Source organism: Alosa alosa, chromosome 15 (genome assembly GCF_017589495.1).
Source record: "Alosa alosa isolate M-15738 ecotype Scorff River chromosome 15, AALO_Geno_1.1, whole genome shotgun sequence".
Classification (NCBI taxonomy): domain Eukaryota; kingdom Metazoa; phylum Chordata; class Actinopteri; order Clupeiformes; family Clupeidae; genus Alosa; species Alosa alosa.
Genome location: NC_063203.1, coordinates 2,637,411 through 2,780,211, shown reverse-complemented (window position 1 = coordinate 2,780,211; position 142,801 = coordinate 2,637,411). Strand labels below are relative to the sequence as shown.

The window sequence follows — 142,801 nt, the reverse complement described above, 5'->3', positions numbered from 1 at the left end:
ACAACACTGAATGGATGAAAACACAACACACGTGAATTTCTAGATGAAGAGTGAATAAATGCACTTGCTTAACTGATAACAAGTTGTCAATGGTTATTTATGCAAGCTTGTGTAGCCCAAACCAGACATACCTAGGCCTAGCCAAATTTATCCTGGCTGTAGATAAAGCAGCACATGAATTTCCCAATATTTTGCCAGATTAGGCTAATAGTGGTTTACTGAGGTTTAATATCAATTCTCTCTGAAAGATTAAGTGATTCAATGTTTTTTTTTTCCAGGAATCTCCCCACCAACATTAAGCCAGCAGCTTTCCATCCACTATTGTAATTCCTCTGGCATTACATTTCTAATTGTTATGTAGCATGCTGTTAGTTTATATTACCATTGTAAACATTATCTAAGAAGATTAAAAATCAGTTTACAGTAAAGCTATTTATTGGCTACATTTTGGTGCCCCCTCTGTCCCTTGGTGCCCTACGCACAGTGCGTGATGCGCGTGGTGGTAGCGGCGGCACTGCCAACAGAGAGTGATTGGGAGAGGAGTTACATGTGTCGTCTTTGGCTTATTGCAGACCAGGCGTGCTGCAGAATTCTGAATCAGTTGTGACGATCTTACTACACAAGCAGGCATGCCAGCTAACAGTGAATTACGATAGTCTAGTTTGGAGATAACCATTGCCTGTACGAGAAGTTGTGTGGAATCTTGTGTCAGATAAGGTCTGATCTTCCTAATGTTGTAAAGGACAAATATAAGCGACATGATTTTGCAATTGAGACTACATGCTCAGAAAAGTTAAGTCGGTCGTCAATTATGACGCCTAAGTTACGTGCTGATCTAGTTGGGGTCAGTGAAGATGACAGCCTAGAAATCTAGACGCACCCTAGCGGCAGACAGGGCTAGTCTAGCAACTCTCCATTGGCTTGTGAGCTGGAAAAATTAAACTTCTATCAGGCCAATCAAATTATGTATAGAGACGTTAGGCGGGCTTAACATAATGATTGATGGCAGAGTTGCAAACGGTTTGGCTTGAATTCCCTGCTACTTGAAAACAAAGAAGATGGATGTTGCTGTTGGCGAACAGCGTGACATGAATTAAGCTTTTTTTAAGTTGGCAAAAGTTTGAACTAGCCAACTAGCTCCGCTGGTGGGAAAACGCATGGGTCTCATAGCGCTGTCCTATTGTGTGCAGAGGGAATTTGAAAGACAACCAATTATCCCGCCCCTCGGACTGAGCACTGCCACTGCTCGTCAGGCTATGAAAATGAGTCAAGGTGGATGTTAATCTGTTGGGGAATAGCTGTGGAAACACCAAAAGCTCTGTTTTTGAGAGATTAAGCTGAAGGTGCTGCTGATCCATCCAGACTGAAGTCCTCAGGTGGGAAAGATGGGTAAAGTTGCGTACCGTCTGCATAGCAGTGATAGTCAAATCCATGACACTACTAGGAAGTGGTGTAAATAGAGAAAAGCAGGGGCCCTAATACTGATCCCTGAGGCACACCTGTGGTGAGTTCATGAGACTTTGATACCTGTCCCTGCCAAGACACACTGAAAGAATGTCCTTTAAGATGCAAACCAGTCAAGAGCTTTCCCAGAAATTCCCAGTAGTGTAGAAAGGAGAATGTCATGTATCAAAGAGTGCAGATTAGTCTAGTAGAATTAATACTGATGACTGAGCAGAGGACAGATAGAAGAGCAGTTTCAGTAGAATCCAGAGACCACTTTCTCCAAAATCTTAGGCAAAAAAGGAAGAAGTGAGACAGGTCTGTAGTTCTTCACATCAGTTGGATTAAGTGTACTCTTCTTTAGCAAAGGCATAACCAGGGTCGGTGGAAGGCATGGGCGCCAAACTACCAGGGGCGGCAGAGCTTGGCGAGCTATAGGCTACAACATTGAAAACACATTGATTGTCAAATAATGACATAGACGGTTTAAATGCGGGAGCAGTAAGTAATTCATTTTCAGTGATATCGTTAAATAACAGTCATGAATGAGACGTTCAAAGCATAGTGCTGCAGTATACAGAAAAGTGCACAGGTTGAAAAACTTTTCTCCCGCGAATGGGTGCTGATCTTCAGCCTGAATCGTCAGGTTGCTAGCGGTGGAACGTAGCAGAGGGATGACAATGTAAAATCTGAATCTCACCATGTAATGTCACCGAATCAGGGGAGCAATGAGCTTGTTTCCACGCAATAAGATGGTCCTATCGCGGGGTGATATGAGAAAGCGACACTCGAAGTGCATTCCTAATGTCACGTTATAATAGCCTGTAATAACTAGATGTACCGCAGAACGGTACAAAATATGACCGCCGCCCAGTCCAGCACATTTCTTCCACAAAAAATATATCACGCTGAAAGGCCTATATGATTCTAACTGTCTCACTAAATTGCATTATCCACACTCAATTCTCACTGGTATCTGCTAGACAACAAGTACCAAAACATGATTAGTTCATAGATTTCACATGTAAAATTAATTTTATACAACCCCACCCCCATCTTGCCTGTTCATAATTCTGAGAAATTCTTGAATTGTGTGCGTGTACATGTTTATGTTTATGTACATGTTTATGTTTATGTGTGTGTGTGTACGTGCTTGTGTGTTTGTGCATGTGCATGCATGCGTACATATGTCTACTGTGTGAGTATGTGTCATACGTTTGATAACTGTGAATGTATGTGTGTGCGTGTGTATCTGTTTATGCACATGTGTGCACATGGAATGGGTTAACATGACCCCTGGAGGCAAACATAATGGAAAAAAATTGGTCATCCTAGGCCCTACGGTTCTCAAGATATTCACAGAAAACTGTGTCTGCCCTACCCTCCTTTCGGTGGGTCCAGTACAGCGGGGGGGCTACAGATCAAAACAAAAAAGGTTGGTTTCAATGTCCATCCATGTGGGGTTACATGCCCACCAAGTTTCGTGTACCCCGGTCTTTCAGTGTCCCGGGAATCCTTGTTGGTGTACGGTCACTAAATGTACACATAAATTATTTTATTGTAAGGCCCCCCATGAACGAAAGTTCACAAAACTTGGCATGCATTCGGAGGGTGTCATAATGATCCTACACTTTCAATTTCGTGCAGTTTTGACCATGTCAGCCAGAGATATTGTGATGAAAACACCTAATTTTTTGCTTTTTAATTTTAGGTGGCGCTATACATGAAATAAGTGGTAATGGGATGGGTTGACATGCCCCCTTAAGACCAACATACAAAAAAAAGGTGGACCTCCTAGGCCCTACGGTTCTCGAGATATTCACAGAAAACTGTCTCCGGCCACCTACAGGCCAGTTGGTGTATAGTCACATAAATTCATTTATTGTGTGGCCCTCCATTAACGGAATTCCACGAAACTTGGCGTGCATTCAGAGGGTGTCATAATGATCCTACACTTCCAATTTCGTGCAGTTTTGACTATGTTCGGGTCACAGATACCTGCGATTACAACACCTCATTTTTACTTTTTGTGTTTAACTAGGTGGCGCTTATACATGAAATGAGTGGTTATGGAATGGGTTGACATGACCCCTTGAGATCAACATACAAAAAAAATGGTCATCCTAGGCCCCACGGTTCTCAAGATATTCACAGAAAACTGTGTCTGCCCTACCCTCCTTTCGGTGGGTCCAGTCCAGCGGGGGGCTACAGATCAAAACAAAAAGGTTGGTTTCAATGTCCATCCATATGGGGTTACATGCCCACCAAGTTTCGTGTACCCGGTCTTTCAGTGTCGGGGAATCCTTGTTGGTGTAACGGTCACTAAATGTACACATAAATTATTTTATTGTAAGGCCCCCATGAACGAAAGTTCACAAAACTTGGCATGCATTCGGAGGGTGTCATAATGATCCTACACTTTCAATTTCATTGTGCAGTTTTGACCATGTCAGCCAGAGATATTGTGATGAAAAAACACCTAATTTTTGCTTTTTAATTTTTAGGTGGCGCTATACATGAAATAAGTGGTAATGGGATGGGTTGACATGCCCCTTAAGACCAACATACAAAAAGGTGGACCTCCTAGGCCCTACGGTTCTCGAGATATTCACAGAAAACTGTCTCCGGCCACCTACAGGCCAGTTGGTGTATAGTCACATAAATTCATTTATTGTGTGGCCCTCCATTAACGGAATTCCACGAAACTTGGCGTGCATTCAGAGGGTGTCATAATGATCCTACACTTCCAATTTCGTGCAGTTTTGACTATGTTCGGTCACAGATACCTGCGATTACAACACCTCATTTTTACTTTTTTGTGTTTAACTAGGTGGCGCTATACATGAAATGAGTGGTTATGGAATGGGTTGACATGGCCCCTTGAGATCAACATACAAAAAAAAAATGGTCCTCCTAAACCTTACGGTTCTCGAGATATTCACAGAAAACTGTGTCTGCCCTACCCTCCTTTCGGGGGGTGCAGTCCAGCGGGGGGGCTACAGATCAAAAACGAAAAACGATGGTTCCATGCTATCCATATGGGGTTACATGCCCACCAAGTTTCGTCTACCCCGGTCTTTCAGTGTCCCGGGAATCCTTGACGGAAATTTGGACATGCGAAAAAGAAAAAAAAATCTGACTAAACCTCGCTGCGCGGCGGTCATAATAATATGTTTATGTTACGTGAAAAGCCTATTTGCAATCGCAATTGTACGGAGTAGTACGGAGCCCCTAAGGGGACATGAGCAAAAAAAAATCTAAAGTTTAGTTTCATGTGCTCATGCGAAACTTTCATGTGCTCACGTGAAACTTTCATGTGCGCACACGAAAGTTTTACGTGAGCACATGAAAGTTTCACATGAGCACATGAAACTAAACTTTAGATTTTATTTTGCTCCCCTTAGGGGCTCCGTACAATTGTCCCGCAACATTTTTTTTTTTTTTTCCCTTGCTATCCAGTAGCACTGGAAAGTATCAACGTTGAAACCAGCCCTGATCTGCACGCTGCAGCCAGGGGCTTCTGCGAAGGTAGCACACAGTCGAAAGTGGCACACAGTCTATGAATATGGGGGGCAACATATTCCTATTTCGCCCAGGGCGCAGGATCCGCAGGATTGCCTTCCGCCGGCCCTGGGTGTAACCCTTGCCTGTTTGAAAGAAGAAGGAACTATTCCAGAACCGAGTGAAGTATTACACACATGCGTGACTGCCGGTATAAGAGCAGGTGCGATAGACTGCAGATGTTTACCATTGTGCTGCTTCACCTCTTCATTTAATAACATTCTATAAATGTTTAGGAATTGAGGTTGAGGAACGAACCAGTTGGTAAAGTTTTGAGAAAGACATGTTGACCCATTCTTGCCCAATATAGGATTTCATCTGTTCAACAGTCTGGGGTCTTCATAATCATGGATTGCAGACAGGCCATTTCAGTACCTGGACTCTTCTTCTAGAGCCATACTGTTTAATTATGTGCAGAATTATTTTTTTTTCCATTGTTTTCCTGAAATATTCAATGTATTCCCTGAAAGAACATATAGTCTGGATGGCAGTATATGTTGCTCAATACAGTACATCATTCAGAATTGATTGTGCCTTGCCAGATGTGCAGTATGCCCATGCCATTGGCTTTAGCACTAATCATAGATGCTAGTTTTCAAACTGAGCACTTTAACAAGTTGGGTACATTTGATAATTGGATTGTCCCTTTCCTCTTTAGCCCAGAGGAGTCCATGATTTCCAAAAGAATTACAAATTTTGATTGGTCTAACCACAGGACTTTACCTCATTCCATCTTAAATGAGGTCAGGCCCACATAAGACCTGGCATTTCTGTACCTCCACATCTTTATTTTTATTATTTTAATACCCAATCATGGTGCATTGTCCTTCTTAGTTGCAAAATATTCCTCATTTTGTTCCGTCTTTATAATTACACAAATTTCCAGCATTTTGTTGTCCCCGGCCCAACTTTTTTTGAAATGTGTAGTATATATTTTCCATAAAAATAGCCAAATTAGTCATTTTCAACATTTAACATGTATCTATGTCCTTTTTGCAGCTAAATATGGATTTACAACATATGCAAATGATCACATTCTGTTCTTTTTTCATTTTACACAATGTCCCGACTTTTTCTGATTTGGTGTTGTAGTTTGAAAAAGAGAAAAAACTGTTTGCTTTGCATTGCATTAGCCTTGTCATCAAAAATGAACTTTTCTACCTATCTATCCTCCTGCCTGGGGCTCCTCTTGTCAGTTCTGTTGGCTGCAGTGTCCTTGATTGTCAGTCATCCACTATTTCTTTCTCTACCGTGTGTAACAATGTTGTCTTTGACTTTGGCCATCCATGCTTTTGATGTCCTTCACTCATTCTGTTTCTGGTTTCTTTTTACAGTGATGACTCATGGGCCCAATGCCAAGCCTCCTCTCTAGAGGACTGGTTTTCTCTGATTATTTTCCCTAAGACGACTGCAATCCCTGTGAGTGAGCTTCGCCTGATATATTGGTGTTTGCCCCACACGCAACCCCCAACATTGAAGGGCAGGTGTTGCTTTTCATCTGGCCTCTATACTCTGAAACCTGCCCATCTTGGTTGGACGTATTGTGGGTATAAACCCCACTGGTATAGCCCTCAGAGTCCTGGAGGCATGCAAACCTCCCCATGACAACTAGATAACAACACAAGAGGAACACAACATGTTAAAGCATGTCTTATTGACTTTAAAAGCCTTCCTATGTGATGTAATCGGGACATGGACTAAATGGTGTGGGAATACACCCACTCTTATTGGCTGGAGGCAGTGCTCGAAGTGGGCCGATACTCACCAGTACACACTACCACCACTTCTACATTTTACTCTTAAGTGTTCGTTCCTGCGCTTTTTCTTGCGTACTGGCAGTTCTCCTAAGTAGCCGGTACTCTTTTCTGTCATTTCCAAATCAGGCTCCGCGTGCCCTCTGGGGCTAATTAAGTAAACTGCATTTCCCAGGAGTGTGGCGCTATGTGACACTCACCTATTACCCCAAACTGTACTCTACTTGTGCAGCTTTCTATCGTCACGAGGTAACAGAATCATCACTGCACGTTATCCTTAATTGAGCTGCTCTGACTGGAGGTAATGCTCTTATGTGCATCTTAAAATGTCTACCAGCCTAGAACTTTTAATCAAAACACTTCAACACCAGCATAAGTAACATGTTTAAAAACTATTGCTTGTTAAGGGGGAACACATTTAATGAAGCATTTGGGAACACACCGGATAAACTTGAAAGCAGAGGAATGTTTGATTGCTGTTGCTCCATGACCTGGCAATGTGTGCATCCATGACAAGCCGTTTTAATGTTTAATGGCTAAACATCAGATATGGCAAGCCATTTGCATTTAGAATTATGCCTAGAAGCAATGAAACTACAGATATTGATAATACAGTGAAATATAGTTTAATTTCACATACAAAATTGTCTTATGAATTGAAAATAGCAATTTAATGTTTTCAACCACTGGTTTGGGCATTTTGTTCCCTTTATTTTCTTCTTGGAGTACACCAGAATGCTTTATTTACACGTTAAAATCCCACATTTTTCTTCTGGGGAATGCTCCCAGATCCCCCTACAGGGGTTTACTTTGCAAATATTTAACCTTTTTCAGCCCTTCTCAGTTTGCAGGTCTTTAAATAGGCCTCAGCAGTAAGCACACTGTGATTCATCACCAACATCTCTTAGTATCTTTTATTCACTGTACAATTAAGAATATAATTGCCTATTTAATGTCTCAATAAAAAATACACCCTAAAAAATACACCGTGCTATACATGGGAATGATGAGTACCAGCACCTTTTTTTCTCCACTTTCACTTTTCAAGCACTGTCTGGAGGGACATCTAGAATGCAGTCATGAACAAACTTTCTTCTCTCTTAAACATATCTGAATTGCTTCTTTAGAAGAGTAGCCTATGCATCTGCTGACAATGACAAAAAATTTGACTCGGTTAATTACACTTAAAGAGGATAAAAGGACAAATCTTTGTCACACCCTGAATGTTTTTAAAGGTCAGCTTCCCCCATCAGGTCAGGGCCTGTTTCAACAGTGAGAGGAATGTACAATCTCTCGTCATCTTTGTTTTCTTGTTCTTTTCCATATGCACCCCAGGCCATGTGCTCTGCTCTATATAAGGATGAGATGGACATTGAGGATGCAGTGTGCAAGCATGGAGGTGTGTGTGACTACTCTACTGCTGCTGGTGTGTGCAGCCTGGAGTGAGGCTGCCCCTGTTTCCATCTCCATGGGAGACACAGCTGCATCTGAAGATGATCAAACTTTGGCTGAGGTGAAACAAGCATTCATGATACTGTTTGGGCAACATGTGTCCAGATTCATTAATCAATTATGCATGCAGATATAGGTCAGGGACTAACATAGCTTATTCTGTTAATGAATGCTTTCCACTTGCCTTTTCTGCCTTAGACTTTTTTGCACATTTCAGGTCCTCTGCTGTAGTTGGTTATGACATACTGTAGCACATGAATGTATACCTTTTTTGTTCACATACATTCACACAGACATTGCTCTCACTTGTTCTCTACTCGCCAGGACTATCTGGAGCGCTTCTTCTCAGATGTCGGGACTTCAAATGGAACTATCATGAGGAGTGTGACAGAAAATACTTCTTTCAAAGACAACCTGGAGGCGATGCAGTCTTTCTTTGGCCTGGAAGTGACAGGCACACTGGATAAGAACACCATTGAGGTGATGAAGGCGCCCAGATGTGGTGTCTCTGATATCAGCAGATACGGGCACTTTGCTGGACGCCCAAAGTGGGAGAAGAAACGAATTACCTACAGGTAAACAGAAGTTGATCACAAACATTATGGTACAGTTGTGGTAGTTGTGTGTGCACCAGTATTCACACTGCACATTTTTCTTTATGCTATCGTAAGGTCTGAAAGTGGTAAGAAAAATACACTCGTTGGTTTTGTGTACGTAAGCTCACAGGACACCCATGCCATTTAATACAATAGAACTGTGACAGCTAGCATTTCACATACATCCAGCCGTGTGCATGTACATGCCTGTTGATAAGAAGTGAGCTGGGGTCTCAAAGCAATGCATGTGGCTGCATTACAGGATAACTATTTACACCCGTGATCTGAGTCAGAGAGAGGTGGACTACACCATTGGCCAGGCCTTCAAACTGTACAGTGATATCATTCCTCTGGACTTCAAACAGATCACCAGTGGCACTGCTGACATCATGATCCTCTTTAAAGGCGGATGTGAGTACTTAAAATAAGGGCATCACGCTGGAGCTCAACAATGTGCTTAGTGAAATACTACAGGATCTTTATCATTTCTCCAACTGTATACCAGTACAATTAAGATGGTCTGGGGTCAAAATTGTGTATTTCCTAACTCTGTATTGTGGCTGTGACAGTACCTGCCATGTTGACTGTCCTCCATATGCCCTCCACTGCATTGTAGATCATGGGGACTTTTGGCCTTTTGATGGTAGTGGAGGTGTCCTGGCTCACGCCAGCTCTCCTGGTCAGGGTGAAGGTGGTGACACCCATTTTGATGATGATGAGAACTGGACCCTGACGTCTCGAGGTGACTACCTCTGTCCCACTGTTTTACCTGCCCTTCACTCTTACAGGAAATGGCTTCCCTACAAAAGAGTTCTTTATCCTCTGCCTCTCATTATAACAAGTTATTGTTATATTGCTTATTCTATTATTGTTGTTATTATTGTTATTATAAGTTATTGTTTTATCCTCATCTTCTTTGGCTATGGTTGTTTAGCAATGGCAAATGAAGAATAACTGGAAATCCTTGAAAGGTCCACAGCTCCCTGGGATTGACTGTTTTCTGTGCTCCCCTCTACCCCTGCCCTCTCAGGAGTGAACCTGCTTTTGGTGGCAGCTCATGAGTTTGGTCATGCACTGGGACTGGACCACTCCAGGGACAGAAGTGCCCTCATGTACCCCACCTACCAATATGTCAACACTAATGGATACAAGCTGCCTGACGATGACCGGCTAGGAGTTCAGAATTTGTATGGTACTGACATATTTAATCATATCATATCACATCATTAAATCATATTTAATAAATCATATTGCATTACTTGAGCCTCATCTTTTGTCAAAACTTCTAGGTACTCGGAAAGGTACCGCTCCAGACCCTACACCCCCTCCTCCTAAACCAAAGCCAAGGCCAAGACCAGGCCCAAGACCAGGCCCAAGGCCAGACCCAGCTCCAGCTCCTGGGCCCAACCCCAAAGATGAACAGTGCAGCCGCAGTCTAGTGTTTGATGCTGCCACCTCCATCAATGGCGATCTCTATTTTTTCAAGAATGGGTGAGAGACAAGAAATGGTTACATTGGTTAAATTAGTCTGTGTGTGTGTGTGTGTGTGTGTGTGTGTGTGTGTGTGTGTGTGTGTGTGTGTGTGTGTGTGTGTACTAAATGTATACAGTTGAATATTTCTTCAGATATTATTGGAGAAGAAGTAGAATGATCAGAGGAATTCCTTTAATCAAAGTGCAAACAACATGGCCACAGATCACTTATGTGGATGCAGCTTGTGAAATTCCTTCGAAGGCAGTATACCTCTTCCAAGGTGGGAATCCAGGCTCCACATACACTGATAAATCAGGAATAATTGTTGATTAAAAGTCTAATGTTTGTTGACACGGCATCTTCACAGGCAACAAATTCTGGAAAATAAACCCGCGAGACAAAACCATTTTGCCAGGTTATCCAAAAACATTAAGCAGCTTGGGCTTCGCCTCAAGTGTGGACAAGATAGATGCTGCACTGTACGAGCCCCTCACAAAGACCATTTTCTTTTATAAAGGAGCACAGTATTGGAGGTATGTGACATATGTTATTCCCAAATAAAAAGTATCTCTATTTACAGAACAAATCATAACACCACTAACTGTCCTACATGATTGCAGCTATAATCCCAGAAGAGAACAAATGTACAAAGGATACCCAAGGGCTTTATCTGTTGGCTTCCCTGGAATTGGTAACAAAGTGGACGCAGCTTTTGAGAATTACGGTAAGGAATATTTCAAATACGCCATTGAAACAATGAGACGCATTACATCTAACGCATAACGTAAACGCATTCCATCTCTCTCTTCCAGGTTACCTTTACTTCTCCAACGGCGCGAGGCAAGTGGAGTACAACTACCGCTACTTGAGAGTGCAGCGCACCCTCCTCAACTATGGGTGGCTCAACTGCTACTAGTAGTAGACCCCACCACATGACAAAACATCACTTAATACATCCAGCAGCTTGTAAATTTGAATTGAATTGAATTGAACCGTTCAATGCTTCACTTAAGGGTAGAGGAGAGATAGACTTCTCTGCATAGCCTGTCTGCCTCTCCACCTTCTCCATGTTTTTGTACGGACTGTCCACTAGCCTACTGTTTTACTGCTACACTGTTTACATGCTATATTAGCACACATGCACACTCCCTCCCACTGCCTGCATTGTGGCCGTACATAATACCTAATACTTTATACTTAATACTTGACCAATGGCTGTAACCCTATTACTTCAACCTATTCTTGCACTGATATAGTTTTTATATAGTTTTGATATTACTTTGTCTACATTATTCTCTTATATGTCCATATTTATTTTATGCTATTTTATGCAACTGTTGCACTGTTGAACCTATTTGCACCATCACCATGACACTCACTCTCATAGAGCACCTTACCATGCATACAGAATTACAGGCTCAGTCCCTGCCCTGTCACTGCAAGTGCCTGATGCTTGATCATCCTTATACTATGTGGATATTTCGTATTTAAGTATTTTTTATCTTCTACTGCCTCTATTGTGCAGTGGAGTAGGAGAAAAAAGAATTCTGGAGATTTCCTAGCCTGACATTGTCATACTCAATTCTAGTCAGAACTGCTCCATTGGGACGTGATTATGGGGTGTGTTTCAACCAATAGTGGGAAAATGCCTAACCAATCAGAGCAATGAAATAGCTTAATAGCTGTATAAGTATAAGTATATATACTCTTTTGAGACCGTAAGGGAAATTTGGTCTCTGCATATATCCCAATCCGTGAATTAGTGAAACACACTCAGCACACAGTGAGGTGAAGCACACACTAATCCCGGCGTAGTGAGTTGCCTGCAACAACAGCGGCGCTCGGGGAGCAGTGAGGGGTTAGGTGCCTTGCTCAAGGGCACTTCAGCCGTGCCTACTGGTCGGGGTTCGAACCGGCAACCCTCCAGTTACATGTCCGAAGCGCTAACCAGTAGGCCACGGCTGCCATATCTATAGGAAGACACCCGAACCATCTCTGCCGAGCACATGAGGAATTGTGCCAGTAGCATCACCGATTCGAATCCGGCTTGATGCCGTGGCTGCCATTGTCACGCGGTCTCCCGTTATATTACGCTACGCTGTCCGGTGGTCAGCGCATTCCCGAGTGCAGGCGGGCACGCAAACTCTTATGAAGTCAAGTGTGTGAACTGTTTGTAACTGTTTGCTTTCTGTTTGGTGTGCTGTTTCCTGAGGCCATTCATCTTAATCATTGATATCAATTGCAACAGACAGATTGGTACTCGCCGCCGTCTCCCTTTATCACGCAGCGCGCATTCCCGATTGCAGGAGCGAGTCACATGATCAGCGAACTCTAACTGCCTGCCGCGTGTGTTTGCGATTCTTTGTAACTGTTTGTTTTCTGTTTTTTGTGCTTTTTACTGACATCATTCATATTAAAGGAACCATATGTAAGATTGGGTAACACTCCATAATAAATAGCAAACTAGTAATTACTTAACCCTTTGTTAATGATTGTTATAATAGTTATAATTTTTTCATCATTAATTAAATATTAGTTGTTTGCATAAAATCTGTATGTTAATGTTTTAACAAATCTATTAACTAATATTGTAAACTAAATGTCTTTTGGCACTAATTAACAGTTATTTCTTACATCATTTAAATGTTAAATGTTTATTTACAAACTATATGCTAATATAAAAGTTAATGACATTTTATTATTTATCTAGCTTTTCTGATTAGCTTTGTGGAGAATTTATGGAATTCATGGTTTATGGCTTTATGGTCTTGTGGGGTGTATAAGGCACCCTACTGCCAGTGGTTGGTTGTGTGAGAGTTTGTGCACCTCTTCCACTTTGTGGTTGGCTGTCCTGTAATTGGTGACCCTCTGGCTAGTGTTTGAAAGTAGTGTACTCTTTGCCTTTGGAAGTACTATTTGGTTGCTGCTTGGTGAATTTGCTTGGTGAATTGGGTGAAATTCAGGAGAGGGGTGTAACAGAGTTAGAAATGTAGTTTAGTGTTTGTATGTGATTTTCGCCGTAATTAAGCAGCCTTATTGAGATTGTATTGTTGCCATAGACCTCTCCAGAATAAGTCGGTGCCGTTTAAGTAGTATACTATAGACTATACTACTTAAATGGCACCGAAAATCAAAAAATCCAGTGGAAACTAGATGGCGTGTGTAGTGTGTGTAGGCCAATCTGCCCAGCAGCTTTTTCTACTTTGTCACCTACAGAGTTTGACAGGTACGATCTTTCAAAACGCCATGTTATTTCCCATAGACAATCGACGCCAGGAAGTTGGATGGATACGGAAGTTAGGAGGCGGGACTTATTCTGGAGAGGTCTATAGCCGATCAGAAGCGGTATGCTTTGCATAGAGTGTCCCAGTGACTTCCGTTTTACTTCCGCTACAAGGGACCTATCTTTCAAAAAAATATTAACTGGAGTTAATGGAGAGATAACAATTATTTTTTGGTCCAGTTTGAATTGTGCCACGAATTTCACATATGATGTGTGTGAATTTAAAAGATAATTTTTCACGTCAAGAAAGTACTGTTGTTCGATAGACTTCAAAAGTTATGTTGGTTTTGTGCGAATCCGCTCAGTGGACTACATCTCTCGTCTCGAACGATGTAGGCTACGTCACCAATGTAATGAAAAGATAAGATTAGCTGTTATGCTAGTTAACGGTTACATCTTGCTGCCTGCTATGTCACTTAACAGTATCTAATGTACAGTCTATGGACGAATACAACTTACCTGATGTGTTTAATCCTCTGGCTCATGGTATTTTCATCGGCAAGGAAAGCCCAATTAAGACCTGTTGCTGGTATGCTTGTACAATCTGTGAATGTGAATGAGCTAACGTCACTAGCGCGACTGATGGGTTGGAATTACGATCTTTCACAATGTTGTAATTCAATAGTTATGAAACAAACTGCAAATGTCTTTACATGAAAAATTGTCTTTAAAATTGACAAACATCATATGGGTAATTCAAGGCACAAGTCAACCGGGACCAGAAAATCATTTTTTTTTCGCCATAGACTGGCGTTCAAATTATTTTGAAAGATAGGTCCCATGGAGGCAAATGGAAGTGGCGTCACTGGGACACTCTATTGGGTAGGTTGACTGTATGAAGCACTCCCCACTTTGTTTTCATTTTGTAACTGTAAAATGTTGTTTAAGTTGAAAACTTCGATATACCACCTATATTATATTACTTTCCATGTATTGTTAGGATTTGGGTGCAATTCTAGCAACTTAGAGAACGTTTATTAATGTTTTCATTATGACCACGAGTAGAGTTCATACACACTGAGTCTAACGTGACTAGCTGTAAACTCCGCTAGCAACTTTTCATGCACTCAGTGTAGTTAGTGTGCATGGAAAGTGCAATTCAGTCTAGCAGGAAATTAATGTACATTTAGCTTAGCATTATGTTTATGCATTACCTCTATATGGTCTATGTCTCAGTGTTTAGTGAGTCTCAGAATATTAATAAACTGTCGTTCTGTGCACCTGAACATTCCATGTTGCATTTCTCGCTTGCTAGTAGGGCTAGCAATGATGCATGTAATATAGCCCATTCAACTACTTCTTTTTATTTTGCTTGTGCAGATGCTGTTTTATGTATGCCAGTGCCTGAAGACATGTTTGTTTTAACTTTTCTTAAAGTAATAAATGTGATAAGCCAGTTCTGGTCTCATTCCCTTCACCGTCTGACTAATAGTTATATATTACTAATATAATAATAAAGCTTAACCAACTTTATTATAAGGGTCCCCCATACTGATAGTTATATATTACTAATATATTAATTAAGCTTAACCAACTTTATTATAAGGGGCCCCACGCTTATAGCTATATACTACTAATATATTAATTAAGCTTAACCAACTTTATTGCAAGTGCTTCCGGTGCCGACAAGAGTGGCAGCATGTCAAGGTAGCTCTTTTCTTGAATTTCCCCTTGGGGATCAATAAAGTATCTATCTATCTATCTATCTATGGTAAGGGTCCTATGGGGAGTGGTTCATATTGGGATAGGCAGAAGCACAGTTTACTAACAATCAGTTAAATAATAATAAGTCATTACCTTTTCTATTAACATATAGTTTGTAAATAAACATTTAACATTTAAATTATGTAAGAACTAACTGTTAATTAGTGCCAAAAAGACATTTAGTTAACTATTAACACATATTAATACAATATTAGTTAATAGATTTGCTAAAACATTAACATACAGATTTTATGCAAACAACTAATATTTAATTAATGATGAAAAAACGATTAACTTGTGCCAAATAGATATGTTAGTAACAATTAACAAATATTAACAAAGGGTTAGGTAATTACTAGTTTGCTATTTATTATGGCACCTTATTATGGAGTGTTACCTAAGATTGTGGCCAAAACTGGTACTGCAATCACTTTCAAATTACTAGAGTGGTGTATCCCCTCCCCCTCCCCTCTGACTCGAGGTTGCCAACCCGGATGCCGAAACACTACTGACTTTGTGATTAGTAGATAGGTACGCGCATCAGGCCAAAACACAACATCAACATCAGTTGAGGGCTGCAACTTCACTTTTTAAATGACAATATCCTGGCCAGCCTACTGTTGTCAGTGATACTGTATAAGTATTTGAAATGAACATGATTTCTTAATGACTAGTGACATATCAGGGCCATTTTATGATTAATTGAAATACATTTCTTACATACGGTTCCTTTAAATCTATTCCACTCACGTTATCAGGAGAATACCGTAGCATAAAGTTTTATTTTGAACACTTCGGGTCTCACTCATTGGATCCAAATAACAGAAATAACAAACTCCATGTCATGGAGTCATGGTAGGGTAAGTTAGGCTATAAGCACATAGCCAATTAAACATGACCAGGGAAAAATGGAACGGAATGATATGGTAACGTTATGCTATGAATTAATGCTCAGCTCAGCCAGGTTCGTTTGTGCAGTCAGCGTATGAATGTGAACGAAAATATGCCCTTCTCCAGTAGCAATATGCCACCTAAAAATGCACCAGAATAATAGAATCACATCTACTCAGTAGTACCCCCTCTATGAGCACCCCCAGGTGAAAAAACTCTCGGTTCGCGAACATTCTAATCACATATTTGTGACCGTAATACTGCACTCTAAAAATTGCTGGGTTATTTTCTCAACCCAAACGCTGAGTTGAAACTGTTGGGCCATTTACTCATGTTGGGTAATTTTCTGTAACCCAGCTTGTTGGGTTGATAGTTTAGGACAGCACCCCTCCTCTCCCCCACCTGACGTGAGCACACTACCCAGCACCAGGGTAACTTTAACACAGTTGCATAGTTATTTGAGAGTTCGGGGGAAATCGTTATTCTTTCAACCGTCCATGCAGTCCAGCAGCTGTCAACATGCAGTGGAAATCAGCCGATTTTGGAAGGTATGTATCTGCTTTTAACTTTTTTATTATTATTATTCAGACGGATTTTACAAGTCCACCCAGATACCCTTCGTGATATGAATGGATATTCTGCCTGCCAATTTCGTTCAGCCTAGCAGAACAGGTTAAGAATTGTGTCATTCAAGCCAGCTAACGATAGCTAACATTAACTTACAATTACTGCTCATGTTAATGTTAAATCTACACAAAGACAGACTCTAAAAAAACATAGTTCTGTGTTCACTGGGTATGAACTGCTGAACAGAAACAAAACAAACTTTTACAACGAACTAAAGTTAGCATACCAACAGCTGGCTAGGTTAACGTTAGCAGACGGTTGGTATGCTAACGTTAATTAAATGCTTCGTGGTAGTGCTGCATACATACAGTCAGAGACGGTTGATAAAGCGAGACGATTCACAGAAGGGTTCTTCCTGTTCCCCTATGACGTATGGTTCACTAGCGCCACGCCTTTTTAGGAGACTAGCGAGAGATTCTTTACACTGTGGCCCTATGGAAGAAATCATTTTTTTCTCGGATTATGCCCCAGCCCTTAATTATACAGCTCGAGATTGGACATTTTAATGCATTTTCTGTAATTCACATGTGTTCCTTACATTCTGACACCGACATGGCGTTTTTTTTTCAGATGAACAGTTAAGGAGAAAACGACTTTGTTTGCCACTTGTCTGTCTGTTTCTGTAACCCACTGGCACGCCGATCTACTAAGTAGCCGAAGGTTCTCTGGAATAAGTTACCGTTGCTTACCACTTCGATGTTGATCACTCAATCGCGAAAATGCCTAAACTTTGGGTGCATAAACAGACACCTTTCTGTCTTCTCTTTCCCTAAAGACGTAGACATGTACATAACGTCATATTGACTGATCAGCATCGTTTATGATGTCTGGATTGCGTTCAAATAGGCTGTATAGCAGACGGCCATACACATAAACTAGGGCAGTGGTTTCTCAACCTTTTTCAGTGATGAACCCCTGTGAAATATTTTTTTCAGCCAAGTAGCCTTCCCCTAACCAGCATAAAGCATTTTTAGTTGAGAAAAAAGGATTTAAAACAGAGCACTGTGCCATCAGTGTCTAATTTATTAAACTTTGGAACTAATAAACACATACAAAATTCAAACATTTGGAACATTTTAAATTGTAATAATCCATGACTACATTTATTGCTAATTATTTGTATATTTTAAAATCTCACGTACCCCCATTTGAGAACCACTGTACTATAGTATTGCATATTATTGTTTAACAAGTAGGTCATATCACATAATAATCTGGACAGTTAGGGGTGCGTTCCCAAAACCATAGTTTGCATTGCAACCAACAAAGTAGCTAACTTAGTTAGCAACTATGGTTATGGGAAACGTGCCCCTGGTTAACAAGTTGCTAACTAGCACACCTAACCAGACGTTTGCTTTCTCAATTAGCCTTACCTCTGATGTTTGATAAAGTAGCGCCAATCGATGTATCCCACAGCGCCGCCACACGGCCATATCTTTAGGCCTACTACCCATTAAATTACAATGGAAATACAATAGGCCTACACCACTTATTTTTTCATTGACATAAGGCTAAAAATATGATGAACACTGGCATTTCTCTTTTCAGATACCATATTATTGAACTAGTAGAAGAAAGAGGTAGCTTGTTAATATAAGGAGTGCCGACTTGTCCATCCGATCCAAACAAGTAAACCTGAGGAAAGGAGGGTATAAAGTGTGTGAGGCTAACTTTGAATGGTAGGGTTTTATTTGAAATTCACATTTTCAACAAATCCCACAATTTAACACCTGCATACATAGCCACATTCTGCAGTCTACCCACAAGGAAAAGAATAGCACAACTGCCTAAACCCTCCATCAACTGCCAGTAGATGTGTCCTGCATTGAGTGGTAGTTAAGCATTTACAAAACGAAATACTGTTATTGTCTTTGAATTAACTAACATCCTGAATGGAGTGTAGGAAAGCAGGATCTCTTCGTTTGGTTGGATGAAGGTTGAAGTCATATGGCCAGCATTTACAGCACCTAAAACAGAGACAACACCACACAAAGTAAAATAAAAAAACATCATGAATTACAATTATGTTCTTATGTTCTTGAAATTAAGTTACTACACCTGCACATTGCTTTGCTTAATATGATCCTTCCTACTATAAATGCTGTGATAACACAATAGGACTGAAGACTATGATACAGCTGGAGAGGCTGCCAAGTTAGGCAAATACTACGACTGACTTCTTTGAGGCCATGAACAGGCTTTTTGATGTCTTAAATTCACGGTATAAATGTCCATTCAAATACCCTACTCCAGTTTTAGCATCAGTCAAATTGTGATTACAGCACTTGATTACAAACACAAACACTTACTTCTCAGGGCATCTCTGACCCCAATCCATGGCGCCGTCCCTATAGGACCACAAAGCAGACATCAGATCCACCATCTTACGGAGAGCCTTCAGTGGATTGAGTCTTGGACCTTCAGGTTGCTAGAGAACAATACATATAGTGCAGCAATCATTCTCAGTGTGTTAACTAATGTTGAATAATAGATCTTTTTTTCCATACAGAGGGAAGTTTAAATCTAGTTACAGAGTTTCATAGTGACAGGCTGTTGGTCGAAACATGTTGGCCAATGCAGCCAAAAAGGCTTTTCCTTGGAGTGCCTTTTGTAGAATTAGTTTCAACTTTATTTTGGTAGTGTTTCATGAAGTCTTCAGGTCTGATTGTTAGTAGCCTATATGAAATTATATTTGATATGTTTAACTTTGAAAGTTCTGTAACTTGTATAGGGCAATTCAATTCCATAAAACTGTCACATCCATAATGCCAACTAAATACCATGGCATTGTGTTGGTGTTGTGGATGTTACAGTTTTGCGTGGAATTGCCCTATACATTTGAATGGCCACAAGAGCGGACAGTTACAGAACACAGTCTATGTACATAGCATTGACTTATCCTCTGAATAACACAGGTTCAAGTTCATTCCTCCCTGTCATCGCGGGTTCATCCTCACCATCCATAGCGTCCTTCTGCTCGTCCAACAACTGGGGAGAGAATTAGCAAACATGACGTTCATTTTAGTGCTGCTTGATAAGGGTCTGTGCAAGACCATCCGAGAAAAACTACTCAGAACTGATGTAACGTTATTCAACACAATCGTTGAGCGCCACCCTGACTACACATTTGCCATCAGAGACAAACTTAATACAAAAATATGTAATGTGCAGGATCGGGCAGAGATCAGTAGAGAAAATCGTCGCGTCATCGAGGACAGACAGAGAATATGGCGTAAAACTAAATGTTTCACTACGCTAAGATGATAATAAAATTCAGTGCACCAACAACTGTGTACATCCGGTACTCATTTTTTACTAGCAGCTAAACACATTTCAAAACTGCTAAATCAGTGTCGCTTGCAGTAGATCTGATCCACAAGCTATAGTGATGCCGATTTAGGTAGAGCAAATATCAGGTTCGTAAATTATCTTTGTAGCCTAACTACCAAATTAATCTGGTAGCTAGTGCCTCAGCTAGCTCTGCTATAGGTATCAGATGGTTAGCTAACGTCAACTAACGTTACTCCTCAATGAGCTAACATTCATGCTTAATAACGAGATAATAATAATGTTATTACCTAAACTACGCAGACATTTTACTACATAGATAACTCGTTACACAGACACAGACTAATCACAAATACCTTGCCACATTTCAAACTGCCACTTACCTGGAAATCAGACCACATCTTGCCACGACGATGTACCAAATTCAGTCACCCAGGCCAGCTCCAGTTGGTCACAGCAAGAGAGAGGCGCGAAAATGAAAAATCTTTGACGTTTTCATCAACGAGGTAGCGTCAGCGCATTCTGACCACGCCTTTTTAGGAGGCAGGAACTGTGTACAATTCCATTCCATTGTAGAAGCCTGTGCTGCTTTATCTTTGTATATTAAGGATCTTTGATACAGTCGAAGTAGTCTCTTCACACGTACGGTAATCATCATGCCAAACAACATATTAATTCATTCAGGGTAGCTTCATATTATAGCCATGTAACTTACTGGGTGGTTTTTGGTGGTAACATTAATGTTACAGACAACTTAAATTTAACTAACTGAATGTGTTAACATAAGCTAGCTAACGGTAGAACTATCACTGCCACTAACGTTATTACTGAACGTATGTTTTGTCAGTCTGCTGTTAAACAACTCCACGAGGTGGTCATGGTTTCAGAGTGTGTTGCGCTAATATTTTGTCTCCAGATTTTTAATGTTTGTCAACATCATTCACTGATAATGGTTCGTGAAAGTCTTTGTAAAGTTCGGTCAATAGCAGTGATTAATTCACACTTTTTTCTTTCTTTGATTGACAGGGCTGACCCCCAAATGGACCGTAGAATCTAGCTGTCTTCATGAAGTAACTTATCACATGCTGATGCTGCTTTTAGAGTAGGCTATCCATTCAAAAATAAAGTAAACTCTCAAATAAATAATTATGTCGAACTGTTTTATTTCATTGCATGGCTATTTGTTGCCCATTTTATCTCAATGCAACCCAAATACTGGGTTTAGAAAACCCGACAACTGGTAATTTTAACTAGCAGTTCTGTTGATATAACCCAGTGGTTTGGGTTGAATCTATACCCAATATACTGTGTGAATTTTACTCAACATTTATATAGTTATAACCCAGCATATTGGTTACCTTTACCCAGTCTATTGTGTCAATTTAACTAACGTTGTGTTGATATAACCCAGCGTTTTGGGTTAGAATCATACCCAATCTGCTGGGTTTAATAATGTACCCAGACCATTGGGTTAGGATAACTCAATGTGGTGTTGGTCCAATAGTTAACCAGCGGCTGGGTTATATTTGGGTTATTTTTAACCCAACATTTTTTAGAGTGTGCGATAATACCGAAAACCATGATCATTTAGGTCACTATAACGGTGAGGTTAATTTTCATACCGTTACATCCCTAATCCACAGGGAGTGCTTTGCAGGGATCGTGCAGGAGTGTACTGCGCTGGAAGGAGTCAAGCAGGATCCATGTGACACCCCAAAGAATACAACCAAATTGAAGAGACCCTGGCTAGGACCATGTTTTTTTTATTTATTTAAAAGGGACAGTGTACATTAATGAACATAAGACATGTAAATACACCAGATTTAACTATTCAAGCTAATTTTCGTTTTTAGTCCCTGGCAGGTTGATGTTAAGAGTGAACTGGGACATATAAGAGGGATACCAGAGTATAAAAGTATACACACAAACACATAAAGTTAACAGACAATTAACACTACTACGAATATGTGCAGGATGAAGACAGACAGAATATGATACAAGACACAGATTAAAATAACAGATGTAACGCCATGCTAGACAAAGAAAGGGAAAAAGTAAAACAAAACATTTAGTAGCTTCACATAAAAACAAAAGTAAAGCAATACCACACTCCAGATAAAAGCATTACATATGATTACATGTTTGTGTGTCTAGCCATTGTTTTATGGATTTAGTTAAATTGCTTAAGTTTGTGTTATTCCTTATTTCTATTGAGTTCCAGATGTGTGCTGCAGCTGCTTGATAGGAGAAGGCTGACTACAAAGGATGATTTTCTGAATGGAATCATGAATTCATGAAGTGTTAGACTGGTGATAAGCATTTTTTATCCAATGTTTTCAAAGCCTGCTTATAAAGTCTTTCCACTGATTGCAGTGTAGTTCTTGATGTCTGTGTCCAGTTGGTGAGGCAGTAGTTTATGTGTGAACGAATCATGGCATGCATCAGATGTTTCAGTTGGTACATTTTGTGAACACAATCAAATTCAATTTAGCTCATTTCAATTATATGGAATACCCGATTGATGCAAAGTGCGTCAAAAAACACACCCTTTCTTCTCTGTTACATTGCTCCGGAACTGTTCATCCCAGCGAGATGAAACCTTTATTGCGTGACAGAGCAGAAGTGGGGCTTTCCAACGAGACTACACACTTGTCTCAGGGGCGGATTATGAACTTTCGGGCCCCTGGGCCAAGATGTATTAAGGGCCCCCTACTTATTATTGTCGTATATGTGGTGGGGTGTTGGGGTCCTCCACCAGAAAATGTTTAATTTGTTTGATGTGATTTCCTGTATTCTGGTGCATTTTGGGGATGGCCAATACTAAAATCAGATTCATAGCCTACATCCTGATTTGTTGATATTGAGGCAATGATTCCATGCAAAGGCTTAGGCTTCAGGGCCCCCTGACCCCTTGGGCCCCTGGGCCTGGGCCCGGTAGGCCCGTGCAGTAATCCATCCCTGACTTGTCTCAACGATCAAGTATGAAAATTAAAAAAAATCATGAAATTAAATCAAATTGCATCATATTTACAGTCTATACTTCTCTCATGCTCACCTGCGCTACAAGCACCCATTACTCTCGTTTGAATTACTCATGAACCCGTGATCGCATCGATATGGCAAGCATATCAGATGAAAGAGGGGACACAGGGCTATCCATTGGCACCATGTTTATCGATCTTTCTGGCTTATAAAACAGACTAAGTGACTGCAAAACTAGATGTACCGCAGAGCGGTACAAAATATGACCGCAGCCCAGTCCAGCACATTTTTTCCACAAAAATAAATCACGCTGAAAGGCCTATATGATTCTAACTGTCTCACTAAATTGCATTATCCACACTCAATTCTCACTGGTATCTGCTAGACAACAAGTACCAAAACATGATTAGTTCATAGATTTCACATGTAAAATTCATTTTATACAACCCCACCTCCATCTTGCCTGTTCATAATTCTGAGAAATTCTTGAATTGTGTGCATGTACATGTTTATCCCTTTGCAGACTGTGCCGAACATTCCATTTTTTCATACTCGATGGCCTTATGGCACAAAAAGGCTTATTGTATGATTATGCTACATGACAGAGATACAATATACACACCACTGTAATCAGGAGAAATAGCCCTTTCAAATGGTATAAAATATAATTAATAAGTTTGAGGAGAACATACATAATTATTAAAAAATATCTTTAAAATTCAACCCCAAAAAACACGAAAATATCAGTTTGTCAAGATTAATCTCATTTTTCTCCCAATTTCTATTGTAGATAGAGAAAAACATAGAGTGTATGGGAGATTCACAATTTTGTCCTCTACTCAGTGATACAAACAGAATCAATGTGTCACCTTTTGTTCAAAAGTTATGATAAATTTATTAGACCTTTGTAGGCGGCCACTAAACATTCCGCTTTTTTTCATACTTGATGCCCTTGTGAGACAAAAAGGCTTATTGTGTGGCCATGCTACACATGACAGAGATAAGATATACCCACCATTGTAATCAGGAGAACTAGCCCTTTAAAATGGTACATATATATCATAGGTACACATCATAGTTAATACATTTGAGTGTACCACACATTGTTTTTAAACAAAACCTTCAAAATTCAACATCAAAAAAAATTGAAAATATCAATTTGTCAAGATGAATCTTTCTTTTCACCTAATGTCTGTTGTAGATATAGTGTGCAAAGGATAGCCAGTGTTGTGTTCTCCTCAGTGAAAAAAAACATAATCAATTTATCACCTTTGGTTCAGAAGTTATGATTAATTTACTCATAACACTAACAAGTAGAATTTTTAAAGAGTAGAATGTTTTCATTTCCCGGTTTGGCATCTGACCTAAAAATACAGATATAATGGTCATGTAACAAAAATAAGATGTTTTACCATCAAAACAAGCTCAATATGGGATGTCTTACTGTACTCTGAAGAGGCTAAATCAATTGTGGGGAGGACAGATAAAGGCTGAAAGACAGACTAGCTGATTGTAACTGCTTTTCCGTGTGCTTCATTCTACTATGAAAACAAGAATATAGAGACACTGGCACATGTGTTAGGTTTTCTGAAAGGGGAAATAAATCATTTTATTTAGAAAAAGTCTTAAACAATGTGATTAAATAACCAGGAACAACAACTTCAGGTAAATAACATAAACATATGTTTACAAACATGCAGTAACTATTAGAACTACAAGAATGACAAGACAACAGTATAACAAAGATCAACAAATCTTACATGGTGAACAAAACATCAATTCATACGAACATTCACACATACATATATATATAAACAATTAAAACGTTAGAAGAAATTCAATACATTTAACAACCATACAGCATATAATTCGATACAATATATAATTATCGATATCATTTGCCCTACACATAAGGTGATCGACTAACGCCACATTCACACCAGATCCGTGGTGTGTGCATTGTGACAGCTGTGGCATGGTTGTGTGGTTGTGTGTGTGTGTGTGTGTGTGTGTGTGTGTGTGTGTGTGTGTGTGTGTGTGTGTGTGTGTGTGTGTGTGCGTGCGTGTGTCCATCTAAGCCTAGCAGACGATGGGGTGTAAATGCTATTGGAGTTGGTGTCTCTGTCTGTGTTGGAAGGATAGGCAAAGTGTATGCTTTCTACCTGACATGGGACTTGACCAAACTCAAAATAAAGAAATTGTCAGATAAGAAATATAGAAATTGAATTACAAATCTAACCAAACTATTATCACTATAATCCCTCTCATTATTGTTATAAGCAACACTCTTATCACAACCAGAAATGTGCTTGCGCCCAGATGGACGCACACACACACACAAACATGCTTACCCAGCTGGGGATGATGGGAGATTATCTCCTCCTGTAGCACATCATTGTCTTCTTCTTCATCCAGAAGCTACCCATCCATGTCCCATGTCCATGCCATCGTGGTCCTTGGGGTCATATTTGCCATCAGCAGTCGGCTGCTTTCACCCCAGTTGCACGTACTTCTCTCCCTCCATCTAAAATAACAAAAAAAAAATGACAGGTCTGATAGTGAATAGGTTGTTTAGTTTTATTTTACATTACTTCCACATAATCCTAATCACCACCAACCATGACTCTTTTCACTAAAAGTATTATTGTCACTGGAGGACTCCAATATTGCTTGGAGAGGTAGCATTAGTCTCAGAGCTCACTACAGTAAGTGTTATTGCCTTGGCTAAACCATACATAGCATACCAGCTTACAAGCAAAAATTGATTCATTAACATGAGTCAGGAGATATGACAGAAAACATCTAAAGAGCGTATGCATACACATACACACCGTGCATAGGCTACTGCAGTTGCGTAAAGAAAACACCCCCTTAGAAAATAATGTGGCTTGGGTGTATGAGCTCCCATCATAGTTAGCCACCCAAAAACCTCATCGTAGCAGCCAACCTTACAGCCTAAAAGCTAAACAATACTAAGACACATTTATAACAAATCTTCAGTCATGTATTCATGAAAACAGCAGTCAATGAATAAAATCCTTACGTTACACCATCGGTGATCAACACAGTCTTCACGTCGGTAACGTAACATTAACGTTGTCATTCATGTCAGATGTTTCTATCTAAGTAAGCTAAGCAACTTGGCTACAAACAACTGTAAATTGTGCTATACAAATTACGAAGGAATAAAAGGTTTATTTGACAATAAAATACCGATTAGGTGTACTTGACAGTCATTGGCAGTCATGAAGCACGGGAGTGAACTTTATCGCGACTACGCGTCAAGGACATGTTGCAGCCTCTCCTGATGCTAACGTTACCTAACTTAGCTAGTTTTCTATCAGATGACAAGCAAGCAACATCGTTCAAAATAGAACAAATCGTTAAAGTGTCAGTCTTAGTAGGTCTGTAATCTTGGTTGACATATAGTAACCCCCCAAAAATGACTGAAAATGATGAGTTTACTAAAGATTACGGTGTGCTAAAATACCAGCTGTCATCAGCTGAAGTGAACACACACACACATTATGTTACTGACCATGCATACAAGGTGTAATTACCAGCAAAAAATAACTTTTAAAAACGATTTTGAAGTAATAACATGGATAACAAGTAATAATAACATAAAAAGACTTGTTTTACCTCAGATGATCCAGTAGTTTCTCCTTTAGACGGCGTCAAGATCAATGATGCATAGTGCTTCCTGCTGTTTTTCCTCTAGTGGAGGGAGGCGTCAACTCTTGATTTTTCCTTCACGTAGTAAAAAGAAATTCAGCGCCACAAATCCCTTTAACCAATCATATCGCCAGAAAGCCTATGATGTGACGTTTTTTGAGGAAGTTTTCATTGATAAAATTGGTTGGGGTATGGCGGAGTTATTAGACTGAACGTCATCGGTACTGGGGTACCGAAATTAGAATGGGCCGTCTGCAAAGGGTTATGTTATGTGTGTGTGTGTGTGCCTGTGCATGCATGCGTACATATGTCTACTGTGTGAGTATGTGTCATACGTATGATTACTGTGAATGCATGTGTGTGTGTGTGTGTGTGTATCTGTTTGTGCACATGTGTGCACATGAAATGGGTTAACATGACCCCTGGAGGCAAAACACGGAAAAAAAAAGTCATCCTAGGCCCTACAGTTCTCAAGATATTCACAGAGAACTGTGTCTGCCCTCCCTCCTTTCGGGGTCCAGTCCAGGGGGGGCTACAGATCAAAACGAAAAATGACGGTTCCATGCTATCCATGTGGGGTTACATGCCCACCAAGTTTTGTGTACCCGGTCTTTCAGTGTCGGGAATCCTTGTTGGTGTCGTCACTAAATGTACACATAAATTATTTTATTGTAAGGCCCCCCATGAACGAAAGTACACAAAACTTGGCATGCATTCGGAGGGTGTCATAATGATCTTACACTTTTAATTTCGTGCAGTTTTGACCTTGTCAGCCATTGATATTGTGATGAAAACACCTAATTTTTTGCTTTTTAATTTTTAACTATGTGGCGCTATACATGAAATAAGTGGTAATGGGATGGGTTGACATGCCCCCTTAAGACCAATATACATAAAAAAGGTGGACCTCCTAGGCCCTACGGTTCTCGAGATATTCACAGAAAACTGTCTCCGGCCACATACAGGCCAGTTGGTGTATAGTAACATAAATTCATTTATTGTGTGGCCCCCCATGAACGGAATTCCACAAAACTTGGCGTGCATTCAGTGGGTGTCATAATGATCCTACACTTCCAATTTCGTGCAGTTTTGACTATGTTAGGTCACAGATACCTGCGATTACAACACCTCATTTTTACTTTTTTGTGTTTAACTAGGTGGCGCTATACATGAAATGAGTGGTTATGGAATGGGTTGACATGGCCCCTTGAGATCAACATAAAAAAAAAAATGGTCCTCCTAAACCCTACGGTTCTCGAGATATTCACAGAAAACTGTGTCTGCCCTACCCTCCTTTCGGGGGGTCCAGTCCAGCGGGGGGGGCTACAGATCAAAACGAAAAACGATGGTTCCATGCTATCCATGTGGGGTTATATGCCCACCAAGTTTCGTGTACCCCGGTCTTTCAGTGTCCCGGGAATCCTTGACGGAAATTTGGACATGCGAAAAAAAAAAAAACAAATCTGACTAAACCTATATGACCGCCGCTAACTTCATATAGCTGGACTTACCCCACGTTTTTGTCTGTTCTTGTGGCAAAGCATGTTTATAATCCAACGCTATCGTGTGTTTCTCTATGGCAAAGCATGTTCATAATCCGGTTTTGAGATCCTAACAAATTCCTGCATGGCATCCAATTCAAGGCTCACAATTTGTTCAACAAAGAAACACCTTTTTTGCCTACTTTCTTCATGGCAATCCAGTAAAAAGTTGAGAATCATTATGAGTGCATACACCAGGCAAGCAGGCTAACACGCAACCTCGGGTCAAGTCAGGTCAGATCAGTTCGTGTCACAGATATGGAGCGCAGAAAGGTCATTTTTCATCACTAAATAAAAAAATGGCATTTATTTCCGTAAATCACACACCACATATTTCTGTAAATTGCTCAGCCCCAGAGTATCCCTCCAACATGGCAACTATATTGCCCGATTCAGGACAGTCTGCCCTACACACACATGAAATGCATGTAGAGCTATGAGCTTGCTGTGGTGAGATACATGTCGAAATATAAGAATTTTTATAATACGCTTTTTAGATTTTAATTCTTTAAAAATCAAAATAAAATCAATGCTAGTACTAATACATGAAATGGCAGATCTGGATAGCCTAGACTCTGCTGAAAAAAACAATATATAATATGTGTGTGTGGCACTTACAATAACCAGAATAAATCCTTATGAATAAAGGTAGTGAACATGCCCTAAAAACAGCTTAGGGTTCTAAGGGTTAACAACTGAAGCATCTAAATTGTACATGCATGCCATGATTCTTTCACACATAACCTTGTATGTAGCAATAGATAAGGTGATATGAAAGGTATCTGTGGACCCTAGCAGAGTATTTGAGCAAGTGCTCTGGTAGAAGTTATTTGCTGCAATAAAACCTAAAATGAGTAACGGTCTGTGTCAATTCCAATATGCATTGGTAGATATTTGAGTTGCACTTGAGACCAATGAGAGTTAGAGAATGTGCATTTTGCAGATAAGAATAACAAATAATGCTATGAGGGAAAACTTTGTCATTACTTAGCATGTACATGTACACATGATATGAATATAAAGTTATTGAAAAGTTATAAATGGGTGTTACAGGTTTCTTTGCAGCATACGTTTCTAGAAAACACTGAACTACCTAGGCGATATAGCTGATCTGGAGAATAAATATGAACCTGCAGCAAACACTTTGGTACAATTAGCAGTGTATGCTATTCGTACCCTGGTGCAATTAGAAGTGAATTCTATTCGTACCCCGGTGCACACAGCAATGTGTCCTATTAGTACCCCGTCTGGTACAAATATCAGTGTATGCTATTTGCACCCCTGTGCATTTATTCTGGCATATTGATCACACAATGTAATAATAATTTAAAAAAAACAAGCAACATGGTTTTTTGTTGTTACGTAACAGGGTGTGAATAGCTCAGCTGTGTAATAGACACTCTGAATAAGGTATGCTGTTTGCATCAATGTATAGTTAGAAGTGGATGCTATTCATACCCTGGTGTATATAGTACTGTATGCTATTTACACCCTGGTGCATGAACTAGCTAATTGTTGCAATCAAAACTTCCGTTTGAGAACCGATTTCTTGTTCAAATTGCGCGCCTTCTCTCCAGAGACGTTGATACACATGCACACTCACTCTGCAAAAATGCATCACACAGGAATCAAACTATCTATCTGCTTCCACAAATAGTGTTTGCAGGTAAACTTATAGTTTATAGGCCTGAACATCATATTCACGAAATTTCTGTTAACTAACAAACTGACGGTTGTATGTGTTCACTGAACCAAGATTATGAAAATAAAACACAACTTTTCAATCTAAAGCTTTATCTGAACAGATATAGTGCCGAAACCTTTCAGAATTCTTCACTTTCTGCTGACAAAAAAACGAATGTCCGCCATGTTTTTTGTGCACGTGAGCAACGTCTTTTTGTTGTTATGTCACAGGGTGTGAATAGCTCAGCTGTGTGGCCAAGGCCAGGCGTGTAAATATAGGGGGTGTAAATAGACACTTCGAACACTTTAATAGTGGCAGTTCTGCATTCAAGAGCATTAGAAGACCTGAATGATTAGAGCCAAATTTAGAGAATGACAGCAAGTGTCTAGGCTGGAATAGGTTGAGCATTGGCATGAAGATCAATACAAGTGAAGAGCATGAAGAGCCATCTCGAAGCTGAAACTGATTAATGGATGTTAAGAGTGACCATGCTTGGTGTCTATGGCTCAGTCAAATGTTCTGCTGTGCAGGAGGAGGTAGGAGTCGAGCAGGATGCAGGAGCAGGATGTGGCAACTACAGTAAGGCACCTTAAAGAGAAAGAGAAACTGAAGATTCAATAATGTCCATGATGGATTGACCTGGACGTGATCTGGAAAAAACAGAATGATGCGGTGACCCCATGAGCGGTGGCACGACTCAGGAAAGAGGGGAAGGGGGAACCAAGGACACAGACCTTGGGGGGAAAGGGGCGCGAACATGGTTCAGGTTGTCGGGAGATGATTGAGATTGAGTAAACCAGGGGTAGCAATATACACCAATTTAGCAATGCGAAGTGCAATGGAGAACGCCAGGAAGCAATTAAAATACTGTAGCCAACCGCAGTAGCTAACGGCAAGAGAAGGGGTTAGCAGTACAAATGAGAGGATTCCAAGGAACGGAGCAGAACAAGGCTACACGCTGGAGTGCTTCCATGGTCAGGAGAGTAATGGAGCAATTCTACATGCTGGTGTAGGTGCTCCCTTGGTCAGCAAGGAGAGTGACGAAGCAGAGCTATATGCTGGTGTAGGTGCTCCCCACGCGTTTCGCAATTGCGTAACTGACCATTCACAAGTCCCACATCTCTTAGTTATTGTTACTTCATCTCTCAAACATTGCAGAATCTTCATGTTTGCCATTGGGAATAACGTTCAGGGCACAACAAACTTAACTGAGTGCCATAGACATAGTCAAACAAGCAGACATCCCATGTGCCTCAGCGATCAGTATTTGGGCCCCTGCTTTTCTGTATTTACACCACTTCCTTGGGCAAGATCATTTGCGCCAATACAGTTCGCCATCATTGCACGGACGATAGGCTACTGAACTTTACCCGTCTTTCATCGGATGTCTGCATGCTTAAGGATATTTCAGTTTAATCTCTCCACAACTAAGCTTTTGATGTTTCCAGCTAAAACTGTCAGGGTGGTCAGAGGAATCAAACGCAGATTACGGAATATCTTGCAGTCTTGGTTTATTGGAGTGAAAAATATCCAAAACTCCACAAACTTGATAATCAGCAAAAAACAGGCTCTTGATAACAAAAAGACCTCTCAGGCGGTAACAGGTAGTCTAGGCAGGTCTCACAAACACAGAAACGACAATCAGACAAAGAACAATTCTTCTTCTTCTCCTTCTTCTTGTGGGGTTTATTGGCAGTTGGCATACACACGGTTGCATTTACCGCCACCAACTGGACATTTATATAACTACAGGTATGGAGTTTCAACGGAGGAGCGACAAAGAAAAATAAATAAATAAATAAATAGATAAATAAATAATAATAATAATTGAGGAAAATAAAGGAAAAAGAAAAAATAAATAATACTCTAAGTGAGTAGCATTAACTAAATCCTAACAAAAAGTCCTGTGTTCTTGAGAAATTTAAATACAGATCTCCAGGCAGACGGCACAGAGAAGGAGAGTAAACCCTCAAGAGAGAGCCTGGCCTGCCCCAGTTCTCTAACCTCTTCCAGTAACATACCTCTTTCTATGCTGTACGCTGGGCAAACTAATAAAACATGTTGAACTGTCTCCATTTCCCTGCAGTTATCACAATGGCCCGTGGCATGTTTGCCAATAACATGAAGATGATGGTTCAGCCTAGTGTGGCCTATCCTAAGCCTCGTTATTATTTACTCTTCTTTTCGGCTCCAGCTGCACTGTCTTCTGGTGGGCACCTGTTTTTGTATAGTGCGAAGGAAGCTACCCTTACTCTCCCTGTCCCACTGCCCCTGCCATTCGCTTATCATTTTAGTTACTATGATATGCTTAACTTCTGCTTTACTGAGTGGAATGTTAATCTGAATCTCAGAATTTAAAGCACCTTTAGCAAGCTGGTCTACAACCTCATTCCCTTCAATACCTGAATGAGATGGAACCCATACAAAAATAACTAAAATATCTTGCTGATGCAGTCTAAAAAGACTTTGAAGAACATCATACAGTAGGTCAGGTCTGCACACTGACTTGCCGCGGCAGAATACTAGTCAATGCTGACAATGAATCAGAGCAAATAACATTACACCGGGTCTTAATCTCTTCAATCCATTCTAGTGCAAGGCAGATTGCAAATAGCTCTACTGAATAAACTGCAAGGTGGTCAGAGAGTCTCTTTTGAATTCCTTTCTTATACTTTGGGATAAACACTGCAGCTGCAGTCTTCCCTGTAGCAGGGTCTTTAGAAACATCTGTATAAATTTGAACCCAGTCAGGATATTCGGTGCGTATATGCACATCAGTGAGATGTCTCACATCCCTTTCCTCCTCAACCTCATCACGCATTTTGACTAAAACGATATCCACTGTGGGCATGACAAAGAACAATGAACAACACAGGGTTTAAATACTCAACAAACGAACTGAGATACAATGCAGGTGGGAAGGTAATTGGGAGATAATAGACAAGAAAGGAAACAGACCAAATAAGGACAAGGGTGTGGCAACAGGAAAAAACTGAAATGCGAAACAAAAAAACACAGAGCAACACCAGAGGGAGCCAAAAACAACCAGTCCTATAGGCTCCCTGACAAAAACAGCTAATCCCAACAGATTAACATCCATTTTGACTCCTCTTCACTGACCCCAACTAGATCAGCATGCAATTTATACCTCCCCACAACAACAAGATAACGCAATAGGAGGAACAGAGCATGTTAAAGTATTGACTTAATCCTGCCTATGTGATGTAATCGAGAAATGGAGTATGTAGTGTGGGGATACATCCACTCTTATTGGCTGTCTAGAATACAGTCATGAATAAACTCTTAAATATCTTAAACCTATCTCAATTTACTTCTTTCCTTAAAAGTCTTTTCCCTAAAAACCTTGTACAATGATAGCAATAACTTAATGTAACAATTCTGATAACACCCCCCACAGTGCATGCCAGACACAACATTCCATGTCCTGCAGCTACTGGCAGAGAGACAGGGAATAGGCAAATACAAAAAACACACAATGCACACATCAATACACAATGCACACATCAATAACATACAGATTACAATGCCCTTGCATGTGCTGACAAAAATGACACTAAAAGAGGATAAAAAGACAAATCTTGGTCACACCCTATTTTTAAAGGTCAGCTTCCCCCATCAGCTCAGGGCCTGTTTCAACAGTGAGAGGAATGTACAATCTCTCTTGGCACTTGACACTTTGTTTTCTTGTTCTTTTCCATATGCACCCCAGGCCATGTGCTCTGCACTATAAAAGGATGAGATGGACATTGAGGATGCAGTGTGCAAGCATGGAGGTGTGTGTGACTACTCTACTGCTGCTGGTGTGTGTAGCCTGGAGTGAGGCTGCCCCTGTTTCCATCTCCATGGGAGACACAGCTGCATCTGAAGATGATCAAACTTTGGCTGAGGTGAAACAAGCATTCATGATACTGTATGGGCAACATGTGTGCAGATATAGGTCAGGGACTAACATAGCTTATTCTGTTAATGAATGCTTTCCACTTGCCTTTTCTGTCTTAGACTTTTTTGCACATTTCAGGTCCTCTGCTGTAGTTGGTTATGACATACTGTAGCACATGAATGTATACCTTTTTTGTTCACATACATTCACACAGACATTGCTCTCACTTGTTCTCTACTCGCCAGGACTATCTGGAGCGCTTCTTCTCAGATGTCGGGACTTCAAATGGAACTATCATGAGGAGTGTGACAGAAAATGCTTCTTTCAAAGACAACCTGGAGGCGATGCAGTCTTTCTTTGGCCTGGAAGTGACAGGCACACTGGATAAGAACACCATTGAGGTGATGAAGGCGCCCAGATGTGGTGTCTCTGATATCAGCAGATACGGGCACTTTGCTGGACGCCCAAAGTGGGAGAAGAAACGAATTACCTACAGGTAAACAGAAGTTGATCACAAACATTATGGTACAGTTGTGGTAGTTGTGTGTGCACCAGTATTCACACTGCACATTTTTCTTTATGCTATCGTAAGGTCTGAAAGTGGTAAGAAAAATACACTCGTTGGTTTTGTGTACGTAAGCTCACAGGACACCCATGCCATATAATACAATAGAACTGTGACAGCTAGCATTTCACATACATCCAGCCGTGTGCATGTACATGCCTGTTGATAAGAAGTGAGCTGGGGTCTCAAAGCAATGCATGTGGCTGCATTACAGGATAACTATTTACACCCGTGATCTGAGTCAGAGAGAGGTGGACTACACCATTGGCCAGGCCTTCAAACTGTACAGTGATATCATTCCTCTGGACTTCAAACAGATCACCAGTGGCACTGCTGACATCATGATCCTCTTTAAAGGCGGATGTGAGTACTTAAAATAAGGGCATCACGCTGGAGCTCAACAATGTGCTTAGTGAAATACTACAGGGTCTTTATCATTTCTCCAACTGTATACCAGTACAATTAAGATGGTCTGGGGTCAAAATTGTATTTCCTAACTCTGTATTGTGGCTGTGACAGTACCTGCCATGTTGACTGTCCTCCATATGCCCTCCACTGCATTGTAGATCATGGGGACTTTTGGCCTTTTGATGGTAGTGGAGGTGTCCTGGCTCACGCCAGCTCTCCTGGTCAGGGTGAAGGTGGCGACACCCATTTTGATGATGATGAGACCTGGACCCTGACATCTCAAGGTGACTACCTCTGTCCCACTGTTTTACCTGCCCTTCACTCTTACAGGAAAAAAGAGTTCTTTATCCTCTTCCTCTCATTATAACAAGTTATTGTTGCTTATTCTATTATTGTTGTTATTATTGTTATTATAAGTTATTGTTTTATCCTCATCTTCTTTGGCTATGGTTGTTTAGCAATGGCAAATGAAGAATAACTGGAAATCCTTGAAAGGTCCACAGCTCCCTGGGATTGACTGTTTTCTGTGCTCCCCTCTACCCCTGCCCTCTCAGGAGTGAACCTGCTTTTGGTGGCAGCTCATGAGTTTGGTCATGCACTGGGACTGGACCACTCCAGGGACAGAAGTGCCCTCATGTACCCCACCTACCAATATGTCAACACTAATGGATACAAGCTGCCTGACGATGACCGGCTAGGAGTTCAGAATTTGTATGGTACTGACATATTTAATCATATCATATCATATCATATCACATCATTTCATATCATATTAAATCATATTTTATTAAATCATATTGCATTACGTGAGCCTCACCTTTTATAAAAAATTCTAGGTGTACGGAAAGGTACCGCTCCAGACCCTACACCCCCTCCTCCTAAACCAAAGCCAGAGCCTGAGCCTGAGCCTGAGCCAGAGCCTGAGCCTGGGCCCAACCCCAAAGATGAACAGTGCAGCCGCAGTCTAGTGTTTGATGCTGCCACCTCCATCTTTGGCGATCTCTATTTTTTCAAGAATGGGTGAGAGACAAGAAATTATTGCATTAGTTAAACTAGAATCGCAATTCCCAAGGAATTACTAGTGCATGAAAATGCAAACGTTGTGATGTAAAATATCATGAATAGTTAAAATAGATAATACAGAGCTGGTTACTGCGGTGATCCTAGAACAGACATGGTGGTTGCATAGCTTAATAAATGTTGATAGTTTAAAAGTAGACTGTTTAATTAGCTGAATGTAGATAGTTTAAAAGTTGTTGATAGACTGGAAGTTTAATAAATGTTGATATTCAAATAGTTTAATAGCTGTGTATAGGTAGATATTTGACGATAACTGAAAGTTGGAATGGCTCTAATGTTTGCTAGCAGTTATGCTAACATTTTTAACTATGCTAACCATGCTACTTAGCTAATGTTTTCTAGCAGTTTTGCTAAACATGCTAACTATGTTAGCAATGCTAACTATGCTAACCATGCTACTTAGCTAACTTAACTAACGTTTTCTAGCAGTTTTGCTAAATATGCTAATATGCTAACTAAGTTAACCATGTGACTTAGCTAACCTAGCTTATCATTTTTAGTAGTTATGCTAACTATGCTAACTAGCATGCTAACAATGCTGACATGCTAACTATGCTAATCATTTTTAGCAGTTTTGCTAAAATGTTAACAATGTTAGCAATGCTAACTATGCTAACCATGCTAACTAGCTACAGTGGGTAGGAGTCATAGTTGATGACAAGTAACAGTTACAATGGCTGAACAGTTAAAAAGTTCAGTAGTTTAAAGGGTTAAATTGTTTAATAGTGAAATATTGTAGTGAGGACTTTTATTTTGAAACAGTTTTTGGCAGAAGAAGCAGTTGAACAGGATGTGTAGTCTTAATAGGGCCAGTTTGTATGCTTAAAGCCTGAGACTGGCAGTTGATCCAGGTGGCCTGGACACCTGCCATTCACCCCTTGCAAGTGTTTTGTTCGTGCCACAGCAAAATAGCCTAGTGGACGGCAAGAACACGAATCAAATCAATGGGTTGTAATGGGACATATCGCACAGCTAGGAGATTATAGTGAGATTTAACCATAGTAATGCCCTTCCACAACTGTTGGCTTATTGTTTGGAATACAACAACATCCCATGTTCTTGCATAGATATATTTTGGTTTGTTTTCTTTGTGTTGCTATAGCAACCATAGACTCTGAACAGGATGGCAGATAGCACTTAGGCAAAGTCTTTGGCAAGATCTGAATGTAAACAGATAATACCGTTCAAGTTTTTCTTTCAATTCTTTAACTTAAGACATGTAAGAAGTAAGTTTATTCGCTGGGCAACGTACAAACTGACGAGTTACATTAGCCCTAGCACTATGAGCTACGATAAACGTTAGCTAGAATAGCTAGCTTCTAAGTGTGGCAGCTAGTTATTATTTCATGTTCTGATATGACATTCTTAACGTTTTGATTATGTTACAACCAGACTTGGAATTTCACCATTCTGGGGGCAAGGCCACTTGGCCTTCAGTTGGGCATATTTGGTGGGGGGCACAAAGGCCACATGTCAGGGCACCAAGGCCAAAGTTAACTATACAGTAGTAGGCTATAAAAATGATCAAAGTTGTATTTAGCCTATTCACTGCAGTAGACCTGCATGCATCACTGTATGAAACATTACAAAAACATGAAACATGACATATTACATATAACTGTAAATCATCTGATCATCTAATAAAAACAGATATCTAGGCTATATATAAAATTTATTTTATATTTGGCCTGCTATGAAATCATGTATTGAACAATTTAAATTTAAGCACAGCTCAGCTTTAAGAAACTCAAATAGCCAAGATGCATGCTTAGCATTTTGTGATCATTAAGGCTACTTTCACAAACACTTAGTCAGCTGTCCTCTGATTTACCAATATCTAGGCGATATTTGTAACATTTATTTTGTATTTGGCCCGTTATGAAATCATGTGGAACAATTTAAACACATTGTACAACTTAAAGCCCAAATTTGGAGACATCCATGCATGTTGAAATTTACTGCAAATTCAAAACTGGATTACTCTGGAACGGCTAACTATACAGGGGACTGCTTTACACCTTTGTGTTCAGTAAGGTCTGCTGTTTATTCTGATATGTGGTTTGTCATGTGTTAAAAGAAGGGTTCGTGAAGTGAGCACCGAGATGAATGGGTAGGGAGATCATGGACGCAAAACCTTCAGTAGAATGTATGATTAAATTGAATTATATTATTTATTTTTCTCGCGAACCGTTCAACACAGCAATTATCGGCTAACATCGTTTAAAAGCTGAGAAAAAGCTCTTTCATGTGATACTTGTGATGTCTGTGTGATGAATAGGCTACTTCGCAAATAGTAGTTCAACTGAGAAGAATGGGTGAATTTAGACGCACTTTCTTTCTTGCACTGTCACTTTCTCCACTGCGTAAAAGACTACATTAATTTGCGCTGTGAATGCTAAGATTATGTTGACAGGCCACAGGCTAAATACAAATTATATAGCTATTAGTAGGACACAAAGCAGAATATTGAAAGAAGGGGGCACCAAGGCCACCGTGGCCTGTAAACCTATGATTTTCAAAGGGGCTTCACGGCCAACGCAAGGGGCTACGGCCGTCGTGGCCGCCGTGAAATTCCTACCCTGGTTACAACTGATAAAAGCAAGACAAATAAAGTAACCAAATCGCTTTGCAATATTTTAGTCCAGAAATACTTATGGGTGTTCATTTACCATAATGTTAATTACAGTAGCCTAACGTAATGTTATCTCCCCTTGCTGTTACCACCAGTTTTAATAATTTTACATTTGCGATCATGACCCATTTCATCTAACAACACCACTGGCATCTTCTTTGACTATCAGACCCCAAACAGCAATACATTGAACTACAAAGATGTTATAGTAATGGTGTTCAGTTCATCATAATCTTTATGACATAATGTAATTTGCCGTCCGTCTCCCATCTTTTTGCCGTCCAGCATGGAGCCGTCACGTGACTTAAGTCACGTGTCTGCAAGGGGTGAATAGGATTCTAATTGCTTAACGGCCGTATTATGATGTCATAATCGGCAATGTTAAGTCTATGGGGATTTTTAAAAACTTTTTCTTTAATAGTTTAAAAAGTATAAAAGTTTCAACGTTGAAAAGACATACCATACCATACCATACCATACCTGATATGTTTGAAGACCTACGTTACAAAGTTTGAATGAAGTTTCTAAGTTAAACTGTTCAAGAGAAATTGCGTACGGAAAAAGTGGTAAGCGGAATAAAAATAATAATAAGAAGAAGAAGAAGAAGAAGAAGAAGAAGTTGCCTAGGAAGAACAGTACAGTGCATTTTCATGCACTGTAATAAAAAGAAGTTACCTAGGAAGAACAGTACAGTGCATTTTCATGCACTGTTATTAGTTGTGTGTGTGCAGGGCCGCGTTTGTGCATTGGGCAAAGGGGCTGCTGCGCGGGACATTTAAAAAAGAAAACATATGTCTTATCGTCACCTGTCTTTCCCCTTATCAATGCATGCTATCGCAGACAACAATGACTTCGCATGAGACAATTAGGAAATATGAAAGTGGAGCGAGCTCGAAAAAAGAGAGCGACAGCCAGACGTTCTCAGTAAGGCGGGCCAAAACCACGGCCGTACCCAAGTAGACGCACTGTGCGTATCATCAGGCTACTCGAGAGAGAATTCCCCTTGTGTGTGTGTGTTCACACCAATAGGCCTAGGCTACCATAACTTCCCAACTCTGCACAGTATTCCATTAACTGCATGACAGTAGGCTATTTACAATTTTCTGTAAAGTAAGTTTGTAAACACGTTATCAAAATCAACTTAATGCAGAACTATTGCATTGTTTGAGCAGGAGAGCCTACATACGCATGCTACAGAAGTTGTCGGCTAGCTTGTTGTTTTCTATTAGCAAGCCGCAAGCACAAGGTAGGCAAGATTATTGTGCTTGTCAAAATGGCTAGCATTACCGCGGTTTAAAGCCATGTGAACGTAGCCTTTGCTAGAACAAAACTAAAGGTAACTTTCGCCTTTATAGGGCTATACAAAGTTGTCCAAATAAATAGGTCGTTGTTAGGCGTTGTTGTTGTAAAGATATTGCATGTGGATGTTATTAGCCTACTAGACTACTTTTTAACTGACCAATGCAGAAACCTAACCGGGACAAATATTATTATTATAAGCGTTGAAAGTTAGGTGGGTGTGTGCATACCATCGCATTCATTCCTGCAGGCGCCTTGTCCACTTTTTTTCAAAACGAGGATCAAAATAGTGATAAGTACACGTCCACCCTGTCCCTGACAACGTTACCGTTATCGGCTCCAACACCCCCCTTGTTTGTATTTGATGTGGCTGGGCTGTGTGTGTGCGCTAGACTGCGTGTTTCAATGTATTTGACGTCGTGGCTGGCTAGAGCTGTGTGTTAAATGTATCATGATGTGGCTGTGTGCGTGCGCGCCAAACTCTAGGCTACAATGAGTTCAGAGTTCGGGAATTGCACATTTTAGGCTGACCTGGGTACCACTGGCAGTTTTTTTCAAGCCTTAGTTTAAGTAATTTATTGATGGTAATAATATAATATTTCATGTTTGATTTTTTTTGTGTGCATTGCCCCATGTTTGTAGGCTACTTGTTTTTTGTATGTTGGTTAACAGTTCCACAATATAAATGCAAATTTAATTTTTTCGTAATTTAATTGCCTCTCTCTCTCTCTCTTATGTATATTGATAATAATAATAATAGTAATATATATTGGAAAAAAAAAAATGGGGGGGGGGGGGGGCCTCGGAGGCCTTTGCCCCGGGCCGCAGATGACCTTAACCTGGCCCTGTGTGTGACTGTGTGTACTAAATGTATAACTTTGAATATTTCATCAGATATTATTGGAGGAAAAGTACAATGTTTAGAGGAATTCCTTTAATCAAAGTGCAAACAACATGGCCACAGATCACTTATGTGGATGCAGCTTGTGAAGTTCCTTTCAAGGCAGTATACCTCTTCCAAGGTGGGTATCCAGGCTCCACATACACTGATAAATCAGGAATTATTGTCCATTAAAACCACATACAGTAGTGTTCTGTGGTCCCGCCGGCAGGACGGTTACCCCCCTCCCCCACCTCACCCCAACATTCTAAATCAATTGTATGCACCATATTGCTATGTAGCATAGTAATGTTATACACCATTTGAAAGCATTTGACTCTTGGGAATCCAAAAATGGGAGTTGGGAATCCAACTTTTTCATGTACAATCTGTATAGTGCTTTACATTCTCAGATTAATCTTATTATGTCTCAATTAAATTTGATCCAAAATGCCCCCCTCCCCCTCCTCCGCTTTTGGTGCTACCCTGACCTCTGGCTGCAGTGTAGCTGCAGCACAATAAGTAGATGCAATTGGGTACTGAAATATTCACAAGAATCCATATAAATTGAATCTTCATGTTGTATTATCCAATATTAGTTGTACAGATGTATAGTCTATCTTATACACACTCATTGAACCAACAAAGTAAATGCAAAAATAGAGACTTTTTTGTAATTATTCCATATTTTGTGTAGTCAGTCTATATCAGAACACCTGACATACAATCTAAATAATCCACAAAACCTCAAAGTGTTACCTTTCATTTGAGACCAGGATTATGCTTCTACACAAAGGGGTTCATGTGCAGTAAGCACTTGATTGTCAGTATGCATTTTGGATAACCAAAAGTCCTATGGGGAGTTTCCATAGGCATTTTACAAATGCATGAGCATACCTTGGCAAATAATGGTCTATATTTCCATTATATATTGATCTACTATATCTACTATCTATTGATGGTATAGGGCCCAAAAGAGATAGGAATAATGCCCTTGTAAATAGGCATAGTGCAATTTCAGGCAAAAACTTGAGATTTGTATTGAGATCCATGTGGTTAAGTCTAATGTTTGTTCACACGGCATCTTTACAGGCAACAAATTCTGGAAAATAAACCCGCAAGACAAAACCATTTTGCCAGGTTATCCAAAAACATTAAGCAGCTTGGGCTTCGCCTCAAGTGTGGACAAGATAGATGCTGCACTGTACGAGCCCCTCACAAAGACCATTTTCTTTTATAAAGGAGCACAGTATTGGAGGTATGTGACATATTATTTCCAAATAAAAATATCTCTATTTACAGAACAAATCATAACACCACTAACTGTCTTACATGATTGCAGCTATAATCCCAGTATAGAACAAATGTACAAAGGATACCCAAGGGCTTTATCTGTGGGCTTCCCTGGAATTGGTAACAAAGTGGACGCAGCATTTGAAAATTACGGTAAGGAATATTTCAAATACGCCATTGAAACAATGAGACGCATTACATCTAACGCATAACGTAAACGCATTCCATCTCTCTCTTCCAGGTTACCTTTACTTCTCCAACGGCGCGAGGCAAGTGGAGTACAACTACCGCTACTTGACAGTGCAGCGCACCCTTCTCAACTATGGGTGGCTCAACTGCTACTAGTAGTAGACCCCACCACATGACAAAACATCACATAATACATCCAGCAGCTTGTAAATACCTTTGCACTTACTGATACATAATGTACTTTTTTGTTACATAACCAGTTAGCTCTACAAACATGATTGTGTGGTTTCTGTGAAGCAATCAGGAGGAGATGCAGATCCGTCCTGTCCAAGAGAAAAAGTCAAAATGTTTGAAAACACTGGACAAGATGCAACCAGAATTCTGGAGATTTCTCCAATTCCCTTCAATTCTGTAGTAATACCAGCGATCCTTGATTACTAACCCCTCTGGTAGTACCATGTTGCAGTTATAACTTTGATCTCCAAAAAGCTCATGTACAGGGAAAATAAATATTTGTCTTGTCTATGCTATAAGATCATGTCTGCCAAATAAACAGTACAGCCTTTCCAGCTACTAGGGGTGTGACTTTCGAAACCGACGTCTCGAATCAGTGTCGAGGCTTCGAAGCACAAGTGTTTCGAAACACTGCTTCGAAACGTGGTTCAAAACAGCCATGTCATGTGACCACTGCTTCGAAACATTGTTCAAAATCCCCATGTCATGTGACCAAAGTTAAGTGAACCTTCGGTGCATTTTACCGGTGTCAGCAGGCGTGCCCGCGCGTTCAATTGACAGTGTAGCTTTCTCTTAAGCAATAACCATGATGGTGTAGAGGTTAGTAAGGGTGTTTTTTTGCACGGTAGCCCAGGCTGCTAAAATGTGGTTCGATCTTCGTTTGACTTGTAAGGTATTGTTTCAGATCGTATCTGTTTGTTTTCTTACTTCACCATTAACCACACAGTTTCAACTAAACTCTCAGAATGGTCAAAAATCGAGAGTTTTTATAAGAAGAAAGTGATTTAGAGAACACATAGTGGCAGCAATAAGATTCTCTTTACTGTGACTTCATGTGGGCTCCCATCCAGTAATTGACCTAGGGCACGCTGCTTAGCTTTTGACAAAGACTGAACACATGTAACACAGCGAGCCACGAACTTTAAAGACTACGTCTCCAATACGAAGCATTTGACAGATTTGTTTCACCCTAAACAGCTCTTAGGTGTCGGAATTGTTTCAAAGCTTCGGAACAATTCGGCACAATTGCTTCGAACGTTTCAGTGTTTCATAAAGCCTCTCTTTGCCCATCCCTACCAGCTACTAGCCTATACTTGATATGCTCGACCTGTATGGGCATTGCCCTTAGGTTTGAGACCTGTGTGAGCATTGCCCTTATATGGTTTGAGAGTTGCTGTAGAAATGGTTTGCCCTCCAGAGACTGACTAACATCCAAGACATTAATTCAGTCAACGGTCAGCAGGTTGTGATGTGACTGCAGTCACAACAGAAGTAAAGGAAGGGGTGACTGTTGATGATACTGCTGTCTAATTTAGACTACTGCGCTGTGTACGCCCAGCTTGCTTCTCTTCCTTTACTTGGTTTACAACATCTAGCCTTATCCTAACAATTCAGCAAAATGTCATTGATATTAAAGCATATTTTATTTATACTTATGCTGGCCATGTGACAGAACTGACTGCTAAATATAAAATTACAAAACTACAAAAATGTCACCATGTTTAGTGAACCATGAGACAAAAGCTGTTTTTTATTTGTAAATATATTGCTTCAAGGATAATTTTTAAAATTATATAATGTGTTTAGACGATTCAGGTAGTCACTATTGCAGCTTTTGCATACATACACCTTTAAAAAATTAACCTTCAGAAAAGGGTTTCACAGAATGACAGTAACAACAATTTCAAAATTGGGACATTTAATAAAAGTTAACTGAATGTGTATTTACAACTGTACTTAAATATGATCTACCATGTTGCAACCAGAAAAACAGAGCAACTTTTTTATATATATACAGCATTGTGATTCACACTCCTTAACCATTTCTGCAGTTAATGGTGGCATCCACCAGGCTCAAAGTACATCCATGGTTTACAGTCCCCACAAACAGCATTCCACTGCTTCACTTAGTGCAGTCCTCATTCATCATAATGCAGGGATGACAGGAACTTGTCAACGTCCAAGTCATCAGGGAAAGAATCCAACAGCTTCTTCTGTTTCTGTGAGCAATATGAAATTTGATGTTAAAACAGACATATTTGCAGGACGTACATCAAAGCCCCTCATCACACAACATCATCATTCAACCCGGCCAGGGTTACTCCTGTGCTGAGGAAAGTATCACTAGTCATTCTTGATTGGCTTCCTGTAGCTGGCAGACTACATTCAAATCCCTCAATCTGTTCTATAGGGCAGCCACTGGATCAGCCCCATCCCACCACCATCTCAATTAGGGATGTAACGGTATGAAAATGTAACCTCACGGTTATAGTGCTGGAGCTAAAAGTGGTATCGTCAGACTCAAGAGAACGGCTGGATGAACTGGAGAATGGTAAAAAATCAATTGTTTGACTCAAGGGGAGGTGGAAAATGAGTGTAATTCCCCAAATGGTGGAATATCCCTTTAAATCCATCAATTAGACAACAGAATTAGTGGGGTACCTGTTTTGTTTCATTGTAGGCTACCAGGCCTATGTCAAAAGTAGGCTCGGATGAAGCTGGGAAGGATTAACCACACGGTTCCCACATCGTGCTAATCAACCGTGATAATTATGATATTTGAAATGAAAACGGTAATTGTTATAGTCAACATATTTGAAATAAAAACGGTAATTGTTATCGTCAAAATTTGTATGGCGGTTTACCATTATACCAGTAATCATTACATCCCTAATCTCAATACTATGATTCAGGTCCTCTCAACCACATTGCTCCTATGATGGGTCAGTCCTCTCGGCCGTCCCTCAGCACCAAGAGTTCACAGTGAAATCCCTTTGTGTTCACATTTCCTAGGTGATAGAATGATCCAACAAGTGCTGTGCCTTCTAGCGACAGCCCTGGTACATTCAAGAAGCATTTAAAAACTCACCTTAACCATCATCAACCATAATCAGTTCATTTAATTGAGTCATACTTTGTACAAAATATACAACTCTAATGACACTTTTGTTGCCATCATGTTAACTAATGTTGTAATGTAACTATAATGTTGTCACTTTGGATAAAAGCGTACGCTAACTAAAATATAAAAACACATGGGCACTAGACAGTACACTGATGAAAAGGATGAATGGTAGTGTTTGCAGATGCAGGTTGGTGAAACTCACTTTCGCTTTCTTCTTGCTGCTGGAGTGCTCCTTCTGGTCAGCAGGGCTGGACTCGCCGGGCTTGCGCTTCTTGCTTTTGGCTGCAACCGTGGGGGCGGCTGCCTCCTCCTGCCGTAAGCTGTCCTTGAGGGGACCCCCGGTGCGCGCCGCGCGGGACAGGATCATGAGCGTGTGGGCGGCCATGTTGATGCTGTTCTCGCTGCCCGTCTCGCTGGCCGGGCTGCAGGAGGGCAGCTCGGGCGTGGCCGGAGGCAGCAGGTGGCGTGGCGTGCCCTCTCCCTCGCGCCCCTGCCGCTGCCTGCCCGGCGTGCGGAGCCCGTCCAGCGAGTCCTCCTGCAGACGGCCCAGGCCGGGGGTTCTGGGCAGCGGTAGGTCCAGGCAGCCCAGCCCTTGCTTCCTGGGTGGGGTGGCTGCAGGGTGGAGGCCCTGGATGTCCTGGAGCATCTCGGCAGCTTGTTTGGTCAGCGGGCTGGTCTTGCTCAGGGCCTTGCTGGCTGCTGCGGAGGGAGCGGAGGCAGGGTCCAGCGGGGCTGGGGATGCTGGCTGGCCCCTCTCCTTCCCCCGGTGGGCCTCCAGCTCGTTCTCCTTGTTGGCAGTGACAGGAGAGGCCCCCTGCGGGGCCGCTGTCCTCTCTTCTGTCACCGCACGGCCATCTTGGGCCTTAACCATTTCCTGTTTGCCAGACTCTTTTCCGTCCCTCTTGGCTCCTGTGGACTTTGCGCTCTGCAGATGCAATCGCTCTGACGGCTTAGTGTTCTGGGCCACATTGCTAGAAGTGTGTCCTGCGTCGGGCTTCTCCGTCATGTGGGGTTTCCTCCTGGACTCGAACCGTGTGCTGGGCCCCTGCTGGACTGCTGCTGCTGCTGCTTTGGGAGCGTCGGAGCTCTTGTCCTTCCCTGCTGATGCAGCCGGGATCTTAACCGATGTGTCCCTGTTCTGTGGCGCTGTAAAAGCAGAGGGCTGCGGAGTTTGGTCCTCCACCCGAACCGTCTCCACCCTCCTCTTGGACCTGCTCCCTCCGAGGATGATGGGTTTAGGGGTCTCGGCACGCCCGCCCTCCCTGCTTGTCTGTTTCTCAGTGGGGGGCGAGCCGGTGGGGGCCGGACTCCTAGTCTGTGTGGCAGGGCTCCCACTGCCCACGGGCGCTGGAGCTGGAGCTGCTGGCGGGGTTGGTGTGTTTGAGGAGGGAGCGTCGAAGCAGAGCATCCTCACATGGCCCGGAGCACCTCCAGCCTTCCCTGGCTCTGTGCTCTGACATTGCAAAGGAACAGCTGCTTTCGGTACAGGAGCAGCCATCTTCTGTGTTGGAGCAGTTACCTTCTGTGGTGGAGCAGTTACCTTCTCTGGTGGAGCAGCAATCGACTTGACCGTTTTACCTGAAACATCAACAAATGCTTCTGTTGTTCTTTATGGGATCAATATTTTTCATGTCTTACCTCCAAGTTTTTTTGAGTAAAAAGAGTCAATTTAAACTAAAACATTAATTCAATAAAGCCTCAACAATCAGAAAGAATATAACTAATTGCAGTATGCATTATGGCATTTAGTACTAGCATACCGTTAGCAGTAATTGCATTTGTGTACATGTTAACAGTGTTGTAGAAGCTATGTGGAGCATGACTACTTTAAAACTTCCTTCAATAGCAGAGGAAAAAAGAAAGGCTCACCAAGGTTGCTGGCATCTTGTTGAGGGGCCATATTGGGTTTTGCTACTAGGGTTGCTGGCTGGGTCACAGATGTTGTGCAGGGCAAAGTTAGTACCTTCAAAAAGATTAGACGTGTGTGACTTGACTTCATTGCCAAAAACCATTTGAAGACGCATCTGTTTAAAACTCATGTCTCTCGCTCAGTATATCTTTTCAACGCAACAGAACAAAATAGAAACGGTAAAAGATCAACTCAAAATGCTGCGGTGCACACCACTGTGTCATGTCACTTCCTCTAGCACATTCTAATTGAAAACAAAGTAATCAAACTGATATTGTCTGATACAGTCACAGTGACTCTCATTGCATTCAGTTAGGACACTGTTAAAAAAAACTGATACACACAAATGTAAACAGAACAAGAAGAGTCACAAAATACCACGTTCATGCTTCAGAAAGACATGCCATTGAAGGGCAAGTTTGTGGCACATAGTATGGCACAACAAAAAGGCGCTCTAAGCGATGCTGGGTAACATCACTCTGTTGACGTTCAAACAAAACAGAAAGCTAGCTCGCTACTTGCTCCCCCTCCCTCCCGTGCAATTGAAACCCTCCTAAACGCGCATTTTGTCTGTGATATGCCAGAACAGTTTGTTATGTTTTTATAGGCAAGGTTTGCCCAAGTTGTTTTGTGGCTGTTTTTGGAGCCTGGGTTGTCCACAGAGATTGCATTTTTTACAGTGTATTCAGGACACAGGCAGCTAGCGGATGGTGAGGTGATGTTTGCTGTAAGTGACACAAAATGTTTTACCCTAATAAACGTATAACATCGCTTAGAGTACCTTTAAAAATAGTATGATAAAATTATCTAATTTTTAATGATTAGGGGTGTTACAATTTCAGTTTGAAGTCGATTGAAGTCAATCTTGAACTTCGAAATCAAAGGCAGTCAATGTAGCAACACTCCCAATGTCACATCCAGCATGCATGCATCTGATTATAACATTAAACAAAATCAGATTTGCCAGGACTTAGCTTTTAGTTCTAAATGAATCACTCGGCAGATGAAAATAATAAAGATAAATAAATGAGTAATGTCTAGTGTTAATTTCGTCAGACGAGACGAGAGGAAATATGTTCGTCAACGACCTTTTTTTTCATGACTAAGACGAGACGATACGGCAGTAATGTCCTGAATCACTGACTAAGACTATCTTAAGATGCATTATTGTTGACCTAAAAAAGATGAGAGACTAAAATGTTTTGCATGAAATAAAAACTAAGATAAAATCTCTTCATTTTCGTCTACAAAATGAGAAGACAGAATATCTAGCTGTAATGTTTTCAAAATATTCTGAATGAGTTCATACGCAACAGCTTTCCTGTAGGCTAGTCTACGTGCTGTTGCTGCAACCCTGTGGCTGCAACACGAAACTACATGGAACAAGAACACTGGAGATTTCTGCCAAAGTTAGCAAGCTAACTACCTAAGCTTTATGCCACAATGCTACATACCCAGAAGTTGAAGCTTCTCTTATACAAATTAACATCCCCCAGAATGTCCATACGAAAATGTTCATCATGTAATGTCAACTATTTAACTAGTTAGACTGATGATGCAGAGTTTGCTAGCAAGTAAGCTAATATGGAATGTTCGCTAGCAAGTTAGCGATGGCTAAGATGGAGAGTCTGTTTGGGGAATGTGTTGTGTTTGGGCGCATATCGCCATCTAGCGAAGGAACATTAATACTTTGGCCTATGACAGTGTTTCTCAAACTTTTTCAGTTTCAGGACCACTTAACTAACCCTAGCTAAAAAAAAAAAAAAAAAGATTAGACCTACTTCAACAGTAGCCAATAATTAGTCTACACAATAGGCCTACTCACTGAACCACTTTGCTTATTGTGTGGATTCATACTGTATGATTTAAACTGGCATATCTTACATAGACAGTGTTGCAGAACTGTTTTTACATACAAGTTGGTTCAATATTGCAAACAACTCATCTATATTATATTTTACCACGTCTTCTCACGGACTACTTGGGATAGCTTGCGGACCACCAGTGATCCCCGACCCCACACTTTGAGAAACAGTGGTCTACGAATATGACAGTGGTCCAGTCAAATCTTTTACTGTCTACAGTCAAATCCCAGCCGAGCTATAACTGTAGCTCGACTTACCTGTGCATGTAAACATACTGACTGACAAAAAATCAGAATGAGTAATTATAACAGACGAGTAGCCCTGTGGACACACAATATTGTTGGAAAATTGAGATGTGTGAAACACTATTTGACTCAAATGGTAATCAGAAATAATTTGTTATAAAAAAAAGACTAAAATGTGTTGACTAAAACTGACTAAGACTAAGATACCTTTAGTTTTCTTTTTGACTAAAACTAGACTAAAATGACGGAGACTTTTAGTGGACTAAAACTTGACTAACAAAAATGATATTTGAATGACTAAATATGACAAAGACTAAAAAGGACATTTCGTCACAAGACTAAGACTAAATTAAAAATAGGTGACAAAATTAACACTACGTAATGTCCACAACTGCATAACCTGCACAGTAGTTGATGCCGAGCCGGTAAGAGACATTCATAAACCTCTCTGCGCATCAATGGCGGTGTTATCTGGCGTTAACATGACTTAATCCCACAAGCCACTTTCAGACATGACGTCCAGACGCCCTGGTAATTTGGGCCCGGATCTCACGCGGACTTGAGTGTTCACACAAGACCCTCACGCACAGACTTTGCCTGGGTGGGTCTCATTCATACCTGAGTAAATAGTCTGGGGGATTCAGGTTGTTATGACGTTTGTTTACTACATTCAGCATGGACATGGTGGTGTATATCTGTACAGCAATACTGGCAATGGATTGCATATGCAGCGTCGAGGAGAGAGCGTGAAATTCAGGCAGGTTGGAGAAGATACAAAGCAAAGATACAGCAGCTTTCTTTGCCATAAGACTTGATCGGAGGAGGAAGAGAGCTGCTGCATGCCCAGCAGCAGCAGCAGCAGCACCAGAGAAGCACAATGAGCCATGGGAGACCTAGCGGTGAACTGCTCTGGACAGATGCTCTAACTTTAATGATGAACAGTGGAGAAGTCATTTTCATCTGAGTCGGTGCACTTTTGTTTTAAATCTGGTGGCACCTGCATTAACACACCACACTACACTACACTACACTGGAGCCACATCAGAGACTGGCCATTGTCCTGTGGTGGTATGCTACGCCAAGTGAATACAGGACAATAAGCGGTCTCTTCGGTGTTCGAAGTGTCTACAGTGTGTGTTCTTGTGTGAGTACGTTACCTCGGCCATCCTTAACGTTGTCATGTCTTCAGTCAATGTAAAATGACAGACATTGATTTAAAAAGAGACGTCATCACCACTCCCCCTTGCTACGTGTGAATCACCTGCGTCTTACCCTTTTGTGTTCAGACATACGTTCACCCACGTGACATGCGGACTTAGTACGAGGGGCCAGGTAGGGTAAGGTCCGGGTGATGTCCGTATTATTTGACCTAGACAAGTGTGTTCAAACATACAACCCACCCCGTGACATCTGGATCATGTCTGGATTCCAGTGTATGTCTGCAAGGGGCTATAGTGTCCCACGCACTGGTTTGGTAACAGTCTGGATGGAACAAAACAAATGGCACATACCTGATTGGGCACAATGGTGAACTTCCCTGTGTTGTTCTGACTCATCACGGATACGGGCAACATTACACTCTGTAGCATAGACTGGACTGGTGAGGATATGATGAAGGTTGAACCTGAACACGTTTGGAGAGCAACACTGGTGTTACATTTCACTATACTAACAATCAGTTGAAGAGAACTAGAGGCACTGCTATTTCATCTGCATGACTTTACAACATGTCACAAGACGCATAAAAAGTGTTGTGCCGTACCGTAAGGCTGTGGTCCAGTCCGTGACCGCGGTGGCGTAGCCAGAACTTGGGGCAACGTGGTCAGCTTACTCTGGGTAGCCGGCGCTCCTGGAACCACAACCACGCTGGACTGATGGTCTCCTGGTAGCACCTGGTCCGTCACCACAAAGTAGCTGCTGGGTCCGGTGCTGGCTGGCAGAAGCTGGAAGAAGCCGTCTCCAGCACCTCCGGGGGCTAATGGCTGATGACCGTCCTGAGTGACCTCAGTCCTCTGAAGACAGCTAACTGCCTGGACCGTTTCCTCGGGGGTCACCCCGGAGCTGGGGGCAGACAGCAGCACCCCCCTGGCCGGCGACTTGGCGGGGGAGGAGAGGTATATGGTGGGGATGCGCTCCTCGCTGATGCTGGAGACAGCCTGGCTGAGTGACGTGTCTGTGGAGGGCTGCTCCTGCTCATCACTCACTATGATCTTCAGAGAGACAATCTGACCGGGGTCGGTCTCCGCAGCCGAGGAGGACGAGGGCACAGCCGCGGGACGAGCAGCTGGAGCCGATGGGGGCAAAACACTGACCCCTGAGCCTCTCAAGCTGTCTGGCGTCTGGGACTTCTGCACAGCTTGCCCTCCTTGGGACAGAGGGCCTTCTTTTTTGGACTGGTCCACTTCTCCAACAGGCCCCTTGTTATTAGATCCACGCAGAACCTCTGGTGCTTTCTCTGCGGAGCGACTAGCACCATGTCCCTGCGCTGATTCTTGCTGCCCCTCATATCCGGCTGTGGCAACAGGAGCCGAAGCGGTCAACAGGAGGTCACGTGCTGTTCCTAGCAGTTGGCTGCCCACTATGGCCGGAGGCTGTTCCGCACCGGGGCCTTTGCTGACCTGAGACTGCTCCTGTGCCAATGACACAGAGTCGGTCTCGGGAACCACCGGGTCGTCTACATCCATATTCACCGTGTCCTCAATGTCTGTGCTCCTGCTGGCCTGAGAGAGGTGCTGAGAGGGCCGCGTGTGCCTCCTGCCCACCCTCTGCTTTGGGTCTGCAGAAGACCCTCGGCCTGAGACCGGGCTCTCAGAGGCTGGCTGGCTGGGAGGCAGCCCTGAGGGGAGCGCTGGAGCAGGATTCTTGGGTGCATTTGAGGACAGAGTGGACTTCCTCTTGTTCTTGGCCTCTTGAGCTCCTCTCGCCCTTGCTCTAGGTACAGCTGAGGGCTCGGCACAGGATGCAGAGTCTTCCTGCACAGGACCTTTAACATGGAAGACATTTGGGGGAAGGGTAGAATGGTCATGCTCATGTTCATGTCTATGAGCTTATGTCTACAGGACATGTGTTACACCACCATTTCAACACTTCAACAGAAGAAAATTGATGAAATCTACTCAAAATCAACAAAGATCGTCTGTCATTACCTAGGTGACCAGTCTCGGTGGGCTCCTCCACATGACAAATGTCCTGGCTCTCCTGGTCTCTTTGGCCTCCCTCAACCTCCTCAGCACCGGTGGTTTTCTCTTTACCTGGAGTCAAAAGCCGTCTTGTTACAGAGAACGTGACCTCAATACTGGCATCCCCTTTGGGCTAATATACTTTTTTACAGAAAAAGAGAAATAAGATCTATTTTGGCATAATCTGTGACAAAAATAAAGACAGCAAGGATCACAGCGAATGCCCTTGCCCTCAGGACGTACCGTAGTCAAAGAGGTCGAAGAGAGCCTGGAAAGCAGGGTCAGACTCCGTCTGCTCTAGAATGTCCTGAATGGCATCATCAGTCATGTGGATCTCTCCCTACACAAAGAATCAAACAGCCAGGTCATTACGTGGATCTCAAAGTGCAACAGCATGTTTAGACAGATAAGGAAACTAGCATATTACCTGTAGGCCCAGAATTTCATCAATGGACTGGTCTTGATCCACTGAGCTGCATGCTGCCTTTGAAGCTTGTGGACTATTGTCACTAAGCAGGAAATCAAATATTGAACCATTTTAGACAGCACATTTCAAGGTCCATATGCTTATACTGTATGCATTAAGATGCATTAAACATGCATACATTTCTTTTTACCTGGCAAGTATTTTGTTAATATTTTCAGCAAGCTTTTCTTGTAGCGAACGGTCCTTTAGAATCTTCTCACGGGCATTTTCTATTACCATTTGCTGTGAAAGCAAAATATTTCCACATGAAAGATCTTGACGCCTTCTAAGTAAAATGTGAAACATAAAAAAAACACACAACGAGCAAAAAATACTCACAGGGAAATTCTCTGACACCACTTCTTCGCCTTGTCCTTCTTGAGTGAGACCACTGGACGTGATGTTTGCCCGTGACGTTCCACTCCCTGAGGCCAGGCACCCCCCTCTTCTTCTAGGTGAATCACTGAAATGGAAGGACATTTGGTCAGGCAGTATCCCAAAGTGGTTTTACCATGTTATTAATGATAAACCATTCATTCCTATTGACTTAACCGACTTCAGCCTGTTACTACCAAATACAATGTCTTACCATTTCCTGCGTGCTGGAGATAACGGCCCAGGAGTAAGCCTCTGGTCAGGAACAATTATTTGCAGTGGGGTATTGTCTGAATAAAATGAGCCAATTGTTAAAACCTGTTTTGTGATTGTAAAATCACCTCAATGTACTCAATGGTTTAAAAACAGAGCTCTCTCAAACCAGAAATGTTAAAAATGTTAACAAAAAATACTGGGAAAAGGAGTTGGAGATTGCCTATTCATTCTTACGGCTCAAGTTGATGGACAGGCGGCTCACATCCTGGACATGGGGGTGACTGAGAGTCAGTGGGGACAGCCGAGCCTGGGAGACACACACAGGGGTGGAATGTCCAGGAGCGCCATGCGGGGTGGGGAGGGGACTGGGTGCACATGAGCTGGGAGAAGGAGCCATCACACCACTAGGACTGGGACACGCCATAGGACTTGCCAGGGCCCGGTTTCTTATGATGCCATTTTTTGTACGCACTGTAGAAGTAAACAAAAGACGTAGACAAAATAAGCACCATCACAACATTCATCGCCTCCAAAGCTTAACCTCATAATATACACCTATAAACAAATCTTGTATAAAATGATACAACTCATAGTATAGAATTATAAAACTGAATTGTATGAACCAATTTTGTTTACATGCTGAAAAGAAGTCTAATCCAACTTCCAGATATAGCTTTAAACTACACTACTGGTCAAAAGTTTTAAAATGCCTCAAATGTTCTATTTGTTCTTCAAATTTCATAAGTTTAAATGCAATAAATGACCTGAACTAGGGAAAAGAGCTAAACTGAAAAGAGCTAAACTGAACATTACACATGGGCCTTCAGGGAATAGCTAATGGGTTGCAACTTAGAAATGTTCTTTAGACAATTAGGCTAAATTAAAGTAAAAAAGCCTTGCAGGTTGATGAAAACTATTTGCAGTTGTCCCAGCTTCCATTCATTACTTTAAAATCCCTCTGTTTCAAATGAGCATTTTACCTTCTTCTATGATGTTATCATAGAAGGTATACAACTTTGGTCTGTCGAAGACTGCTCAAAACAGGTCCCTGCAACTTTTACCTCTACCTATACCAACACAAAGTAGTAACGTAATGAGGTGCGGGATGAGGTGTTCTCATGGGGTGTACATTTGAACTTTTTCCAAAGGGGGACTTATGGGTAGATGGGGCACACAAATTAGAGGCTGCAGTGGGAACATGGATCAGGGAGTACAGTATGTAGATTGTAATTAGACTACTTACTCCTCTGGCTGGAATATACAATTGGAGAGTTCTCCAAACATCTGCAAAAAACATGAAATAAGATGTACTTAATGTTAAAGTCTGCATTGTACCAATATATTATATACGAGTATAAGGAGTATGAAACCCTACTTGATCTGATTAAGAGTGATATCCAGCTTCTTCCATAATGATGACAACATGGCAGGGGCATGATTTTCTTGACTTATTTCTGTGAGAAGACAATCAGTATATAGGTAATGTCAGAGGCTCTATCCCATCCAAGATTTGGAGTTAAAATAAACTTAATTTCGTCTCAAAAGAGCTCATCGCTTACCCTTTGTTTTGGAAGCTACATATTCATTCAAAATAGTTTTCAGGTTCTTCCCAAAAAGTGACTGAAAAGAAGGCAGAAAAGTAGCTTGGTCATTAATGTTATTGGTCTTATGCATTTAGGCGCAATGTCAGCAAACGAATGAAACCAGTAATGGCCGAATACTTGTATACACTCTAGAATACTTACAAACACACAGGCTGGAATAAGTCCATCCTCTGTACTGTGCTCTGCATACTCTTTCAAATTGGGGCTTTCCAGAATGAATGCTCTACTTGTGCCACTGAGACCTTCTTCTTGTAGATACCCTGTCGAGACGTACACCAACATCATCAGACATAAGACCTAATGTTTCTCAACATTGTTTGACATTCTGTAAACACTATTTACGTTTATATCGCAAAGCTGAACTCGTCGCGTTATAATAGCATGAAGCGGAGTGGAGGGTTACAAGTAACGTTAGAGTTAACGATCGGACACGATGTCTGTCGACCACGATAAAGACCTTAGTGTTATGTTGTCAACAAAACCAGACCTAGTTTAAGAATAAGTTAGCTTCAACGCACAGACACACTCCTCGGCATACTTTCACTGAAGAGGTGTTAGTCCTAAACTACAAATGGGTCAGTGCCGTTTAAACAATGACAATAACAAACTCGGGCTATCCTTGAATGACCAGTTAACGTTGCCAAAAAACAACCAATGTCACAGACTAGCGAGCATTTGGCTAACCAATAGGCTAGCATTAACCTACTCAAGGAGCGGGATCCATACAAACAAGATCTTACCAAGAACAAGTCGCGCAATATCAGATGGTAGCAACATGATTGAATATCTCGCTAATGTTATAACTCCAACAGAATCACATTTTCCACTTAACTTGACCTACAACTGTACACAACTCTATTTTCCACCAACATCTTCGCTAACTGTGTAGTCAGTCCCAAATCCGAAAACGCGCGGAAACTCGCTCATGTCACCCGGAATTTGGCGAGTATATGTAAGAACTGCATTGTGGGAAATGAAGTTCATAATCTGCCAAAATATCTGTCTTTTTAATTACATAGCACATATACATCACAGGTGCACATACTAATAGCAAGATAACATAGTAATAATCAAATAAAAAAAAGGTAAAGGAATGTTTCGCGAGTATCTTCAACACCGCCTCGACATGAAACTACTTTGTGGCGATGTGAAGCTGCAGGCACCTACGGATATGCGTAAGTGCGCCTACAAATGCTATCAATATAAAAGTCCTAGTTTCCATTCAAGATTGATGTTACGGTACGTTTTGCTAAAGTTTTGTATGAGTGAATTTGCCCAATATTAATATTTGTATACATATATATTTATTTATAGAAATGCAAGCAACACGATCATTTTAACCACTTTATAACAAACGCTGCTATGATCTAATTTTAGTAGGCTATATCCTGTGTACGTGTTGTTATTTCCCTTTTTACTGTCCGTTGCTGCTGTCTTCTCTAGGAAAACCAACATGGCAGCGGCCAGAAAGCATAAACGCGTGGCTGTAAGTCAGCCAGGCTTTTTATCACTCAAAAGCTCAACAGACACCTCGGAATTAAACATTGGTCGGAAGAAACGTGTTAACAAAAATAAGAAAAAGAACTGGAATAAATTCAGTGACATTCAGGATGTGGAGGAGTTTTTGGACGACGTGCGACTTCAGGAGAGGGCCACGGGGTGAGCAGCAGCACAGTTAGAGTTAGCAAGCTTAACTCCAGATGGATACCTGATTTGTTTTACTTAAGACAGCCACGTTTGCTGTAATATGTCGGCGTGATTTGATTGTCATGAAAAGAATGACAATAGCGTGTGATATGTTATGTTTGTCAAGGTCGATCTAGCGAGCTATCCATTTAATGCATTCCATCAGGTTACACAAGCAGTGATGTCAAACATTTGCCCAGGTTGTCGTTGTTAACATATAATATTGGAACTAATTTATGCGGTTGCGTTTTGCTTCTCAGGGGATTGATTGCAGACAAATCAGATGACAGTTTGTTTTTTTTGGACATTGGGGAGTCAAAGAAAAAGGAGAGTTTGCCTACAGGTAATAAATGACGTGGTGATGACTCAATTTGAAACGTAATATTAATTTAAACATGGGACAGTCTGGCTGGTAGGTCTGCATTTTGTTTTGTTTGCATGCGCTGTTTTGATGATTAACTTTTTAATGTACTTTATAGGTGGTGAAGAGGAAGACAAGAAGAAAAGGAAAAACAAGCGACCCCTGAAGGTAGACCTCATACTTCAGGCAAACTCCCACATCCCGGCACCGAAAGAGTAAGCATTTATATTTTCTTTCCTCTCGATTCACACCAATTCTCTGGTCTTGTTTGCATTGAAACTGCTAAACCTTTTTTCTGTTCACTTACACTCACTGGTCTGAAGGTCTATAACTAAGGCCTGTTAAGAATTGTTGGTAGGCTCTCTGTCAATGGGAGGTGATGAGGCACAATTAACCACCTGAATAGGGCTTGTGTAGCTCAGCGGGTAGATGAATGGACTGGCAACACAAAGGTCAGAGGTTCGAATCCCACCAGCAGCTACTTGGTGCAACCCTTGTACAGCCGGTGAAAGACATGCCCATTGATGATTCCATCCTTGCGCTCACAGTATTTCCTCGGAAATGTGAAGACAAACACTTGGAACCTGGGGGGGCCGTTGTGTGAATGGCTCCCTAGGAACTGAGGGCATACACAATATAACCAATATATTTGGTTGTTGTCAATAGCTGGCCCTAGATTTAGATAGATACTTTATTGATCCCCAAGGGGAAATTCAAGGTCTTAGTAGCATACAGACATCACACACAGCATGCACTTACAGCAGAAAAAGTAAGTATAAAAATATATATATAAGTATAAAAATATGAAAAACTCCACTGTAGTACTGTAGACAGTAGAAGATTAAAAAAAAAATACTTTTTAGATTTGGAACAAAATGCAAAACTGGTGATATTGGGGGTCTTGTAATCTCATTTTCTTTACCCACTTGGCATCAATCAGTATGTTGTCTGCATGTGCACATGAAAATACTAAGGAAAAATGGTATGTGGGGTAAATCAGAAACCTTCTCTCCTGATATAATGCTTTGACCAACCATCTTGATGTTGATGGGGCAGGTGGTAGTCTAGTGGCTAAGGAGCTGGGCTAGCACGCAGTAGCCTGAATAGTTGTGGGTTCAATTCCCGGCTTCTACCATTGTGCCTTTGAGCACTTAACCCCCTGAGTTGTTCTGGGGGGAAATGGTTCTTGTAATATAATTGGCATATGTAATTCGCTGTAGATAAACGTGTCTGCTAAATAAATAAATGTACAAATGTACATGTTGCTCATGAGATCACACAAGCTAATTGTGTTGTACTCCTTCAATTGTGTCTCTACAGTATTCTCGCCCACCAGCAGCCCAATGCCAAGAAGCTGCGACGCAAGCAGGAGCAGGCAGAGCAGCTGGCAGCCAAAGGTGTGGTGCCTCGCAGAGAGAGGCTCCTGGAACTCCGCAGAGCAGCCTTCGCAGCCGGAACGCCAGTACGAGAGAAGACTGTTCCCAATAACAACCCTGAGAGGGCCTACTACGACTTGTGGGGAGATCAACGTGAGCAGCCTTTTCTATTGACTTCTATTGACTGAAGGTTGTTGGCTTTGGAATTTTTTTGGTGTTGATGTTTGACGAGCATTCCTATTTTACAGCCGCAGAGACAGCAGATGGCTTCTACCTTGAACAGACCAAAAAGAAGCCGGTTAAGGTGAGCACTGTTGAAAGACTTGATAACTGCATTGAGGTATTGATTGATGATTGGGGGAAGGATGGAGAGGGTAAATTGAATGTTCTAGTATTTTCTGTTTGCATTTGCTTCTGATGTTGACGTGGACAACATTTTGTTGTTTTCTTTTCAGCGACCAGAAAAACTGAATGAGAGGCCGTCAGAACTTCCAGCCATTGAGGTCATTGCACCTGGTGGTTCTTACAACCCGGACTTCTTCTCCCATCAGGTGATGCTACCGATCACACCCTCTGCTCCTTTGGACACATACCATTTTATAAAATGATTGTTGTTGACTGTCTTAAGTTCAACATAGTGTTTGTGATATCAGCTTTGTGATTGTGAATGACTGCAGTTGTTAGCATGTAGTTTGCATCTGACGTGTGTGTTTTTTTTCTTTTCCAGGAGTTGTTGCGGGAGGCCCATGAGGTAGAGGTGAAAAAGCTGAAGGCAGAGGAGCGTCTGGAAAGGCAACTTGCGGTGAATCGTCAGGAGCTAGCAACTGAGGTATAGCCACCCCCACTTAAACTTTACCATACAGCTCAGCTCACTAAGCTAAAATAGCTGAGGACACTAGAAGAGTACAGCTCACATAAATGAAGATTGCTGAATCTACATTAGCACAACACAGTGCAACACAACAGCTTATTGTTCTGATGTAGAACACTGGGAAGTCAGGGAGTCATGGAATATCAGGGAATTTTGTTGTAGCAACATTTACTTGCCAGAATACATTAATACAAATATTTCCACTCTGGAAAACTGGTGTATGTCTGGTTATTAGCTTTAGTGCTTGCTTGATTAGCCCAACTTTGTTTATTCAATGCCCATTTATTCATCTCCCGCTCTAAAAAAGTAAAAGATTCTTGGGTGCTAAGCGGCTGCTCGGAAATCATTGGTCGGTATATCGTACCATTCATTATTTAGTAAGTCATGGAAATTTAGGTTTTTTTATCAGGGAAAAGTCATTGAATTTTATATTTGACTTAGAGTGGGAACCCTGATTGTTCAAGCAAAGTAGAAGGATTGATCCTTCAGGACCATTTGATTGACTTGCACATGCAGGAGACCACATTTAAGGAGCAGATTCAAGGGCTTCTGGACGAAGAGGAGCAGGATGAGGGTGTGGCTGATGAGATGGCGGGAGACGAGGAAGACACTGGCATGGTCTCCAGCTCACAACAGGAGAAGAAGACGGAGAGACAGAGGAAGAAGGAGAAGGCAGACAAACTGAAGGTGAAACATTGATGTTTGATGTACAAATATCCTGTTCTCTTTATGGCCCACAAAACTGAAATGCATGATGTTACTTTGCTTTCTATTTCCCATTATTCTCCATTATTTAATTGTTAGCTTACTTTGTCCTTCAAAGTTGTTTTGGCATAAAGCATCTGCTAAATGTACATGTATACTGTTCTTTTGTTCTATCTATTCAGATCTATATCTATTCAGTTCATTGAGGGACAAAATGTTGCACATTGTATATTTATATCAGTGTTGTACTGGTCAGGCACATACAGTGGATATTGGCACTTGTACTTCTAGTTAGATCATATAGATGATAATGTCAAGACTGCTTATAAAGTAGAGCATTAACACCATTATAACCATGTGAGGACTATGACACGCAGGTGCATGGCACTGTGCTTACTGCCAATGAAACCTAGAGAGCAATGAGTGAGATATGACTGGTCTTTGCATGTAGGGATATTGAGGAACACACTGTTGTGGTCAGGCTAGAGGTTCTATACTGCACTGCACATGTGCGGGGTGGACATGTGGTGTGGAGGGAGTGTCCTTCTGACCATGTCTCTGCTGTGGCCCCACAGGAGCAGCAGAGGAGGACAGAGCGGGAGGTGACCAGCAAGCGGCAGCAGCTCTTCCAGCTGCGCTCCATCCAGCTGGAGCTGAAGAAGCGTGAACAGCGCACCCGTCTGAGACAGAGCCGCCGCAAGGCCCTGCAGCTGGCCCAGAAGACCCAGCCCCGCCGCCTGGGACGCCTCAAGTGAGTCCACAGAGCTCTAGCACATGCATGCTTCTCTCTCTCTCCATCTTACACACACGCATGTTTCTCCTCCATCTCCAGTGTTGTGCCAGTTCACAGCTTTTCTGAACTAGTTCAAGTTAAGTTAATACATGCTCAAAGTGAACAGTTCACGTTCAAAGTTCACAATTTTAATTCTGAACTAGTTCAAAGTTCAGTTCATTTTACTTTTTTCGTGAGATATTCAAATAAATACTTTTTTTCACACTACGAGCTAGAAATCACTATACGTTCTTTGAAGCTGCTCATTGTAGACATTTGCTCATGACACTGCAATTGTGGGTTTCTTACCAGGTGATGAAACTTGCAGCAGTACAGACAAGGTAGACCAGTTATATACTTAGTGCAATGAAATCCAGCCCTCCAAGGCCTGGATTTGCTCGCTACGCTGGCGTTGCTATGCCTACCGGGCTCTGCTGCAATTCATCACGGGTAACGTTGTGCAGAAGCCAGTATGCTATTCAACTATTCTCAGCCGGACACTACGTTGCCCGCAATGCATTGCGCACACAATGTCAAAACCATTTCTGTCTGGTGATGCATGATTTAAGCGGCACCAGCGAGAATAGAGGGAGGAACTTTCTCTCGTTGCGTTTCAAAAGAGAAAACAGATCACTCAGTTTTCAATGGAAAACAAATTCCAACGTTCATTTACAGGGAGGTCTGCCATTCATGACACATAATGTGAACTAATTCACGTTCAAGTTCTTTATTAAAAAATGTGTTGCGTTCAAATCAACGTTCACGAAAAAATGAGCGTGTTCAATGAATGCGTTCATTTGATCTCGTTCACACACAACACTGTCTATCTCAGACACAGACACAGAGAACCACTAAGCAAAGAGCAGCTGTGCTGCATCCAGAGACTTACCAGTATCATCATACATGCTGATCTATACACACCATCAAATTGTTCCCACACACCAACCACACAGCCTTCTGAACAAAATATGTTCATTATTTGGCTTGTTTGTTGACTAATTTGGTAAAGCCTATATTAGTGTGTGCATGGCCTTTACATTCAGCTCACACAGACAGTAGAAGATTAGAAAAACTAATAAAACTAAATACTAAATATACTATATAAATTAAAGGAAAAAATCCACAGCGTGCTTGAGGGTGATCAAGCATGAGACAGGGCCGGGACTGGCCTGTAGTTCTGTGTGCATGGTAAGGTGCTCAAGAGAGTGAGTGTCATAGTGAAGGTGCAAAAAGTAGTGCAACAGTGCAAGAATAAGTTTGAGACCAGCATAAATAATATGGACGAATAAGAGGGTAAAGTATAATGTAGACAAGGTAATATAAAAAACTATGTCAGTGCAAGAACAGGTTGAGGTAATAGGGTTACAGCCATTCAGTATTGTAGCAGAAGCCATTGGTCATGTGTGCTAATATAGCATGAAAAACAGTGTAGCAGGAAAACAGTAGTAAAAACATTAGGCTGTGGACAGTAGTAAAACAGTAGTGGGCAGTCAGTACTCAAACATATCTCAGATGCGATTGGTAGATGAGTTGTCTTGGTGAAGGTTAAGTTCTCACTAACTCGGATTTAAAGGGGAACTATGCAGGGTTTTTTTTAACTTAATTTGCCTTAACAGCTTCGGAGTCTATGGGATGATTTATATTACTTTTTTCGGGTTGAATGGTGGCTGTCTCGCTTCCCCCTAGCGCCTGTGAGCGGAAAAAAACACCCTAGCAAGTTTGGGCAGGTGGGCCGGCGGACTCTGTGTCAGGAAGTAACCAGTGTAACGAATTGCTTTACTGCACTACACACATACACGCCAGGCACCGGCTAGAACAAGGTAGCGATGGAGTTTCTCAGACATTCATCATGGCAGAGCCAGCGAAAAGAAGCAAAAAGTGCGTAAACCGTTGTCGGAGGAACAGGAAAGAGGAAAACGACAAACTGACCGATTGAGGAGTGTCGTAAAATATATATTCTGAGGCTGTAGGGGGAGCTCTGCAGAGAAACCTGCGAGTGAAAAGCGAGAAAACAGCAAAGAAATTGCCAAAACTGCATAGTTTCTCTTAAATAACAAACATTGTTTGTTGAGAGAAACATTGAATTGAATGTGCATTGAAAAAGTCTCATCTTTTACTGACAAATTGAGTGAAAACAAGTGTTTAAATTTGTGTTCAGTTCACCATAGATCTTTGCATCACTGTCTACTCAATTGCATTGTATGCTCCTAGCACCACAATAATACATTTATGACTTTGGTTCTCATTGGTCACAGGTTCCAGAATCCTGATCTTGATGTGCAATTGAGTGATGAGTTAGCCGGCTCCCTTCGGAGACTTAAGGTAAGATAGTCGTCCAACAGTCCCATCACTAAGTATATTGCTGTTCTATGGCCTTTTCACAACATGGTTTGTTGTAACACTATCTTACAGCCAGAGGGCAGCGTACTCAAGGACCGTTTCAAGAGCTTTCAGAAGAGAAACATGATTGAGCCCAGAGAAAGAGCCAAGTAAGACAGCTTCACATTTGGACAGTGTCTATGAAGTACAAATACTAGTGTTGTTTTATAAGAAAATAACATTTGCATTGCTTTGTTTATTTCAGGTTCAAGAGAAAATACAAGCTCAAGTATGTGGAGAAGAGAGCTTTCAAGGCCATTACATAAAGACTGGTGCATATGAACCTACAGCCAAGACTGGGCTTATTCGGTGGATGGAGATCTTTCTGATGAGCTGCTGGAGCACACCATCTGGGACCACGCAATGTCCTTGCCAAGAAACCTGAAATTAAAACACATCCATCCTTAATCAACCAGTGGTTTGCCTTCTGCCATTGTGATAATTAGATGGCTTCACCTCAAGGACCCTTTCCTTCCTTCCATGACTCGGTCACTCATCTCAGTGAGAAATCATGGGAGATTTCACATCAGTGCAGACATGGTTTTCTTATTGTTCAAGGAGCCTGTGTCTGTGTCTCAGATGCCCTGGTCTAAAATGCCCCCTTAGTATGATGCTGCTGTTTTCATACTTTTCAGTAAAAAGCTGCAGATCACACTTCATTTGCCCCTGTCAGTGTTTAATTCAAACTACATGGCTTAATATCCCTGTCAAAACAGCTGCCAGGACACTGAAGGCGATTAAAGACCCACATTAAGTCAAGATTTTCAATCTTGTGTTATGAGTTCTGTTTGTATTTCTTCGTAATGACATGTCAAATCAAAAAGGTAATAAAAGTGAAGTATTTGACTTATCAGATGTTTGGATGTCTTCAATCAGTTGGGACAGTATAGGGCTTAAGTCATTTTTATTGCACATCTATACATTATAATGGTTACAGCCATGGGTGACACTACAATTCTGAGACATTTATGTTTTTGTTTTGTTTTTGGAGACATTGAGCATGTGAGAACTGAGTTGTCCTCTATTTCTTGTTGATTAGATTGCGGAGCGGTTTCAGACATGCACAGGATCCTTAAAGGCTCACCTTCACAGCACAGCGATGTGCTACCAGTACCCTGAATGCCTATCCAAAAGAAATCACAAGCAGAGCAACCTTTGCAAGCGTTACACTGGGGTGATCAAGCAGGCAGTCATTGATGTTTCATTGAATTAGACCACCTAGAACACCTCTAAAAGGCTCAACAGTGGTGTCTGGTGTCCTGGACCCACCCCCCTCCACACTCATGAATAGACAATCAGAGCCACAAATTAGATGGGATGGGATCTAAATTGGGAAATTGTGGACCCCTCAGAAAAACTTCTTCAGCTGTGCTAGGTTTCAGTAGGCTGAACATTTACTCTCATTTTGTATCCTCTGTGAGACTGATCAGTAAATCAAGACACATCCACTTAGGTTTTCTCCATTTAAAAGGATCCAGGTTACCCACAATGCACTTGTAGATCAATATTCAATTTTCAGTCAGATGATTGCTATCAGGCAGTTCAGGTGAGACGGACAGCTTTCCACTTCCTATTGTGTCTCCTATGTTTTGCTCTCTGGTTCTCTCTCTCATCCCTTATGTCCATTCCGCAGGATTAGTAGTAGCTCTGTAGTTCCCTCCTAAAGCAACCACTCAGCCCTGGGTGTGATGTCGGCTACAATCCTCCATTAAGTCCTTTTGTCCCTTCTCCCCCCTGCTGAGGGCCAGTCACATTCAGCTATGTGCACTCACTCAGGATGTGATGGGACATATAAACATTCAGCTATGTGCACTCAGTCAGGATGTGAGGACATATAAAGCCTCTTGTATGTGTTGTAGCCAATATGCCTATGTATGTGGTTTTTCTCAGCATAGGAAGTGGAGCTGCTTCAGCCTCAAGATGGAGTGTCATCCCCCATGGCCCTGAGGACTTCATGCATGGTGTTGAGTGAGGTCAGCGGAGGGGAAAAGTTAATTGCCCCCTCCCCCACCATTAGTTAAACCTTTAATTACCCGTGCCGGAGAGTATTACCCCAGGCAATACAGTGGGCTAACGCTGAGAGTCCAGGTAAAGCTGATTATCTCATAATGTAATCTTTTACCTAAAAGGCAGCCCTGCGCCCGTCAGGTGAACCCCCTCGATTAATTCCCACGCTACCCCAGGCACGTCCATGCCAAGATGAGCCAACTTAAACAGAGCTGTCAGCCATGTACTGTAGCCTTGAGCTCTCTCAGACATGTCTATGCAAGGTATTCAAGGAGGACAGCTTGAGCTGGAGCTTGAGCTGGAACAGAATTGGACAGTATGCTGATGGCAGAAGCCCCTTTGCTTATGTGGCCACACTTGACTGTGTGCTTGACTGCACTCTTGGAATGGTACTCTCTCACCTCTGCTCTTTCAAGCTGTGTCTATACAAGGCATTAAAGTCCCTCTGCCTTGGTGGAGCCATGCTGGCAATGCATGACAGCGCCAAGGTTATGACTTCAGTCTACAGGGGCACATGTTGGAATGTAAATCCTCATTGTCTTTTGGGTTGGACGAAAAAGCCTCTCTGGGTCTCTATGGGTCTGTCAGTTTGCAGTCCGTTCTCTTTTTTGCAGGAGTGAAATTAACATTTTGTTTTATATATATTTTTTATATATATATATATATATATATATATATATATATATATATATATATATACATATAAATCTGTATTGTGTGTGGTACCCTTCTCAACTGCCATCTGTTGATGCCTGTGCACCTGGTGCAACTTCCTTTTGCCAGCCTTCATACGCAGCTCCTGTGGGCAAGCGTGTTCTGCGCGGCTGCACCAGTCTTACGTTGGCCATTCTGTGGTCATCTGTTCCTGTGGCCGGGAGCCCCAGGGGGGTGTGGGGGCTGAAGCAGCAGGCTCTGGCAGGCTGCCCGTGGAACCAGACTCGGGAGACTCGGGCACAGGCAGGGGTTAAATGCCGCCAGGTGTCCAGATGTTCCTTGGGGTCGCGCTGAGAGGTCCTGCTCTGGGGCTGGATGGCCTTGCGTGGAGGACGAGCAGCAGCCTGCCAGAGGGACGTCCACATGACGAGTGGGCTTCCTGAGCGCAGAGGAATCGTCCAACTCGCCACACATTTCTGCCTTTTCTCCCAGGCTCAGGCCGCTAGTCGCTGTGGGTCGACATTAATGTCACACTGGATAACCAACAGGCACGAGTAATATATACAAACAGACATTCTGAGAGTGATTCTCTCTCGTAAAAGACAATGCTTGTAACTCTTACCTGGAGGCTTAGACAGTGAGACAAAACTGAAATCATTTCTTCTTTTCTTTTCTTCTCTCTTTCTCTCTCTGGCTCTCTCTGTATCTCTGCTGGAGTCAGTAGTCCTCCACAGCCTCAAGCCTTTCTGTTGCTCCCCTCTCTTGGATTTGCATGTGTGTGTGTGAATGACACACATGTCTGTATGTGTGAATGTGTAATTGGGATTGGAGGTATAGCCTTCATGTTTATGCTGACAGATGTGTGTGTGTGTGTGGTTGTGTGTGCCTGTGTGTGGTTGTGTGCGTGTGCGTGTGCGTGTGCTCAATCGAGCAAATGAACCCTTGTGCACTTGGGGATGAACATCACAATGAAGGCAGAAGCACTGAGACATGCATGAGTGTGACAATCAGCCAGCTCCACCACCTAGACAATACCAGGGCAAAAAAACTCTTATTTCCTATAAGAGCTCCCAGGGCTGCCTTGGAAATACAGGCGCCGACACATTGATTGGATGAAAATCACTGTAAAAATGTAAAAAATAAAAGAGGAACAGGACTAGAGAGAGCCTGGATGTGTTTGGACTGGAAAAGCGAGGAAGGTGAGGAGGGGAGGGGTAAACAGGGAGAGAGGGAGATGGAGGGAGGCAGAAAGAGCAAGAGAGAGCGAGAGAGAGAGCAAGGGGGAGAGCGAGAGAGAGAGAGAGCGAGCGAGAGGCAGAGGGAGGAGCAGAGCAGTGATTCCCTGTGCTAATCCTCTAGACACACGCACGAGCCGGGTGCCTGAGCGAGGGAGCGAGAGATCGAGGGAGGGAGGGAGGAAGGACAGGTGGAAGGGAAGGTGCGGAGAAAGAGAGAGACGCCAAGTCAGACGAGTGACAGCTGAAGAAAAAAGAAGAAAAAGGGTGGATAATGATGATGACAGTTGAGAGGGAGAGAAAGGACAGGCAGATGGGGGAGGTCTGATTCCAGAGCCATAGTAACAGAGCAGAGTGGAGAAGAGAGGAGAGGAGAGGAGAGGAGAGGGAGAGGGAGAAAGAGAAGGAAGACTTCTTCTGAGCACCACCAAACCAGGGACTCAAGTGCAATTACTAACCAAGTGAGCAAGAGAGCGCACGCAAGAAGAGAGGGGGGGGGGAGAGCGGGAACCATAAAGGAACGCACAGTGACAGAGGAAAAGAGAGAGAGAGAGAGACACACACACAGTGGGGGGAAACAAAACACTGTGGTGAGTGTGGTACAAAGTGACAGCAGGGTTTAGGGGAAGCGGAGAAAATTCCAGGAGGACACAACAGGCAAAGAAAATGGAAGTAAGGAAAAGCACATCAGAAGCTGGTCTTCAGCAACCACCACTGGACAAGAACACTTGAGGAGAGGAACCCATCGCCTGGTAGTGTGTAAGTCAACCATCTTTATGTATGAAAGAGAGTGTGTTTGCGTGCGTGCGTGTGTGTGTGGTGTGTGTGTTTGCGCGCGCTACGTGTTTGGCTCAGAGTATATGGTCTGTGTTTGAGGATAATGCCTGGCTGTGTTACTGTCGGGTAAACGTGCTGTGTGGATTAGACCAGATAAAGCACAGAGAGAGAGAGAGAAAGAGAGAGAGAGTGTGTGCGTGTGTGTGTGTGAGAGTGGGTGTGTATGGGTATGTGTGTGCATTTGTGAATTATGTACTGTATGCTTAATGAAAGAGGCCCCTGCGTCCAGGCTGCTGGTCAGCGCTGGTGCGTCTGCAAGAGTGAAGGTGAAAGGAGCAGCTGGCCGCTCAGCTGAGAACAGGAACAGAGGGGTGGAGGAGGGAGGGAGAGAGGGAGGGAGGATAGTGCAACAGAGGAGGGCAAAGGTTAAACCTCCAGCAGGTGAAGAGGGGATGCTTACGAAGAGGGACAGTGGGGCACGTGGGGTGCACTGTCCCTTATTGCTTCTGCTTTCCATCCACTTGTACAGAGCAAAGGAGGAAGAGGAGAGGAGAGGAGAGGAGAGGAGAGGAGAGGAGAGGAGAGGAGAGCCATGGGTGCCCAGTGAAGCTGCCGAGGGGGGTCTTTCTCTCTCACACACCCGCTGCCTGCTGCTCTGGTCAGGGAAAAGATCTCGGCGTCCCGGGGGGGCTGGTCACTGAGCCCCAGAGGATAGAGGAGGGTCTACCACCCAACATCAGCAGCACCTGTGAGACGCGTCCGGCTGAAAACTGGCCATGGGGGAGTGGACCATCCTGGAGCGCCTCCTAGAGGCCGCTGTCCAGCAGCACTCGACTATGATTGGGAGGTAAGGAGCTGTTCTCTGGTCTGCTGTTTCTTCTACTATTGATGGAGTGTTTTCTCCTCTCCTGTGATGGCCAAAGAAAGAGATCTTTTTTGCCCACTGTCTCTGAATGACTGTCAGCAACACAAAGGAGTGCACTGGGAAGTCCATTGGTTCCTTGAACATATCAGTTTGTCCTGTGTGTGTGTATGTGTGCGTGCGTGAGTGCGTGCGTGCGTGCGTGCGTGCGTGCGGGTGTGTGTGTGTGTGCATATGTGTGTATGTGTGTATGTGTGTATGTGTGCATGTGTGCATGTGTGCGTGTGTGTGTATGTGTGCGTGTGTGTGTATGTGTGAGCGCATGTGTGCTTATGTGTACATTAGGGGGATTCATCTATATGGACTTGTTGATGCGTGCGGCTCCTATGTGCATTGGGAATGGCTTGGCATGCATGTGTAGAATAGCTGATGTGAGTCTTTACCATGGGCATGCCAAATGAGCTTTGTTTAAGACAGGAGAAAATAACGAGATTATGTGCCAACCGCCTGCATTTAAGCAAAAGTGAACATCTTACTCATGTACTCATGCACATGAGTGTAGTCGTGTGTGTGTTTGTGTGTGTGTGTGTGTGTGTGTGTGTGTGTGTGTGTGTGTGTGTGTGTGTGTGTGTGTGTGTGTGTGCATATACCTGTGTGTGCATGTTTGAGAGTGTTTGCACTGGTATGTAAGTGAATGTGCATGAATGTGCATGTTTTAGTGTGCATATGTGCAGATGCTTTTGCATGTGTGTGTGAGTGGCAAGAATGTGCGTGTGTGTGTGTGTGTGTGTTTGTGTGTGTTTCCACTATGATGATAATAGTAGACTAATGGGGACTCCCTGTCCAAAGTGGCTGGTCAGATGCTGGGCTTTAGCATTAATCTTCAGTGCAGCGCATCCTGAACTGTGATTGGCTGAAATGGAAGCTTTTGCTGTGCCTGTATTTCCAGCTGCACAGGGAGATGACAAGACCTTATGTGACATCAGCAGAACATCAGCCATTCCCCCTCTCTCACTTTCTCTCTCTCTCTCTCTCTCTCTCTCTCTTCTTTTTCTCCACGCCACTCTTCCTTCCACCCTTTCTTCCTCTCTCCCTCTTACTCCTCCAGTCTTCCATCCTTAATTAAACAGAATGGCTAAAAGCCCCTTGTCTGATCCCATTGAGGAGGGCTTTTTCTCACCCCTCTTCCCCATGTTGCTGACTGTCATCTAATGGAGAGAGCATGACGGTTTGTCGATGGTCGGCATTAAGAGAGCTTACCAGCTCTGTGTGGCTCAGAATCATTGTGTAGACCTGCTGGGTTAACTGACTGTACAGCCCAGTGATTCTCAGACAGGTTCTCAAGTGGAGTTGATCCAGCAAGTATGTTATTTAGGACATCTCCCTCTTTAATTGAGAGTGCAGCATTGCCATTGTAGAAGATATTATTTGTAGATACTAAAAAGACAGAAACAGAGTTGATCCTGGATACAGTAAATGTCAAACATTTCCACATGCTTCCATTGATATTGAAATACCATTTAATATATATTTTATGAATACCTTATAATATCATTTGCTTCTGCTTTTCTTAATTTTCTGTCCTAATTTTGCCATTCTGGTCTCTACCACTTTCCCCTCTATCTCTTTCCCTCTTTGAATCCATCTGTTATTTTTGTCGCTCTTGTCCATTGACATGGCATGCAGTGGCACATAACCTACATGATCATTAGTAACATGGCATGCAGTGGCACATAACCTACATGATCATTAGTAACATGGCATGCAGTGGCACATAACCTACATGATCATTTAGTAACATGGCATGCAGTGGCACATAACCTACATGATCATTTAGTAACATGGCATGCAGTGGCACATAACCTACATGATCATTTAGTAACATGGCATGCAGTGGCACATAACCTACATGATCATTTAGTAACATGGCATGCAGTGGCACATAACCTACATGATCATTTAGTAACATGGCATGCAGTGGCACATAACCTACATGATCATTTAGTAACATGGCATGCAGTGGCACATAACCTACATGATCATTTAGTAACATGGCATGCAGTGGCACATAACCTACATGATCATTTAGTAACATGGCATGCAGTGGCACATAACCTACATGATCATTTAGTAACATGGCATGCAGTGGCACATAACCTACATGATCATTTAGTAAGCCACAGTTCGATCCCTCCCTTTGTCAGTCATTCTTTCTCTCACTCCCTTGCTCCTGATTTCCTGTCCATGATGAATGTATGTTCTCCTTGTTAGAGGTGGAGGTACGGGACGAGTGCCCACATAACCCCCCCCCCCACGCCTGATGCACTTGTGCGAAGCTGCCTGTCACTAGGGGAGTCTCCTGTCTTGGCACTGTTTAACTCTCCACCGCCAGAGAGCGGCTCTTGGAAGAGAAAGCGGCTGGGTTCTGTCCTTCTAAATTTGGGCTGTGAAATGAAACCCATTTCATGGTCGAGTAGCAGTCTCCAGTTGGGCCTCTCCAGCGCACACCTATATCTATCACGACGCGGCAAAGCAGAAGATATTACAGAGACGCCACAGACATTAGTCAGAGCAGCGCTCGCCATTACATCAGCGGTTAGCATGACCTGACAGCCCAAAAGTAGCTTCACTTAGCTGCACTCTCCAGCGTGAGATGGGGCTGGCGCTTTCTCAGGGAAGAAAATGGAGAGCGGCAGAAAGTGTGGTGAGAAAAGAAGAATGCCTCTGTGGATGCGTAAGCCCTGGAGGGAACAGACTTCAGCAACAGGGCTCACACTCTAGAGTCCACATGGCAAATGGCAGCCACTGCAGAGGGGGACGTTAGCAGAAGGGCCCTGTGTTGATCTGGTGCTCAGGGAAAGTGCTGATGATTGATTTTAGGGTGAAGTCATTTGTTGTATTTCTAAAGGTTCACTGGGAGATCAGTTACAAACAACATATTTAGATGTCTGTAATGTAAGTTGCTTTGGATAAAACCATCTAAATGTAAATATAGAAGGTGCTTACAGTATACTGATTTACGGGCTTCGGGCTTTAATAGACTCTCTCTCTCTCTCTGGCGCTCTCTTTCTCTGGCGCTCTCTCTCTCTCTCTCTTTCTCTCTCTCTCTCTCTCTCTCTCTCTCTCTCTCTCTCTCTCTCTCTCTCTCTCTCTGTCTGCCAGTATGTCTGTTTGTGGCTGCCCCTCAGTGACTCTTATTTAGATATTGGATTCTGCTAGAGAGTTTGCATTTGTGCTGATGTTACCTCATGAGCCATGTGTGTGCTGAGCGGTACGGTGGGCCTGCTGGTGCCGTGACGGATGACACTGTTGATGGGAGCTGGCAGCAGCCACTGCTGGGGTCTAGCAACACAGAGCAGCCCAGAGCTGAGCTCAGGATGCCGGGGAAACTCCCCCATCTCTCTGACTAAGTGCAGGAGAAATGGACTCGGACAAATACTGGCTGGCTCTGAGGTACAGCTTGTGGATTGGGAGTGGGGGCAAAGAGGGGGTGATGGTTTGCCTGGTTTTTTGTGTTTGAAAAGGCCAAGAAACCTTTGTTGTCACCTTTATGCAAACTACCGTATTTCAAGGTGCTGACCGTACGCTACTGTGTTTGTGTTTGTGTCTGGGTTTGTGCATGCGTATCCACATGGAGGCATATGTGTGCAAATGTAAAGCAGGCATTTGGAGTGATGGTGACTGTCACACTTCTCAGTGCATTTGGACAGACAGACATGTGGTTCCTGGCTGGCTAATCTGAGACTTGAGATTTACGCTGTGAAGATCAGTTGATAGGTTCTGTACGCCATCAAAATCAGCTTATGTAACAACGTGTCACCCAGTGCATGTTTGTGGAACACCTTGCCCCCCCAGCCACTGTCCAGATCTCTGCACCCCCCCACCACCCTCCCCTAAACACACACACACAAACACACACACACACACACACACACACACACACACACACACACACACACACACACACACACACACACACACACACACACAAACACACACACACACCAGCCCCAGGCAAAGGGTCAGAGGGGCCTCCTGAGCTTCCAAAATAACATTGGCTATAATTAACCTCCCTCTGCTCCTCCTATTCCCTCCGCTCTTCTGCTGCAGACCTGCAAGGCCTCAGCTATCACACACACACACACACACACACACACACACACACACACACACACACACACAGAGACATATACACACAAACATGTTGTCTTCATACACTTGCGCTGACTGAGTTACAGTCAGCAGCATACTCCAAGATTTAAAGAACACTTCCAGAGTAATACTCAATGACCATTTGTTAAAAGTAGTAATTTTTACAAAGTACATGACCACCAATCAGGACATAGTTCCAAGGACACAACAGACCAACCTGGACACAATAAGGACATGACTGCCAACTAGGACACAATGCTAAGTATACAATGGCCAATTAGGCCGCAATGCTGTGGACATGACTACCAATCAGGACACAATGCGAAGGACATGGTCTAAATTGAGGGCAAAATTAGTCTGTTTTGTTGAGGTGTGCAAGACTTGTTTAGAACACTGCCTCCAACTATTATGCCTATATCACTGTGGAGTTACTCTTCATGTCTCCAGTTTGTCCTTAATATCTTGCCATAGGTCATTCAACTATAGTTTTTCTATGACCTTTAGCCTAGAAATCTAGACGCGCCCCTAGCGGCAGCAAATTACATTTGCTGCCAGGGCTAGTCAAGCAACTCTCCGTTGGCTTGTGAAATCGTGTATAGAGTCGTTAGGTGGGCTTAACATAATGATTGATGGCAGAGTTGCAACGGTTTGGCTTGAATTCCCTGCTACTTGAAAACAAATAAGATGGATGTTGCTGTTGGTGAACAGTGTGACACAAGTTAAGCTTTTATTAAGTTGGCAAACGTTTGAACTAGCCAGCTAGCTCCGCTGGTGGGAAACACATGGGACTCATAGCGCTGCCGCTGTCCTATTGCGTGCAGAGGGAATTTGAAAGACAACTGATTATCCCGCCCCTCGGACTGAGCACTGTGAACGGTGAGTGCCCAGACCCTACATTTTAATGTTGGTCTGGCTTGTCAGGCTATATGACCTTAATTGTGACTGAAATGTCAAATAGACAGTGGCGCAGTCAGAGATGCAAGCTAACTCATATACATATATTTGCATTCCCACACACACACACACAGCTTTACACTGTGATTATATTTCCTCCATATATAATTATATTATCTCCAGGAAAGATTGCAAAGAACATTGTGCAGTATAAACTCATTTATTCATCTATACGTCCATCAGACTGTCCATGCCCCCGTCCACTGTGTCAGCATGTCGGCTGGTTTGCACTGGACAGTAGTGTGTGAGGGGCTGAAGCAGAGCCTCCGAGGAGATGTGTAAGGAGAGGCGCTTGGCCTCCACTTTTTGTGTGTGCAGTTGTGTTCTCACTGCTTCGTTTATTCATCTCGAGTTGGTGACGTCTGTGTGATGCTAAGACACCCAATCCCTGTGTCTGTATGACGTTAAGATTAAATGTGGTTGTGACTGTTGTCTTTGTATCAAAACAGATGGGTAAACAATCAACAAGCGATTAGATTCCACAAACATGGGGGTGGGGGGGGGGGGAAGGGAAGGGAAAAGAATAAAAGATGAATAATGGAAAGCGATGTGACATTTAGATATCAGATTGAATAGAGAGGATATTGCCCAGTAGAGGGGAGACTGGAAGAAAGAGAAGTGGGAAGAGGGACAATAAGGGCCAGGCATTTGACCATGAAGTACAATGTTTATGATGTGCTATAACATGCTTATAAACATTCTGTTACATTATGGATGTTTATGCTAAGAGGATGTATGTATATTTTTGCTGAAAGGATGGAACACATTTTATTTAACACCCAATATTCCAGAAAGACAGGACAGACCTTGTATTAAAATGACCTTGTACACCTGTATTAAAAATGCTTTCAAAACGAGTGGAATTGTTATAAGGGGGGGGGGTCTGTTTGGCCTGTAGTTGCTTTCTTGATTGTTTGGTAGCTCAGAAGTGTTTAGCTGACTGCCAGGTGTTTATATCTGTAAACCTTCTTGTGTGAAGATATCTGTTTAATTTCAGTATGTATAAAGCTCTTCAAAGACTGATTTGAAGATATTTGAAAAGTCTGCTTTAGAAATGCATTCTCTAAATTGTCTCAGATATACTATATCCAGTGTTGGGGAGTAACGGAATACATGTACCGGCGTTACGTATTCAGAATACAAATTATGAGTAACTGTATTCCGATACTATTCCAAGTTAAATAGTTGGTATTTAAAATACAGTTATTGTTAAAATCAATGGATTACATGACGATACTTCTCTGTTTCATAAGTTTATTCACTCTCTAAATAAATGAAGGCCACTCCATTTCCCAGAAGCCCCTGAAAACAATCTACGATGAAATTGTTTAAATCCAAGCCCCGCCGTCTTGCACTAGCCTCAAAACGCAGCGCGCATTATGGACGCGTCATCGGAGACCCTGAAATGACTGTTTGCACAGCAAATTAGGAGTAAAGTAAGTGGAGGTAACTCCTGTTCCTCACTGATCGTGGTTCCTGATGTCTGTTCAAAGGATATTTTCCCAAATATTAATAGCTCAGGCTACTTCGGCCAATCGGTTACACAGTTTGCTAATCAATAAACAAAGCCTAGTTCACGTGTTGATTTAGACCTACAATAAAAGCAATCTCTAAAATAGGCACTGCATTCTAAGTTTTTTATTCTAACTTAAAATAGCTTCATGGATTATTTTTTTTCTAATTAGATCTACATTTATGTTTTAAAATGCAGCCTCTGAATAATTATTCTTGTGCATATTTTAACGTGCAGTTTTTGATTGTCATTACGCGATCACGTTCATTTTGAGAGCACTGATATACAGTAGCCTATAGTGTTTACATTTACAGGTCATTTGCGTTCCACCTGTCATATGCACCCCTCACTTGTACTGGGTTGATGCCACCCAAAAATCTCACAGGCACACCTTAATTATAATTTCTGGCTACGCCCTTAAATTATTATATATATTATATTTACTATGACCGCCGCGCAGCGAAGTGGCGGTCATATAGGTTTAGTCAGATTTTTAACCTATTCCGTCAAGGATTCCCAGGACACTGTAAGACGGTACACGAAACTTGGTGGGCATGTAACCCCACATGGATAGCATGGAACCATCGTTTTTCGTTTTGATCTGTAGCCCCCCCGCTGGACTGGACCCCCTGAAAGGAGGGTAGGGCAGACACAGTTTTCTGTGAATATCTTGAGAACCGTAGGGCTTAGGATGACCAATTTTTTTGCCTATGTTTGCCTCCAGGGGTCATGTAAACCCATTCCATATGCACACATGTGCATAAACAGATACACACGCACACACATACATTCACAGTAATCCTACATATGACACATACTCACGCAGTAGACATATATACGCATGCATGCACATGCACACACACAGGCACATAAACAGGCAAACACACACATGCACGCACACACACCCACCCACACACCCACACACACATAAACATAAACATGTACACGCACTAAATTCAAGAATTTCTCAGAATTATGAACAGGCAAGACGGGGGTGGGGTTGTATAAAAAAATAAAAATGTGAAATCTATGAACTAATCATGTTTTGGTACTTGTTGTCTAGCAGATACCAGTGAGAATTGAGTGTGCATAATGCAATTCAGTGAGACAGTTAGAATCATATATGCCTTTCAGCGTGACTTTTTTTGTGCTGGACTGGGCGGCGGTCATATTTTGTACCGCTCTGCGGTACATCTAGTTTAGTTTGTTTTAATTAGCCTAGTCGCCTGCTGTAGTTTTAGTGGTCACCTTGCTATTTTAAAGTTGTGTAGCTTAGTTGACTTTACATTCTCCTATCTGGGCTAACACTTAAGCCATTTGGAACAGAAAAACACACCAGAATATGCCTGTTTAGTAGGCCAAGCAGGATTTGATGGCCGCATTCCTACACTTATAAAATGCAATTCAATGCGGAAGTAATCTAGGTATTCAGAATACGTTACTCAGATTGAGTAACGTAACGGAATACGTTACAAATTACAGTTTTGGGCATGTATTCTGTATTCTGTAACGGAATACGTTTTGAAAGTAACCCTCCCAACACTGACTATATCACACACTCTCACAGCATCTCACCATGTCCCTGTGCTCTAGTGTGACCATTCTCTCTCAGCACTGACAAGATCAAAACTGGCTGCCAAGTCTAGTCTAAGCCAAGTGATTGCTGGACTCCTGCAGACCTAGAGAGAGAAAGAGAAAGAGAGAGAGAGAGAGAGGTTGAGAGAGAGAGAGTAATAGAGAGAGAGAGACCAATAGAGAGAGAGTGGGAGGGGTTGTGTATGAGGCAAGGGGGAAAGGACATGAATCAGGACAAAGAAAAGAACAGAAAATTAGTTTCTTTCAGCTGGAACGATTTGCAGTATATTGATGCATCATGAGGAAAGATGGATTGTGTGTGTGTGTGTGCGTGTGCGTAAGGCGCAATGCGTCTTGGCGTGCATAAAAAGCGTGTGTCGCGTCTTGTGCGTGTGTGTGTGTGCGTGCGCGTGCACGTGTGTGTGTGTGGCATGAAATAGTGTGCTTGTGCCCACTGTTGTCTCTCTGGACTGACAGTAGCAGCTGTTGTGCTGTGTGTGTGTGACTCAAAGTGAGAGGACAGGATGACAGAGCCAAGTTGCCAACAAAACACACACACACACACACACACACACACACACACACATTCACACAACTAATCATAACCCAACCAAATATGTTCATACAGGCAACATAAATAAGATAAACATGTAATTTTCAAATACAAGAACCCTGACTGCGTGAAACCAGATGGTGAGAGAGATAGAGAGAGAGAGAGAGAGATACACAAACATAGACCTAAAAACCCACAAATTCATACACACAAATAGTGCAATCAAAAATGTAGTTCTACAGGGTAGTTATAATTAAATACTCCCAAGAAACAATTCATTAAGCAGAGAAAACACTGAAGTGGAAAGACTCTACAAGACGAATTGGACGGCACATTTTCACAAGTTGCCATTCCCAGACTCACACATGGTGCTGTAGTATCAGAGCACTCCCAGCCTGACAGCATGCTCATACCCAGAGCTGCGCTGAGGCCTGCCAACATTATGCTCCTGCTAGTTAGCACATCCATTCATTAGGCCAAATGAGTGCTCTGCCATCGCTGCTGCCGTAACACCGCTATCACACATTAGCACATAGAGACAGATGCACTCAGATAATAACACAAAATGTGTGTGCAATGCGCTATCATACACACACATGCACACGACTGTCAACCCAAATAGCTTCAAACTGTTCTAATCACAACATGCACAATCTGAATCAAGAAGAGAGGAGGCACCAAGATCACTTATTTTAAATAAAACACAAACAACGGCAGCAGCAGCAGCAGTAATGTGCACTCATTGCACTTTGGCCTTCATTTCGAGCATGCTCCACAAATCCTCCCGCAATCAGTAAACCTTTTCACACAACCACACTCAGCAGCTCAGGCCTCCACAGACTTCTGATGAGCTGGTCAACATGCGGTGACATTGACTATGGCTTCCCAGGAGGATCTTGGGTGATTCAGTGGCTGTGGGTGGCCCCCCCACAGGGTTCTGCGTGGCGCTGACATTGGTGCGCGTGCGTGCAGGCGTAGGCGGTTGTGGGGGTTGGCGCCTCAGACCTGGCACAAAGCGGCATCCTGCATGTGCCCGTGAGTGTGAGTTGGCAGGCCCACCGAGCATTGGCAGAGCCAGCCCTGGGCCTCTCCTGCCGTTTGTGGGATTGTCCTAAAGGGCAGATTTTAATCTGGATTACACTCCGCCTCCTGCAATCTCACTGCTGCTGCACTCTTTGCTCTCTTCCAGCCGCAGTGCCAAAAGAAAAGCCCTTAAAGGGCCCAAGCAGCACACATGCATCTCCACTGGACAAGTACACACACACACACACATGCATCTCTACTGGACCAGTACACACACACACACACATGCCTCTCCACTGGACCAGTACACACACACACACACATGCATCTCCACTGGACAAGTACACACACACACACACATGCATCTCTACTGGACCAGTACACACACACACACACACACACACCCTAGCAGCACACATGCATATCCACTGGACGAGTACACGTACCTCATATGCACCACAATTTGCAGATGAAATGATTCCGAAACACTGTTTGAAGAAATCTGTTTAGGTGCATTAGGACCCAAAACAAATTATGTGTTTTGTATGGAAGATCAATAATCCTGATTTGAAGACATTTTGTGTGTGTGTGTGTGTGTGTGTGTGTGTGTGTGTGTATGTGTGTGTGTGTTTGGGTGGGGTGTGTGGGAGGGGGATGATGAAATGGTGTGTGTGTGTGTGTGGGTGGGTAGGGGGGCGGGTAATGTGTGTGTGTGGTGTGTGTGTGTGTACGGGGGGAGGGTGGTGTGTGGGTATGGTGTGTGTGTTTGGGGGGTATGGTGTCATGGTGTGTGAATATGAGTGTGTGTGTGTGTGTGTGTTGGGGGGGGGTTCTCAATCATATAGGGTTGCATTGATTTGTTGATTAACTAACATTTATGAAATGCTGCATGAAGGGAACATACGAGAGCTGAAAGCACAGCCACATCCCCAACACTCTCCATACCCAGACAGCCAACAAAGCTTCTCTTGCATGGTCACTCCGCTTTGACATGTCCAGCAAACAATTAGCACTGGCCAGACAGTATGGATGAGTATTTAATTGCATGACTAACGGCGTGAGTGCTTACAAATGCAACATGCATACTGTATGTACCATTAAATGAGAGCAGTTTGCAACAGCAGCAGATGAGATGACATAGTGTATTAGTGTGGTGCATTTCAGAGACAATAGGACAACTGAGAGCAGTAGGGCACTACATCTTACATCACACACACACACACACACACACACACACACACACACACACACACACACACACATTCATCTGGAGACATGAGTGTGCATCAGGAGCACAGTTTTAATCCCAACAGATCTCCAGACTGGGAGGAATAACACAGTAAAGGGACCAGCAGGCAGACAGTCAGACAATCCATATTATGCAACACTCACTTACACAAACACACACCCTCATGCATACACAGACACACACAAACTTGCACTCCAACATAAACATTTATATGCACTTTTCCTGCAAACAAAGACTTTCTTATGAAGAGATATTTGACATCCAAAACACATACTGAATTATAGATTACTTATCAAAACTATCATGGATCAATATGAATTCCCCTCTATCTATCTATCTATCTATCTATCTATCTATCTATCTATCTATCTATCTATCTATCACAGTGCATTGAGAAATGGTGGTCAGTGAGTTCACAGAACTCATTCAGTGTGTGTGTGTGTGTGTGTGTGTGTGGAGGAGGTATGCCTGGTGAGAATGAGCTGGCACTGTTCCTGGCAGAGAAACATGGGACAGAAGGGTCTTTCCATTTCCAGCCCATGTCCTGTGTGTGTGTGTGTGTGTGTGTGTTCTCTTTTTTCCATTTCTGGTTATATCTGTGAGTGTGTCTATGTAATGAACGTAGCCATGTAGGCTTGATGTGGCAAAAGGGTTCTACCCTTCATACACACACACATGAATGTCTGTACACACGCACTGACACACACACATGAATATTTGTACACACACACACACATACGCGTGCGCACACACACACACATGAATGTCTGTACACACGCACACACACACACACACACATCAGAGATAGAGTAGTAAGCATACAGTCACATCAGATAGATCAATTGATGAAAAATTGTGTGTTTCTCTCAGAGAATTGAAATCTTAATAAAGGCAGACAAGCTTCTCTTTCTTTCTCTCTATCTCTCTCTTTTTCTCTCTCTCACTCTCGCTAGTGCTCTGTTACTATAAATAAAGCAGCCTTAACTCGCTAGTGCTGGCAGACTGCGGAGAGGGATAAGCTGTGCAGCAGGTTGTAAGTGATTGTCCCTGCGTTACCCTGGATGCTGCCGCTGCTGCTTGGTGCTCTCATGGGCGAGACAACCTGCTACTGAGCCCCCATGGCCACAGGGCGCTGGAGAGGCAGGGCTGCAGGTCCTTAGTAATGATGCTCATGACACAGACCGCACACACACACACACACACACACACACACACACACGCACACACTCATTTACTCACTCATACACACTCTCATACACACTCCTCTCGTCTCTCTGCCCCTCTGTTGTTGCCGTGGTAACAAGCGGAGGAAGAGAAGAGTTTCAGTGAGATGGAGAGAGGCAAGAAGAAGAGGAGGGAGGAAGAGAGAGAGAGAGAGAGGGGGGGGAGAGAGAGAGAGGGGGTATGTGGGTAAGAGACCCAATCAGCTACCCCCCATCCCCATCATGCTCCTGTGATAAGCAGACACCCACTAGGGCGAATGCACCAGTGCTCCCCTGCATGTCTTCACAATGGTTCTCCCATTGTACACATAGAGATGTGCAAATGGCTCATATCTGTTAAGAACATGCCCTGCTGCAGCTGCAGGTTCTGCCTTTGTTTCTGGATGGCATTCTAGCCTCTCGCTACCTTTGAGTGGGTGTGATTTGAGTGTTTAATTGTTACTAATTGAGGCTGTAGGTGACACTGTCAACTGTGAAGCCCGGCACAACATCGCTGCTATGCATGAGGGCACGCTAAACAGGGCAACAGGACAAATACACACACACAGACACACACACTGTTTTTCCAGATGAGGAGAGATTGTTCCTTACCTAAAGGACAGTGCATTTAAACATTCTCCTTAACAGGAGCTGTGATTAACACAGCAAAATAATACTGATCTTTATGTGTGTGGCTGGAGAGAGAGAGAGAGAGAGAGAGAGAGAGAGAGAGTAGAATTTCAGGGATAAAAGGGAAAACACACATGCACAGGAAAGAGTCGAATCCCAGGGATAAAAGAGAGAGAGAGAGAAAGAGAGAGAATGGGAGTAGAATAGAGAAAGAGAGAGTGAGAGAGCAAGTAGACATACAGGGATGAGAGAGGGAAGGGATTGATGGCGGAGAGAAGGAGTTGGAGGGGGTTGGGACATAGATAATCTAAAGCTATTCGATGGCATTAAAAAACTCCTAATGCAAGAATCCCTCTATTGGCCCTGGTGCAGATTAAAGGTTGTGGGTTTGCGTGTGAAAGCCATTATATAATTCATTCTCTCTGATGAGATTTTCTCTCTTTTTTTCAATGTTGTTTTTTCCCTCTCCTCATTGGCAGGTTAAATTTTTTTTTAATTCAAGGTAAATCTCTGCCGCATTTGCGCTCTCCCAATGTGTGTGTGTGTACGTGTATGTGTGTGTGTGTGTGTGTGTGTGTGTGTGTGTGAGAGAGAGAGAGAGAGAGAGAGAGAGATGTGTGTGTGAGAGAGATTGTGTTCCTAATTCTTCTTAAACATTAATTTGGCAGTTTGCTCCTCTCCTCCTCTCCTCCTCTCCTCTTCTCGTCTCAGGCCAGTCTGCTCTGTCTGTCACAGGCTGCAGCTGCTTGATAATTGCATGTTTGTGAGCGACTTTGTTTTGGCACTGTGGGTTTTGATACTATTGTAAATACTCAGGGCTGGGTAGTGTAAGCGCATTATCTGTCAAAACAAGGACAAAAGCATTATTTTCCCCTCTCTGTTTTTCCTTTACTTTTATCTGCCCATGCGCTCATTCCTACCCTGCAGATTACAGGTGTCTGTGGTGCCCTTCATCTTTCCATACAGCATCAGCTGTGACCTCTGCACTTGATGGGAGATGCAGGCAGAGATTGCAACTGACTTTGGTCAAGATTAAAAATCCCCCCCCCCCCACACACACACACACACACCCTGTGCACCATCACCAGCACCAGCAGTGCCAAGCTCTCTGCAGCTCCAGCGCTCCTCCACACCCCTCCCAGTAGTCCCCATAGCTGCAGCTTGCACTGCTGATAAATCCATTCAGATTGGTGGATTAGAGGCAACACAGCCCTAAATCGCATCAAATATTTATTTGGCGTGACACCTTTCCCTGTGCCCCGTGAGTGACTGAGGAAGCGGTTTGAACTGTCTGTATGACCAGCATTTCTGTTGATGGTAACAGCTTGCATCATTTTGGCAAATTAGATTTATTTAATCTATCAGATGTATTAGTGAGTCGCTTATTTGTTCTCTTACTCATATCAGCCACAGTTGTGCACCATTTTTGGCAGATCATTTTTGGGAAGAAAAGAGGTGTTTAATGGGTGTGGTGTAGACGCTGCCACCGTATGAATATGGATTTGGAATGTGGAAAAGGGGAAAATGGGAAATATGGGAATGGGGTCAGAGTGTTAAGTGCTGCAGGCTGAGGCTTTGCCTGTCTAGAGGCGGGCTGCAGGGAGTCTGCTTTAAATATACATGAGAAATGTGTGGAAGTAAATATGAGATGAACCAAAGGAGGTGAAGAGAGGAGAGGAGAGGGAGAGGGAGAGGAGAGGAGAGGAGAGGGAGAGGAGAGGAGAGGAGAGGAGAGGAGAGGAGAGGGAGATGAGAGGAGAGGAGAGGAGAGGAGAGGAGAGGAGAGGGAGATGAGAGGAAGAGGAGAGGAGAGAGAGAGGGAGAGGAAAAGAGAGGAGAAGGAGAGGGAGAGGTAAGTGGTCAGGGAAGCTCTGGTCTCTTCAAAATATCCAAAAGTAGATACAACAACAAAAACTGCCCTCTAAAAATAGAACATTGATAGAACAAGAGAACACACATGAAAGAAAATCTCTTTCTCGTGCATGCAAATGCTTCCATACACAAACACACACATACAATTTAATATTGACTATTTCTGCCTGAATGAAAAAGAAATCAAAACAAATCGGTATGATCCCATGTACTCTGTGTCTCCAAACACACACTTAGATGTCTTGGGGGCTCTGAAACGCTGCAAGGTGTTAATGTAAAAGGCATGTTCATTCACATACTGTGAAAATACACCCCTCTCTGTTTTCCTTGTTCTCCTCCTCATCCCCTCTCTCTCTGCAACACAGACAGAAATAGCTTAGAAGGGGCTCCTGCTCATCTGTTGCTATGGTGAGCAGAGGAGATGTTAGGCTTGAGACCACTAAATGAAACATCAGTCTAAGCTGTGCTGTGCGTGTGCTGCCTCGGCAAACTGTGAGGCAGTTTTACAAGCTTTTGTTCTTCTTCTAGATGTAAACTTAATGTGCATTTCTCTGCTTTTCTCCCCCTCTCCTCTCACCCCATTTCATTCTTCTCTTCTTTCTGTTTTTCTTTTTGTCTCCCTCTCCATTTTTTTTTGTCTCTGGCCCCTCCATTGTTCCCCACTTTAGGATCCTGCTGACAGTGGTGGTGATCTTCCGCATCCTAATCGTGGCCATCGTGGGGGAGACGGTGTACGAGGATGAGCAGACCATGTTCATCTGCAACACCATGCAGCCCGGCTGCAACCAGGCCTGCTACGACAAGGCCTTCCCCATCTCGCACATCCGCTACTGGGTCTTCCAGATCATCCTGGTGTGCACCCCCAGCCTGTGCTTCATCACCTACTCCGTGCACCAGTCGGCCAAGCAGCGCGAGCGCCGCTACTCCTTCCTCTACCCCATGCTGGAGCGGGACTACGGACGGGAGGGGGCTCGCCGCCTGCGCAACATCAACGGCATCCTGGTGCAGCACCCGGACGGGGGAGGGGGGGGGAAGGAGGAGCCCGACTGCCTGGAGGTGAAGGAGATCCCCAACGCGCCGCGCGGCCTCACGCACAGCAAGAGCTCCAAGGTGCGGCGGCAGGAGGGCATCTCGCGCTTCTACATCATCCAGGTGGTGTTCCGCAACGCACTGGAGATCGGCTTCCTGGCCGGGCAGTACTTCCTGTACGGTTTCAGCGTGCCGGGTATCTTCGAGTGCGACCGCTACCCCTGCCTGAAGGAGGTGGAGTGCTACGTGTCGCGGCCCACTGAGAAGACGGTCTTCCTGGTGTTCATGTTCGCCGTGAGCGGCATCTGCGTGGTGCTCAACCTGGCCGAGCTCAACCACCTGGGCTGGCGCAAGATCAAGGCGGCCATCAGGGGCGTGCAGGCGCGCCGCAAGTCCATCTGCGAGATCCGCAAGAAGGACATGTCCCACCTCTCCCAGCCGCCCAACATGGGCAGGACTCAGTCCAGCGAGTCGGCCTATGTCTGAGCGCCCCTGCCCGGGCCTTCCTCAGGAGGGAAGCAGGCGGTCAGGGGCAGTGGACACAGCGGGATGAATGGGTGGACGGGTGAATGCAACAACGGAATGTAAAATGAGGCGGGGATGGAGGAGACCCACTGGAGCCTTGGCTAAGATTGTCTGTGTGACAGAGGGGGGTAGATGGAAGGGCAGTGAGCTGTGAAACACCTTATTCCCTAAGATGGTGCGACTGGCACCGGCTGGCTCAGCCAGGGGAAGGTGTTGACTGAATTCATCATTCAAAGTGTGCGAGACTGAGGCCATGACAGCTGAAGCCATTTCAGCATTCCCCCATTTCCAGCGTGGGAGGGAACGATGGATAAACACGTTAGAGAGAGGTAGAAAGAGAGATGGAGAGCGATTGAGAGAGAGGGAAGGAGAAGGAGGTGAGAGAGGGCTATTTTATTTCCTCCCCAGGGATCGAGGCTCTGGATAGCCTCAGGGTCCTGGACAGGAAGGACAGAAGGATGGGAGAGCGGAAAGGCTGTCTGTAGGAAGCTGATAGACGTCCGCTCCACAAAGCTGCTCGACAGGAACAACAGCTAACGCCACGACCTCCTCTTCCCCTCTCTCTTTTTCATTCCCCCTCTCTTTCGACCCCTCCTCTTTCATCTAGAGAGAGAGAGAGAGAGAGGGAGGAGGTTGGGGGAGGGGCACAGGAGAATGGACAGGACAGGACACTGTCCAAGTCCAGTGTTGCTGTTATGGTGCTTGTGCCAGAAGAAAAATACTGTTTGGGTTATGTCTCCTGGCAATGACTTGTATTATCACAAACAAGAGAAGGAGATATAAACACCCTTAACAGACTCTTCTCCTCTGGCATCTATTCCACTCACCACCTGTTGGACACCACGGGCAAACAAAGTCCTCTTGCTTTCATTCTTTCTTTCTTTTTTGAACCCAACATTTCTTTCTTAAGACTCTGAACAGAAACCTTGAAATGGCACAAAAAACTTTACCTCAGCACACGTCAAGCTTCTCTCGTGCAGTCCAGCTGTCTGTCTAACTGTGCATTCCTTCCTCTTGTACTGCGAATGAATATGTTTGTGTAACTGTGGGTTTGTGTGTGTGTGTGTGTGTGTATGTATGCGTGCGTGTGTGTGTGGAGTGAGTTTTTGGATGTGTCTGTGTCAGAGAGCCATTTCCAACAATACAACAGAGGTTATAAAAAGTTTAATTGAGCACTAATTTATTTGTTTTTTTTCATTACTCTTGTGTGACTGTGCCATCCTTTGACATGACCACATTTCTGAGAACTGCTGTATATCATTTCACATTTAGATACAAGAACATTCATTTACCTGTTAAGACTTAAAGTAAAATATCAAGGTATGATTGTGGACAAATGGATTTTCATTTTTTTTTTTTTATTAATTGCTCTTTTGTTTTCAAAGCTCTGTTTCTAAACCATTTGTTTTTTGAGAAACATGTTTGCTTTTTTTTTAAAGAAATACTAGGGTATTTGAAAAAAGCATGTTTTTTAAGATAACACTACTTGTTAAAATGGAAACCTATTTGTCAAGGATAATTGCTCAGAAGGGGGATTGACCCTGTTTTTTTTTGAACCCCTAAAACTTCCGGTTTGCATTTCCGTGTGTTGATCCGCATGCCTTTAAACGAAAAAGAAAACAACGCAATGTGAAAGGTAAATGTATGTTGCACCTTCATTTGTGTGGAGATGTGTGGGGAGGAGCCTGCAGCAGCAACCCTTGGCAGGAAAGGCTTAGTGACACCAGCAATAAACACCTCCACTAGCGTGCAGCTTTTAAGGTAAATATTTAGGGGGCCTTTTCTGCAATAAATATGGGAAGTGACTCCCACATCTGTGCTCTGGAAAGGGGACACTTGTGGAACACTTCCTTCTGACCAGAGCAGAGTAGTGGCCATTTGTGATGAAGGGGGTGAGGCCTGTGTGTACTCCTGAGAGGTTGGGTGCGTGTGTTGTGCAGTACTGTAGTGACCGCTTCTCACTGAAAGCTACAGGGTAGACCACAGTAGTGGAGCTGCTATTAACTAGAGAACAATGAAGCTATCGCACAGATGAGCGCCGTGCACACATGGAGACCATGCATCACGGCAGATCCATTCCTTGTGCCTCTTTATTTATGCTTTTGTCTATGAGGAGTGTGCATGGGCATGTCACATTGACATCTTAAACGTACTGTATATGAACGTACATGTACGAATGAGAACCCTGGTCAGGACTGCACAGCAACATCCCAGCCACACTCACCTGTGCATACCCTTAGACATTCATCACAAAACAGCTTTCACAGAAAAAAGAACAAGTGTGAGAACAAGAGGAGAGACGAAAGGCGTTCTGCATCTTCAGTCTGCTCTTGTGCTCTGGCCATTTACAATTGATCTGTTTAGGGTTTGGGTGACGGGTGCTGAGCTGCTGTCTGAGTCAGGAGATGAGCCTATCAAACCCAAGGCTGGTGGAAGCAGACTCTCAAGAGAGGGACAACAGTTACAGTTGGATGGAAACAGGTTAGGGGTCCATCAGCTCCACCTGAAACATCCCAGCACTGTTCCTGCTCTGGGATAGTAAAGCTCTCTCTCTCTCTCTCTCTCTCTCTCTGCATAGCTCTTCATTAGGACAGCAGTGTCTGCAGTCTACATGACGGTCTCTGTAGCATTCTCAGAGTTTAGATGGCAAGAGATGTACAAGAGGTTTGAATCCTGTGACTTCACTTGCTGCTGTAAGGCCGATTCACTCCATGACAACTTAGCAGTAACCGTCAGGCAGTCAGAACACCTATTGTGAAACCTCAGTTCTATCTGAGTCTGGCCATCTGAACAGAATGTTGTCCCGTCTACCTCTCCTTCTCTTCGTCAGTTCCTCCATCTTTTTTTTCAGCCTGTTCTGGTCTTTTCTAGAAGGAAAGCAGTCACTTCCCATGGTCAGTGCATTCTGTATTGGCCAGAGCTATAGTCTACTGTTCCTCCCATGGTCAGTGCATTATGTATTGGCCAGAGCTAGTCTACTGTTCCTCCCATGGTCAGTGCATTCTGTATTGGCCAGAGCTAGTCTACTGTTCCTCCCTACACTACTTTCCATCCTGTTCTTGTCTGTAAGTTGATGTTTTTTTTTTTATTGATGTGGAGTTTTTTGCTTTTTTTTTAGATTATGTTCCTCTTTGCTTGTGGGTTCATCACTTTGTTGTGCATTTCTTTTTTGTACAGTACTGTAATTGCAAGATGTAATGAAAGGGTAATGGGGAATCTGTGTAGCAGGGCACTTAAGGATGTTTGAAATGAGTATCCTAGGGAGACATTCCAAATGTTTTCTCCCTTGCCAAAGTAATATGCAACTTACGAGTATGTACTTGGGGGTTTCAAAGATGTCTTTGGTACGTTAACTGCATGTACAGTTAAATGGTTGGAATAAGCATGTTTTTTTTATGTAACTTACTTTTCATTTTTGTAAATCTAGCTCCTACATAATTTACATGAAGAACTTGTAGCTTTTACCTAAATGAACACGAAGAACTATTTGATGAGTGTAGCCACCCAAACATTAATAACTTAAACATCCAGTAAACTTTTGTGCATATGATAGGGCTTCAAACATCACTAATCCCAAACGTAAAAGACTGCTGAGATAGACCAAGCACAGAGATCAAAAGCCTGGGGTCTTGATTCAGCTTCATGCAGGTACATCCATCGTCTGATATGTTTGATTGGACCTTTATCTACTGTTGTGTCTGTACAAAGTTTCAAGTTAAAGTTATGAAGAAAATTAGGGTATCAACACTGATTCTCTGAATCTATAAATAAGAAAGGCTCAACATAGGGATCTAACCTTAAGCGATTCTCAAGCCATTTTTTTACTTAGAGTAAAATGGTTGACTGTTATTTCCTCTGTTAAACGGACTAAGATTCATTTGGGATTTGGTACTACTTTATATAGCCCTTTGTGTCATCATATACTACCTTTGCAAAGTCATATTGGGTGACCAAGAAAAAAACAACAACATTGTACGTTATCTCAGGAAGTTTTAGCTCCTTTTTGAAAAACAAATTCTTTTTTGTAATTTTGGAGAGTTTGTACATACAAATTGGAAACCTGCCCTTTTATACAGAGGACAAACCAACTCTTCCATTTGGTTGTCCAAAAAATTTACTGGATACCTTTCCACTTTCCTCAGAGATATTTCACAGCTGAGGGTGAGCTTTGTTTTTGAGGCTTTTTGGAATATGACATAATTCTCTGAGTTCCACTTGGACGTGGGCATCACACTGTAATGCCGGTACAGAGATGCAGAACGCGACTGCGTCCATAATGCTCCTACACACTAAGCAGCCACGCAGAAGAGTTCTCCGCTAATCACGCCTTACAGGGCGCCTTCTGGTAATCTCTAACCCCTGGCCAGCAGCCCTGTCCAATGATTGGCCCTCTGCTGGACTTTACCAGTCCTTGCCAAGATATTACATCGCCTCAGTGACTTCAAACCAGTCAGCATTGTCCTTAACCTCTGGGTCATTCTTCGTCTATGTAAGGGAAGGCAGGAAGTGTGAGGCAGGGGTCACCGCAGAGGAACCACACTGTTTTTTTCTGCATGTTTAAAGCTGGAATGACACTTGGAAGAGGAGGCAATCGGTCACTGTAAGCTTATTGAGTCAGAATGTGGATAGGAGCGAAATATATCCATGACCGGTGTTAATTACTCATGGTCAGGTCAGGTCAATCACTACTCCACAGCTCAGGGTGTTCCTGTGGCAGTGGCGGTGTAGGCAAGGCTACAATGCAGGGCATGCACAGGCAGACAAGAAGAACTAACCACTCCCACTCCATAAATTCATACCACTTGCTGATTCAAGTGTATTCACTTGTCCACTTCAAGTGCAGACAAGTTTAAGTGCACAATGCTAACCACTCATAGAATGCTTGTAAACACCAGGGTCCTCTTCTCTAAAGGGCTGACTTCAGTCTCCTCAGAGCTCACTGAAGGTCACATCTGTCTGTTAGGGTGGGGTAATGAGAAAACTATTTTGAATTGCGATGCATAGTAATCAGAGAATTGTAACAAAATTTTCATACTGATAACTTTTGCTCTTTGAACCCTTTTGTAGATATTTAGTGACACATTTTGATACATAAAGCAAAAACAAAAATACAGCTGAACTACAAATTTTAGAGTAACTTTTTGACACTAATTCTCTTGAACTCGTATTTGCATTTCCAAAAGCCATACTGTCTAAAGACATGAACAATGTAGGATTACAGGGAGTCATTTGGATCCAAGATGGAAAAAGCCATAATAAGACGTCCTTTATCAATTTGCCCACTAAATGTGTGACTTAATCATTCCCAATCCTCCTCCCCCATGGTGTTATGCCATTTTTTATGAATCACAGACAGAGAAAGCTGCATTACCATGCCATTCAGACTGCCAGTGCTTTAAGGCGGCGGTCTATGCAGTAATTCTGGATTATGCATATTTACACTCCAGCCAGGGCAATCTGCAACCTTTTAATCCGTCATAATATCAATCGAGTGATTACTTTATCTGATAAATGGGGCCTAGTGGTGGAGCTGAGAGTGGGGGGATGAAATTTGATACTCACCTGAAATTTTGTCCTTGAGTACACATTACACATCACACAATTTGAGTACACATTAGGCATTGTCTGTCAGACAGCGCTGGAGATGATGAGGCTTTTATGTAAACTGAAATCATTTGACTTTTATATTAATGTTCTCACTACAAAAGGCTGACTATCTTTAGATAACATCTCCCTGAGATCAGTTTAGCATGATGATGGGAGTAAACCCTTTGTTTGGGAGGGGAGCTTGTGTCTTTGGGGGAATTTCCATGTCCAAAAAGTGTCAATGTTCATCGTAACCCTTCATGTGTACTTCTCTTGAATCGTCTTTGTTAGAGGGGATACAGCAAAAGCAAACAGAAAGAACACAGAAGTTCTTACACCTTCTGAAATCATGGTGAGAAAATCTGTTTGGAGCACAGATTTCTTTTTTATATATAATTGACCTTATTTTAAGGTTTATTATACATTTCTTGACTTGTGTACTGTATATGAAAATGGAATAAAAACCTTGAATGTTGTATGAGTGTATGTATGTCTCATATGCCTGTTTTGTGATGCTCTTGTTTATGATGTTGAAAGAAAACTGTAAAATGCTACTAAAAGTTCTTCATTACTTCAGACAATATCAGATAATCCAACATTCAACTTTAATTAACCATTAGACCAAATCAACCAAATAGAAACGATGCTGACCACATTATTGTCTATATACAATATAATATAATATTAATATAAAAAAATGCATTTCTTGAATTTCCCCTTGGGGATCAATACAGTATCTATCTATCTTTCTCTATCTAATATTCTGCACACATACAGTATTTACTCATAAAAATAATATGTTTTTAAAGTTAGAAAGTTAAGTCACACTGGAAGGTGGGTTCAGATCATGAATCTGGCACATTTGTCTGCTGCAGCATTCACTATATCTGTGGAGCTTTTAAAATGTACACTTCACATAACCTTACCAGTTTTACTTTCAGCAGATGTAGTACTAATGTGAACAGTCCATGCCACACAATTTATTGCAAATCTGATGGTGGTTTTGTTGCTCACCATGTTATAAACAACACCAAGGTAGTTGTAGTAAAATAAAACACACACTGAAAGAAGGTATTTGTCAATGTGGCACTGGAGAAGTTATAGAAGTGTAATAACACTAGCTAATGATTGCTGATGAGCTCCAGATTGTATCAGATGCTACAGTACCAGGGCAGTCTCTCCAGCAGTGAGCAGGGAAGATGAATGAAGATCAGCAGTCAGGCACCCTCCCCCCTCAGAGCTTCACTGGGCCCTCGGATGAGGCTGCTGGGCTGCTGATGGCATGGGGGGCATGGCTGGAGTAATAATAGCCTGTGAGTGAGTGACAGAGAGAGTGAAAGGGACCGAAGCTGGTAAGGGGGATTATGGCTCTAAAGCTAGTCCTGATGGGATGGCGAGTGTGTGTCAGGGGGAGGGGGGGGGGGGGGGGGGGGGTCGGTGTGCGTGATCGCAAGTGTGTGTGTGTGTCTGTCTGTCTGGCTCTCTGCCTTTGCCCTCTGTTTCCTCTAATAATGCAACTAGCACAGCCACCATGGTGAATAGCGTGTTTTCCCTTCGGTATGTGATCTGCAGTGTACATGTCACAAGCATTTGTGAGTGTGTTTAACACTGTGCAATTATTAATGCATGCTTGAATACTGGATAATAAATATGTTTATATTGTTGTCATTCAGTGTGTGCATACTGGTATGTGTGTATTTGTAAGTATGTTTGTTGATTGTGTTGTGTGTGCATGAAAGCATGGGTGTTTTTCAATGCATGTCTTGATGATTAGAGCTCAGAAGTGCATATTTAATCTGGATGGTGTGTGTGTGTGTGTTGTGTGTGTGTGTGTGTGTGTGTGTGTGTGTGTGTGTGTGTGTGTGTGTGTGTGTGTGTGTGTGTGTGTGTCTACGTGCGTGCGTGCGTGCGTGCGTGCGTGTGTGTATATGTGTGTGTACGTGTGCGTACGTGTGCGTACACGTGCGTACGTGTGTATGATTTGTGCGTCCAGGTCCAGCAGTCCCACCTCTCCCTCCAACCCAGCAGTACAGGGTCACGTGGTTGCAGCTCCAAGTTGGGACTGAAGGATGGTTGCCACAGCAATAAGCCGTTGCTGTAATATCGCTAAGCACCGCAGGGATTAATCTGGGGACAGATGGCCGGGTAAGCGCGTCACTTCCTCCAACACACATACACACAAGTACACACACACACAGAACAGGTTGCTGCCCCTTTCTGTCATCCCAGAGCCAGCCGTGACTCACAAAAGAACTGCATCATCACTGTAACGTCACATCCATCTTCGTCATTTCCATCACTATCAACATCATCATTTCCATCACCCATTCATATGATCATTATCATCATAGGCACTATTACAACTGAAAGTCAGAATCCCATTGTTACTCACTGTTAGGAGATCACCAATTATGGGGTGGGGGATAACACAAAAGGGAAAAAAAAACATCATCTACACAATTAGTGTCATGTCGATGGCAAAACAGTCATCAAAGCTATCAGAGTAATTCAAATTTTTCATGACGACATCTTCAGGCTTTCAGCAGTCATGTCCATCAAAATCAAAGAAAGCCCGACCGCATTATCTGAGAAACTGAGAAAAACAGAAGCCTTGTTATGCTCTTTTAGGTTAGAGTACGCCTTAAGCCAGAACTGGAGAAGTGACTACACCTATCTGTCAAATTTGCTTCACATCTTCCATTGCTCTTAACCTTCAGAAGCACCATCTGTTTGCATGAGTTTTATTCATGTAACTGCTCAGCCTCAGCTTCAGGCTGAAAAGATGCAATAGAAAAGAAATCAATGTACATCCTCTCTCTCTTTCTCTCTCTCTCTATGTAAGCGTGCGTGCGTGCGTGCGTGCGCGCGTGCGTGCGTGTGTCAACGATAGAGAGGGTGGAGGAGAGGAGACAGGAGGGTGTTCTGCCTGGGTGCTCACACTGCATCTTCAGGGCCAGCAGCTGAGGAAAGGAAGAGGGGGCACCAGTGCTCCAGGTCCAAACAGAGAGCAAGTCAAGGACACACAGAGCAGAGCAGAGCAGAGCAGAGCAGCCAGGGAACAAGTCAGAGGAGGACATTTAAGGTGATAAGACAAACATGCAAAAATAGAGATAGAGAGAGAGAGAAAGAGAGAAGGAGAGAAAGGGAGAGAAAGGGAGAGAGCTGCAGAGACAGTGACAGTCGCTTTGGGCCGACAGTGAGGAGAAGTGAAGTGTGTGTTAATAGGATGCAGCAGATCTTCACCACACGCGCCAATCAAGCACCAGCGCTGTTCTGGCACACACTCTAACAGGCACACTCACACACACACACACACACACACACACACACACACACACACACACACACACACTGCACCCGTACTGTCACACGACTGACGGGTTGCCAGTGTTGCCACTGCACAACGCTCCTGCCACGGTGACGTCTGGCCCCTGCCCCAGTCCACACACCACACCACACCACACCACACCACACCACACCACACCACACCACCCTCAGAGATCTGCAGGGGTGAGGCAGCCAGAGAAGACGGTGGGTGGAGCAGGGGGACGCCGCGTTAAACAGCAGGGCTAAACACAGGGTGAAACACAGGCCTTCCTAAAGGGAGATTCTTCCTCCTCTTAGCTTCATGAAGCCAGCAGAGCTTGGTACTGATTATGTAATCTTTCAACACACACACACACACACACACACACACACACACACACACACACACACACACACACACACACACAACACACACACACACACACACACAGAGAGACAGTTGTGGTTTAAGCCCACTCCAGTGCAGTGCAGAGTGTATTCTCAGGATAGCAAACCCTGGGTCAACCATGATGCTCTGGGGTGGGGGATATTAAGAAATATTAAGCAAAATTAATTCTGTTTGGATAATTAAAAGATGTGTTAATTATGCTGCTCTCTGTTTCTACGACTTTTTTTTCTTACGACGTTTTATTGCATAATTTATTCTTCAGTTTGTAAAACCATTGGGGAAGTTCGGGAAGCTATTTATTTATTTATTAAGCTTATTTATTAAGCTTATCTCAGTTGGGGAAGCTATTTATTTATTTATTAAGCTTATTTTCTTCATTGTATGAGCCTTCTTATTTTTACTTTTTATATTGTTTACTTGAATGTTATGTTTGTCTGTGGACCTAATTGGTAAAATATGTCTTGTCTCCACCGTGGGATTGTGGGAAACGTAATTTCAATCTCTTTGTATGTCTTGACATGAAGAAATTGACAATAAAGCAGACTTTGACTTTGACTTTGACTATCTGCCTCATTTTGACTGAATTTGATGGAGATTTAAACATCAATAAAAAACAGATGCTGGTTTAAAGTAATGACCTACCCCTGAGGAAACTCCCATGTCTTATACACTTTCCCTCATTAGTCACATTTATCAGCAAGGGCACTGCCTGGTGTTGCTAGATTAGCCCATTAAACCCGTGTTGCTATAGTTTCCATTGTATGGTGCACATAACTGTGTCACGCATGTGGTGTTACAGACTTACATTCTTACATTACAGGTTCAATGATAGGGCTTAGGGAGACTAACTACAAATCTCTGATCATTTAAGTGCTTAAGGACTTGCACTGACAAATATTGGTTTATTGTGAGATTACACAGCATATAGCTCAAGGCCATGCTCCTTGCGTGCATGGAATGGGAAGAAGACAGTGCTGCTTTTAAGAGCTTGGATGTTATATCACAATGACTCACTTTGTTATCTGTTACTTGGCCACCACCATCAAGGTTATATCAAGGGCAAAGGATCTGTTAGATCTGTATTAGATAATAGCCAGTTTATGACTTGTAGTATTAAATCATCAGGTTTTATAAACACATCTGTGCCCATACACAGTAAAAGGAAGAGAGAGAGGGGGCTTGCTGCCAAGTGAAAACTGTAATACCACTAACATGCTTTAGAACAAGCAGTTTACTGAGCAGAGAGGCAACAAATGCATTTCCTTGAAATTATACAATGGCTTTTATGTAAGCAATAGATGCATGGAGTCATATCACAAAACAGTGTCCATGACGCCAGGCTTTAAGCATATGGGGATCTCCAGTGGTAATCTTGACAGAGATCTATCTACAGAGCCTGGGCTCATCTTCACTCCACGCCTTCACAGCAGAAGTGCCCTGTCAATTGACCACACCTCCTAAACCAGGTTACAGGGAGTCCACACTTTCTGCCATGGCTGTAATATATCCTGAGATTACTTGGATTATAGGGTCTTTTGCTACATTTTAGTGATGTTTGCACTGATATTGTTGTTGAATTAGCTTTGTTTTTTCGTTTTTTTGTATAATCATTTCAAATTAGCCTGCTTTGTTTATGACTGATAAAGAACTTTCCAGAAAGTGGCATGGCATGATCTCTGTTTTGATTTATTTGACATATTAAAATAGTTTGTGTTCTTTTAACCAAAGCCTATCGTCAAAGCTGTTTGGCATCAAGGAACATGTCATTGATGAATGTTTCATACATTGTTGTGTGCCATTTCCTCATATATACATTTCAGCAATCCAGGTCAACACAACTGTTATTTGTGTGGATCATAAATTATGAATGCACATTTCAAAGGAGCTTCCACCTTTCCCCACCACATGTGCAGAAATGCAATCCTTTAGTACTGCAAATATCCCATGTATCAGTGTTGCATTAATTATATTTTGCCATTATGTTCACCTTATATCTCTAAAGAAATTCCATAAAACCTGACAAAAATCACAGCTTCTAATGCATGTCCGAGTGCAGCACCTAGGATTGCTCGCCTCCTGGTTTGTGATTGGATAGTGAATTTAAATTCCTGATTGGCAAGCCAAACCTGAGCACCATTGACTATTCAACAACGAAGCGTCAAATGTGTAAAAGAAACTCTGGAATTAATCATGCGCAAAAATGTGTACCTGCAGAATAGATTCATAATTCAAGGTCAGAGAGTATCTGAGGAATGATTTGTATACCCATGGAATAGATTTGTAAGAGAAAGACATATTGATAGCAAATTGTTTGTACAGTCACAAATCAGTTTTACAGTTACAAATCATGACACACACACACACACACATACGAGACACTTCCCCCAAGGCGGCGCAAAGGTCTGTGTACCTGCAGAAAAGATGTGTAACTGCAGGTACAACTGCAGCTTTGTGTACGTAGAGCATTGATGTGTAACTGTAGAGGCTCATGGTGCACAGGTCCACAGTACATGATCTATGATCTGGTTGTTGGGGGGTGCTGGTGTGTCTTGCGGGGTGCTTGATATGTGGGTAGGTAGTGTGGGGTGGGCCCCCTGGAGGTGTGTGTGGCTGCAGAGAGGTTTGTGTGCTTCCCCAGGGTCACACACATGCGCAAGGGAGAGAGAGGGGACTTTGGGTGTGTGGGTGCCTCACTTTTACCTGATGAGGTCATCACACTACTTGCATAAATCTTATTAAGGCCAAGCAGCAGGGTGAAAAATAATTTTGACATGTCATGAATAATGTCTATGGTGCCAAATGTCCATGGCAGAATGGATGAGAGAGAGGATAGAGGATTGGAGGGGGAAAGGGACGTTTATGACAAAGAGAGCAGGAAATGGGGTGCTGCTTAACAGGAAGTGACAACAAAGTAGAGAGAGACAGGGAGAGCAATGGGGGGGGGGGGGGGGTTAGGACGATTCTAAGGGCTCAGCACTGACAGGGGGCCCCCAGAGATATAGAGATAATACTATATTTTATCGGGGGGTCAGAATTATTGTCTGTCATAGGGCCCAAATGATCTAGCAGCGCCCCTGAGGGAGAGCATGAGAAAGAGTCAAGAGAACAAGAAAAAATATAGTAAGAGAAAAAGGAGAATTGAGAGAGAAAAAGAGAGAGAGCGTGAGAGAGAGAGGTAGTAAGTACTGGGTCTTGTATTTGCAGTGGCGGTATGCACTGGCATAAAGAGAAAGAGCTCAGTGTAAGTGTAAAGGAGAGTGGTGCGAGTGGAAAGGGAGGTGACAGACAGGGTGTGAGACTGCACAAGGAGATCAGAGAAAGTGCTGTGTGTAAAAATAGAGCTGACAAAGGAAGAAAATAGAAATATTTCCACCTGCAAATGTCAAACTGCAGCCTGTAAATACCTTCTGCCTGCCTACACCCAAAAGGCCAGGCTACACTAAGAGCGCAACTCAAGTGTGAAGTTCAGGGACCATCAAAAAAGACTTGTTCGGATGTGCACAGCTTTCTCACGTCGGGTGCAGCCAGTTCTATTGATTATAGTGGAAGCTAATTGTTATAGCTTACATTCTGCAAACGAAGTACAGGTGTGATCCCACTGTAATGATTCTGGGTGTTACAGTGTTTTACACGATTTCTGAAACCATAGCCCATTTTGTCAAACACATGCAAAACATCACAAAACTATTTTTATAACTTGTGAAAATGCTATGGTTTCAAACCTCTGTGTGTGTGTGTGTGTGTGTGTGTGTGTGTGTGTGTGTGTGTGTGTGTGTGTGTGTGTGTGTGTGTGTTCATGTGTGTGTGTGTTTCTGTACAGTTTCTGTTTCTGTGGGACTGGGAATGATGGAGTGTGAAGCATTCTGATGACTATCAGATAAGTAAAAAGTGAAAAGATAAGAACATGAGCAGCGGGAGACTAATCTCCCCCATCCTTCCTCCCCTCAATGACTGCGTGGCTGCTCAGCATGGAGAGAGGATGAGAGAGAGGAGGAGAGATGGTGTGAATAGATGGTAAAAGAGGAGCTATGGAACATGAAAGAGGGAAGCAGCCCTTGGGGGAAGAGGAAATAAACCAGGTTTTGAAAAATAGAAAAAACAATACAATGCCATAATCTGGAGGAGGTAAGAGAGAGAAGAGTGATTGAGCAGGAAACTGAGGGAGAGGGGGAACAGAAAAGAGGAGGAGAGAGTGTCCTAATTAGTGTGTTCACATGACTGATTTCCATGCACACAAGCTAATGCAAATTAAAAAGACGAGGGGATTTCATATTGCATGGGTAAATTTAGAGTTAATGCGTGAAACTTGTACTACACCCTGTATATGATGCTTGATGCCCTGATAAGACTTGTGTTCTGATTTCACTGCAGTAACCACTCTCATCTAATGAAAGGAGGGCTAAATGATTCTCCAGGCTAAATGTGTCTCTTTTCTGCTCAAGACTGCAGTGTGGAACACAGCATTATGTGCTCCGCATTACCATGCCAAAATGGCTGACCTGATTATGTAACTATTATAGATACAAGCAATTTTGTCAAATGTATACTACTTTAAAGCACTCTACTTTTTTCTTAGAGGATTGAAGGAGAAATACATGTTTACTGTATAAAGTACAAAGCTGTTTTTCTTTGAAACAGTTCATTGTTTACTGTTTGTACTGTATCTTGGCTCCTCCTTGTCAGCATGGTCACCTGATACAGGTCCCCGCAGGTCACGGATCAATCGTTTGATTGTCCTCTGGACTGCAACTGCCTTGCAGCCTCTGTACCCTCAGCCTCATTATTCAGCTGCAAGCATCATCCACTTCAAAGCAAAGTTCATTAATGTAGGTCCACAAATTACCCAGAGCGCACTACAGAGACTGAGCAACTGAGCCCAAAATGTAGCAGCCTGCCATGGCCTAGGGCTCTTGCAATGAGGACACTGCAATACAGACACGCACACACACACACACACACACACACACACACACAACCAAATATGCTCTCTCTTTCTCTCTCTCTCTCTCTCTCTCATACACACACACACACACATTAAGGATAACAGTTAATTTGCAAGACCCATGATGTGAATGTGTTTTTTTGTGCCCAGAGAGACCATTTATTTCCAAACTCCATTAACACAGTCCATTTGCTGATGCGGTAATGAAAATAGATTTGGGGGATTTTTTTCAACCAATCTGATTATGAGGTATGCTTCTCCATTTTGCATAATACAAACCTGACATTATTACTTGTACACATAGGAGTATCTATCGAATATAAATATGTAACATATATATGTTACATATATCTTCCACTTCAGTAAATGGGCCTATTCATTTTAAAATTCAGAAAAATGGGATATGATGTTATGTATTATAGTTATCGCAAGAATGTTACATTCAAATGTAATGTAATGGACCATGCTGAAACCATTACAGGCAAGATGCTTTTATACTGATGTATAGTGATATACATAGTAACTGTCATTACTGATATTTCCCAGCCACACTGGAAGATTTTCGTCATTTAGTGCTGATGTACACTGTACACAATATGGTAATGACATTCAAGTATGTGTGTGAGAGAGACAGAGTGGATTTAATGGTAAATTACTGTAAATTACAACTCATAACGGCCTTCTTTTTTCTCATATGCCAGTGTACTTGTGGTGTTGTGACTGGTTTGGCAAATGAATGGGGTAAACAGACACTCACATGCTGGCTGGATGGGCTGGTGCTTGGGGTCTTCTAGGACTAAGCTGACACCAGTGATAATTAGTTTATGCTTCACTCTGTTGGTGAAGATTCACCTAAGCCCAAGGATTAGGCCAACTATTGGATCACTCCAGCTAGAGAACATTGAGCAGACTTTCATTATCTGCATTATCTGACCTTTGGCCTTACCTCTAGCAGCTCTCAGACTGATGACCTTGAATGAGCACAAACAAACAATTCTTCACTCAAACACACAGCGAGAGAGAGAGAGAAAATATGTCACAATGACCTCCTATATGTTGGTATATCATACATCATAAATAATTTGTAATTCTTCACTAACAGATTGTAATGTTGTCTGTGTAGGATCCTATCCTAATTGAGTGTGTAATACTAATCCATGACTATGAGAGAATCTCTTTCTCTCACTGCATTCAGGGTTGTGCCTCAAAGGTAGGTGGAGATGCCATCAGTCAAGGAGGTATGATTTAGTCACAGTGATTTAGAGTCTCCCACACTCCCTTGGCAGTTTTAAAGAGACCCCCCCCACACACACACACACACACGCACACAACACACGACACACAAAGCCTGGCCTGACCCCGGGGAAAAGGCACTTCATCAAGTGCCCAAAAAAACCTTCACACCTCTAAATATGATGGTGCCCTGGAGGCATGTTTGCCTTTCAGCCCACCACCTCACTCCCCTGTTGGCCATTCCTTACTTTCTGATGTGTGAGAAACATAGACAGAACATTTCATCTGTTTCAGCACACTTGTGATGACAATGTACGCATACACTACAATATTACTGCTTATGTCTGTACAGATAGGCAGCTGGAGGAATGATAGGGAGATTTATAAGGAGTGATACTGATGATAAATTGATGTCATGCTTCTCCAGAGGGATCTTAATATCTGATGAATGTAACATAACCAAACGACTGTGGATGACAAACATTGCATACAGCACCTGGAGTTGGGGATAATGACATTTGTACCTGTATTTTGCTTGTCTTGTGTTTTTCCCCCTCACATAAATGCGAATACATCTGTTTCTATGCACCTGTTTAGTGCATGTTGCAGCCTGGGAACAAGATAAATAAAAAAGTATGCATATTCATAAACAGGCATGAATAAATCAACACACCAGTCAACCATGCAGATGACACACAAGGATCACATTAGTTTCTCAAAGTCAAACTGTATTAAAATTGTGTGAATTATTAATTGTACCCATAATATAGACTGACCTTGAATGCTAATTGTTAAGGTCAGAACCTATTATTGTATATTTGAATGTTTTATTAGCCTGGAGGAGCTGATAACTACCTGAGCCCCTGCTCTCAGTGCGGACAATTTAAATGAGCATGAATCCATTATAATGGCAAACTGAATAAAATGCCTTATTCACACTGTAACAGACAACAGCAGATTGTCCATGGGAAAAGACCTCTGACAAGATTCTATGCTTATTACTCAAGGTAGCCATATCCTCAAGTCTTTTCAACCAAACCCATGTCACCCTGCAGTCTCAGTATAGCAGACTTTTAATAGGCCTATGAATGATATATGGTGGTATAAAATATGGTAGTGGTTGGTCATACTGGTCCTACTCCCTTATTCACAGCATCTCTCCAACACACAAACACACACACACACACACAAATTAATATGCTGGACCGCATGAATCAATCCTGTTCTTTAACTGCTTTTGACAGCAGGTGTGAGCTACTGTGAGTAACTTAATGCATCGTGGTGTTACTCACACGGGAATGGGAGAGGCTTAGCAAGGAAAGGATGTTTGTTTTTCTTTCCCTTATAGTCCAAACATGTGTGAAATCCCTTCTGTCGCTGACTGTGCTTCTGTTCCTTTCCTCTCCCCTCTTTCTCACACACATAGGAGGAAGATGTGAAACCTTTGATAGACTATGAATTATGACAGGGCAATAATGGAGTATAATAGCCTAGGCCTAACCTACTGCAAAGCGAGAGATGTTTTTTGGAAATTGTTGCACAAGCCCACTTTGTGAGACTATATGCCAGACTATCATCTAACATCATCATTCTAATGTTTGTGGAGGCTACTGGGGAGGCTAATACATCAAGACTTTCCAAAGAATATGTGTGACAAACGGTATCTGGAGGCTCAAGTCGGTTGTAGAGAAGACTATTATTGAGGCTGGTTGGAAGGATCGGTAGCCTATGTGGGGTTCTAGCGACACCTGCTGCTGTTCTAGGCCTAGCATGAGCCATTTCAATACTTCAAAACCAACAAAAAGTTTTTGTTTTTTTAGTTGAAATATTTCTTCATATTCGTAGATCGTGTATCTAAAATGTATTTATTCGTTTATTACAAAGTGATAACGACGTCTATAGCAAAGATCCTTGATTACTACTCCGTTTTAACCCTCTCTGTCTATAGCCTTTACACAACATTAGGCGGAATATTTTTGTACCTCGATGGTTGCCGTAGTAGGCCCACGACAGAAATATGGCCGCCTCCTTGATGGTATGTCTGCTTTTTAATGTTTGCGTGAATACTAAATGCACAAAAACATAAGCATTAGTCATAGTTAAAAATGGCTTTCTCACATTAAACGAAAGCGATACGTCATGTTTTACGTTGGGTAACGGTAGCTTAATATTGGGAAATTACAAGGTTAGCCTATTAGGTGGCTGTGCATTTAACGTGGGTGTCTGTCGTTACCAGTCTCACGTTTTCAGCAGGTTTACTTTTCGGTTTTGTCATATAAACATTATGAGAACTTGCTTGCTTGTGCGGCTGAACTTGGCCAATATAGCGTTGTAGCATGCACACAGCTTTTCAAATCCTAGGTTAATGGATGGAGTTATCATGTCGATGCCATATGGACAAAATAGTGCTCTATATTTAGCCTGAGCAGTGTGTTGAAAGATAAACAAATCAGTTGAAAACGTAGACATATTTGACAATCAGGCCAATTATGCCAGACAGCCTCGGGGAGAATGCAAGAACTTTAGGGCTTCCCTGGTTATTAGCATTATTTAACCATGGTCGTCAAAATATGGCTGGTTGTTGTTCTGGACTAATACAAAAGTGTCAATTACTCGGGAACATGGGGGCTCATGAACATGCCCCCAGAGTGCGGCACTATAGCTGTCTGGCTACTCTAGCTGTCGGCTGCAACAGCTGGAGCTAGGTCCGATTGTTTTTTTGTTTTTCTCATAAAGACAGTACTCGGTGACCACACAAAAACTCTACTTTGGTATGTAGGTCTAATGTATTTACTTGAATCATGTCCGTTTTCGGCTTTCGGCTTTCCAAGATGGCGGCGCGTACACACGCAGCGACCTCTCTCTGTCCCAACCGTACGGTGTTTTGTTCGTTTAAAAAGTGTTTGTCCGAAAGTTTTACGTGTTCGTCTTGACCCACAATGGCCGCCTGCACTACTCCACCTGCACACTTGAACACTTGCACACTTGTACACTTTACAACTTGGTGTTGTTGTCCTGAAAACACAACACTTCTGCTGCTCTTACATAACGTGCACCACTATGCCACTTTCTTTATTACTTAGGTCAAACAGTATTTTATAGTATTTTACAGTATTTGCACTAGTATTTTATTGACTGTCTATGCACAATTTCAACAAAATTTTGCTGCTCTTATTTTTTCATTATTATTATATGTGCCCTCTTATTTACTTTTATTTACTTACTTTTTGTTTACTTGAATGTTATGTTTGTCTGTGGACTTAAAATTGGTCAAATATGTCTTGTCTTCACCGTGGGATAGTGAGAAACGTAATTTCGATCTCTTTGTATGTCTGGAACATGTGAAGAAATTGACAATAAAGCTGACTTTGACTTTGACTTTGACTTTGACTTTACATGGGAGTAGATTTTGATAGGCCTAGCTACTTGACTTTTCTCAGACTCTTGCGATGACTTTTACATGCCCATTTAATGGAGGAAAGTATGCCTACTGTCAACTGACTACCCAAGACTGTCCCGGCATTCTGTTTTGGTCCCAGTTGGAAACTATATCTTATACAGTATTCAAAGGATTTTCTTACATTCTCTCTGCATTCCTGTCAAGCTCCGTCAGCTTGGACAGGGAACAGAGCAACCATTATGTTCTTTCCAGAAATGTTCATTTCAGGGCTTTAACTGGTCACTCAACAATATCTTATTCACAATGTTGTCCCTAGTAAGCCATTCCTGTGAGTGGCCATGTGCTTACTTAGGGTCATTGTCCTTTTGAAAGGTGAACCTTCGACCCAATTTAAGGTCCTGAGCACTCTGGACCAGGGTTTCCATAAGCATATCTCTCTGTATCTTTCTACATTCAGCTTTTCTTCAACCCTGTATCAGTCACTCCGTCCCTGAAAAACACTTCTACACAAGCATGATGCTGTCACCGCCATACCCCTGTTGGGATGTTATTGGGCAGGTGCTGTGTGCTTTTCTCCTGACATGATGTTTTTGAGGCCAATTTTCCACTTTGCCATTTTAAAAGTTTCTCCCAGGATCTTTGGATCTCAGCCAAAGTGTCCATCTGATTCTTGGTGACCTCTCTTACCAACACTTTTATAATCTCCCTGTAAATGCCTCTTTATTGACATTTTTCTATATTTGTTTCTTATGTCTGCACAGGTGACACGGGGATCCTGTCAAAGGATGCCATGGTTAGTTGCCAGGAGATACTTGAGTGTGACTCCTGCATCTCCGCCCAACATCATCACCCGATTCCTCTTGCGGTTAAGTCAGCAATTCTATGATGTGGAGCAGTTTCTGAACTGGAGCTCCACCTTCAGAAACAGGCTTGTTCGGCGTAAGAACCTGTGAGTGTCATCATAGTCTGCATGCCATTTAGTTTCAGTACTGTAGTCAAAATTTTCAGTACTGTAGGACAAAACATATCTTCCAACTGTAACAGCTGTTAACATTAATGATTAAGATGATAACATGATAAAGGATTAATAATATAATGTGTTTGACATGATTATCCAGTTAATATTTAGTATTTAGTCACAAGAGCCTAGTACCGTATATCAAATATATGACACCTATTAACTTTTCTCTACAACTAAAACAGTGTTTCCACAGAGGGTTTCTTCTTTCAAAAGTAATGAAATGTATTTACGAGTCATCAATTAATACATGCATAATAAAGTGCTTTTGGCACACATACATTAATCAGTCCAATCACTTGAACCATACATTAGGCTAGATCCCTTGTTAGCACCCTGAAAGGTGTGATGTTTCTGTGATACTTCTGTATATAAGTATAAGCATATATACTCTTTTGATCCCGTGAGGGAAATTTGGTCTCTGCATTTATCCCAATCTGTGAAATAGTGAAAAACACACAGCACAAAGTGAACACACAGTGAGGTGAAGCACACACTAATCCCGGCGCAGTGAGCTGCCTGCTTCAACAGCGGTGCTCGGGGAGCAGTGAGGGGTTAGGTGCCTTGCTCAAGGGCACTTCAACCGTGCCTACTGGTCGGGGCTCGAATCGGCAACCCTCCGGTTACAAGTCCAGAGTGCTAACCAGTAGGCCACGGCTGCCCCAAAAAATAAGAATTCTGTGTTTGGTTCCATTCATGTTTGCATTGAGAATCTCATTACAACCTTTTCTTTTACCTTTCTGTGTGTAGCTTCTATGGCTATGCAAAGCAAAACTATGGTGATAACATTGCAGCAGCGTACTACATATTGAGCCTGAAAGGAAGTTTCAGGTACAGTTTTGGATTCTTCCGACTACTCAATTGTATTTGTGGAAACTGTATGCAAATGGTAGGCCTAAGCAGCACCGATTCTGTAACCCTTGTTTTGAGAAGTAGTCCTGCACTCAGGTGCACCAGCACCCTTAGGCCAGTGTTCTACTTTACATGTCCGCACAAATACCTGAAGGTCTACTAAAGTATGTGTGAGAAATGTCAGTGTAAATGCAGTGCTGTGTAGAAATCTGTACACCCTGCCCTTTGACACAGGCGCTGAACATGCAGCCAGGTGTTTGTAGCCCTGTTCTACAAGGGCACCAACTATGCATGAACAGACTCCAGTCAGATTTGAAAATGACAATTCTGCTTTTGTGGTGTCTGCAGCTGTCCTTGTACATGTCTGCAAGTGAATACAGTGCTAGCATCGGTCCCCAGCACATTTCATAAGGTGTTCGGGAGAGTTTTACTCCTGCATAGTTCTCAACACAATAGTTATCACTACAACCACAACAGTAAGGACAAGATACTGCAAGGAGGTCTATTTGTAGAAACTTTAATTATGAATTGTCTGCCTTTGTCTGTTTATCCTTCTGATATTTTCCTGTTATTTACGACAGGTTTGCTGGACAAACAGAATGGTTCCGGCCCAATGCCAGAGGACGATTCAGCTATGAGTTCATGAGCTTCCCGGACTCTATGATTGAAGATGTTGACTTGAGTGGCACTCCCATCAACTGTGATGGACTAGACAACATTGGTAATGTCATCTCTTCTTCTGTCTCATCACTAATGCACACATACAAGTTACTTTTATGTCTATTTATGAATACTTTTCTTGTATATTCACCTTAAAGGAGAATTCCGGCGATGTGTGCACTTTTTGTGCAGAGAATTCCGGCGATGTGTGCACCAGATTTTAAGGGAGCTGGTCAAACCTGTATTTAGGCTGAGAGTGTATTTCAGTCTGAGCGGTAGTGGTTTTGTAATGACAATGCCTGCAGATCAGGATGGGGACCTTGATCCTTCCTGTCGTCCGTCATGGTGTAGTCAGACAAGACAAAGCAGTCGTGCGTGAAACACACACACATTAACAGAAATGACGCACAAGATTAGCAAGACTTCTGACCAAGTAGCTCTCTTAGGGGCTAGAGACCACAGACCAAGCCAATGGTCGGACGTCTAATTTTGTCTGGCCGGTCAATGAGCATCTGTAACTCCAATCGGTGTGGTGTGCGCAGCTCTGACACCACCTCAACAGGACTCCATTGACTAATGTGTGACCTATTCAACATGTTGAATCGGTGTCGGAGCCATCGGGAAGTCGTCTAGGTGTGCATTTGCCTTCTCAGCCACTGCCTCCACTCCCCACACCCACCTTCACTGCCCAGACTGCAACTCACATTAGCATTGTATAAATTCTGAGAGGATGCACTGCAGAATGCAACAATGTGTGAAATCAATTTTGCATAGCTCAGTGTGTTTGCAGTTTCATGCTTGTGCACACTATGTTTCTGCCCTAAAAATTTGTCTCAGCAATAAACCACCTTCAAATTTCTGATGACACATTGTTGACTTTGTGCCTATGTCTGCCTGAACCTTACGGTTTGTTGGCTCACAGTGAAAACACATTTTCTTCTCTCCTCTCCTTCTTTATCAGTGAGTCAGCTGCAGCTCCGGAGGCTCACCCTAAGGAGCTGCCCAGAGGTGGACGGCTGGTTCCTCACACGCCTGCACATATTCAGTGACACCCTGGAGGAGCTGGACATCTCCCACTGCCCCCGCGTTACTGTAGGAGCCCTGTGTGCTCTGCAGCATCTCAGGTAGTGTGGGAAGCCAGAAAATACCTCTATATGCATGCAAGCGCCTATGTTTTTGTTTGACTCTCATATGAAGTAGCTAATCCCAGGTGTGTGGGATTGAATTGAGTGTCCATCCACATCTGTCCCACAGAAAGCTGCGTCATCTGGACATATCTGGCCTCCCCAGTGTGCACAACCCTGGGCTGCTGCAAATTCTTGTGGAGGAGATGCTGCCACACTGCCTTGTGGCTGGGGCTGAGTACAGCCAAGGCCTTGAGGACACAATGCAAACAAACATACAACAAACAAGCATAAACCAGCCCACAGCACCAGAGGCCCAGCCACACGCAGAGGAAAGTGGGAAGACTAGCACTCAGAGACAAGGGTAGACGCAGTGACGCTTGGAACTTGTACACAGACACAATTATTTATATGAACTCTTCATTTCATAAGGTCAACCCACAATCACAGACAAAAGGGGGAAAAGAGGATGATCATACACGCATACACTCACACAATAAACTGTTATTTTGTTTCATGTTTGTTGCAAATTGCATAGCATTGTCCTCAGTGTTGAATTATTGTAATTCAACTACCGGTACACTAATTGTAATTAGTGTATTTACACTGATTTTGACATTCATCTGCACTTAAACATTTAAATGGGAATTGTCTTCACATGTACTCATTCATGTTTTTGAATGGAAGTGTGATTGCAGTTAACACTCCAAGGTTGATGCTGTACAGTTTTATTAAAACATTTTTATTAAAATGCTAAAATGTATACTGAATTGTAAGCATGCTGTCCATATCATGATCCATTTAGCATACAGTAGACATGTCATTATTTTTGTAATTGTAAATGTATTCATAGGCCTACAGTACCAACTATTGGCATTAAATGCATGTAATTAAACTGAACTGTGTACGTGTGAACAAGGTCTAACTCAACTCTGAAAAATGAAAGGACTGCTAGATTTGCATTTTAAACAGGTGTGAAATCTAGTTTACAGAAAGGTGTTAATCCTCAAATCCTATTAACCGAGGTGAAGTGCTTTCAGCTAGGTGGCAAACTGATTGAGAAGGCAACGTTGAACACTTTTTAAGACAAGACAGTTGTTTTTCGAAACAAAGCATGTATGTATCTAGCGTATGATTTTTTTGTGTGTATTTCACTGAAGTTGGTTCACGCATCATCCGTCACCGATATCAAAACACCGATTTACCATTTCTTCCCTGTACAAAATCGGGGTAGTGTTACGGCAATGTTGGAATTGTATTGCTGGTACACGACACATTGAAGGTTATTTTGCCACTTAAATGGTATGGGCAACGATTTTGGAACTCTTACTCCACAGGCAGAAATGGTCAAAGAAGGAAATAATACGCATGCAGCCGGTTTTTCTAGACGGATTTGTTTTGATGTAGGAACACTTCGGTAGTGTCGCAAAGATGTTTGGTGTCGCAAACATGACAATATTGTAAACATACAGTTGACGCTACACTGTCTATGGGTTGGCGAGCTCAGATAGATACTTTGAAGTGGAATCTTTCCATACAGTCTTGATTCCGTAGAGGTGTAGGCAAATCGAATAGATGTCTGATGCTCAAGGTAACAATTTTTCATTTTTGTGAAATGTCTATTATGCTCAAGTTAAGACAAACTGACAACTATGGACGTCAAGCTAGCGGCCTTGCTAACGTTCGTTCTTCATCTTGCATGAACGTTAAATCAAAGTGTTAATCTTAAAAAAACTAACTTGTGTACCTCTATATGTCATGTGTTGCTGTCACTTGATAGTTTAACTAGTAAATGCAGTATAGTATCTATTTATTTTGCTTTTAGAAGCCACAAAGCCAGACGAGGAGGCTCCAGTACCCCAGGTAAAAACCTTTAATCTAATCAAAGGTAGCCTGTCGCATTGCTCACGTGATCGCGCAGAAAGTACAAATGATCACCCATGCAATTATTGTATATGACAGAAACTTCACAAAAATATCTGTTGGTTTATATAGCTAATTAACTGATGTCTAATCATATCCAGGACCAGTCGGACGATAGCGACGAGGGTGAGGCATCGGGAGACAGCGAGAGTAAGTCATATATTTTTTTTCCTCCAGAGAGTTGGTCATTAATTGTGGTTTAAAATATTGCGATGAACCCTGTCCGCCCTGACCCATGCCTCCCATACTTCAGTGGATTTCCTGCGCAGCCTATTTTCTCGGACACTCGGCTTGGGGCCTGGAGAAAAGGTTTTGGATGAGTTGACGCTCGACGGTGTAGCCCGATACATAAATAGCGGCGCATGTAAGTGATAGTTTCTTTCTTAACCTCTATCAACTCTCTTCTGTATGGCGAGTATCCTACGATGTGAATGATGTGTACGATGTGTAATTCACGATGTGAATCGTGAATTTTCACAATATAGGCTCCTGGCTCAACTTTTCGTATAGGCTATACATCTTCCGGATGAAACAAGCCAGTGCGTTTCTGCATCTCCCCCTATAGGCAAGAATATCATCTGCATGGTCGGTGCTGGAATATCAACATGTAAGTAGCATGATCAACAATAGACTGACTCTTGATTTTTCTGTCTTTTGTAATCTCCCTGGTTTCTGCCAGTTCTGCATTGATGCCCTTCAGTTTTTCCAGTGTGCATGGTCTGTTATGTTTTTAGTTTCTTTCTGTAGTATGTCACACAACTGGATACCACTAGACTGGAATCTGAAGAACTGGAACTGTGGCAGTTGTCCAAAACTTCATATCCATATTTATAAAAGTCATCCTCATTTTTTTTTCACTTGTTTAAGACAGTATAAGGACATGAGAGAGTGCCGAGTTGGAACTGTGGTTTGTTTTTTTGTGTAAAGCGGCAGGCATCCCAGACTTCCGCTCTCCAGGGACAGGCCTCTATGCCAACCTTCAGAAGTACAATCTACCTTACCCAGAGGCCATATTTCAGATTGGTTACTTCAAGGTATAGACCCTCAGTGACTGGTGTTTTGGGGCTATGATTCACAAAAACATTTCTTGTTGTGCTTTTTATGTCTTTCTCAGTTTCTCAATTTCTCTTTCAATTTCCCTCACGGGATCAAAAGAGTATATATACATACAGTCTTTTCTCATCCTATGTTCTCCATGTTGTACTCTCAGACACACCCTGAGCCCTTCTTTGCCTTAGCCAAGGAGCTCTACCCTGGACAATTCAAGGTATTTTAGCTCACCTGCATGTTTGGAGCATCAGTTATAGTCATTTAATATTTGTGTACTCCTGTATGTATATTTTTGTAGTTGTATGTTTGTAGTTGACTTTATGCGTTATGTCTGAAGCCAACAGTGTGCCACTACTTTATCAGGATGCTGAAGGAGAAGGGGCTGCTCCGCCGCTGCTACTCCCAGGTGAGGCCACCACTAGCCCTGTAGCACTCAGATCATGAGAAGCTCCTACTGTATGTTCATGACCTGCTTGACATTCACTTATATCAGCCCCTGTTACATCTGTTAGGTCATCTCTGGTCTTTGACCGATGGGTTCTCCTACAATGGATTAACTGTAGATATTAGTATTATTATTATTGTTGTTATTATTATTTTGCGTAGAACATTGACACTCTGGAGCGTGTGGCGGGGCTTGGGGATACAGACCTGGTTGAAGCTCATGGAACTTTCTACACCTCACACTGTCTCAGCTTCCTCTGTCGCAAGGAGTACTCCCTCGAATGGATGAAAGGTTGGTAACTAGCAGATGCTTTTGTCCAATGTGACTTACAATGACATCAATAAACATTATTTTAACATTAAAATGAACAGTTTATAGTAACTGGCCTAAATATGGCCTAAATTAAAAGGAAAATACCAATTATTAATAGACTTAATAGAATTAACAGATTATATGTTTATAGTTATAGTTAAGAAATAACCATAAACATATACAAACCATGACTGCAATGTTTTGTAATTAATTAATCAAGGTTAACAGATAAGCCTTAATCTGATTTTCTCTGACCTGCAGAGAAGATTTTCAAGGATGAGATCCCCATGTGTGACAAATGCAGTGGATTGGTCAAACCAGGTGAGACTCTCCAGTTTCATTTTTTAACATTTTGGTTGGTTGGCTCATTTTGGTGCATGCAACATACGGTAGTTAGTGCACAAATGACATGACTCTCTCTCTGTCTCTTGCTCTTTTCCTCTCTTCTCCTCCTCTCTCTTGTGTCAGACATTGTTTTCTTTGGTGAGAATCTACCAGCCCGATTCTTCACTTCCATGACAGCGGTAAGAGAGACCAGAAGACGATAGAGCTTGAGTTATTTGTGTCAGTTGCCCACAGCACTGGTGTGATTGCATCTATTCAATTACCCATTTTGCTGTTCTTTTAACAATTTTGACATCTTATGATGAATATTGTTATTTTTTATTGTCATCTTAGTTCTGCCATGTGTTTTTTGTACATCCACATCTAACTATGACTTTTTGTTTTTTAAACAAAGCATTGTCTTTAATATATATCACAGTTCTCATCTACCCTCCTATCTATTCTAATGAGTGACATCCTGACATGGTTCTCAGGCATATAGCTCAACTGAGCAAGTAGCCTTATGAGCACAATAACCATTCACTATGCTGGTTGAGGCATTGAATGTTAATCGCTTTCCCATTTCTGTTGTCATAGCATTTATTTGTCTATGTGTATAGATGGATGTAGAATGGTGTGTGTGTGTGTGACTATATAAATAGTCTTTGACAGAGACATGTATGAATGGTTTTGATTCTCTCCTCCTTCTTATGAACAGATTTGGGTAGATGGGCTCTCAGACCCAATTTCTTTTATTGTGTTCATTGTCAATGGTGCTACTCTACATAAAACTGAATTGCATTTGAATGTAAGTGAATTGAATTGAAGTTAATGTCCCTCTGTTACTTTCTTTTTAACCCCCCAACCTCTGATCTCTCTCAGGACTTTCCTCGATGTGACTTGCTCATCATCATGGGCACATCTCTACAGGTGCAGCCCTTTGCTTCCCTAGTTGGCAGGTAAGCACCTGATGCCTCAGTGCTCCAGCTCATTTCATATCAGCTGTAGATTTGTCTCTCCACTTTTACCACATTTCAAACATGTCTCACATTAGTCGTTATGTGTGTTCAATCCACTGACCACCTACCACCTGATCGGAGTGATCATCTAGGGGCAGCCGTGGCCTACTGGTTAGCACTTCGGACTTGTAACCGGAGGGTTGCCGGTTTGAACCTCGACCAGTAGGCACGGCTGAAGTGCCCTTGAGCAAGGCACCTAACCTCTCACTGCTCGCCGAGCGCCGCTGTTGATGCAGGTAGCTCACTGCGCCGGGATTAGTGTGTGCTTCACCTTACTGTGTGCTGAGTATGTTTCACTAATTCACGGATTGGGATAAATGCAGAGACCAAATTTCCCTCACGGGATCAAAAGAGTATATATACTTACTTATACTTATCTCAGAAGGAAAAGACTGGTTGAATATTTACATGGTCTGTGTTCCTCAGAGTAATGTGAGAATTTGACCATTTCCATGTGTGTGTTGCATATTTATTTAGAGTCCCTAAGAGTGCTCCCAGGCTCCTCATAAACATGGAGAAGACAGGAGAGGTGCGTTTCCTGTGCTTTTGTCTTGTTTTATTTCATTAGATTTGCACAGTATGACCTCTGTGATCATATGTTGCTCTATCCCCCTCCCGCTCTGTTTCTCCACCACATTCTCCCTCTACAGTCGGACTTCCTGGGTGGGATGCTTGGTTTGGGTGGAGGGCTTGACTTTGATTCAGACAAAGCTTATAGGTAAGACAATGGCATTTCTGACACACACACAAATACACCTATCCTACAAATATCCTGCTTACAGCTGTTTAGTGTGTATACAAAACAGACATTAACTGCTGCTGCATGGTCTGTCAAATATGTACTTACAAGAAAGCTTTTGGTAATGTTATTGTTTAGGAATACAATCAACTGACATAGCATTATCCCCTTGATTTGGGGACAAATGTATGGGAAATGAGTGGGTGATGGGAATGCACACAGTTGTGAAAAATCCCATAGTGAAGCTCCAGTCCTCTCCTATAGAGATGTGGCCCACATTAGCACCTGTGATGAGGGCTGCCTGGCTCTTGCAGACCTGCTGGGATGGAAGGTAAGCCAAGCACACAACACCATAACGTTGGTCACTGGTGTTTTTGTTCATTATCACATGCTACCTTGGCAGTAGTACTAAGAACAAACACATGATGGCAGTAATCAGCAGATGGTAAGGAAGTACCTGCCTCTCAAGCACTGATAAACTAAGTTATCACTGTTAAATTGCTTGAAAACACAAGCTAGTTGCCAAATAAAATGGGGCAAAATGGGACATAAATCGGTCACTGTGTATACCACAGCTGACTGCTGCTGTGGTGCATTAGTGTTTTCTTGTGAAAATACATTTGTATTTGCAGTGTGTGTTCCCTCTACCGTCCAAGCTTTTATTATTTAGCTGATGCTTTTGTCCAATCAAGGCTCAGTGCGAATAGGAGACAGTATTGTAGTCATTATTATCCTGCATAAAAGCTACAACGCCAGTTCAGAGTCAAGTTAATTGACGGGATGTAGATGAGAGGAATAGACAGGATAAAGGAGGTCATGGTAAGTGCAAGTTAAGTTTGTTAGTGGTGTTAATAGAGGAGGTTAGTGCAAGTTAAGTGTGTTAGGTTTGTTAGTGCTGTTAATAGATGAGGTAAGTGCAAGTTAAGTGTGTTGATAAGTGCAAGTTAAGTGTGTTGATAAGTGCAAGTTAAGTGTGTTGAGTTAAGTGTGTTGATTGTGTTGTTAATAGAGGAGGTGCTCTCAGAAGACTTTAACAGAGTTTAGTCCTCCTGTGTTGGTGGTTGGAGGCTTTGTTTTTCCCCTCTGTTGAGATGGATAGGAGTATAATGTGCTGTTTCTAATTGGTTTCTATCCTAGGAGGAGCTACAGGAGCTGGTGAAGCGGGAGCACGCTTTGATTGACAGCAAAAACAAGAATGAGAAAGGTGGAGCAGCCAATGAGAATTCTTCAGCCACTGAACAGACAGCTCAGGGGGCGGAAGCTGGCATAAGTGAAAAGACTGAGTGACCAATGATCAATGACAAATGACATAAGAACAATGGAAAGAGATGCCCTGTGGCTCTGGCCAGTGGACTCTCCCCATCTCCCTCTTCAGTCAATCTCTTATTCTTTACACATCTCTCTTTTCTTTCTCTCTTTCTCTCTGTCCCTCCCACCTTCCCCTTTTGTTTGCAGAATCAGTAACATTTTCTATTTCTCTAACTTGGTCAGCAGAGTAATATGTGGTAATCAGGTTACTGAGACCTGCAAATTGATGATCTTGCTGTATCCATGAGAGGAGGTTTTAAGCCTCAGTTGTCTATACATGATTCTGAGCAGTTCAGCGGTTCATACACATCCACATGAGGCTGGTAATATCAATAGTGCAAATTATTACTTCAGATAAAGACAGTTAATTCTCTTAATCATGATTTTTAAAAGCAATAAGTCTGTATTATTTGATTATTTTGATAGAAGAAAGTATTTGAAAGATAAACTAACATTAATATATATGTTTTAATATTTTAAAACTTATCTGGAGCTTAAGTTTTCTTGTTTTTGTTGGAGGAAGAAGAAGTCGCTCTCTCTATTAGAGTGTTGCAGCACTGTGTTCTCTCACCATAACCTCAATATGATCGTAGAAGCGCACGTATGAACGGCAAGTCAAAAACAAGACATACAACTAAAGCAAATAAAACATTCTAAACAAAGTAGAACAGTGGAAGTGTGGGTTATTTTATAGTATGGAGTCATATCATTACCATACCCTAATCTCTCAGATTAAACTCAGACATGTTGTTGAGCCTGGTCAGAGCCCTGTGTGGTCCTGGCCCCAGTGGCTGCATTCGCAACACAGCCACAGGGCTCCTTCTCACCAGCTCCGCATGATAAGCGCATTTCCTGCTGTGAAAAAACAGCATCACCTACTGAAATGGCTTCCTGTTTGACTGCTGGTGTTCACTACTCTCTTCTTCAACTCGGCCAAAGATAGGGTGGTGCCTTTTCTCTGGGGTCTTCTCTGTAGGCCACTGGGACTAATCTGTATAGTGAATGAATAGGCCTTAACAGCATATTCAGCACCCTCTGTTGGGTTAGCTAGGTGGCTTGATGTATGTATGTTTACCATTTTAAGTGGTGATTAGTCTTAAGTGAGGCTTTGGATTTCACTGTTGAATCTTGTAGACTTACACATTCCATTATGTGCGAATATACCATGTGAGTATATGTGAACCTGACAAACTAGCAGAAAACCACATTCAAAGTTCAACGTTTACCTCCGCATGAGTACATGAGTCACCACAAGCCTCAGCGTGGTGGACAGGCTGTGTGAGAGAGCACGCTCAAGTGAGAGAAACGAGCTCATGCCATGAGAGCCTGGCGCTCACACAAGAGGACGTCACCTGTCATCTCGCAGAGCTGCAGCACATGGCAGCAGAGGACTGGCCCTGATGAGCACGCTGGGGACTGGTCAGCAGCAGAGGCAGAGGCTCTTGAGAAATAGCTGAGAATTACGAGAGCAAATAAAGGCGAGCAACTGAAGTTGCATGAGCACAAGTGGTTGGAGGCTCAGCATGCAGTGAGATGAAAACTAGAGACAAACGCATCAAAGGAACCCTGGTTTCTGCAGCATAATGTGAGTACTTTTGGTAACATCCTTTTGTCACTAAATTGTCTCTTGTCGCTTCATATGTGAAATATATTGACTTGCAGCTCCCAAGGAATCATGAGCACAGCCAAACATACATGATTCAGTTGAGTACTTAATTCCCACTGCTTTCCAAAGATTGTATGTATCTTGCTGAGATTATAGTTGTGTAGAATTGCACTGGTGAAATAGTAAAGCTGAGCTCATGTGCATGGCTAGTTTGACCTCTTTAATGTCTCAGGTTTTGGTATTGTGTTTATACATCCTTATATCATATGTCTATGTGCTTACTGTCACACCCCTAGATTCTAATATGGTAGTTTAGTTCCAGCCCACAGAATCCACTGAATCTTTGTGAAGATAAGAAATGTCCCATGACGCGTTGTAACACTGTGTGTAAAAAGATAGAAATGCTCTCAAAGTTCTGAGCCATTTAAAATAATGAGAACCATTTTATCATCGTGTTACTGTTTTGGACATAAGAGAAAAAATAAGAAGTCAGAAATGAAAAATGACCTTGTTGAGACCGGTTAAGCTAGTGAAGTGTTGATCGGTGCACCATTTCCTGCATCTTTTTTTCACTGCATTTTTTCATTTCCTGTGGTTGCCTTGACACCATACAGAAACATCCAATGGGGGACAGCGACTGTTTGAGACCTGATTAGTGTACCTGACCCAGCTGCCTTTTCTTGGCATTATGAAATCCCCGCAGGATGAGGCTGACCAGGGCTATGCTACATGGTGAGAGGACACAATGGCTTGTCTTCATTGAACTATGTTTCCTCTTTTATGATGTAATAGCAACAGGTCATTAGATACCTCTTTGGCACCCTGTAGAACTCATCATTAACCTCAATGACTGACAACAGTGAAAACACAAGGGAGCAAAATGCCTTTATAACATAAATATTGTCTGAGATTTTTGTGCATGTTTGTGATTCACTATTTTGATTTACACTGCAGTCTCCACAAATGGCTGTTCTAGAAAGATTGACATCCCATCAACCTGTTGTCCATGTAGACACATTGGTAATCATTGGTAATTAACACCATTGTTATCCCCGATGTTCAGCTGTGCTAAGTCCTCCGTACGGATGTCCAATGGGGACTCGGCTCTTGCCAGTGGGCCATTGGCCCTTCTGCTGCATCTCAAGGCTTGCCAGGAGGCCTGGGCACCTGGGCCACCCTGGAATAAAGATGGCACACATGCTGCCCTGTGGGGTCGGCCTGCAGGGGTAAGTACCACTCACAAACAAAATGCACAGCTCTTACTAACAACTTTTAATCTATATAGAATAAATATGGTGTCACTGCCTTAATTGAGATTTCCCTCATATTAATCCCAGTGAAATAGTTTTTTAGATTTAGATAGATAGATAGATAGATAGATAGATAGATAGATAGATAGATAGATAGATACTTTATTGATCCCCAGGGGAAATTCAAGGGAAATTTAGCTCAGATTTAGCTGGCTACAGATGTAATCTGGCTACTCTTGTACTTAGCAGCATTTCTTGCAAATCCTTTGGTACAGTCTCAATACACACAAACTTTACACTGTGACCTGGAGAACCAGCCAAGAGAAAGGAAACATGCTCACTCAGGTTCCCGGTAGCACTCTTTTATATTCACTTTGTGAAGGGTGCAGTGTTTAATAGCACCACATAAATATCCCTTTAAGTGCACATTGTAGTGTAGTGTTGCTCAGTGAGTGCATTAGCCTAGAACAGGTCAGGAGAGCAGCTATGCGTCCGGCGCAAGATAAGGAGTCAGTGCATGCAAAGTGACACTGTGAGTGCAAAAGTGTTATACCGCTGTCCACTTCCCATTTTTAACTGACTTGCTTCATACTTCAGTCAGATGAAGAAAAAATAGCCCGTGTCATAGCAGAAGTATGTGCAGATAGGGCTCTGTGTGTCAGAGATAATGAATGAGAGCCCATGCACGACAGAGAAAGAGAAATGAGCTTTTGCAATGGAGATTACAAGATAATGAGGACCTTGTTGAAAAGTTTCAGTGAGACATGAGATTTTGGGAGTGTTTCTTAATAGGGAATGTCTTTTGCTGGCATCTCCCAGGCAACGGTAAGTAAATGGGGACTAAGAGAGAAAGAGTGAGACAAAGGGATGTGGACATGTGTGTTTAGTTGTTTTGACTCTATATACCAGTTTACAGATACTGCATGTCATGCCATCAACATAGGTTTAACTATGTAATCTACTAATACACACTACTTAATGAGTGACAGAGAATTGAATGCCCTGTGTTACTGTGGTGACATGTTTAATTTGCTATGGTTGTTCTTTTATATTCTATATATGGTATGTGTATTCTTAAATATGCAGTTCATATGTGCGGTATGTGTTAAATCTGTTTGAAGATTTTATTCTATTTTATTATTTTTATTCTATTCTATTCTATTCTATTCTAAGAGGTGTATGTGAATGTATGTGCGTTCTTTAATTCAGGCCAGAATATTTTTAAGCATGTCCGCATGCGTTATATCAAGTTTGTGCTTGTGTGTATGGGAGGTTATGTGAGGTCAAGTGTTGTCATGCAGCTCAGGAAGCACACTAGCTGACAACACATATTGTCACACTGTCATCACTCACATACATCATACATACAGTACTCTGCTTGCAATAGTAAGTCCCTTCACCATACTTGTTGTACACCCCCCCCCCCCCCCTACATACACAGCACATTATTTCATCAGGAAGCTTCTCCAACACACATCCCCAACATACTTACAGCACACCCCCCCCCAATACACAGCACATTGTCTCATGAGGAAGCTTCTCCAACACACATATTGCACACTGCCCTCTCCCCACATACACAGCACCCCCCCCATTAATGCACAAATAGGCTGACACCAGACATAATTTCACTGCATTTCTTACATCCAGTAACTATATGCATGTGACAATAAACTTCCTTGTATCCTTGTATCCTTGTATATTTTACTCTATTTGCCCAACCTACAGGAACATGTTGCTATCTTAAATCAGCTCTTGAGAAATTTCTGAACTCTGTTTTTCCTAAACCTCCTTTAAGATAAATTATGAGCATAAGAATAAAGATAATTTCTTAGGAGCTAAAAATACGAGAAAATTATGAAAAGATTGTATTGATCTTGATAATTGATTGAGCTCAACATTGTCAAGGAGAAATTAGGGTATGGAGATCTTACTTTGACTGTTCCTTTCCTCTGGGAAGTTAAATATCATCTATACAAGCCACACTTTTTTTTCAAAATGTTGTCCTTCTCTTTGAATTAACGTCATGCTGTCTGAATGCATGAAAATTAAATCGTAGTTACTTCCTTGTGGCCATCCTTTAAAAAAAATATCTTGCTGCAGAGTTTCCTCGTACTGCGAGATTCTGCTGCTCAGCCAGAACTGCTGTGTTTATGTGTGGAGAGTGCCAGCGAGCCAGTGCAAGATTTTCCCATCCGTCGCACCGGCACAGGTAGGCATGCCGTTTCTAATGTTGAAGTCTTAAGGGACAGGGTTCTAAGTGTGCAAGGTTAGCTACACAGAAGTATCTGATCGCTTGTTTGGCTAAATTTTGACCCAGTTTTATTCAATCAGTAAAGCTTTATGCCCAGTTTCCCAGACTAAGAGAACTTCAGTGAAGATTTCCAATGAAATTGAACTTTTAGTCCATGAATAAGATTTATCACTGTCTGGGAAACCGGGCCTTTTGATGTGTTTAGTCTGCTCTTTAATTCTTCTTATGAACTGAGCCAGGCATATACAGTATGATTAAAACCATTGACAATATATGAACTGTTGCCGGGAGTAAATCAAACATATTATGTGGGAGTTTTTCTCTAAAACAAAATGTGTCTATCTCTCTCTCTCTCAGTGTTACAGCTGACCGAGTCTCACCTGAGTTTTCCTGACCTGGCTCAGTTGGTGGCTTTCTACACTCTAAGCAGGTAAGCTGCCGGGGTTGAGCTGCTGTATTTTTGTCCTTAACCTGCCAGAGCACATGTTTGACGAGCATGTGGATGTGTTTCTGTTGTCAGAGACGTGCTGCCTGTGTGTCTGCTGGTCCCTGAATGGATCTCCAGTCTGGCTGACCCCTCTGAGAGGCAGCCATCTCAACTTGGACCCAGTATGTCCACCCCTCCTTCCCTCTATTTCTTTGATACTGGACTATTTCTGCTGCTTTCACTGTCCCACAGCAGTCTTGTTTCTAGAATCTTTTGTCTCCTCTCTGTTCTGCTCTCTTTTCACCTTCCTTTTGGCACTTATGAAACCTTCCTGCTGATGTGTCCTCTGCTTCAGCACACATCTTACATAAGATTGCCATATCAGTGACTACCTCATGTTCAATTTCCTCATTCTTCCTCTCTCTCTCTCTCTCTCTCTCTCTCTCTCTCTCTCTCTCTCTCTCTCTCTCTCTCTCTCTCTCTCTCTCTCTCTCTCTCTCTCTCTCTCTCTCTCTCTCTCTCTCTCTGTGATGCTGCACCTCATAGGCGCGTCCTCACTGCGTCCTAATGGCGGCCGCTAGGAACTCTTTCATATGTATTTTACTGTTTAAACTTATTCATGATTGTATTACACTCCTGCCCTCCCGTTATATTACATGTACCGGTATTCATTGTTCATTTCTGACGCTGTGTCTAGTTTGTGTGTGTATAGATAGAGATAGGTGCACATATACTGTTGAAATCACACCAAACATTTCACTCGCATTTCATTCATTCTTCCAAGTCCCTGTTTATTTAAAAATGTGACTGTAACCATAACATGCTTGCCGACTTTGTTATAATGGTGGTTCATGGACAATGTCTGTTGTAAATGCTGACAAATTCTTTGAAGAGAGTTAACTGTTAAAAGATGTTCACTCCTTACTGGCGAGGTAGCTCTTCCTGGTGCTTCTTAGGGAAGCGTGCTCCCGTCCTGGGACAGCTATAATCTTTGGGTGTGTTTGCGAGTGTCGTGGTTTCACCCCTGGAAAATCAATTAACTTTCTTAAGCGGTTGTAAGTGATTTTTGTGATATATATGTGATTGTGTTGTTGTGATATATAATTGTTAAGTAATGCTGTTGTGAAGGCCTAATGTTTGAAATAGTTTGTTTGGTGCCGTATTCATTTATATAATGTCATATTTAGTCTTGTAATGACAAAACACCCCTGTGTTTATGGTTGATATGGGCTGATTAAAGGATGTTTGGTCACTCTTTAAAGGAGGGGAGGTTTCATTTGTAGGATACCTTTTGAATAGGAGAGATGCTTATCCCAATGCTCCTGAGCTGTGTGAGGTATTAGTAAGTCATTTTGTTTGCGACTTATGTCTTTATTTTGCAGTGCTGCCCATAACCATATTTGTTTTGTAGATATCTTTTTTTTCTGATTTTGCTGAACTCTACTTTTTGCACTGGGAGACCTCAAACACCCTGGAGGGGGTTTAAAAACTGCAAACAGAATTTTTGACTGCATATTGCCTCTTTGCGCTGAACCTTAAGACCCTCGACATACAACCCTTTAAAACTCTCTCTCTCTCTCTCTCTCTCTCTCTCTCTCTATGTGATTGTTTGTGTTAGAGTCCTGGCTGTGTCCACTGTCCAACCCATCTTCAGATTCCATAATGCCTGAGTCGTCAGTGGCGCCGGGAACAGTCCTGTGCACCATACAGGTACACTAACTCTGTGGATGTGTGAATGTGGATGTTGAGACCCCTGCACTTGTATGTGAATGTGTGGATGTTGAGACCCCTGCACTTGTGTGTGTTGTTGTTTTTGCAGCCAGATAAACCGTGAGCAGAACACAACATCAACATCAGTTGAGATTGCCTCAAGGCACCTTACTAAGCTTAGTTCCTGAACTCCCAAGAGCAAAGAAAAACAAGGAAAAGCATCATTTCAATAGGAGCAAAGCTTGAGTAGAGGCCGGCTCATAATTGGCGAGTGTTTTTTGTCGGTCAGGCAGAAAGACAGAAAAGAAGGGGAAGGGGGGAATGGAAGGGAGGAGAGGGAGACAGATGAACTCAGGATAAATTATTAGCAACACTTGGCATACATGATACATACGATATTCCATGATGCATACAATCCAATGTGTTGTCTTACTTGACCGACAGCTGACCACAGCCAGTGGAGCTCTCTGCATCATCAACCCACTTTATTTACATGAGCACGGAGATGACTGGCTGTCCCGCACACCAGACACTGCTCGGCAGGGCGGTCAACCCGGTAAGCGAAGGTTTGAAAGGCGGCTCAGCAAAAGCAGACCGTGGGGAGGAGCGGGACTGGTGAAAAACAGAGGACTGTCATTAGACGAGGACACATTGCAAAACTCCTCTGAAGCAGGTGCAAAACATGTTGTGTGGTGTCTGCCTTACTTGTGGCATTTCTTTGTTTGAATGTCAGATAAAAGAATCCATTTATTGATGAATGTGTCTTGAAGCATGAATGTGTGAAAGGTTGTGTTAATAATTTAAAACCCTTGATTTAACAATAAGCAAGTACTTTAAAGATGACCGAATGGAAAACCGTTTTTACCTCGGCTTTGTTGAATAAGGAGAGTTCAGTGCATGGCCACAAAGCCACTGTAAACAGAAAAGTTTGCAAAGCCACCCCTCCACACAGAAGATAGAAGTTGCTGAAGCCTATTGGGAACAGCGTGAAGCTCACTGAGTTATTAATGTCTAGGTGCCAGTTAAGCATGAGGTTGATGGGTGTGTATATATAGTGGAATACTCATCCATGCCATGTCCATCCATTCTATGTGATCTTTCAAATGTCTCTGAGTGCACTATTGGAGACTAGAGCATGTGCAGTTTTTGAGGGATTGCTTTTGAGCTGACATGTGTCCACTCTTGTCTGCAGTGGGAGCAGGCGTGGGGGCCCCGGTCACTACCTCTACTGGAGTGGTGCTCCGCAGGGCCAGTAGCAGCGCCAGCAACTGTGACCCATTCCAGCGGTCGTCCACTGGGAGCGCTGTCCTCTACAGCCCAGCGCCACAGTCCCCCCACCGCGTGTCCTGGGTGGAGGGCAACATGTGGGTGTCCCCCCCGCCCTCCCTCCTCCACCCGCCATCGCTGGAGCTGGACTCGCTGTCAATCAGCAGCATCGAGGAGGAGACCGACTCGGCCTGCTCTAGCCCCGCCCTCTCTCACCATTCGCGCCTGCCGTTGGCCGACAAGGTGAAGAACCGCCTGTCTGCTGTGGGTCACGCCCTTGGCGGTCTGGTGAACCCCCAGACGCGGCTGACCAATCGGGTGCAGGAGCTGAGCCGGAGCAGGAGCGGGGCGTTTGCCGAGGCTCTGAGAGGCTTCATGGAGCAGACCCAGCGGGCGGTGGTGACTGAGGCTGTGACCAGCACGGACCTCCTGCAGGAGGTGCGCACCTCCCTCACAGGTCTGCGCGACACGCTGCTGGACTACCCCGACGTGAGCGGCCTCATGGATAGCATGGCTGACCTGCCTGAAACTGAACTTGGTACGGCCGTGCTGGAGAGCTCATGGGCTACATTAAGACCCAAACCTCAATAATGGCAAAAAGTTACATAATTGGATAGTTATTGGATTAACTATCCATTTAGCTTGTACGGTCAAATTCACTTCTTTCTTCCCTCTCTCTCCCTCTCTCTCCCTCCCTCTCTCTCTCTCTCTCTCTCTCTCTCTCTCTCTCCCTCTCTCTCTCTCTCTCTCTCTCTCTCTCTCTCTTCCTCTCTCAGATGCCATGCTGGAGATCTCGCTGCATAAAGTGGCATTGAAGCCCGTCTGCTCCCACCTGTACTCTTGCGTCCACGCCTTTCACAGTAGTGATGGAAGCTTCCAGAAGCTCCAGGGCAACCAGCACACACTAGAGGGCCGCAGTCTGGAGGAGCTGGAGGGCACGGCCGGAGCAGGCGTTCCCGATCCCGTCACCATGGAGAAGATCCAGCAGCGCTGGGCGTCCATGCATAAGGCCTATTCCCCCAACAAGAAGGTGCAGATCCTGCTCAAGGTGTGCAAGACCATTTACCACAGCATGAGCGCCAACGCCAAACCTGGTGAGTATGGTACCACCTACTGCTATCACACACAACAGCCAGAAGTGTCCATCACCCAACCATACGTCTCCAACATACAGCTCAGCTGGAAGGGGAGTGTGTTTCACATCCACATTCTCACTTCAATGCTAGTGTTTATTACACTTCATCTGAGAGCTTTGGGACTGTGGCGGTAGACTAGCTCATAAATATGCTTGACTTATTTTTGGGGTTTGGTGTGAATAAGCACATACAAAATATTATTTTGTAGGGACTTTTTAAACGCTACACATGCATCATGGGCACTGTTATGGATGTTCCACTAATATATGTGTTAATCTTACCATACTTTAATTTGGTGATGTTATAACATCCTGTGGATTGCAGAAGTGTGGTAGTGTTAAAACTCAGTGCAATACCAAGAGTCCAAAGCACAGGCTATAGGACACTGCAAGTACCAGGTGGTGAGCTTTGCTTGAAATAGAGAGGAAAACGAACAGGTAAAAAAAACAAGTACAAAGGAATTCCGTCTGAATTCTGATTATTCAAAGGTTCCATGCAGTGAGTTAATTTCATATCATTCTCACTTAGGCGAATAGCCTCAAAAGGAAAGATAGCCTCCTCCGATTAGTGCTAGCCAAAGGACAGTGCAGACGTCTAAAAGGGCAGCCATTTAAAAGCTGTGTGTGTAGGACATGGGTAGAGTCAGCTTTCCATAATATTGCCTTGTTGTGCAGTGATGTCAGAGACGAGGGCAGCCAATGATTTTTGAGCATGTGCTCACGATGCTCTGGATGTGCTTCTTTTTTAATTGACAAGGAGTAAAGGCAGCATATGGGTGAAAAGGTCAGGATGCTTTCAGTAAAGGAGATGTCAAAATGTTAAGAATGTTCCTGCTGAGTGTAGCTTCCTCGAAAAATACTGCCACTGTTGACAATTTTTTATAATAACCTCTGGAGATCAAAGTGCAGTTTGTCATCGATGACAGTGCCCAGGTATTTGTATTCGTGTACAACTTCAACTGGTTCCCTATGGATTGTAGTGGCAGTCTTGCATCCTCCATGTTTGATAAAGTCAATAAACATCTCAAAAGGCATCCAGAAACCTCACAAATGGCAACAACAGCACAGAAGACTTTGATAGAAGGCTTTCTAGCATGTTAACTATGTCTTTTGGTTATTTTTTTTTTCAAGATATTAAGATACTATATATTTTTACAGGGTGGTCCAACCCGGACTTCAGAACTATATGTGCTTACAGAAATATCTTAATTATCCCCTCACATGAACATACACCAACTTCATTTGATCATATCAGATGATACCAAAGCTATTGCTCACAAAACATCAAAAAGCTTCAAAAAGTGGAAAATTGTTTCTCTTTAAAGCTGTTATGAGCAGATAAACTGGTATGCCATAGGTATTCTATGTGAAATCAAAATACCACCATTACCAAAACTTTTTTTAAACTTCAAATTGTGTCTATAGGTAAGACTCATTAAGAGGAGACAAGCAGAGAAATGAAAGTCTCTGGAATGAGGAATGAAATGAGTTCATCTTGTTATCTGATCCCCGGTGTCCTTTTGCAGCCCGGTGTTTTGTGTTTTGTTTTACTGTATTATGGTCTGGTGCATAGATAACAGTTTTGTGTTATTGCCTTGTGTTTTGTGCTCTCTCTTGGTAAACGTAAGCCTGGTGTGTAGTGATGTACAGTGACTCATCAGTAGCATAGACCGGTCTGTATTGACCAATCTATATTAAAGGCTGTGTACTATAGGCAGTCAGCCAGTAGGCTGTGTTGATGTGCTGTCCAGACTGGTCTGTGTTGGTATGGTTTGAACTGGTCTTTAGTCATGTGTTGTGCTACAGGTGTGGTCTTCGGGGCAGATGACTTCCTGCCCTGTCTGACATGGGTGCTACTTCGCAGTGATGTGGTCACACTGCAAGTAGACACAGACTATATGATGGAGCTCCTGGACCCCATGCAACTACAGGGAGAGGGTGAGGCTGCATGCAGGCCAACACAGGCACATGACAACACACACACACAAACAGATATACACAAACCAGTGATGCACATCACAGACACATATTCATATTTACCTACAGACATAGTTTTACATATAGTTGCATGCCTTCTTCAGTTGCACAACAGCAGTTCACACCTACACCAAGTTCCTGAGTGACAGTATACTCACTTTTGTATCTCTCAAAGTCTACAAGTATTTTGCCCTGTCTTTGGAAACAGATCTAGCATGTTTATGCATTTGTCGGTCACTTCATATTATAATGTGGTCTGTCTTCTTGTTAAGGCAGTGTTTTTAGTTCTTTATACATCCATAATCTCTCCCTCTCTCTCCCCCCCTCCCCTGCTGTCTCCGTCAGGTGGTTACTACCTGACATCCGTCTACTCCGCCCTCTTCTACATCACCACCTTCCGTCCCCGCTTGGCAGCGCGCCAGCTTAGTGTGGAGGCCCAGCAGTCTCTCAGCCAATGGCATCGCAGACGGACCCTACACTGCAACCAGTCACGTAGAGGAGGTCACCGCAGGACTATCCGCAGGCACACAAGCCCCAAGACCCCTAGAGGCACATCGCTAGGGCCTGAGGGGGAGAGCAAGGACACTCTGGCGCTCCCTGTGGGGAGTGAGGAGACACTGCAGGTCATTAATGAGAACGTGAGCGTAGTGGACCTTTGTGTGGAGCAGTCTGAGCATCAGACACGAGTGCCACAACCTGGAGACCACGAGTCTGCTGGGGTCAGAGGCAGGGACTCCGTAGCATCTGGCACAGGGACCAGAACAGAAAGACTGGAGATGGACGCCAAACAGGACCCTGTTGGGGTGACCGAGGGAGAGCACGGGGGCTCTGCTAGCCTCCTGAAGGGCCCAGCGGTTCTCTGGAGTAAGAAGGAGGAGGAGGCGGACACTGAGGGGGACAGTAGCAGTGCTGCTGAGGACTGAGGAGACTGAAGCAGACCACCTTGTGTTTCACAAAGGAATCAAATGAGCTGATTAATGAGCTGTTTCCAGGTTTTGACAGTAGGTGGCAGTATTGTTTTTCAGTGAAATTATTGTAATCCTGGGAGATGAGAAAGAGTTTAAGTTATAAGGTCTGTAAATTGTGATATGCATTTTCCTTGTAAGAAAAAGAAAATGGAGATAAAGAGATTATAATGATCACTGTTAAGCAATGTCAATATGAACTTATACAGCATAATTTTGCTGTTGAGTAACAACTTCAGATGACCTCTCTCTGAAAGACCTGTGTGAGCTATTCACACATCCACAAATATTATTAAAAAAGACGGTTTACAGAATGTGTCATTTCTTCCCAATCACACACATACACATACAAATGTATGAATTCATAGTCACACACACACACACACACACACACACACACACTTCTACATACACACATACATACATACATACATATATACATACATACATACATACATACATGCATGCATGCATACATACATACATACATGCATAAGCATACACACATTGAGTGTGCCCCATATGGTAATGTATGTTCATATGGTTGCTCATGCACAGTAATCCATCGCTCTCAACAAATACACATGCATGCATGGATTTGCTCTCTCTCTCTCTCTCTCTCACACACACACACACACACACACACACACACACACACACAAATACACATTCTCACTACACATGGAACCTCCTGAGCCTGAATACAGAATTACAAACTCAATCACATTTGCCTAATGGCACATCTGGCAACTAGCCAGAATTTGGATCTTAACTTTGCTAATAAAACATCTGGGCTTTTTTTCTTTACCTAAAAAATTCAACATGTAAACACAAATTTGAAACAGTCTGACTTCGGCTCCCACTTCCTTGCATCAGCCACAAAGGGGAGGCAGTCTCTGTTTTACAAACATGATCGTGCACTTTAACATATGCAATACATTATGCATACTAGATTCAACTGTATTAGACATTCAGAGTGGCCATAAATTAGATATATGGCTGCAGCATGTGAGCCACTGAGCTCACAGATGGTGAAAGCCTGGGGCGTGGGGCATATCACAGGGGCTATAGTGCGGGGGGGAGGGTTATTTCTCTGCACCCAGCCCCGCAGGAGAGAACGCCTCCTCCAACATCACTCAATATCTCTCTCTCTCTCTCTCTCTCTCTCTCTCTCCTCTCTTAAACAGCAGTATTAGCACATATTCGAGTCAGTATTACACACAATCACTCTGACATTGCACAAGAGATGAAATAACCGCAGTTGGTCTTTCTTACATACACACATGTCTAAAGACACAAACACGCTAATTACAAGACACGCAGACAGACCCAGGCACACATAAAAAGACATACGAATAGGATCACATGCATTCTTCTGTGCCTCCTTGTACAGTAAATTATTTTTGTTTCATTGGCAGATGATTGACAGCTCTCTAATGAGCCTTCCTCCTAATGAAGACTCCTGAGCTCGGAGTGGTAAATAGATGAGAGGGGTTAGAAACGCGCCCCAAACGCTTTTCAGTCCAATTACCCAATGCATTACTCCATAGCACTGGAGCAGGTAGCAGCATTCCTCTGTCTCCTTGTAAATTATAATAAAGAGGGGCAAACCCATTTCAACCTGTTTTTTTCCTCACTTGATCGGGTGCATTGGTTATAGATTGGGGGTGGGAGCAGCGTCTGAATATAGCTGTATTTGTCCTGAAGGATACTTCCTGTACACATCCATATGCATCTCATGTGGGATTTCATTGTTCTGATTGGCCTTAATTGGCACATTATTTTCTCTTTTATTTTATTCTATTCTTCCTGCATTTGTGTTACAAACCCACTTCTGTTTGTCAACTTATCATTCATTCAGAGTATTTTTCTTCAAATTCTATTTTTTCTCTTTTCCTTTCATTCCCACTCTCCCCTTACTCTCTCTCTCTCTCTCTCTCTTCCCCTCCCACCCTCTGTCTGTATTCTGACAGGTGTGTAATTGGATGATTAATGATCATGAGAAGCCCTCCCACTCCCCTCCCACACAGATCCAGGCGCGCGCGCACACACACACACACACACACACACACACACACACACACACACACACACACACACACACACGGACACTCATTTTTGTGTGCACATACACACAGTTGTGTACGTACACCCACAATTTACACATTTTTAAATACATGTATGCAAACACAAATACACATGCGCGCATGCACACATACACACTCACACAGAGAGATTCAGACATTATGCACACATGCAAACACTTACATCCACAGACAGACTCATGAAACTCCAGTGTCCCTTCTCCATTTTGCTCACTCTGTATACCCATATCAGGTGTGCCACATGTGTGCAGAAACAATTTGCCATTTATGAATATTAACATTTTGTGTATCAATATAAAGCCATTGTCATTGTTTAGTTCTATTTTGTAGAAGTGACTGAGTGAATGGATTATGAAGTGTTATTTGTTGTTATAAGTCAAAGTCTTACAAATATGGTTTATTGTGAATTAATTATTTATGCTTCATAAAATGGAAGAGATAAAAATGGTGAGAAAGTACCAAAATACCAAAACATGTTAGTAATTAAATAAGAATAGACAAAGTAAAAACAAGAAACTCCATAGGAATGAAAATGAGCATGTGAGGACAGGAAAAGAAGTTAAAGAGGCAGGGCCTGGGTCACTACCAAGGGTCACAAAGATAGGCCACTTCCTGTTAACCTTCAAATGAACTCTGACCCCTGCTGCAGGCTGTATCTATCACATAAACTGTGTTGTGAGAGCCAGAGGGAGAGAGTGTGAATGTGGAGAGGGTGGAGAAGATTGACCTCAGGGAGACATGCGCTGGAATAGTGCTCAGCCTGTCGTACTGGAGACAAATGATCACAGGCTTGTGAAATTCTTTTTCTGCATACTTTTGTTTGAGTGTGTGTTTTCAGTGGTGTGGCTGGTGATTAGCATTAAGATGATCTGCTGTTCCGTGAGGGAAGGCGCACGATGAGAATGCTTGAGTTTAGGTTTGCAAAGGCAGTGCGGTGGAATTAAGTAATTAGTTTAACAGGCCTCTAGGGCTGAAATAAGATTTTGCAAAAATCCATCACATTCTCAGAAAATCTTGTTTACTTATTTGCAAAATCTTGCATCATCCCAGTTCAGTAAGTAGATGAGATTGCATCACGATGTACAATAAATCAGAGAAGACCAGATGAATTAATGTTGCATCTCTGCATTAGAAAAAGATTAAATCTTGTCCTTAAACCAAATCTGCAAAATGAATAGAAATGAAAATTCTAAGTGTCACTATTCTATATTGCAATTATAAATTAAACTACTAGCTATACTATATACAGTCATACAGCTGACTGTTGTGTTGCCCATTTGTCCTTCTGAAGGAATTTGAAATTCAGCTGTGCATGAAATGCTGTATAAAATAAAAACTTGTGCCATGAAATTTCAAAAGAAAAACAATTCACACACATTTGCATAAGAAAGTGGTTTCATTTCATAATTATAATTGTTAGCATCATTATCATAATTATTAACATCATCAATATCATCATCAGTATCACCAGAATAACCATAATAATTACCATCAGTACATGAGGCTCTCCAAATAGGAGGAACAGGAAGGGAATAACTCCACCATTCAGGAGTGTTCAAAAGCGCCTTGCTCTCTCTCACACACACACACGCACACACACACGCACATCTTACACCCATTTTAAACAAGCTCTACAGATGGCCAATTCCACAGTTGAACATGTGGCTAAATGCTTCATGTGTGTATATTTTACACAGCATGAAAGAGAGCGATACAGACAGACTAGGAGATGCACATGGCATGGAGGACCCTGCATTGTGTTTAGCAGGATGTCACAGAGGTAAGCATTTATAGAAAATAACACAAACAACTCCCAAAAAATCAGGACAATATCTTGACATGTGGTACCCCAGGTTTTTATAATTAATTACAATACATAAATACAAAAATAAATTCAACAAAACAGAACAACATTTGAAGTTTTAAAAGATTCAATTAAATAAGGTAATCTGGATGTTAGTGATAGCAACAAGTAAGATAAACGACAGAAAAAAAACTGTAACCTCAGGTTGGAAGACCTAGACCCGGTAGAGAGCTCCATACTTGTCAACCCACAATGCTGTGCCATCTTTGAAGGTTGCCAGGATAAATCCTCACATTGGTTTCAGGGCTACACGGGGTGAGCACAGCATTTTTGTTTCAAATAGAGGGGGGACAGTGACAAGCAGTCTCTTGTGTGTCCACCCTATCCATCAGTCCATCAGGCTACAATGCTGGCTAACTCACTCACACGGCAGAGGGCAAGGCCTTATGGTGAGGCCACAGAGAACGCTAAGTGTCAGGGGAAGCACTACAGAACTGCGGAGGCTTTGGATCAAGCCTCAAGGCCATAGGAAGACATATGCGTGTGTGAGTGTGTTTGTGTGTATGTGTGTGTGTGTGTGTGTGTGTGTGTGTGTGTGTGTGTGTGTGTGTGTGTGTGTGCGTGTGTGTGTCTGAACTCAAGTAAAATTCAAGTCAACGTTTATAAAAGGGTGTTCAGCAGCGAGAATACAGCAGGTAAGGATGTGGGCTGGCAGCAGTGTGATGACGCTAGATGACAGCTCACTGGTGGGAGAGAGCCATCTCCTCCGTGCTGAGTGATGGGAAGGTCTCAATAGCAGTGCAAGAGGCTACCAGGAAACTGATAGACACCTGACAGATGCTGGTCCACAGAGTGGGCAGATTGAGACGGGCATGAATGCCCCTTTCTGTCAGGGGGCACAGTGGAGATACTGTTCTATGGGCACAATGCAGTGAGAATCCCGTGGCTAAGAGCATAGGCAGCAGACGTGTCTGTGTTGTTGATGCAGTCAGCAGCATCTGTGTTGAATAAGTACATTAGACGCGGCGTGGAAACCCACACCATCACTGGTGCTGCTGCAGAGAGAGGGTCAGTCACTGGGCTTGCGTGCTGGACAGGTCAATGTAGGATGTCAGTGTATGTCCGCCACACACAAGGGAACAGCACTTTCACCTCCGCCCAGCTCCTTTTGGATTGGTTAATGGGCGTGAATGTCCAGGCTTTGTCCTATGAGAGGCTCGGCCGTGTGGGGGGTGGGGGTGGGATGGGGTGGAGGGTGCAGCAGCATGGCCGGGTGGGGGCCGGGGTAAGGGTGTAGCGAGGGAGCGGCATGGGAGTAGCCCGGCTGAGAGAGCAGAGCCCCGGGGTAGTCCGCAGGCAGAGACGGCATTCCCTGAAGACCTGCGGGGGAGGGGGGCCCAGAGAGGGACAGGCCCAGTGGGAGGGAGGGAGAGAAGAGAGGAGGAGTCTCACACCAGTGCTCATATTCCAGCTGCGGGCACAACTTCAGTTCAGACTTTCACAAGTCTCCACTATGCCGCAGACACATAGATGCCCATGAGCCTCACACAGTTTTTACTATTAAAATGCTGTATTTTACCTGCAGCCCGAAGACTCAGATGAGCTTGGTCATCCAGTCGGTATCCCCCTAGTGCTGCCCCCTCTGGGCTGTATGGAGTACCTTGACCTGTAACAACAAAGACAAAAGAAAAGCTAAATCATATCCTTACATATAAAAGTGCTGATGTGGTGCATAATGAATGCTATATGGGACATCACACAATTGGTAAGTAGGTATGGTATAATAACATTGCAGTGAACCAAAGTGTAGGGTTTCACATGTCCACCATACTGAAGTGCTGCGAACGGTAATCCTTGTCAGTATGCATGAAACTAACAGTGGTGTTACCTGAGCGATTTGACTGGTCAATCATGGGCTGGACAATTCTGCGTCTGGCATTGATAAACCTGATTATGGCCAGAGAGAGAGAAAGACAGAGAGAGAGAGAGAGAGAGAGAGAGAGAGAGAGAGAGAGAGACAGAGAGAGAGAGGAGATGTGAGGCAATTAATAAACTAAGTCTTAGAGTAATACAAAGACAGGTTTTTATTTATTAGCCAATAATTAAACAAAAGACCGAATCAGAACCAGATTGACCTCTTAGATTTTAACCTCTTCCCAAGGCAACATAAATCCTCATTACAACAAAATGAATATTGATCTTTATGTAAAAATTGATTGATCAGTATTGATTGGGTCAGAGTTGATGATTATTACTGGCGAGGAAAACTCTGTAATAGAAAACAGGTTTTTCATTGATTATTGATTCAAGAACTGACCAGTTGTTGACCTGGAGGATGGTGAGGCCAGTGTCTTGTGCTAGCTGCTTCTTCTGTTCCTCTGATGGGTATGGATGCTGTGATTGTACAATAATAAGAAAAATTGGACTTTTACAATGTGCACACTACAGACATTTTTTCATCTCATTGCACTCTATTTTATTTCTTATTTGTCTATTATTCATGTGGTATTTCCCTGACCTGAAATCATTTTTAACTATATTGCGGCAAGCTTTGCATTTTATATCTAAAAGTCAGAAAAGTGCACTCGTATTTGTTTCACCACAGACTAAGTACTAGGACAGCGTGTCCCCAAACAAATCCACCTGAGACCGTTTTAAATGTGTTCTGTAATCTGCCTCACGAGGAGGACATGAACAGGATACAGGCAGACACGACCTTAGACAGAGGACCTGCCCTCTGGCGCATGTCATGTATTTTTAATTCGCTGCCATACAGCAGTCATCTGAGCTGCTTCATTAAGTGCTAATTACCAGTAGCTCATTACCCCACCTACAGGATTTGGGTTCAGCCTGGTTCAGGCTACACATGAACCCACTAGCATGCTCCACCAATATGTCCTCTTTGCAGACTGGATACCTCTGTGTGCTCTACCCAAAAACCTCTCTGCTGTAGCTTTCCATATTTCTCCATGTCTCTCCAGTTCTTACCGATAGATGCTGGAAGAGCCATGCTCTCATGATGTTGGTGGCCACTTTGGGGAAGATGCCTCTCTTCTTGTTGCTGTTCCTCCGGTCTCTGTCCGGTTCATCCTCCTCTCCAGTGCTGGGCGAGGCCATACCACCATCCAATCCATCACCTTCAGGAGGGAACAGACATGCAGGGATGCGTGTGAGAGAGAGAGAGAGAGAGAGAGCGAGCCATACAGTGAGAAAGAAAGAGAGAGAGAGAGAGAGGTGTTTGTATGAGGCATGAGGAGGGGTGTGAGTGAGTGAGAGAGAGAGAGAGAGGTAAAGAGAAACAAACAAAGGGACAGGGGTGAATGGGTACCTGCATCACTGCAGTTCTCAGTGCTGTGGGAGGCTAAGCCACAGGATATGCTGGGAGTACCTGAGGGGGTGGACACACAGTCATCTGGGTCTCTCAGCCAGGACTGATTCTGCACAGAGGCAGGGGCAGAAGGAGAGGGAGAGGACAGATGAAACCAGATCAGAATATGGGAAGACACGCCTTAATTACACTAGAGCCAGAAGTCAAATAAGAGAGAAAAAACGAATGAAATCTTCATAACTACACACCTGCTCTGATAGGCTTGTGCACGAGCCAGTAAAATCCTCCATGTCAGATTTGGACCCACCCTCACGGTCCTCTAGCACCAAATCAGTGGGCATCTTGCCCTTAAGACAGGTGATGTAACGATGGCAGAAGTTATCACAGAGCTCATGCACCTAGAGAGTAGTAGGGAAGTAGACCAGCAAGAAGGACAGATGTGAGAAACTTATCACAAACATGATAATGCTAATACTGCATGTCCAATATAGATAGAGCCTGTAAGACGCCATTGTCTAAGGAATGGCATTCTGTGCTGGCCAGTTGAAATGCATACCTTCTCCAGCTCCAGCAAGTGGAAGCGCAACACCTGAATGGCCTGTATCATCTAATATGAGACAAACAGAGAGCATATGCAACATGACTGATGATCATTCGTCAGCTGAGTGGATGGATCAGGTTTATTAGTGGATGTTAAACTGCTTGTGAAATTAATAATTGAGATCATACATTTATTACAGAGAGATCATTAAGGGAGGGTTCAGTTAATTAATTGCTGTGTGGCACTGTGCCATAGAGGCATAGAGTGTGTCAGTGTGCTTGTCTGTATGCTAATGTGTGTGTGTGTGTGTGTGTGTGTGTGTGTGTGTGTGTGTAACTTACCAGGCTATCCAGTTCAGGATTTGATGAAAAAATAGGCTTCTCTGAACGAATCTGAAAAAGCAACTGATCTTTTATTACAGCTGTTTAATTCCATCATTGCAAGATTGCCTGTTGCGTAAGTTGACTGGAGCTCTCAACTGTACCTGTTTGGCGAAAGCGGCGATGTCATCATTGAAGGACTCTGATGAGCAGACGTCGCTGTGATTGGCCAGGCCAGAGAGATGGGGCGGCACTGAGAGTGAGGAGGAGTCCCGTGGTGAACAGGTGGCCAGCTCACATTTTTCAAACACCAATGCCAACAAAGGGAAAAGAGGGTGGCTATAAACACACACACACACACACACACACACACACACACACACACACACACACAGATACACACACACACACACACACATAGATACACACACACACACACACAGATACACACTCAAAGTGAGAATGCACACAGATTTGACTTGCAGCAAGAGTGAACCCAAACACGGTGCCATATGAAAGCACTAAGTCCCCTCTGTTGATATTGTCATGAAGAGGTGCACGGGACAGATACAGACACAAAAACAAGTACACTCAGAGCACAGTACAGTTCAGCACAGTAAAGAAATCATCATTCATTCATTTACAATGTGCCTCTATAAACCTCATTAATTAGCATGCAACACAAACTGTGTCTAACATATAGTCAGTGCAGTCCTACATAGTCACTACATTACTATTAATACACACTGGTGCAACATGAGTGGAATTTCAACTCACCCATAGATCTGGTCACGGTGGTGTTTGAGGGAGTCAGGGATGGTGTGGCTGTAGTGTGGGGGTGGTAGTGACCTCATGGCCTCTTCATATCCTCCCACTGGCATGCCCTCGGACCCTGGGTACTGCACCAGCTCCTCATACTGAGACAGGGCCAGAGACAGCTATCAGCTATGGGCTACCCACCAGAGGACATTCATAAAACACTATGGTCTTCAGCTCAAACCATCAAAAAGCAACAAGGGCAGTTCAGTTGCCAAACCCAGCTCTGTTCCATGTTCTCACATGCTTTTTGGCATTTTGTATAGGATACCTATTTTTTCTAACTGGAGAACATGGTGCGGCATACACTGTGTGTGTGTGTGTGTGTGTGTGTGTGTGTGTGTGTGTGTGTGTGTGTGTGTGTATGTGTGTGTGTGTGTGTGTGTGTGTGTGTGTGTGTGTGTGTGTGTGTGTGTGTGTGTGTGTGTGTGTGTGTATAGGACTGGGACTGTTTGGGATAACTGCTAATTTTCTCTCCTCCTTGATAAACAACAACCTTTGATGTGCGATTTTTCTGAGCTCAAAGCAACATCCACCCTGGGACAAATTCATACAAAACAAACTCCCTCTCACTACCAGTCTTATGCATAAACATGAGAACACACACACACACACACACACACACACACACACACACATTCACACACAGTGTAAGCCGCACAATCTGACATGAACACCACATAATGCTATGGATAAATACTAAATACTGTGTGTGTGTGTGTGTGTGTGTATAAAGCTCTGGAAGAAATTAAGAGACCACTGTACATTTTTCTGATGTCATCTTAAGGTTGCTGAGTGACATTTGAATGAGTTGACAGTCATATTCAAAATTAAGAGACCATTGCAAATTTATCCATATGACCATCAACTCATTTGAATGTCACTCAGAAACAGTGATTTGTGATCTCCAGCTTTTTCCAGAGCTTTATCTATATTAATTGCCACAGGCGAAAATACCACAATTAGTATGGGAACACCTACAGCATCACCCAGTTTGGGCTTTGTCGAGACATTTCCTTCTACAAAGCCGAGCTACAAACGCCACTACCTACAGCTATCCGATAGCGCCCTTCTTAATGTATGCAGTGTTAGGTTGCAACATTTTTTTTTTTTGGTCAATCAAAGCCTGAAGTTTCCAACAATCAATTTCACATTGCTTTGATCACTATGATGATCCTGGAAGAACAGTAGAATTTGGTCTACTGACAGTAATTAAACTATTTTAAGTTTTTCGATGGGCGCTCTATCCAAAACGTTTGCTGTAAAACAATGTCAATAATTACATATATTACACTTTTAAATAACTTGTTTACTCAAACATGGATGACTATGTTATTGTCTTCTCACGTATGCCTACTTTGTAGGCTAATATAATTTAGAAATTCAAAACTGAAGGCACTGCCTAGCCTATATGTTTGTTTGCTTTTTAAAGACGCTTGAACGCAGGAAAGTTGTCAATGGTGCTGAGATTGTCGTAAGCTACACATTTCTGAGACATTAGCTGTAATAACTGAACACATATCCAAGTTGCATTACTTTCTGGTCTCCTATAATCGATGTCCAATACTCTAAAGAGATTGTGATATTTCAGATGTTAGACATTTTGGAAATGTCGTAGGCGTTACACAGATTAATAACACATCGCCTAGATTTGGGCTACAAAATAAACTAGTAAAAGGATTATTGTAGCTTAACCTACCAGTCAACGATCGTGTTGAGTAGGCTATTTCATGATTTCATGACAAATTAAGACCTAACTAAGACCTATATATGTAAAGCGAGGCTTTCGCTTTGGTAGTTGAAACCGAAAAAACAATAAGTAGCAACTGAACTCATCTCGTGATGAACAAATCTCATAGTGCAAACTGATATTTGCCAGCATAAAAAAGTTATTTTGGAACCGTTTTTCAATATAAAGTAGAATGTGGGCTTTTTTAATTTAACAAGTGCCAAGTAAATAATAACAGCAAAAGCAATATGCATTCGGTCAAGTTACATTTCGCTTAGACCAGACTGACGCACAATTTAGTCAATAAATAAATTAGGTCACGCATTTTTTATATTTATATTTATATTATATCTTTAAGAAATCTCTCTCTCTATATATATATATATGTGTGTGTGTGTGTGTGTGTGTGTGTGTTTCTGAAAAGAAAGAGAGCTAGAAAAGAAACACAAAAATGAGAAAAAAGAAATGCCTATCCAAAAATCTGGAGAGATTCGCCCCACGTCCTCTATCCTCTTTAACACATTTGGACATATTTAACAATTGTGTATAGCGTAGGCCTACTCATCCTCCACTTCTCATATTGTTTCCGTTTAGATTCTGATCAGCAATTTCTAATGTTTTAAGTACATGAATTAAGTAAGGTTTTCGTAGGCCGGCTTCCCCCCTTTGGTGACATAAGCTAAGAGCGTATTTTTCAAGACCCCACTTCTGTTTAGAAAATATTTTTAGTAGCCTTTAGATTGTTTTGTAGGCTAAAGAAACTAGGCCTACGCTGCTGTAACTGTTTAGGTGAAATTGTTACAGACAAAACATGCGGCCCTTATCAAATGATTTGAATTTTCACAAGGCATGTTAACGATAGCATTAATATCGTATTGCCCCTTGAGTGACTTCTTAAAGGGCTAGAACTATTCATGACCCACAGTTCTACCATGGTCCAAGATACACTCAGCCTGATATCGTACACGGAAAGTAAACATCTTAATTTAAAGCACAATATCTAGTGTGAAAGAGGTAATTGTGCAAAAGATGCGTCGGTCTCCATGTGGTGCCGACCTACCCTCTTATCCATGCGACACGGAAGTCAGTCCCACACCGAGGAAGACGACACTCCGATCCAACAGTCCGGCGCTTCGGCGCAGGCGTTCTGTCACTTGTCCACACTATGGAAATGATAAAGGCGTTTACAGCAATAAGAGTCAAATCATAAATTAATCAATGCACAGCTTCGTCAACTGGTTTAAGAGTCTTTTGGCGATAGTGTTATCATAGCCTTGGGTGTCAGTTGTTAAACACGGCTCTCAAGTAGCAGAAATTCTGTAACTTTACGCTAAGATCACGCTATCATAACAAAGACTGAAGAGGAACTTCATAATTGTGCATAACGTTATACTCTAGGCTACTGTAGACAACAACATGATGGTTTACATGTCTTAAAGGCGAAATATGAAACAAGCGACTGGAACATATCTCAATGTAAGCGTTTAAGATCCAAACAAAATCCCACCGAAAGCGAAATGCAGGTTGTCCAAGCTCTTTCTCAGGCCGTGCCACGAGTATCGTGCAAGGGCTGCGGCCGCGATAGCGCAGTGATCCACTGAATGTGTGTCGGAGGTCGGCGTGCAGGCGAGATGGCAAGCGAGGAGAGAGGCGTCCTTTTTTGATCGTTGCCGATGTCCATAGACCGATGCAACGAGTTGAATTGTGTCAGCAAGAAATGAGCGATTGAGCTTTAAACCTGCGCGCGCGAGAGAGGGGAGTGGGAATGGAAAAGAGCCGATGGAGGGAGAGATTGAGATCTGGAGTTGTTTGGGGGGTCAAAACACGACGGGGTCTCTCACCCCCCACCTCCTCATCACACACGCTCGCGCATTACAAACGCAGACCCCCTCGTTTTATCTCAATGGCACGCTCTCGATTCACAGACGCACACACAAACACACACACACACACACACACACACTCGGGCGCATCCTTACCTCCTACACCAGAGCCACACCATAGACTGATTTTATATGCTATGAAATGTATTGCGTATTACTGAGGTCAGCATATTGGCTCTAAGGCATTGCGGTCGTGTAATGGTCGTCACCATATCTAGGCTACAGTGCGCATCAGTTGTTCTCGATGCTTGCATCCTTCACTAGCGTATAGCCTACTGTGCTATAGCTCTGGCTACTCCACGGTCGTTATGGGATAAAGTGTGTTAGCCTATGTGTTGCGGGCCTGTGTGCTTCGTTCATTGTACTAGATCGGCAAGGAGACAGACTTGCTTGTTCTGCGCAAAAACAATCATCAATCAATTTTCTATATAGCAATTAATAGGCTTATCTTAAGGGCCTAGATCGTTAGGCTACCTGATGGACAGCAAAATCATAAATAACTTTCAGTAGCCTATAGTTAGACCAAGACGACGACAGCCTCAGTAGTCTGATGTTTTATTGTTTTATGACATCAGTTATAGCCTACTGTTGGACATCTCCATGTGCTGTTGTTTCGGTAACTTCATTTATTAAGGCCTAGAGGTGTTATGATCCATCAGTTGCAGGGTCAATTTTTTTTAATGAGAATACGCAAGTTAACAATGTTTTAGCGTGAATTACAATGAGCTTAAATAAAAACTTTCACAGCTCTTCAGATGCCGAGACGTGGGTCTTGTGTTGTAAATCACTCTTAAGTGACATAATAATTATTCAAAACGTTTCTCTTGGCCCCCACCTGCAGGGAGATATTCACAGGCAGCCAGCACTTCAATCGCGGAGCATTGTCAGGCACGCTGCGCAGGGACCGAGGCTCGCTGTGGGCGGTGGGCAGCATGACAGAGGCGAAACCTCCGAGCACCGCAACATCAACCAACCTGCAGCCTTTCAACGCGGCGGGAGGGTCATTCCTAATAGTAATGATCACAGCCAGAGAGAGCTCTTACAGCGAACCAACTGCGCCGACCAAGGATATCAATGCGTCACTCTCTCAATTCACGTTGTAATGGGTTATTTCCACATCCTGTTGCCTTAACTCCAATATGGAGGATACATAGGCTAGGCCTATTCTGTAAGTAGTGTAGGCTTGTGCATAGCCTAGCCTAGAATACATTGGAACAAGTTTTAGAGTAGGCTAGGCCAGTGTTTTTCAACCACTGTGCCGGGGCACACTAGTGTGCCGTGAGAGATCATCAGGTGTGCCGCAGAAAATTACCCAAATATCACTCACTGGTCCAGAAAAGCAACTGTTGCATCAAAGAATTTATAACCACATGCTCTCATTGATTGTATGATTGCACTATTTGTGGTATGCAGGCATTGTACAACGGGGGCCCCATATCCAGTATTCACAGAATCATCACATATCCAGTTCATAACAACAGTTAAATTAGATATAGTCACCTACAAATGAAACAGAGGGCGCTTGTTTTATTGAGCAGGTCTTGCATAGAAGCCATAATAAGACCGTATCTGTGTATTATTTGAACTTTTAGGCTATGGTATGTTTATTTTTTCTTCACACAGGATGTTAGTGCCATGGGACATTTTAAGTGTCAAAAGTGTGCCGTGGCACAAAAAAGGTTGAAAAACACTGGGCTAGGCTACATTTTGACTGAAGCTTAAGTTCTGGATTCAGAAACTTTTATGTGTGCAGTGGTGGATTTTAAATGAGGGCCCCTGTTGTATCATTGGACACTTAGTACCATGGATCAGTTTTTTTTTAGTGTTAGGCTACTGGCTTTATGTGGTTTGTCAGTTCCAGCCAGGCTCTTTGTCACTGTTCGGTGTTCATAGAGTCAATGTCAAGGCTCCTGAGTCAGGCTACACTCATGGATGAGCAAAGGATAGAGGCCAAGTAGCCTCTTCAATATCCCATATAAATAGACAATTTTCATGCCTGACATGACAGTAAAGTCTATTAATTCATTATTTTATATATATTTATATATTTAATTTGGTAGGCATATCCAACTCTTGCCAAATGACAAATGAAACCAATGAGTATTTGACTCAAGTCAAAGAATGAAAAATAATCATTGAATATTTTAACACTGGTAAACATATCAGTTTATCAGTAGGATTAGCATTGCCTTTTGTAGGATGCATTCAGCATGCATAATCACTATGACTATACTCGGCATCCATCCATGGCAGAACTGTTTGGTAGTTATGCACATTTAAGGAGTACTAATGCTGATGAGATGTTTGGCCAACTTAATTACTGAGCAACTACTGAGTAAATATTCAGTAAAATTATTAATATGTTACAGTAATTATTCCACTATGGCTTGAAGGAGAATTCACGAGTACTGCCGGTATGAAAAAAAACGACATGTTCATAAGCCCCCATGTTCATGCCCCCAGAGTGTAGCACTGTAGCTGCCTGGCAGCTCTAGCTGTTGGCTGCAGCAACTCGAGGTAGGTAGAACCGATGGTGTTCGTTTTTTTTTTCGTGCCGACAATTCTCGGTGACCTCGAGAAACAGATCTATGTGAAAAATTGCCGTGATTCTCCGTTAATGATAACCATGTCCTCTTTGAATGAGACTAGTGGCTTCCAGTGACTGGGGATGCCATGCCTCACATGTAAGCTCTTCTAGAAGTGTTCCTGCACCCTGGCTCCTCAGTCCCTCATCTGCCTGGGATCTCCTGCTCTGCTCAGAACTTGATAGCTTTAATGAGCTCACAAGGCCTGATCACTGGCCTGAAAACAAATCTGCATACAAGCTCCTCCAGGGGACTGACTAAGAGAGTCCCTGCATGTTTTATAGATCAA

General features: G+C 42.7%; 9 protein-coding genes and 1 long non-coding RNA gene across 17 annotated transcripts; 7 read left to right on the top strand and 3 right to left on the bottom strand.

Moving 5' to 3' along the window:
* The first annotated feature begins 8,111 nt into the window (after positions 1–8,111).
* Positions 8,112–11,963, top strand: LOC125308014 (collagenase 3-like). Its single transcript, XM_048264210.1, has 10 exons — positions 8,112–8,271; positions 8,535–8,785; positions 9,069–9,217; positions 9,423–9,548; positions 9,837–9,998; positions 10,096–10,297; positions 10,432–10,559; positions 10,647–10,812; positions 10,900–11,003; positions 11,092–11,963. The coding sequence occupies exons 1-10, from the start codon at positions 8,119–8,121 to the stop codon at positions 11,193–11,195; spliced, it is 1,545 nt and encodes a 514-aa protein (XP_048120167.1). The 5' UTR covers positions 8,112–8,118; the 3' UTR covers positions 11,196–11,963.
* A 7,168-nt stretch (positions 11,964–19,131) lies between these two features.
* Positions 19,132–20,693, bottom strand: LOC125308038. The gene is made up of 3 exons (XR_007195816.1): positions 20,456–20,693; positions 19,742–19,772; positions 19,132–19,212 (listed from the first exon to the last, which is right to left on the bottom strand). It is a non-coding gene; the product is annotated as an uncharacterized LOC125308038 (long non-coding RNA).
* A 12,973-nt stretch (positions 20,694–33,666) lies between these two features.
* Positions 33,667–42,774, top strand: LOC125308011 (collagenase 3-like). Its single transcript, XM_048264206.1, has 10 exons — positions 33,667–33,862; positions 34,101–34,351; positions 34,635–34,783; positions 34,987–35,112; positions 35,383–35,544; positions 35,665–35,848; positions 40,734–40,861; positions 41,812–41,977; positions 42,062–42,165; positions 42,254–42,774. Exons 1-10 carry the CDS (start codon positions 33,674–33,676, stop codon positions 42,355–42,357), a joined length of 1,563 nt encoding a protein of 520 aa, XP_048120163.1. The 5' UTR covers positions 33,667–33,673; the 3' UTR covers positions 42,358–42,774.
* Positions 42,775–44,117: 1,343 nt separating this feature from the next.
* npat (nuclear protein, ataxia-telangiectasia locus) lies at positions 44,118–56,279 on the bottom strand. Of its 3 annotated transcripts, none has more exons than XM_048264171.1 (17): positions 56,041–56,279; positions 55,341–55,459; positions 55,155–55,215; positions 54,971–55,049; positions 54,839–54,879; positions 53,830–54,066; positions 53,594–53,669; positions 53,344–53,467; positions 53,156–53,247; positions 52,966–53,047; positions 52,782–52,878; positions 52,506–52,610; positions 51,122–52,342; positions 50,871–50,983; positions 47,210–47,303; positions 45,543–46,918; positions 44,118–44,435 (listed from the first exon to the last, which is right to left on the bottom strand). In XM_048264171.1, exons 1-17 carry the CDS (start codon positions 56,069–56,071, stop codon positions 44,355–44,357), a joined length of 4,029 nt encoding a protein of 1,342 aa, XP_048120128.1. In that variant the 5' UTR covers positions 56,072–56,279; the 3' UTR covers positions 44,118–44,354. The 3 variants fall into 3 exon arrangements, with proteins under 3 accessions (XP_048120128.1, XP_048120127.1, XP_048120129.1); XM_048264170.1 differs by having other exon boundaries at positions 55,940–56,278; XM_048264172.1 differs by lacking the exon at positions 56,041–56,279 and adding an exon at positions 55,687–55,844.
* Positions 56,280–56,415: 136 nt separating this feature from the next.
* Positions 56,416–64,195, top strand: nop53 (NOP53 ribosome biogenesis factor). The gene is made up of 13 exons (XM_048264212.1): positions 56,416–56,438; positions 56,643–56,858; positions 57,146–57,228; positions 57,365–57,461; positions 58,567–58,775; positions 58,871–58,926; positions 59,078–59,173; positions 59,350–59,451; positions 60,010–60,180; positions 60,774–60,949; positions 63,226–63,292; positions 63,383–63,459; positions 63,555–64,195. The coding sequence occupies exons 1-13, from the start codon at positions 56,431–56,433 to the stop codon at positions 63,613–63,615; spliced, it is 1,419 nt and encodes a 472-aa protein (XP_048120169.1). The 5' UTR covers positions 56,416–56,430; the 3' UTR covers positions 63,616–64,195.
* Positions 64,196–67,368: 3,173 nt separating this feature from the next.
* On the top strand, positions 67,369–86,715 carry LOC125308032 (gap junction delta-2 protein). Of its 2 annotated transcripts, none has more exons than XM_048264246.1 (3): positions 67,369–68,004; positions 68,552–68,869; positions 84,276–86,715. In XM_048264246.1, exons 2-3 carry the CDS (start codon positions 68,799–68,801, stop codon positions 85,120–85,122), a joined length of 918 nt encoding a protein of 305 aa, XP_048120203.1. In that variant the 5' UTR covers positions 67,369–68,004; positions 68,552–68,798; the 3' UTR covers positions 85,123–86,715. The 2 variants fall into 2 exon arrangements, with proteins under 2 accessions (XP_048120203.1, XP_048120204.1); XM_048264247.1 differs by having other exon boundaries at positions 68,495–68,869.
* Positions 86,716–102,593: 15,878 nt separating this feature from the next.
* On the top strand, positions 102,594–108,591 carry dmac2 (distal membrane arm assembly component 2). The gene is made up of 6 exons (XM_048264248.1): positions 102,594–102,672; positions 104,799–104,986; positions 105,806–105,886; positions 106,489–106,628; positions 107,529–107,691; positions 107,822–108,591. Exons 1-6 carry the CDS (start codon positions 102,655–102,657, stop codon positions 108,057–108,059), a joined length of 828 nt encoding a protein of 275 aa, XP_048120205.1. The 5' UTR covers positions 102,594–102,654; the 3' UTR covers positions 108,060–108,591.
* Positions 108,592–109,100: 509 nt separating this feature from the next.
* sirt2 (sirtuin 2 (silent mating type information regulation 2, homolog) 2 (S. cerevisiae)) lies at positions 109,101–115,476 on the top strand. Of its 2 annotated transcripts, XM_048264230.1 has the most exons (16): positions 109,109–109,282; positions 109,517–109,554; positions 109,716–109,764; positions 109,868–109,978; positions 110,180–110,221; positions 110,542–110,648; positions 110,825–110,881; positions 111,002–111,070; positions 111,271–111,400; positions 111,683–111,742; positions 111,890–111,945; positions 112,628–112,704; positions 113,242–113,293; positions 113,415–113,482; positions 113,768–113,834; positions 114,641–115,476. In XM_048264230.1, the coding sequence occupies exons 1-16, from the start codon at positions 109,267–109,269 to the stop codon at positions 114,788–114,790; spliced, it is 1,149 nt and encodes a 382-aa protein (XP_048120187.1). In that variant the 5' UTR covers positions 109,109–109,266; the 3' UTR covers positions 114,791–115,476. The 2 variants fall into 2 exon arrangements, with proteins under 2 accessions (XP_048120188.1, XP_048120187.1); XM_048264231.1 differs by lacking the exons at positions 113,768–113,834; positions 114,641–115,476 and adding an exon at positions 113,642–113,733 and having other exon boundaries at positions 109,101–109,282.
* A 237-nt stretch (positions 115,477–115,713) lies between these two features.
* Positions 115,714–127,698, top strand: rinl (Ras and Rab interactor-like). 2 transcript variants are annotated; one of them, XM_048264193.1, is made up of 13 exons: positions 116,372–116,396; positions 116,474–116,514; positions 117,032–117,149; positions 117,481–117,643; positions 119,771–119,879; positions 120,279–120,351; positions 120,442–120,530; positions 121,967–122,058; positions 122,503–122,731; positions 123,251–123,862; positions 124,101–124,418; positions 126,266–126,397; positions 126,782–127,698. In XM_048264193.1, exons 3-13 carry the CDS (start codon positions 117,106–117,108, stop codon positions 127,357–127,359), a joined length of 2,439 nt encoding a protein of 812 aa, XP_048120150.1. In that variant the 5' UTR covers positions 116,372–116,396; positions 116,474–116,514; positions 117,032–117,105; the 3' UTR covers positions 127,360–127,698. The 2 variants fall into 2 exon arrangements, with proteins under 2 accessions (XP_048120149.1, XP_048120150.1); XM_048264192.1 differs by lacking the exon at positions 116,474–116,514 and having other exon boundaries at positions 115,714–116,396.
* A 3,185-nt stretch (positions 127,699–130,883) lies between these two features.
* meis3 (myeloid ecotropic viral integration site 3) lies at positions 130,884–139,976 on the bottom strand. 3 transcript variants are annotated; one of them, XM_048264226.1, is made up of 13 exons: positions 139,552–139,976; positions 139,105–139,207; positions 136,277–136,416; positions 135,664–135,838; positions 135,521–135,583; positions 135,195–135,245; positions 134,887–135,036; positions 134,699–134,747; positions 134,299–134,447; positions 133,628–133,704; positions 133,199–133,257; positions 132,890–132,976; positions 130,884–132,690 (listed from the first exon to the last, which is right to left on the bottom strand). In XM_048264226.1, the coding sequence occupies exons 2-13, from the start codon at positions 139,114–139,116 to the stop codon at positions 132,488–132,490; spliced, it is 1,215 nt and encodes a 404-aa protein (XP_048120183.1). In that variant the 5' UTR covers positions 139,117–139,207; positions 139,552–139,976; the 3' UTR covers positions 130,884–132,487. The 3 variants fall into 3 exon arrangements, with proteins under 3 accessions (XP_048120183.1, XP_048120181.1, XP_048120182.1); XM_048264224.1 differs by having other exon boundaries at positions 134,639–134,747; positions 139,552–139,975; XM_048264225.1 differs by having other exon boundaries at positions 134,639–134,747; positions 135,521–135,571; positions 139,552–139,975.
* Between the last annotated feature and the right edge of the window lie 2,825 nt (positions 139,977–142,801).

Bases quoted from the DNA above. Each gene is read 5' to 3' on its own strand.
- LOC125308014 (XM_048264210.1), top strand. From the start codon at position 8,119: ATGAGATGGACATTGAGGATGCAGTGTGCAAGCATGGAGGTGTGTGTG. The intron at 8,272-8,534 runs GTGAAACAAGCA...TCTACTCGCCAG, and splicing joins ATGATCAAACTTTGGCTGAG to GACTATCTGGAGCGCTTCTT. The intron at 9,549-9,836 runs GTGACTACCTCT...CTGCCCTCTCAG, and splicing joins CTGGACCCTGACGTCTCGAG to GAGTGAACCTGCTTTTGGTG.
- rinl (XM_048264192.1), top strand. From the start codon at position 117,106: ATGAAATCCCCGCAGGATGAGGCTGACCAGGGCTATGCTACATG. The intron at 123,863-124,100 runs GTACGGCCGTGC...TTCCTCTCTCAG, and splicing joins CCTGCCTGAAACTGAACTTG to ATGCCATGCTGGAGATCTCG. The intron at 124,419-126,265 runs GTGAGTATGGTA...GTTGTGCTACAG, and splicing joins GAGCGCCAACGCCAAACCTG to GTGTGGTCTTCGGGGCAGAT.
- dmac2 (XM_048264248.1), top strand. The intron at 106,629-107,528 runs GTAATGTCATCT...CTTCTTTATCAG, and splicing joins TGATGGACTAGACAACATTG to TGAGTCAGCTGCAGCTCCGG. The intron at 107,692-107,821 runs GTAGTGTGGGAA...TCTGTCCCACAG, and splicing joins TGTGCTCTGCAGCATCTCAG to AAAGCTGCGTCATCTGGACA.
- npat (XM_048264170.1), bottom strand. From the start codon at position 55,976: ATGTTGCTACCATCTGATATTGCGCGACTTGTTCTTG. The intron at 55,460-55,939 runs GTAAGATCTTGT...ACGTCTCGACAG, and splicing joins TATTGCGCGACTTGTTCTTG to GGTATCTACAAGAAGAAGGT. The intron at 52,343-52,505 runs GTAATGACAGAC...TCCATGTTAAAG, and splicing joins CACCGAGACTGGTCACCTAG to GTCCTGTGCAGGAAGACTCT.
- LOC125308032 (XM_048264246.1), top strand. From the start codon at position 68,799: ATGGGGGAGTGGACCATCCTGGAGCGCCTCCTAGAGGCCGCTGTCCAG. The intron at 68,870-84,275 runs GTAAGGAGCTGT...TCCCCACTTTAG, and splicing joins CACTCGACTATGATTGGGAG to GATCCTGCTGACAGTGGTGG.
- sirt2 (XM_048264230.1), top strand. The intron at 110,222-110,541 runs GTAAGTAGCATG...TTTTGTGTAAAG, and splicing joins CGGTGCTGGAATATCAACAT to CGGCAGGCATCCCAGACTTC. The intron at 113,294-113,414 runs GTGCGTTTCCTG...CTCCCTCTACAG, and splicing joins ACATGGAGAAGACAGGAGAG to TCGGACTTCCTGGGTGGGAT.
- nop53 (XM_048264212.1), top strand. The intron at 56,859-57,145 runs GTGAGCAGCAGC...TTTGCTTCTCAG, and splicing joins CTTCAGGAGAGGGCCACGGG to GGGATTGATTGCAGACAAAT. The intron at 60,950-63,225 runs GTGAGTCCACAG...CATTGGTCACAG, and splicing joins CGCCGCCTGGGACGCCTCAA to GTTCCAGAATCCTGATCTTG.
- meis3 (XM_048264224.1), bottom strand. The intron at 135,037-135,194 runs GTATGCATTTCA...ACTACTCTCTAG, and splicing joins ACTTGCTGGAGCTGGAGAAG to GTGCATGAGCTCTGTGATAA. The intron at 134,448-134,638 runs GTACCCATTCAC...TCCCTCCTGAAG, and splicing joins TGAGAACTGCAGTGATGCAG to GTGATGGATTGGATGGTGGT.
- LOC125308011 (XM_048264206.1), top strand. From the start codon at position 33,674: ATGCACCCCAGGCCATGTGCTCTGCACTATAAAAGGATGAGATGGACA. The intron at 35,849-40,733 runs GTGAGAGACAAG...ATATTTCATCAG, and splicing joins CTCTATTTTTTCAAGAATGG to ATATTATTGGAGGAAAAGTA. The intron at 40,862-41,811 runs GTGGGTATCCAG...GCATCTTTACAG, and splicing joins GGCAGTATACCTCTTCCAAG to GCAACAAATTCTGGAAAATA.